This window comes from Amblyomma americanum, chromosome 10 (assembly GCF_052857255.1).
Source record: "Amblyomma americanum isolate KBUSLIRL-KWMA chromosome 10, ASM5285725v1, whole genome shotgun sequence".
In the NCBI taxonomy this organism is placed as follows: Eukaryota; Metazoa; Arthropoda; class Arachnida; order Ixodida; family Ixodidae; genus Amblyomma; species Amblyomma americanum.
The window spans coordinates 28,931,583-29,053,478 of record NC_135506.1 but is presented as its reverse complement, the minus strand read 5'-3'; the positions used below and the strand labels follow the sequence as shown (position 1 = coordinate 29,053,478).

General features: G+C 46.3%; 2 protein-coding genes across 3 annotated transcripts; both read left to right on the top strand.

The window, feature by feature from the left end:
- Nucleotides 1-1,052: 1,052 nt before the first annotated feature.
- On the top strand, nucleotides 1,053-10,279 carry LOC144108111 (uncharacterized). Its single transcript, XM_077641392.1, has 6 exons — nucleotides 1,053-1,123; nucleotides 3,212-3,402; nucleotides 6,162-6,454; nucleotides 7,635-8,087; nucleotides 8,198-8,307; nucleotides 10,185-10,279. The coding sequence occupies exons 1-6, from the start codon at nucleotides 1,108-1,110 to the stop codon at nucleotides 10,277-10,279; spliced, it is 1,158 nt and encodes a 385-aa protein (XP_077497518.1). The 5' UTR covers nucleotides 1,053-1,107.
- An 18,059-nt stretch (nucleotides 10,280-28,338) lies between these two features.
- Nrg (Neuroglian) lies at nucleotides 28,339-49,043 on the top strand. 2 transcript variants are annotated; one of them, XM_077640292.1, is made up of 8 exons: nucleotides 28,339-28,449; nucleotides 31,774-33,036; nucleotides 34,250-34,560; nucleotides 37,184-37,427; nucleotides 39,259-40,547; nucleotides 43,537-43,762; nucleotides 44,776-44,983; nucleotides 46,559-49,043. In XM_077640292.1, exons 2-8 carry the CDS (start codon nucleotides 31,779-31,781, stop codon nucleotides 46,782-46,784), a joined length of 3,762 nt encoding a protein of 1,253 aa, XP_077496418.1. In that variant the 5' UTR covers nucleotides 28,339-28,449; nucleotides 31,774-31,778; the 3' UTR covers nucleotides 46,785-49,043. The 2 variants fall into 2 exon arrangements, with proteins under 2 accessions (XP_077496418.1, XP_077496417.1); XM_077640291.1 differs by lacking the exon at nucleotides 28,339-28,449 and adding an exon at nucleotides 28,480-28,628.
- Nucleotides 49,044-121,896: the final 72,853 nt, after the last annotated feature.

The window sequence follows — 121,896 nt, the reverse complement described above, 5'->3', positions numbered from 1 at the left end:
TTACACCTATCAATTTTCTTTCTGTAGCTCGCTGCGTCGTCCTTAACTTAAGCTGAACCATTTTCCTTAGCCACCATGTTTCTCCCCCTTAGGTGCGTACCGGTAAGGTTTCTCTTTGACGAATATTGGGAAAACTGCCATACATGATCTGAGAGAACCTGCCATATTCGTTGCACCCCATTCCTGTTCTTCCTGTCATGATCCGGATCAGTGGTCACTTCGTTGACGCTTTGGGAGGGGTTTGCTTTTCATTCTTCCTTCTTGCTTCAGATTGCGGGGCCCCGCCTCAGGTGGGTCCCGTCGTTGGCCGCTAAACGTGACAGATCTGGAACTTAATCTAGATTTTGACCCGCCGCGGTGGCTCAGTGGTTAGGGCGCTCGGCTACTGATCCGGAGTTCCCGGGTACGAACCCGACCGCGGCGGCTGCGTTTTTATGGAGGAAAAACGCCAAGGCGCCCGTGTGCTGTGCGATGGTGCACGTTAAAGATCCCCAGGTGGTCGAAATTATTCCGGAGCTTTCCACTACGGCACCTCTTTCTTCCTTTCTTCTCTCACTCCCTCCTTTATCCCTTCCCTTACGGCGCGGTTCAGGTGTCCAACAATATATGAGACAGATACCGCGCCTTTTTGCTTTCCCGAAAAAACGAATTATTATTATTATTATTATTATTATTATTATTATTATTATTATTATTATTATTATTATTATTATTATTATTATTATTATTATCTAGACTTTGACTTCGTTGTTCTTCTGCCTGGCAAGCTGTCGCGCCTGCTTGTGCTTTGGGTTGTTGTTGTTGTTGCCTAAAAAACGATAGGGCATACCCACAGTGGGGGATTGGCCAGGGTTTGGTGCAGACCCAAACAGGAAAAAGCTCATCCAGGTTTATCTGGATGGTTTATCTGGTTTATCCAGGTTCTTTGGGTGTTCGCACCATGCCATAGGCTATTTTAATTTCTTCTTTTTTTCGCAATCCTTGATACTGGCTTGGTCTACAGAGGACGACGGAGAAGAAAAGCGTCGCCATATTGTTTTCACTTGGTGCGACTGTTGGCTCCACGACGACTACCGCGACTTGCGTCCTTGACGGCAGACTCAAGAAATGGATGAGAAGCGAGGTAAGCAAAAGGCTGACCACCGAGTTAAAACTAGAGCAGACGCAGCGGGCAGGCTTAGCGCAAGATTACTCTTGCCGCGTGCAATTCGGGCCAATTTTTGAGCGCGTATTACAAATCCCTGGAGCATGACCATAAGCTTCGGCTTCCACCCCGCCTATCACGACTGGAAGCAACTTTGGTGTGTCGTCCTTGGCTTGATGTAGCTTTCGTCAATCATTGCCCATTTGTAATCGATATGCTCTTCACGTGCAACTGCAGGTGCGCGCAGAGACTATAGGCTACAACCTTGTGAATGCCCTGCACACAGTGCCGATAGGCAGTCTCTCTGCCCTGCGCTGGAGCGTCTAGATCCACGCCCGCTGACGGAAATGAAGATTCTCGGCCACTGGCCACGGTGATCGTCGGACGTGAATGCCTCTCAGGCAGTGCTCCGCTTCTTGAGGACTTCAGGCCTGCGCGATAGGCTGTGATTTTACCGAATGCTTGCTGATTTCGCACACTGACTTCATGTTTCCTGCTACTCTCTGTTCTCCCTCATCGTTATATCCCCTCATCCCTTTTCCCTTGTATGGTAGCCAACCGGCTTCTTTTTCCGGTTAACCTCCCTCCCTATGGGCACTGAAACTCTCTTAGACGTCCTATCGACGTCCAGAACGTCCATGGGACATCCAAGGGAGCTGCAGTGGCCAACCTCCCTGCTTTCCTGCTCCTCCTTCTTGCCACAGCCCATGATCATGGATAACATCCCGGCCATAGCATGCGCAGCTTCCTTTCGGTGAATGTGAAACACATACACGCCCACGCGCTGTGAGATGCAGCGTACTTTAAGGACTCCTTGGTGGCCAATATTTATTCCACAGCACTTCACTTCAGCGTCCCTCGTAGCGTCTGCGCTGCTTTGAGAACAAATCCCAGGAATGAACGATGAGGGGCTTTTTGGTACGACATGATTGTAAAAAAAAAAAAAAACTACGCAGGGGTCAGGACACAGAAGAGAAGTGGAGACGACGAGCGCAGAACTAACAACTGATTTATTGTAGCGATGCCCTTTTCCAATTCAACTGCAAAACGCATGCGCGACAAACACTACTTCCAACTAAATCATCTTATCAGGTCAAGATAGTGAAGCTCTTTCCTGTAGAGGTGCATCGATGTCTCACTAACGCACTTTTCAGACCCACAACTTACGATGTGCAAGGCTTCAATGATTTCACGTGCCTTTTTGTCCCTTGCTCGGCCTATGATATTTTGCATGCTTGAAAAGTGGCGTACATTTTCCATTTTACTTCTTTCCACAAGACCGGCAGTGTCCAGGAAAGTGCTGCCCACAGTGCGAACTCAAGTTAATCCAATCCGAGATGCCAACCCACCATTCCTAACACTTTTGTCACAGTTCACTTAAGATATATCTGGAGTTTCAAAGCGGGGTCGAGGAAACACCCTCAATTTTCAACGGTTCCCTTTTGACCCGAAAATCCTCAGCTTTTTCGTTGGCAAAATGTGCAATGCACCTAACTTTTCTTCGTACGCAAGCGCTTGGGAGAAGAACTCATTGAAAAGAAAGGACATTGCCAATGGAACGAAACTGCCGATGATAGAGAGTTAGTAGGTGCAAGTCAATGTAATTGAGGTAGAATACCAGTTGCTTAAACCAAGAAGTGAAAGCAGCTATCTAGCACTAAATTCCCAAGGTAAACTCAGGGTGCTAACGCTGGTAGTGGATTGCGTTATCTGCTTCTCAGACATGCTCAATCGTAGTCGCCTAACTCGGAATGAAGGTAATGGCTCAAACTGATCGGTGCCTGCCCTTAACAAATCGGAATTACTGTCCACCAGCTTGACGGTCAGCAACTATAATAGCTCCCTGCAACTCCTTGTTAAGCATATTCGGGTACGTAATCAGAGTGCCTTACTTAGATGGAGGGAGAGTGACCAACCTCAGAGGTTTTTTTTAGCAGAAATGGAGCTGAGCTTTCAAATATAAGCCCTATCGGGAGTTTTTCCACATAGCATAACGGAAGCTCTGATCTCTTCTGTGTTCATTTATATTTGATCACTTGATGAATTTCCTTTTGTTGGCATTCGCAGACGATCATGATAAGGGCAGCGATGGAGCCAAGAAAGATGCGGAGGAGCCCAAGAAAGATGCGGAGGAAACCAAGAAAGATGTGGAGGAGCCCAAGAAAGATGCGCAGGAGCCCGAGGAAGCCCTACCCACTCGCGGCACTCCGTTGACCAAGAAGAGGGTCAAGGGCCTGCTCGGCATCGTATTTTTCAGGGTAATTTCGAAAGCAGATTCGTCCATTTTGACCCGAGGTATGAGGCACAATTAAGGGTTAATTAAACAGACGACCTCTGTGCTGGCGAACAACTTCCTTTCAAGCAAAGGCAAGGGGTTATAGTGTTCGCCTGAAGCATAGCTGATGCAAAGTAAATACATAAATGGCCCACGCGTGCCATACCAAATGTCCCGTCTTGACTCACTTACGATTGACCAATTTCTTTTCTAATAATTCCACATGCACCGGGATGCCGAAGAGCGGTACTTCATTGCAACGCTTCTGTTGTATAAGAAACCTTCAATTGGATTGAGTCCATGGCCAGGTAGACCAGCCATTCTCTCTCTCTCTCTCTCTCTTTAACGCGACAGTCGCAGAAAAGCCGGTGTCGTCGGCGTTGGCCGTGAGCGAAAAATCCCTCCTCCTCCTCGCAATGTACGTCACTGCCCCAACAGGTAGCGGGCGACGGCAGCGCAAGGAGAGGGACGCCTGTCACATATTTCGGTGGACAACCCGGACCGCGCCGTAAGGGAAGGAAAATGAAATTATTAAGGAAAGGAAGCGTATGGAGGCAAAACGCTAAGGCGCCCGTGTGCTGTGCGACGTCAGCGCACGTTAAAGATCCCTAGGTGGTCGAAATAATTCCGGAGCCCTCCACTACGGCACCTCTTTCTCACTTTCTTCTTTCACTCCCTCCTTTATCCCTTCCCTTACGGCGCGGTTCAGGTATCCAACGATATATGAGATAGATACTGCGCCACTTCTTTTCCCCAAAGTCCAACTATTATTATTATTATTATTATTATTATTATTATTATTATTATTATTATTATTATTATTATTATTATTAAAGGCCTTCTTCGGGCCTACTAGCTCCTATATCACTGTCGCGCTTTGTTGCTAGGTTCCCGCGTTCACCTTATGGTTAAAGATAAACTGATGAAGGTAGGCCCCATCTATAATCGATCACTGTGTGCACGGGTGGGCTCTCGTGGTAATGGGCCATCTGTTCTCATGTGAATCATCTGAGCTCAGTTCCATAAATTATAAGCAGGCAGAGAATCTAACGTACGCTCTCCCGACTGTACAGTCTTGGATAAAAGTCATAAGGCCAAAGGCTTTTCGCTTCAGCCACATAACAGAGCCATTACGGCACTATCAAAGACCGAATGACCTTGAAATGCTAGCAGAAGCTTTCTTGCGGTAGGGAAGCTTCCTGCTTGACTTGTATTTTGAATGATCCGCTACACGGAGCATTCTAGGTGCGTTCATTTCGCTGCAGCTGAACGATGTGGCCTTAAGACTTTTGAGCAAGACTGTACACTTTTTAGCTGTGTGATCTATTTTAGGTTCGGTGTGGATACTGTCTTCGGCACTGTGGCACAAATGTCGTCGTTTTTCGTCCCGGAAGAGTCAGAAGGTCATCGAGTTTTGAAGCGAAAAGCTTCACTACGCTAGGCAAAGCAGTCGCCGCGTAGGCCGGAGAATGACCTTGAACGACCTTTAGCCCAACCACGTTGAGCCGTGTGTGACCATATGTGGTACAGTTATTGGTTGAACCCTTCGCTCATGACCTTTAGTTGACGTTTGACTTCTGACTTTTAACCTCTGATGTTGAGTTGACCGCCGACCTTTGACATTGGGTGACCTTTGGGTTGACCTTGGCCTTAAGAACATCTGATGGGGTGATTTGAAGCCACGTGATGACATCCGATGGGGGTGTCATAAGACCATGTGATACCACGTCACAGCCACGTGGTCGTGTGGGTATATATAGAACGGACGGCTGACGCGAGCGTGTAGCTGAGCTTCTGCAGACGATCCTCAGACGCTCAGGAAGCGTGCTTGCTTTTCGCTGAATTCCAGGGTTAGCCAGGTTAAGTAATAATAATAACAGGTTTTGGGAGAAAGGAAATGGCGCAGTATCTGTCTCATATAACGTTGGACACCTGAACCGCGCCGTAAGGTAAGGGATAAAGGAGGGAGTGAAAGAAGAAAGAAAGAGGTGCCGTAGTGGATTGCTCCGGAATAATTTCGACCACCTGGGGATCTTCAACGAGCGCTTAACGTTTTAATAATAATTGGTTTTTGGAGGGAAAGGAAATGGCGCAGTATCTGTCTCATATATCGTTGGACACCTGAACCGCGCTGTAAGGGAAGGGTAAAGGATGGAATGAAAGAAGAAAGGAAGAAAGAGGTGCCGTAGTGGAGGGCTCCGGAATAATTACGACTACCTGGGGATCTTCAACGAGCGCTTAACGTTTTAATAATAATTGGTTTTTGGAGGGAAAGGAAATGGCGCAGTATCTGTCTCATATATCGTTGGACGCCTGAACCGCGCCCTAAGGGAAGGCTAAAGGAGGGAGTGAAAGAAGAAAGGAAAAGAGAGGTGCCGTAGTGGATGGCTCCGGAATAATTTCGACCACCAGGGGATCTTTAACGTGCACTGACATCGCACAGCACACGGGCGCCTTAGCGATTGTCCTCCATAAAAACGCAGCCGCTGCGGTCGGGTTCGAACACGGGAACTCCGGATCAGTAGTCGAGCGCCCTAACCACTGAGCCACCGCGGCGGGGCGCTTAACGTTTTGCCTCCATAAAAACGCAGCCGCCGCGGTCGGGTTCGAACCCGGGAACTCGGGATCAGTATCCGAGCGCACTGCAATTTTTTTTTGTAGAGGCTTCGGTATTTACCCTATGCCTCCAGCACTTAGAACTTAGGTCGCTGTGCTGCTGACATGCCGCTGTGCTGCTCACAGCGTCCACTCGTGCCTGCTGGAAGTCAGTACAGTCCAAACCGAGCGCGACTGCCGTCGATGCCACGAGGTCCGCCGCAGCCCCCTGGACGGCGTCGCTCGGCGTGCCCCGTGCCTCACCGGGCCACCCGCACAGCCATACTCCCTCAAGCCCGCAGCAGGCACCCGCCGCAGCCGACGGCACCGCAAGGGCTGTCTCGTCGGTCCGCGCCACCGCGCTACTGTCGTGGCTGTCGAGAGGTGATCACTCCGTGGACTCCACGGGCGACTTCGGCCGCTGCAGTTCCAGCAGCCAAGTGAGGCATGCTACGAGTAGTGGAAAGCCGCCATAAGCAACCGAACTATAGTGAACTAGAACTAGTTCACTATAAACCGAACTCAGCGGCGGCTGCGTTTTTATGGAGGAAAAACGCTAAGGCGCCCGTGTGCTGTGCGATGTCAGTGCACGTTAAAGATCCCCAGGTGGTCGAAATTATTTCGGAGCCCTGCACTACGGCACCTCTTTCTTCCTTTCTTCTTTCACTCCCTCCTTTGTCCCTTCCCTTACGGCGTGGTTCAGGTGTCCAACGATATATGAGACAGATACTGCGCCATTTCCTTTCCCCCCCAAAAACCAATTATTATTATTATTATTAGTTAGCCACTTTCATTCGGACAGAGGGCCGAGAGAGTTGGCAACACATTTCAATAAAATGTATCTCATTTCATCCAATTACCGCACTTAAGGTACATAGATGAAATGTGTTACATTGTGTTGAAATGTACCGGAGCGGTGGCTTAGACTTTGATCATCCTCCTCTCATGCGGGAGGCGCGGGGTTCGTTCCCGAGTGTTGCCGGGTGCCCACCGGTGATAAAATGCGCACAAGCTTTTCCCTGCCTGATTCTCGGCTTCTTTAGACTGAAATGCTTAAGAAATGGGTCTTTGGCCCTGTCTTAATTAGAAGAAGTAACCTTGTGCCAGGGTTACTTCCGCAGATGTCGTTGCCCCATAAAAGTTTACGAAAAAAAATTGTATTGAAATGTGTTGCATTTAAGGTACATGGATGAAGTGTGCTTGTTCCCGTTTTTTTTTCTACCCGTTTGTCTTATATCCTCTCCCACACCTCTCAGCAGCGCCAGGGTGTTGGTATCTGCACTTCAAGAGCTTCCCGCCCTGGCATTGCAGCTTCCAGTGCTTTTCGCCTGCAAGGCCCCGTGTCTCCATGTTATTGATTGCTGGAGCAGACATTGATTCCGCCTGATTAAACAGCGCAAAATTCGGAGTCTACCATAAGACTCCCTGGTGTCAGACATTATGAATGATTCACTGACGCAGCTGCGGAAAGGCTTAGCACTTGCTGCAGCTGTAGATGCGAATGCAGCTTGCAGAGACGCGTGGTAAAAAGATCACGCCTTTGACGTTTTCCGCGCTATGTCTTGAAACACAGAAACGTGGCTTCACTTACTGCTACCCGGCGTGTACTAACATTTTTAGGACCGTGGGCACTACCGTCGATCTAGCAGACTTCGCAACGGGCCGCGAGCCTCCGACCCTGAACCGCGGCTTGCCTTGGGTTCAGCCACTGCCTTCACCGGTGCGCCCGGAGGTTGCCGACGTGGCTGTTCAGGTGGAAGCGAACACCATGCCCAGGGTTGCGGATTCCGCCACTCCGCCGACAAGCGAGGGAAGCCAGTGGCGTCGCAAGGGGGCGTACTCCATCGACAGCTTCGGAGGCTTTCCGAAGATCCCGCGCCAGCCCCCTTTCCGTGGCGGTACGGGGCGGTCCCTCGACACCCACCGCGCATCGTTGTCCGAGGCCGCGGGACACGAGTTCGGGCGGCGGGCCCATGGCAGCCGAGGTTCGGGCCAGGAAGGAAGTCGAGGACCAATGGGCACCGGGTCTCAGGGAGACCGCATCCCTGCCAGGGACGCGAACCGGTACAACCTGTGCGTTCTTCGTTTAGCATTTATCTCCTGTTCGTTTATCTTGAATTGCGTGATGGAATTAGGTGTCCCTGTGAATTTTGTTTCACCCCGTGCGCTTCTTTTCATTGCAGAGCGACGAAAGAGCACAGCGCTGTGCGGTTGCCGTCCCTGCCGTATGTGTTCGTTGTTTCTGCGCTGGTTCTCATCGTCCTATGCCTATGTGTGCTGATCTTCAGCTCGGGTGAGCGCAAACTCCCTTCCCCTACGGCGCGGTTCAGGTGTCCAACGATATATGACACAGATACTGCGCCATTTCCTTTCCCCCCAAAACCAATTATTATTATTATTATTATTATTATTATTATTATTATTATTATTATTATTATTATTATTATTATTATTATTATTATTATTATTATTATAGTGAGCGCAAACATACCCTGTGTTACAAGTATTGGCAAAGCTTACATCCCTTAGGGAATTCTGAAACGTGTCTTTGTTTCTGACAAACAGTGTGAATGGGTCGCGCGATGTCGTGCAGAAAGACTATTTTTCCTCTAACGCATAACAATCAGCGGAGTAGTATCAAGGCAGAACATTCCGCTGTTTTCGTTTTCTTAAAAATATGACAGTTATTAGGAGCCGCCGCTTGAAATGACTAAAAACATGCTAGTAGCATCGAGGCTACGACTTTCACGTGCTCATTTCGAACACGGTATTGAAAAGCGGGTGTGTCGCGTTCATCTTCTGCGATGGCATTTAATGAAGACTGCAGAGAGCCTCAACTGTAGCACGGCACAAAGAACTGTTTTTTGTTGGCCATCATCAACAAACCAGAATGCCTGTTAATTTTGAGCCGCCGTGCCTGAAAAAATGTAATGAAATTCGAACTGTGCACTTTTATATGAGGGACCAGCAAAATGAAATGACTTGAAATTTGTTTCCTGTTTATAGTCGGTATGCTCCCTGGAAGGCCCAGTGACGTCAACGGCTATAGGCGGAAAGCAACCGCCATGGTAGCAACAACCACAGGTCAGTCCCTAACGGTCTGCAGCACTGGCAACGTGGGATATTGGACAGAGTTTTACGTTGATGTCGTCGCAAGAAGAGAATGGAAAGCATATTACTGCGATCGCATTATAATCCACATCGGGGAAAAGAATACGTCATCGGAAGCTGAATTCGCTTATTGGCTCGAGGAAGTGACGTCAGTTGACCTAGGCATTCCCATTGGCTGAAGGAAAATGACGTCACCAAGAGGGAGCATTCCCAATGGCTAGAGGGAAGTGACGTCACCCGACAAAACGTGACGTCACTTCTGGTCAAGGGCATAAACAGGTGCTAATGCTACTGAATTGCAAATGTAGCGTAGAATTACGCGATTCTATGATTTTGTTTTTATTATGTGGCCTGTGCCTGTGTAAGGAAAGAGACGTAATATGGACAGCCGGGGGCAACCACTTGTATGTCGAATTGGATGTCGAACCAAGAATTCAAGAAATAAATGACATACGCCTATTTTTGACTACACTGCATTGCATGACGTTGGAGATTTTGATTGACGGTCAGTCTAGGCTTTGCCGCGACAAAGTAGACGGTTTATTAACCTCCCTATACTCTTTTGGTGGCCGAAAATATGGCTGATTCGAGCTTGGAATTTTTCAATATTAGGTAGTATGCATCGTCCATACAGCATCGTTATGTTACCAACTGAAAGAAAATTTTATTGCACTGACGCAATTGCTAAGAACGCGGAGAATATTGCTGCTTGGTATTAAAGTTTTTATGCTTTTATGCTGTGGGCGTGACCCTGGAGTATAAATTGCGCCAGTGCAATAAAATTTTCTTTCAGTTGATAGTAAGCGCTCGTGTTTGTGTCTCTGCCATATTGCCCCGTCTGTCGCGCTGTTATTTATGTGTAGTGAATAATATTCTGCGATGCCGATTCACTACACTTCTTTGAGCTGCGGTAAATGTGAAACGCGTGCCTCATTCAATCCGAAACAGCACTTCCTGTCGCTTCAGCGTTAGGTTCACGCATCTGCACCGGGTGTCCAGCTCATATCAGCCCCTTTAGCAGATGGTTATAGTTTTTATTTTCTCTGCCTTTTTTTTCAGGCGCAGCCGAGAACGAAACGGAGACTTTACACGGTCTCACCGTCGAAGTATCGGAGAAGGTGGCCGCCTCAAGGAAACACCGTCGAGGCATTTGACAGACATTTTGGAAGGCGGCATATTGTCTTCCGAAGCTTTTATAAGAGTAAAACTATATGTTTGGTCACATATTATACGTGTACTCATTCCTAGTGCCGTCCAATCAGGAAGGCTGTGAAATGTTACAGTATCGTCCCATACATCAGTCTTCGATGTTTTACGCCTAGAAACTCGCTGCAAACCACTGCAGCTCAGCGCAGATGTTTCCAATCTGTGTCCGAAATCAATCAATCAATCAATCAATCAATCAATCAATCTCCTTAATATTGAAATGGAAGGTACAAGACAGTTGGGGACGGATGGAGATGTGGGACTTGGGCTCTCATATATGTCGAAAATTACGACGATGTGGTTACATCAGGATGCTCTCCATTTAAGACCATGCTTGAAATATGCCTATAATATTTTACTCTTGGAACTGTACCTGTCTCTGTCTCTACAGTCCCTACTGTATTATAACTGTCTCTACAGTCCCGTTTCTTCCTTACCTCTCATCTTTGTTTTACAAGGCGGCTTTGCCGCATCACTTGCGTTTCTGCAACAAAGCCAACTTGCTGCACTTGGAGGAGAACACGCTGGCTCTGTCTTATGCAGAACTACAATGAAACTGATGCTTTGTATGAGGCAGTCACAAAACACGCTCATTTACCTTTTTCACAGTTACCTTCGGCAAATAAGAAACAGCAAAATTCTTGATCAAGAAGTTGTGGAGAAAAAAATCTTGGTTCGGGTGTTCGCCGAGATGTGAGATATTTGCTGCGCCTCAACACTCACACTGCACTGAACATTCACACCACCTAAACCTGTCAGTCCGACCAGAATCATCACCACGACATGTCTTCTAGTCGTGGGAGGCGTTCCAAACAGCTCGTGGTTGACCGGTCCCGACTGATGCGGAGCTTCGCTGGGGCTCTGGATTGCGTCTTCACCCGCAAAGGCTGTGGCGGTAGAAGGGGGAGCCTTTCTCACCTCTTGTACGACACTGCTCCAGGGCTCCATAATCTCATGAACGCGCAGTGCAGTAGGGTCATGTGGGGACCCAGGGGCCTGCGCTCCAGGAATTCCTTGGTCAAATAAAGTTATTTTTCTCTCTCTGATGTCTTTCCTTTAGACCAATGAAATCATAACAAAAACAAAAAAGTTGGCTGTGGTTTAGCTCTGGTTAACCCTAGTTGAGTTGCGAGACCTTCGTTTCCTCGGCACGTCGTCTACGCAGCGTCTCATTCCGACGCTCTCGTGAACTCAAACCGGTCTCTTCCGCAGTTGAAGAGTCACTCCGGGACGTGGCACGACTTCTAGCCGCATCTTCGTTACGACGCTTCTCGAGTCGTGCGGCGCGTTCTTCTGGCCTCTCTTATCGCGTTTTTTTCTCAGCCCCGCCGCGGTGGCTCAGTGGTTAGGGCGCTCGACTACTGATCCGGAGTTCCCGGGTTCGAACCCGACCGCGGCGGCTGCGTTTTTATGGAGGAAAAACGCTAAGGCGCCCGTGTGCTGTGCGTTGTCAGTGCACGTTAAAGATCCCCAGGTGGTCGAAATTATTCCGGAGCCCTCCACTACGGCACCTCTCTCTTCCTTTCTTCTTTCACTCCCTCTCTTATCCCTTCTCTTACGGCGTGGTTCAGGTGTCCAACGATATATGAGACAGATACTGCGCCATTTCCTTTCCCCCAAAACCAATTATTATTATTATTCTCTTCCTCGCTTCGTTCTGTCGTTGTTTCGTCTCTTTCGTACTCTCCATAACGACTACAATACACTGAGGCGAAGCGCATATATATATATATATATATATATATATATATATATATATATATATATATATATATATATATATATATATATATATATATATATATATATATATATATATATATATATACTTCGCGAAGCGACACCTCGTCTCCCTCTACCCCAGCGGAGCACATCTGGTGGAGCGAGCGGCGAAGGCAGGCAGCGGTGTCGACGGCGGCGCCATCTGTTGAGCGCGGCTGCGGTGTTGCTAGGCAACAGCGGCTCAAGGTCGTTCGTTGGCCACGGCATACGGCTTACGTGCGCGACGAGCCGAAATGGCTCGCTGGCTGGCGTAGTAAAGCTTTCGCTTTAATAACGATTTGTTATTGTAGTTTTTCGTGTCCTCTTCTTACATGATACATACCACGAGAGGGAATTGGTCAGTGCTTGGCGATCAGTGCCAAATTATAGTAGAGACATAGATGCACTGCAGGATTTTACGCATATAAGCTCGAGAATAAAGTAAAACTGGAAAAATAATTAAACACGAGAAAGAGAAGCCAGCCGTTACTTTGTAACGACTATTTCGACGCTTTTTTTCTTCCTTACTTTGCCTTTAGTCAGCCACGTCTTTGATACGGCGTCTGGCCTTGCCTTTTATTTATCATCGTTGGCTGGCACAAGCGCAGACAGCTGATAATGAAGTCAAAAGAATTATCGCCAGAAAAAGCAATACGACACACGTAGGAATGCCTTCAATGGGACCGTCGTAATTTTGGTAGACGCTTAAACAAATCTCCCGCTATCATCATCACCACTATCACCGCCGCACGAGCCGCCGTTCTAACCGCGTGAAATTCTTTTAACGTGCACAGGCGTACGCGTTCTTCCTTCCAGGCTCTTTCTCGACTGTCCGCTGCAATGAGTAGCCTGCGGGGCTTGATTTCAGGCTCTGGATCTAACCTGCATGAGGACCACGACAGCGAAGCTCAGCAGGAAAATGCGGGGCGGCACGAGGTGAGGGGGGGCCGCCTCCATAGCCGTCGTCATGGCGACGCCGGCGTCTCCACTCCAGGTTCGTGAAAATACCCGTGCCACTTGTTCTTCTGAACACTAGGATAGGAAACGCTTTTCTCCGCTCTTTGCAGCATACGAGCTATGTGTATTCGTTGCGGCGACTTTAACATCACGTTCTAGTCAAACGCCTGTCGTGTACAGTCGTGTAACCCGCCGCTGTTGGTCGGTGGTTAGGGCTCTCGGCTGCTGATCCGGAGTTCCCGAGTTCGAACCCGACCGCGGCGGCTGCGTTTCGATGGAGGCGAAACGCTAAAGCGCCAACTCCAAGGGCCCTTCCTGGGCGTACGCGCTCAGTGTCGGTGCTCTTGGCGTACGCCGAAACCAGTCTGCGCATGCGCACTGCAGGAGATGCCAGCGAGCCTCGGCGAGTAGCCGATATCTGACCGTGCTAGATATCGGTGTCAGCGCACGGGCGCTCGCGTACGCGTCGGAAGCGGGTTCCGGAATGGGAGGATTCCGGGGGGGGAGCTCGGTCACTCTTTTCTTCATGGCTTGAAGCTCTTTCAGGTTCCCCGAACTTTTCTTCGCGGTTTAAGTGGTCCTTTCATTGCCCCCAACGCCTTTTCTTCATGGCTTGAAATTCTCTCCGTAGGGTCGAGAGGGGAAGCAAGCCAGCACTAGGAACATGGAACGCGTGAACACGTCTTGACGTTCACGCGAAAGCTTCGACATTTTTTGCTCGATAGGTTACTGCGATTTTCACCATCTCTAGTGGCTTACTATCAGTAAGCAACCTGAACCTGCTCAAGGTGTTTTTTGTCGTGTCATGAACAGGCGCCAATAGACTTGTCCTATCTTGATCGATGAAGTGTTTGCACGTGCGATATTTCGTCTCGTTTTGATAGTTTTATAATTATTTATTTTTTGTTCTTATGCTCTTAGTCAACGCCTCTTTGACTTAAGTGCCGATAGGTTCACGCGCCTGCAGCCTCGTGCATTGTCTTAGCGTGAACACGCGAGCGCGCTCCGGCGCGCCAGTGCAACGGCTGCGGCCACATAACGAAGCAAACAGGCGCAGGTGTAGAGGGGCATATATGGGACACTTGCTGTCGTCTGCGCCCTCTGCTCAAGCGCTGAGGCGAGTGCACTCTCGAGCGCTACAGCAGACGATGCGAAGCACCTCCTCGAAATCCCTCTGCGCACTGCGCCACATTGCTTCAATCTACGGCTTTTCTGGCAGTCTGCGGAGCGCAGACGTTCACTTAGTGTTCACATTAAGAATGTACGGGCCTGAACGTGCACATTTCGGCACAAAACGACAGTTAGTAGTGGTTCAGGTCCTCCTTGTATTGGTCCTTTGTCGTCTGTGCGGCGCATCGCGGATCGTAAAAGTCCTTACAGTAACAACGTCGCTGCGCTCACTGCACTTTTTGTGGTACATTTTAACCTTGCAGGATCCCAGAGGGGACGACCTAGGAAGACACCTCTGAGCCCTAGACGATCGGCGCCTTACTTGCCGTCTTCTAAACACTCCGCGGCCATTCCGCCTCTTAGTGATTTTAAGGCATTCCTCAAACGCCATCGAGATTACTACAAGAAGGTCCGCCGCACAGTAAGTATTCACTAAGAGGGACGCGTGCTTTCGAGAAGAATTTCGGAGTAGCTTTGCATATTTTTGCGCCTACTCACTTTCTTTGCTGTTATTCTCAAGCAAGGAAATAGTCCTGTAATTTGACAGAACCACGGAATCTAAGAGCAGAAAAACGCAAACTCTAGCCACTCTATAGCTCTGCGGTGTCCCCACTAACGTGCTTCAAAGTGAATTTTTCTAGTCATCTATCCGTTTATGCGATTTCGTCAGTGAGGCGCCTCCTGGCGGATGGGTATTGCAATTTCAAGGTTGTAGAAATTGTATTGAGGCGAAAAGCTTTTGCCCCGCCGCGGTGGCTCAGTGGTTAGGGCGCTCGACTACTGATCCGGAGTTCCCGGGGTTCGAACCCGACCGCGGCGGCAGCGTTTTTATGTAGGAAAACGCTAAGGCGCCTGCGTGCTGTGCGATGTCAGTGCACGTTAATGATCCACAGGTGGTCGAAATTATTCCGGAGCCCTCCACTACGGCACCTATTCCTTTCTTCGTTCACGTCCCTCCTTTATCCCTTCCCTTACGGCGCGGTTCAGGTGTCCAACGATATATGAGACAGATACTGCGCCATTTCCTTTCCCACAAAACCAATTATTATTATTATTAAAAGCTTTACTACGCTAGTCAACACTGTGCTTCGCGCGAGCCGGCGTATGTCGGAGGACGAGTGACGTCACGCACGGCGCAGGTGGCCGCCACCGACTCAGTAGCCTGACCTTTCGCCGCTGCCGCGTTTCTCTCTCTCTCGCTCCCTAGTTACTACTGCGCATGCGCCACTAGTAGCACCGAGCCAACAGGTGTTCCGCCGCTACGCAGCGCCATGCCTTTCCTCAAAAACCCTACTTTCAATTATAATAATAATTGGTTTTGAGGGAAAGGAAATGGCGCCAGTATCTGTCTCATATATCGCTGGACACCTGAACCGCGCCGTAAGGGAAGGATAAAGGAGGGAGTGAAAGAAGAACGGGAGAAAGAGGTGCCAGTAGTGGAGGTGGACTCCGGAATAATTTCGACCACCTGGGGATATTTAACGTGCACTGACATCGCACAGCACACGGGCGCCTTAGCGTTTTTATGGAGGAAAAAAATCAGCGACACAATTAGCAATCCTGCTCTGGGGAGCACGTACGGCCAGCTGTTCAGTATTTTCATGCAGTTCGTCACCGAAACACACCAACCACTGTGCGCGCTCAGATATGAGCTAACAAGAAGGGATCTTTTCAGCTGCGCCGCTCGCAGGTGTCTACTCTGACGTCTCCATCGCGGGCGCTTTTCCGGGGACAGGCTAGCCCCAAATAAGAGCCGCGGGGGTGCGACACCGGGTGGCTGGTAAGTGAGCATTGTGCAATTTGTTCACAAACTCTCCATAGAACTTGCATAAATGGAATCGCTGCAAAGCGCTTGTCCCCCTGAGCGCACACGCGCATGAAGGCTGCTGAACCTCGCGGCAGGTTGCAGTTGTGAACCGCAATATGCGAGCAGAGCTCTGACAAACTTGGGAGTGCGAGTAAATCGTGACGTGTAATGACGTCACTTTAGTGTAGCCTTTATCTCTCCAGCCTGCGGCAGCGCTTAGGACTACCTTATGCGAAACAACGCGGGAAAATAAAAATTGGCAGCACGAAAGAAGACGGACACTTGAACTTACGTTTCTTGGGGGTTCTTGGGAACATGTGGGAACAATCGCAACTTGTCAGCGACAGTTAAGCTAATAGTGTATTCGCACCGACTTGCTAGCAAGAAAATGGCTTGCGTATAATACATAAGCTCAAAATAAACGAAAAGCGTGCTGCAGAACACAAAAACAAAACAAATTGTGAGTTTGTGTGCAAGAAAGTGATCACGTCGAAAAAAAAAGTCCAAAGAAATTACGACGTTAAAAGTGAAACAGGAAAAGCTCGTTGTGACGTAAAAATGCGTAGTTATCAGTGAATCCACTTTTTTTAAAGCAGGATTCTCAAAGCCCCAGGCAACTTTTTGCATGGAACACTCGCTTATTTGCGTGAGCGTTTATTAACCTTTAGGAGAAGTGATTTACGAGATGGAGGGGGGGGGGGGGGGCTTTGTGTAAGTCCTTCTGTATACGCTCGTGTGCCAAGTAGCCCAGGTTGTTGTGTGACCCTGTGTGTGTTCGCCCCACATTTTTGATTGAGCGTACATTTCTTTCTTCAGAGGATATAGTGTGTAGCTTATCGCACGCCTGAAAGTTTTGCGCCCGATTTTAGCGCGTACTCCGTTTTTTTTAATGAAATGCCAGTTGCGAATTCAGCTCAAGGCCCTCGCATTTGATGTACAGCCTTCGTTCTCTCAGCGTTCATTATCAGGGCGATAAAATTAGAGCTGGCGTTGGGGGAAAAGCTTCGCGCATTGTCACACTATAATTCAGGATTGTCGGGAGGGTTATAGCGTCAGATGTTGAGGTGTGGGATGAAAAATTAAAACGAGCTAAATTTTCCCTATGACGTGAAATTGACTTAAATGATATAAGTGTGTAAAGTAAATTAATTACACTGAAAAGAAAATTGCGGGAAATAGTTTGGAATCAAACCCGAGACCATTGGGCAGTAAGAGCCTTCGTTCTGTCCGCGTTCATTGTCAGTGTGTCTTGTGGTATATCACGGTGTCTGGTATGCCTACTGATGTATGCTAATGAGTGCGCGTAATTAGAAAGGTACTCATTAAGAAATGATGTAGTAAATGAACGTTAACGCTGTGGGGTCATATACTTAAGGCGAACGTGGAGGCTTACGAAAAGGGTTCGGCTTAGGTTAAGGACAACGCAGCGAGCCATGGAAAGAAAAATGGTAGGTGTAACGTTAAGAGACCGGAAGCGGACAGAGTGGGTGAGGGAACAAACGCGTGTTAATGACATCCTAGTAGAAATCAAGAGGAAGAAATGGGCTTCGGCAGGGCATGTGATGCGAAGGCAAGGTAACCGCTGGTCCTTAAAGGCAACGGAGTGGATTCCAAGAGAAAGTAAGCGTAGCAGGGGGCGGCAGAAGGTTCGGTGGGCGGACGAGATAAAGAAGTTCGCAGGCAAAGGGTGGGCGCAGCTGGCAAAGGACAAGGCTAATTTGAGAGACATATGGGAGAGGCATTCGCCCTGCAGTGGGTGTAGTCACGGTGATGATGATGACAATGATGGTGAAATGTTCCCCTATTTGTTCCACCACGAGCAAGAACCAAGCTGTCTATAACCTTTCATTTAACTCCAAAAAGCAAAGCGCACAAAATACCGCCTATTTGAATTGCTTTGGGTCTCAAGTCAAGCGTTCTTTCAGTTAAAAAATAAAAATAACGAGGCATATAAAGAATCGTGTAAAGAATTCTTTCGCTGTCCTTTACGACGCACCAAAAAGTTGTTAGATATACATTTTTATTAAAACTGCCTAACTAGAGCTTTTAGTACATGGATGCTTTCGCTGTCCTTTACGACGCACCAAAAAGTTGTTAGATATACATTTTTATTAAAACTGCCTAACTAGAGCTTTTAGTACATGGAATGCGGTGAAAGTCTACATTCTAGGCTTTCAGTGTCTATCGTCTCCCAGGCATTAACAGCACCAAGTGTGAAATTATAAATTATCCCTGTATAATTATAGGAAAACACAATTTTACAAGCACCCAGAGTGAAAGTGTGTAGTATACTTTATTAGCGCACATTGTGTATGTTGTTGCCATTGCCGCCAGCGATCTTCGATGTGTTCGGCATCTCAAAGCAATTTACGCGTTTCTGCAGTATAGCATAGACCGGTGTTAGCGAGACCACAGCTGTAAGCTGCTGCTCTTATCGGTCTCTTGCAGTTGCTCCAGGCGCAAGGCGGCCAAGAAGCCCAAGTCCTCCGAGGTATCTTGCGGTATGTCACCCCTTGTTTTGCTGGACACCATAAACATTGTGGTATTAATCGCCGGCTGTAATATTCGGACAATTTTATGCAACGGGTAATGAACTGAGTGTGTCCCAACTCCACTGACTTAGCACTTGGATATTGTGAACCCTGTAGTTAACCAAAGCTGATGAAGCTACAGCCGTGCAAGCAAGGACGCATTTAAAGTTCAGAGGACACTATTGAAACCGCGTGATAACCATTAAAAACAAGCCAGACTTCCAGTAGCTTCCAAATATTTTTAAAATTTATTTCACACTTTTTCTGGCCAGTGATGATGAAAATATTTAATGTGCAAGGGCACTTTGACCAAACAGAGCGCTATGGGACAGAGACGCATTTTTAAGGCAGTTCACCGCGGTGGAGCCAAGCACCAGGCCAGGGGAAAGCTTTTAGCTATCTGAGACCAGTGGGTACCCGGCGGCACTGGGGTTCGAACTCCGTACCTCCTGCAGACTAGGTGGATAGTGATACGACTAGGCCACCGCGCTTCGGCGAGTGAGTGCTCACACCACAGGCGTACGCGAGGGGGGTGGGGGGGGGGCAGTGGCCTGTCTAATAAATATGGAGAAGGGAGGCACAAGTTTGGTGCCATATATTCCAGCGCTACCCAGCAGACATATGAACGGGCAGTACCGTGAACTTTGACCTCCCCCCCCCCCCCCCCCCCCCCGTTATGGAGCGACCTTGCACCCTTATGGGTCACCCTCGACTTACACCGAGTTAATACGAGATAAGCAGGGGAAGTTTTCACCGCTTTTGTCGTTCTACAATCTGAGCAATTGATTGCAGCCTCGAAGTGTGCGGACTTCGCGTACTCAGTTTGTCCCCTCACACGCACACTAAATGGAAAAAGACTTAGCGTTCGGGGCATCTTGATGAGCTATAAGCTGTAGAAAGTTTTCACCGTTAACTTAGGTTTTATGCTGCGAATACGGTTGCAAAATAAACTGTGCCAACCTTGTCCAGCCTGCCTCCATTTGTCAGCACTGGAATGGAATGGATTTTCTGCAAAATAAAATTAAATGTGTGTTCGCGGCTTTGCTGGCTCTGCAGTTGCGGATATCGTATCTGGCTGCATATTTGGTGTAACGAACACTGGTGCTTCAGGTTCGCATTACAGCTGTGAACGCAAACTGCACCGAGTACTCCTATCATGCGTGGCGCAGCACCCCGCATTTATTTCCATATTATTTATTTGTGCATAGTGTATATTACCCCCTACCCCTATCCTTTCTGACTATCGTTCCTACCTTTCTTCCCCACTCCTGTCCTTTTATTCCCGCTAGTTGCAGCTCAGGTGTTTCAGGTTCTGATTGCAGATGCCGCGGCTAGCAACATCTTTTTTTCATTGTTATTTTATTATAAATAGCCCCTAAGAACAAAAACAACATATACGTGCCTAATTCCGATCGTTGCTAGAGACCGAATGGGGTATTTGTGTATCCTTCTTCTTCCACCTTCTCCACGTCAACCACCTGTATCCACCTTCTTCTTCCTTTCCTCTTTCACTCCCTCCCTTATCCCTTCCCTTACGGCGCGGTTCAGGTGTCCAACGATATATGAGACAGATACTGCGCCATTTCCTTTCCCCAAAAAACCAATTATTATTATTAGGGTTGCTTACCAGCGACGTGGCCCGTCAAGTTTTGGAACCCCGAAAGGATATCCTAGCGGCAGTTTGAAGAGTTCAGTTATAAAGATTTATTCGGGGTTCCTCGTTCAAGAACAGTAATTTTTCCTCACCGCTCAAGTGACCGAACAAATTACGTGTACGATATTCATTTTTGCGGTTTCTTATCCGGAACTTGGGATTCTTGCTCCCCCCCCTTCTACTGCAACTGAAGTTATGGGCTGATGGCTCATGACTTAAGTGCCTATATCGAACGAAATAAAGTAATGGCACTTATCTTTGTTCTTTTATGTAGGTAAAGAACAGCCACCGAGCACTGAAGAGCTGACAGAGGCTGATGAGGACGTGTCACTCCAGTCACGTGTCAGCAACGCAATTTCCGCCGGACTGAATGCTATCTTTGATCTCATCAGCCTCCTCATCCGAAGAGCTTTCCAAGCAATCCGCGGTAAATTCTTTCATCGGACGGATGTGTGCGAATTTTTTTAATATCATGCCATGCACTTAGAATTTTCGTACTGATTTTTTTCTGGTTTGGTTCCTAATGCCAGTTCCCTTCCTTGCCTGTAAGGATCTACCGTTTATGATGCCTGCAGATATCAAGCCTGTTGCCGATAGTTTTGGTCGCGGATGTAGTGACAGCAGGCAGGCATAGCAGTATACCGAAGCTGTTCATTTTGGCGAACTTATCTGCCCTCATCGGAAGTGGAGCAACTAACAGACTGCGATCGTCGGTGTCACAATGGTCGAGGCTCCCTGCCACGCTCTCTTCATAACGTAATTGAGAGCTTGCCAGGTATTGGGCGCAGACATTCGGCCGTGATATTCAAGAAAAATGTGCAGGATGACTCGCCTTTGCGTGATGAACAGAAAGTTATGGTTAAAGTTATAGTTAGAGGTGCGCTAGAGGACAACTTTCTCTCTTTTTACTCCTATGTAGGAGTATTTGTGTCTAGAGTGTACTTCTCACGTTCTCGACTGTGGTGTCACAATCTGAGGTTGTACTGAAAATTGAACATTTTGACAGATTTGCCTGTCTGCTTGGGTTTGACTGTACGCATCTCCAACCAAAAACTTTAATTTGAAATCCAACGTTTCGGAGCCGGCTCGGCTTATTCTTCAGGGGTGACTGGGGGCAGTAGCTAGCGTAACTGCGGAAGGAGGTTAAGGCTGTGAGTCACGTTGTCGGACTGTGGGGAGGCGCTGAATGGCGACTTTTCTTTGGGTTGCAGAGCGAAGTCCGTGTGCATATACTGCAGGCAGGTTTCCTTTTGTGCGGTTGAGGATGTTGGGGGTATAGTTAGGATATGCCAGAATTCGAGTACAAGCCTTTTCCTGGTAATTTGTTTCGGTTCAGAAAACACTGGTTTCGCTGAAGTTGATGCTGTGGTCTGAGTCTTCGGAGTGTTTGGCTACAGGACTGCGCTCTCTTGGGAACTTGCGGACGTCGTTTTTATGCTAGCTAAGTGCGGTCGTACGAATGGTGAGATGGCTGGTCTCGATCTGGTCCGTAACAGGATTTCAGATTGCGTAGAATAGATCGCGTTCTCAAAGTTAGAGTGAAAACTTGGAGGTCCTTGCAGAGGTCCGCATACTCCTCGAAGAGTCAAGTACAAACAGCGGGTTGGCGTTGAACCATTCAATGATTTGTGTCGTGCTTGTCTTTTATTCTATGGCTGGAATAAGTGCATGGAGATCAGAAACGTTTGCTGTGATTCTGCGGCATCATTTCTGAACGGCGGCAAATTTGAACCAAAGGGACGTTATATTTATGCCAAATGACAAAACGCAAAGACGTCTCCTTCTTAACGTGAACTTTATTCGGACATTTTAAATAAGTTTCGGAGGAAACTGCTTGCTACAGACGTTTGTGAGACGTTTCGGTATAGCGAAAAACGTATATCCATTTGTGGTCGTTTAGAGACGTTTGTAAGACGTTTAGTATTGCGTGGATGTACAGATTAATGTTTTGCGGTTCTGTGGAGCTCAGGTGTAGCCCTTGTTGCTGATCTTTGCAAAGCGTCGAGTACCTTCACACCTAGCGGGCCTGCATACTCGCTTAGGGTTGCTCTACCATTTCAGAGAATGCTGAATATATGGTCTTGAATTAAATGTTTCTCTTAAAAGTGCGACTGATATTGTTCGGGGTAGTTCGGATGTGCCAGGATTCGAGTAGGAGCCTGTTGAAGTGGACTATGAAATCATTTCATTGGCAACCTCTGCGGCTACCTCAGCGCAACGGGTCTTCATTCCTCCTTTTAACTTTCTATCTCCTGCATTCCTTCTCCTTTTCTCAACTTATGCTTCACGGCACACTTGTAAAAAAAAAATGTTTAATGTTATTATTAGTACTTTATCCATAATAAAACAAAAACGGAAGTAAAATATGTTTCTAGCGGTGGCATGTTATTCAAACGCTTAATTAGAAAACCTACAGGAATGTTATAAAAACACAATTAAAACATGATAACGTTTAACCAAAACAAAAAAGTAAAATTGTAATGTTTCCATGCTGTTAGAGAGAGAAAAAACTTGGGTCGACATAAAGATTGAAGGTAAAAGATTCTTTTATCAAGAAAGGAACACCTCCGGTGCCGCACACATGCTGTTATCCCTCCGTGTGCGGTAATCCTCCCCCGCTGTCTTACCCGTGCAGAGGAGGTTGCGCTTCGGAGGATCCGGGTCGGGGCTGCTCTCACATCTTTCTTTCCTCGGCATGGGTGTCCGATATGCAGAGGTGGGCAACCTCATGAGGTCGACCTCAACCTCCAAATGGCCTCAACCTCACGTTGTGACTTGAGTTTGAGGTGAGGTCGGCGACGGCTCGAAATTTTGTGAGGTCAGCAAATCAGACCTCAACCTCAAGCGTGGGTTTGAGGTTGTGTGAGGTCGTCATTCGGTGAGGTCGAAGATTTGAGGTCGAGGCTTTTTGCAGTTGCCACGTCTTACTCCGACGAGTGCCGCTTCCGAAGCTGAGTTGCAGGGCACCGCCGCAATGCTCATGCAGTGATGACGCTTGCTGTTCGGTTTCCCCTGTTTGGACAACCGGATGCCACAGTTCCCTCTTAGCTTCCGGTGCTGCGCCGTAATGTCTGTTCAGTCCGAGGAAGACGCACCCCTCTGGTCTTCCCGGAAGGAGTGTTACTGTCACAGCACGCCACTCTCCCTCCCCCTTGCCCCGCTGGCGTAGCACCCGGCTGCCTGCCGGTCGGCTCAAACTCCCGGGAGCGCGCAAAGCACGTAACTAACGTTGACCCGCGGTAGCTTTGTTTGATGCCGCAAACAAATAAGTTCAGTCCAACAAGCACGCCATAAATTCGTCGCAGCGCGGATGGCCCCAAGCAAGACTGCTTCGTGTTCATGCTCGTTGCCGGCGCTGACCTCATGGCTCTTGCCTTGCAGTAGAATAAAGGGGATCCTGCTGTAGATTACAAGCTGACTTAACAGTAACTGGAGTAGTCGGCACAGGCGAGATAATGTGATTCAGGTGGTTCCCAACAATGACACCTGCTGATTTGATTTAAAATGCACGATGTCAGAAAAGCCTGTAACACCGTCGAAGCTTTTGATCGGTGACTTCCCCTTTCGAATTTCACACTAATTATGCATGTTCCCGTTCCATAATGCAAGCACAAACAAATATAATTTCGCTTTTTTATCCTTTGAATAACCTCTTTGGTCTCCTGTTCCTTGTTCCTTCTCGGAAATTCGCTTATTATGCCGAAATACCACAACACGAGGCGAACGCACCAGCGTAGCGGTGTTGCAGCGGAGAAAAAATTCAAAACTATAATGAATGCATGATGATGTGGTAGGTGATTCCTTTTCCTTTTTTTTTTAATGAAGATGTGTGAATGGAACTGATTACATGCTCGCGCTGTGCTGCTCAGTCGCTGTTTCAAACCTTTTAATATAACGTTTAATGGGGCACACTGTTGTTCGCTTCTGTTTTTAGTATGCCATTTTTGTTTGCATGTTTCTAATCATTCTCTTCTTTTTTTCTTTTCTCGTATGGGATCAGTTAGGTTGACGGCCTGCATTGCAGACGACCAGGCACTACCCTTTATCTTTCCTTGAACTATTTTGCAGAGACCCATCGTTCATCTTCACGTCTTCGCTGAATGCTCGCGCGGTGCCCGTGGGTAAAAAAACGTCGAGGATGCTTCTGTACCATTGATTAGTTCAGTTTTGAAGGAAAACAAGTGATTGAAATAGCAGCTTGTCTCTGACTGGTTGACGAAATGGCACCCAGAATTCTGTTGAGGCGTATGAGTACTTAGGCGTTTTCTTTCCCCGGGGTAGGGAGAGGGGTGGTGGGTGTTTGTGGGGGGCTCGGGAAAAGATTTTGCTGTGGGGAAACTTGAGCGGAGAGCCATGGTGCTCTTGACAGAGAGAACGGTTCACGCTGCCCATTCTAGGTCAGTTGTTTTGACCCGTGTGATTTTAATAGTTGGCACAGTGTTCGAAGACGTAGTCTAGCCCTTTCTTTCAAAATGCCGCGGGTTCACAGAGTCATCGGAGATTCCCCAGTATTTCGATACCATTACCGTCGCCACCTGGAGGGAAGTGGCGCAGACGGGGGAGGGTCTTGACCTCCCAGGAACATCCTCATCCTTAATTATTAGCTTGAGGTATTCCTATTTTCCCGCACAATAATTGTCTTCGGTTGCTGGGTAATGTACAATATTTAATCAATATTCTGGCAACTTTTAATTTGGTGGCGGTATATCAGACTTCCCTGGGCTCATAAGGATACACTGTTAGAATCATCATCATCGCCATCATGATATTTGCAGTATGATATACATGAGAACTGGCGCGTTTACCTGCTGGACAATCCGAATGTTCTTAATGTGGGCCGGGTTGTGGGCACTCTGTAATGCGTCATGCGCATGTGTATTAATGTGGGATCCATATGGATCTTGGAATGGGGTGGAAGGGGGTGGGATGAGGGCCTGGTATGACGAGAAATTACATCTTTGTCAAGTGAGTAGGTGTGATCTCATATTATAGCGCCGTCACGTTACCAGGTTCGATGGCACATTACATCGCCGTCACGTGACCTGGTATGACGTCACACTCATATGATGTCATCACTAATAGTACCAATTAGTCTTAGTGTTACCCAATTATATTAATTAGCATTGATTAATTATTTGACGTCATCATCATCGTCGCGTGACTCGTCGGCTCGTGATGTCGCATGGCGCCGTTTCTTGCGGATACTTTTTTGCGGATGTGACCTGGAAAGTGTGCTATCTAATGCTTTCGCATTAATAAAAGAAGCCGCTCGCTTCTACACCGACATAAATACAACGTGCCTCTGTTGGTGTACTGCATGCAGTCGCAGCTTGTTAAGTGTTTTCGAAAGCAACATACAGAGGACTGAAAAGAGCATTCTCGCTATGCCGGACAGAGCTAGAAAATCGAAATATACTGATATGCGTCTGCACAACCGTCGCATTGGAAAGTACATCGACGAGTATCGTGTGATATCTCCCCCCTCCTCCCAATTTCTGGTAGATGGTGTAGAAGGGCTGTGTTTGTCAATTGCCGGTTCGTGTGTGAATGAGCGAGATGCTTCCAATACGAACAAGTATGCAGGAAGCAGGTTGCCAAGTATTGACACATATAAAGTACTCGCCGACGTACTGGTGGTAACCGCGCATGGGACACCTCTGTCCGCAGGCCATATACTCTCTGAGGGTTCATCCCAGATTATAAGCTTCTCCTATCGCGTGCACATCAATAGTGTCTGTAGACACCTTATTAAATAACACCATCATTTTAGCTTTCCTGTCTCACAGGATTCTCAGAATTGTTTTTAACTGAAAAACTTCTTAATCGCTTTTGCTTTGTTTTTCGTTAGTTTTCTGAGGTCGAGCAGCCGACCTCAACCTCACAATTTGAAGTTGAGGTGAGATTGAGTGAGGTCAGCAGTAGCCCCAGGAAAAGTGAGGTGAGGGCGCCTAAGGAGACCTCAACCTCAACTGATGATGTTGAGGTTGAGTGAGGTCGGCAAATTCTTTTTCAGGCTGAGGTGAGGTCTAGATTTTTGAGGTGAGATGCCCACCCCTGCCGATATGTAAACGCGAGGACATCGAAGCCGTCATTCACCACTTACTCGGGACTGCCCAGCTCTCAAGCCTACAAGGATCCGACACCTGAAGGTAGCGGGTCTTATTACTCCGAGCAACCCTGCTTCAAATATTGCCCGGACGCAGGTACCATACAATCGCTCACTACTGGACTTCATAAAATCAGCTAACCTTTTTGTAGCGATAGCTACACTACGGTAGCATTTCGAGCCTTCAGCGTGGCGGCACCGTGGCGGGGGCGGTGCCGCCACGCTGTCACGTGGTTGGTCACGTGGCACGGAGCAGCTGCCGACGCCGCAGCGCCGTGGCTGATCACTAGGTTGGTCACGTGACCAAGATCCACTCGGCCAGCTGTAGTTATCACGTCACTCCAGGTTTTGCCAAAGCTAAACCACCGCTAATTTTTTCATTAATCATTACTGCACCCTTCATCACACCTTCGCCCATTAATGCCCTGAGGCAGTAAATCTAAATTAAAATGTTTGTTTTGTTCATTCACTTGCACCGAGATGCGCGAAAGCATACAGGCTTCGGGTGACGAATGCCGGTGGCACAAAAAGATCCACTTCAGAAGTGACTCCATACTACCCTCGAGTAAACTTATCCACGAGAGGCAGTACATGCCGCTGTATGGTTGCTGCTCTTTTCCTTTCAATTAAAAATTTCGCTGCAATTTTCCCCGTTTGACCGCTGTGACAACACTGGAGTGAGCCGACAACTCAATGTCACAACAGATTGTCAATAACGAAGGAGTGATTATACCATCAAGAATTTATACAATGTCACCTCTCCACACTTCCCAACGACTTTCGAAACCCGCCGAGTGAGTCAAGCGCTATGAGGAGCATGTCTAGACTCCAAGCACGTTCTCTTGCGCCACTCTGCTGCTTTTAATAAAAAGGCCTGGCCGACAGCCAATCGTCGTGTCCCAGCCGCCGCCTCGACCTTCGCGAGAGGCGACCTAATTCACTAATAATTAACCACGGACTTTGTCACGAGCGTGGCACGCTACCACTCAAATGCCTCGAATCAAAAGCACGGCAAAAAGCAAAAGCAGACAGCGTGTGGAGCTTCATTTTCGTTGACCGCTTTAGTGTGGAGACTACGTCGGCTAAACGCTCCAGCACCGAACTAAAATTAAACTCTCCGCAGAGCGACGCTGCAAGCAGAAGTGTGGTCTGAATCGAAGCAAGCTCTTGTTGCGAACAGCTATATTCTGGACAAACACAGAGCATTTATTCACGAGAAAAACGCGAGAATGATAGCTGACAAAGTCACAGCCCCGTCCTCGCCATATGTTTATGGTTACTTTCAAATAAGTATTCTTCGCGCTGTAGCCGGAGTACTGCCACAAATACAAGCGTGCAAAACTCGCGGTGGCTGAAGCGTAAATTTTCTTGTTCGCCTTTTACGAGTTAATAATAATAATAGTTTTTTGGGGGAAAGGAAATGGCGCACTATTTGTATCATAATCATTGGACAGCTGAACCACGCCGTAAGGGAAGGGATAAATGAGGGAGTGAAAGGAGAAAAGATGTGCCGTAGGGGAGGGCTGCGGAATAATTTCGACCACCTGGGGATCTTTAACGTGCACTGACATCGCACAGCACACGGGTATCGGCCATACCATGCTGAATACGCCGGTTCTCGTCCTTTTACGAGCTACAATAAACTTTTTTTTTTCTCCCTACCCTCGTGAGTTGTAAAGCCAGGTCGTTTCTGTTTGCCGTTGCAAATGGTGTGCAGCACTAGTATCGGCTTCGTGCACCTTATTAGAGAACGGGTGTTGTCTCGCCAACTTGGCATATGCAGCAGTAGAGTGCAATACAAACTGGGAGCTAAAAATGCATAGATACCCGAGTACAAAAACACCGTCGTGCGTCGCCGTTATGCGTGCATCACCGAAAACAAGAGGTGCAGCTCCCGACGGGAGCGCCAAAGTGTCTTCTTGCAAACGTCAATGCGGAAGTTAAAAACGGCGCGAAGGCGTGGAGCGCCTACGCTTTTTGCACACCGCTGCTGAAGCGGCAAAGCGCATGCGCGATGGCACCGCCCATTGTTTTGAGTGATGTCATCGATTCTTGGCTGGCTACGTCACCGATCTCGTTGGTGTTGTTGTGCGTGTGCGTCTGTCGGTGCCCACGGCGGCGCGCGAAAGAAGGTGTGTATGTGCGTGTTGCCCGCGTTTCGCTGGCAACGATTCTGTGTCTGGGGGGGACGACGCCGACCGTTCGCAAGTTGTCGTCGGCGCCGTGTGTGTGTCTGTGCGTGTGCTGTGTGGACAGCAGAGGAGAGCGCCCGCGAGGTCTCCGGGACCGGGCACTCCCAGGTTCAAGCTAGGTCCGATCCCTTTTCTCGTTTGCTCGCCTTCGCCTTGGCACCCGTCGAAGCCGCACAATCGGGACCCGGACTTGTCGCGCGACCGGTGCCAAAACGAGTCTGGTTCGCTTAGGCCTAGTCTTGCAGGCGCCTATCCGGGCGTTCGTTGGTGTCTACGGCTGGCGGGGGCACCGTGGTGCCGGCTCTCGAGCCGTGCCACGGAGCTAGGATCCGCGCGCATGACGAGGCGTCGGCGACCCCGCCGGTGCGTTGTCCGGGCGAGCGGTGAGCGGAGTGCTCGGGGCGTGGCCCTCGGCACGACGGGACTGCCTCCGCTTACAGCGATCTGACCCCGTGTCACACTGGTTGCCGTTGCCGATTCGTCGATCGCGGCCAATATATGCAGTCTCCTGTCGCGTGCATTCGCGACATGCATTTAGTCGCTGACAGCAGCGTGGTTTCGAGAGAAGCGTCCATGTAGTACGCGGTTTATGGGGCTAACCGGCGAAACCTGTAAAGCTCGACCGAGCCTACCACAGTGTCGCTAGCCCCTTCTTTTCCGTCCGGCCGCGGAAGGCGTCTAGGGCAGGGTCACTGTCGCGGACACCGGACTCGATGAGCTGGGGCTGTTTATCTGCAATGCCACATTCCCACGCGCGTTGTTAGCGCGCCTCTTTCAAGCCGTCTCGCGCCTCGATTCTTGTCCGGGTGCTGCGAAATCGTGCAGGAAGTCCGGATCGTTGGCGAGCTCCGATCGGCGTCGTTGGTAGCATCATACCTGAAATAAAGATCGTGTTGTATGTCGCAACGTCGAATCGCGGCGGCGGTTGCTACGGGCGCGTTTTGATATATGTAGTTGCGTCGGCATCTGAACTTAGCTCAGTCGTGATGGTCGCCGTTATTGGTATGCCCCGGTTTCCGCTCTTTGCCGCATTTGTGACCGCGCTTCGAAGAGTGTGTACAACATTCTCTGTGGTACGATGGTGGAATGCCTGGATATTGCGGCGCCCTTTTCGTTGTTTCCACCACAGTACTGTGGTGTGCAAAATACTATCCTTTGAAGTTGGTTCCCATGTGGCGATGTGCTGAGTCTGAACCTTCAGTGTTGTAGCCTCTCGTTGCATGCACACTGACCATGTATTTTCTGTGTACAGTTATCAGAAGTGCGTGCTTAAGGTACTGCACGTTGCATATAAAGCACTGGCAGGGAACAATTACCTCAATACTTGAAGGCTATTCCAGATACTGTTCTCCTAGCCATTACTTCTGCATTGGCTTTAAATTTGAGAATATCTTATAGTTGCCACAAAAGTGAGATGCTCCTTGACGAGGTCGGTTAGTGCAAGCAATGGAGAGAACTGATTCTGCATATTGTGCTCTCTACTTTTTCATGCTACAACAACAGCAACTATGCTGTGGGTACAGCAGCACAGCTATTGTGCTGGAGTCCTGCGAGCCGACACCACCTTTAGATCACTTCGGCAAACCATGCCCGTTTGTTTTTATGGTTACAATTTCATTTCATGAGAACTCTGTGCTAATGCACTGTTAACCCCAAAGCAGTCGTTGCAGCTAACTCTCACATATGTAAATGTAACCAAAAATGTACCAGCGAGCCCATCATGCCACACACATAGAACAGAGAGCTATATACTTCATGAAATTCAATATTGTATTGATGTAAGCACATATTACAGTCCAGAATTATCAGATGTATTGAAATAGAATGCAGCTTGCATGGTGCAAATACAGTAATTTGCAAACAATTAACTTTATTTGAGTGAAGAGGGCAGGACTGGCACATTTAATACACCTGGGCCTGCATAAAGTAATAATTCTTTCTGTATATGATTCATTTTTTGAATTTTCCACCTTCACCACTGCCTTATGCAAAGCCATGCTCAGGGCTTCAGCCAATAACAAAGAGCGAACGTGAGGCGTGGCTTTACTTTAGCTTATGGTGAAGGGCAGGAAATTAAAAAATAGAATGGAATCAGTTTCAGAACTGTTGTTTTACTGACCAAGGCTCGTGTTCTGTACTAACAACTGACAGTATTACCAGTGGTGGTACCACACTTGAAATAGTTTGAAAACTGAACAAACACAAAAGCTTCAGTTCAAGCTATTTAGTGGGGTGGTTATTTCATTGCTACTGGCGCAGGTGCAGAATATCTGCTGGTACATTTTGCTGGTTGCTTATACAGTCGAGGACAAAAGTCTGTGGACCACACGTTCCGCAAACAAAGCCCATAGCCCTGTTATTATCTGCCGGCTGGAGACCACACCTGTGGAGGTGAAAGAACACGATTTTGTCTTTCACCTCCACAAGTGTGGCCTCCAGCCGCCGGATAATAATAGAGCTATGGGCTTAGTGGAGCGTGTGGTCCACAGATTTTTTTCCACGACTGTACATTCTTGTATGTTTTTGTGTTAGCAAAATTGAATTACGTGGCAATGAATTTTGTCAGCCTAAAAAGTGCACATATGCAAGCGTAAATGGGAAGTGAAACGTATTAGTGGGCATTGGTCACTTTTTCATAAAGTAGTTGTGAAATGTTGTCTCAAGGTTGGCACCTAGGAAATGTCATGAGTACTGCGGCATTACTTGTGGAAAATCTTGGCAGGCATATTGCAAGGCATCAGATCAGAATTAATCAGGGAGACATTGTATGCACATGGTCCTGTCTGTCTTCTTAAAACAAATTTTTAGCCGCACAAATGCAGAAAGTAAAAGGCTTCGAGATGAAATGAAAAAGATCCGTGCTTGTATTTGGTCTTAGTGTAAGGGAATTAGTTGCCAGGGCATGCTTAGGAGAAGTTAAGTACCATTTTCTGTATTTTTATTGCCTAGTTCCTAGCATGACCACTTAAAAATATTGCTTTCTTTTACTGTGGCCTGTCTTTTGCTTTTAAGCATGTGAAGGTAACTGTCACACTGTTTCATTTAACTGATTTGTTGATACACACTTTCACATCACACTTGCAGTTCGCACCTTTCTGAAAGAAAGAGTTTGCATGAACAAGGTTGATGTTGCAATGTGCTGGAAAAATAGTTTGCTGTTGTTTTGTTCATGGAATTTAGATTGCAAAAATACGGAGGGGCATTTGTCGTGGATTTGACATCTCCTTTTTGAGTAGACCATCATGCCAGGATTTTGACATGCAGGCGGGATGGCGCTCGGACCAGCACTGCTACTGCTGCTAGGTGCAGTGGTGGTGGGTGCAACGGTACCCTCTCCGCCCACCATGGTGAAACAACCCAAGTATGAGCAGCTGTACCAAGTGTCCCAATCTCAGGATGAGTTGGACAAGCCCTTCCTGCTTGAGTGCGAGGCCCAGGGCAACCCTGAGCCGACCTACGAATGGACCAAGAACAACAAGGAATTCGACTATGTCTCATATGACAAGCGTATCTCCCAGCAGCCCCGCCGTGGCACGCTTGTCTTCACCAAGCCAGATGATGTGGACGAAGGACTGTACCAGTGTCGTGCGACCAACTTGCATGGCACATCCGTGTCCAACTCAGTCTTTCTACGCAAGGCTGAGCTCAACAACTTTGCTGAGGAATCCACCAAGGAAGTGTACGTGGTGGAGGGTGACCCACTGTCGCTCGACTGCAACCCTCCCACGGGATACCCGCGCCCGAACATCTTCTGGCTCATTCAGTACTCGAGCGGAGCACTCCGAAATGTCAACTCGTCGCGGATCACGGCTGACCCCGAGGGTGACCTGCACTTCTCACGCGTCGAGTTGGGCGATGCACTCTCAGACGCTGTGTACACGTGCAGCGCCACATCAGTGTTCCGGCGTGAGTACAAGATCGGCAACAAGATCCAGCTGAGGGTCGAGCCGACGTCTAGCGCGGGGAAGGCGGAGCACGCACCCGAGAAGCAGTACCTGTCGCCCCCAAACCTGGTCGCACTCAGGGGCCATGAACTCAAGCTGTACTGCATCTATGGCGGGACGCCGCTGCCCCAGATTTCGTGGTCAAAGCGGGGTGCGAGCCCCATGTCCCGGCGCTTCACATACACCAACTACGGCAAGACGCTGGAAATCAGGTCGGTGAGCTTTGAGGACGAGGGCACTTACGAGTGCCAGGCCAACAACGGTGTAGGTGTGGCCCAGACACACGCTATGAATGTCAAGGTGGAGGCGGCTCCGTACTGGCTGCGTGTGCCGGACAACACCAATGCAGCCGAGGAAGAGAGTGTCAGCTTCGAATGTGTTGCTACGGGAATCCCGGAGCCCAAGCTGCAGTGGTTTGTGAATGGTGTGCCCATTGAGAAGGCCGAGCCAAACCAGCGTCGTAAGGTCGAGGGGCCCCTTCTCACGATTGAGTCCCTCACCAAGCACGACACGGCTGTCTACCAGTGCAACGCTTCCAACCCTCATGGATATGCTTTCCGTGACTTCTACCTTAACGTGCTTGGTAAGTGGAAGCTTCCTTCTTTCTTAGTCTTTGCTGCTGTGCTGATGGTGTTCCTTTGCATTACAAGGAAGGCAGCTAAGTGAGATCGTTTCTTATAGAACCAGAAGTACAGAAAAATTAAAAATGAAACAAATGCAAAAATGAGTGATTGTGTTGGTGTGTTTGCTTGTTTTTAATTTCGTACATTTAATGAAATACAAGACGCTCTAACCTGGCACTGCTGTTCGTTTTTTCCTTGCACCTTTCATACTGTCTTCTGCGGTGTTTCGCCATCTGTAGCCCTCACTGCTGTCGATCTTCAGTTAAATTTTGGGCTTTTGCGGCCAAATATCGGCAAGGTCCATGCACTTATCCCCGTAACACCCAGCTTATCAGATGTGGTGTAGAGCATAAAAATGTGAATAACTTTCATTGCTGCTCACATCAGTATTTGAATTGCTAGTATATGTGAAGTAAGTCTTCTGCCAACATATTTAACAATGCAAGGCCAGTGTGCAATAAGCTGCCAGAAGTACAGGAGGTCTGCTGAAAGATAAATTTGTGCAAAAGGTAACCCAAATAACAGAGCAGCCGGAAATTTGTGGTCGCAATGCTGCATTAGTAGGGAATAAAGAAGTTTTGGAAAGGAAGCATGAAGAAACAGCAATATAACTGCTGATGCACCATTCGTTGTGATTCCGACTCTTGAAGCAGGCTGGCTTAAGTTTTGTGTTGAATTAATTCTACATATCAGTGATTACATTGCAGTTTTTTTATGCCTCACGTGACCTGAACACTACTTGTACGTCACAACCATCGTTCTGTTGGTGAAACCTAAACTAATGCAGGATCAAGAAAAAACTTCAGTTATAAATTATGCAGTACTAATAGGAGAATATTGTAGGGTGATCCTAGTACCCTATTTTCTAATCCATCATTTGAAAGAAGAAACCACGCAAGCAAAATTTTGGTGTCTATATGCCTTTAAAAGTTACCTGTGTTGGTAGCTGTCAGTGATGTCAGATGTAATGTGCCAATTTAATGTAATGTCAGTTGCGCGCTGTGCGGCTTTACACAAGGTTACTTCATGGAAGAGGTTGCAAGGTAACTTTGCAGGGTGCCGATCTCTAAGCATTGCATGCTTACAGCCTTTTCACTGATGAGGTAGATTGGTGTTTTTTTCCTTCTTTCCTGTTTGGAAATCCTGAGTTTTTTGCTGTGCGTGTTTCTGCAGCGCTTCCACCGACCATCACGGAGGCACCCGAGCAGCTAACGCTGGCCGTAGTGACATCACAGGTGACCTTGCGGTGCCGCGTGTTTGGGGCGCCGCGGCCAGAGGTGAAATGGATGAAGGAGGCCCAAGAGCTGACGGGAGGTCGTTACCATGTCCTTGACTCAGGCGACCTGCAGATAAACGACCTGTTAGTCACTGACCAGGGCGAATACACCTGCTATGCAAGTAACAAGTTTGGTGATGCCTCGGCTTCCGGGTCACTGGAGGTCAAGGGCAAGACGCTCATCACAAACCCACCAGAGAACTACGAGGTGAGTGTGTTTGTTCCCTCACTTTGCTTGCATGTTCACTCGAGTATAGCATGTTTGGGACACAAGCTGTAGCCTTGCAACGTGAACAGGATGTGTTTATTTCGAGAACCGTAATAAAGTTTGCAGTTGAAAATCTGAATGGTTTGTTCAAGCAGCATGCTAGGGTTCTGTTGCTCTTGGTCCTAAAATTAGAATCAGCTTTCTAGGCTCTATAATGTAGAAAAAGAAGCTCCTCAGCCTCAATTCTTGATGCTCAGTGTCGCATGACAGTGGGTTGGTAGGATCGTTAGTTTGGACTGACAGTAAAAAGAAATCGTTCGCTGCCTTTTCAAAACCCTTTGGCTTGTTTCATAATGCATTTATCACCTTTTTGCAAAGCACTTAGGTCACATTGAGAATGTAAGGAGAGTGGCGTGCAGGCAACAACTTATGGTTCAGTGTGCCACAATTGCTGTTTTCTTTCATTCTTTCTTTTTCACATTCGAGTGGAGGGTCACATACATGCATTTTTTGAGTAAGACGGACAGCCTTCCCCACACTCAAATAAGCGCGAGGTCCTTTGCCATGGCCTTCGCATGCCAGGGAAGCACCGGTCCTATGCGCCCATCCTCAAAAACAGTGAGCAAGGAATGCAAGGGGAGAAATGGTGCCTGATTGATCATTATTCTGGCGCCATCTCAAGGTTGTGATGTCACTTTAGACCAGTGACATAAAAAAAAAGGAACATCATGGCAACACGTTTTCTATTTCTGTTATTTGGTGCCGGATAGAGGATTCTGGCACCATCTTGAGGTCGTGATGTCACTTTAGACTAGCGGCATAAAAAAAAGGAACATCATGACAACATGTTTGCTAGTTCTGTAATTTGGTGCTGGATAGAGGGTGGCGGGGTTATTTAACTGCAGTATGGCGAACATCTGGGTTTTTTTCTGGCTCTTGCGACTCCTAGCTGTCACACATTTGGGGGGGGGTGGCGCAGGGGGCCACAGAGTTCCTTGTCTCGAAGTGAGGCAGTTGGCTAGGCCGGCCATGGATAGTTGTATCTGTACATGGCTTTTGTAAATAGGTTTTTAAACAGTGTGCACTACCCTGCTCGAACCATTAATTACAATGCCATGGATTGTCATCTAGCCTGATTGTCTGTCTTTATTGCACTGTGTGCGAAACTAGAGCTATTTAGTCCGGCTAATGCTGTTGTGACTTCAGCTTTTCAAGCCAGGTGCATGCTGTCCATGGTTACCACATTAGCTGGTGGCTCAGTGTGGTTCTACACCCTATTTCATGGTACTGGTTGCGTTGACATGTTGTGTAATTGATTTCTTGTTGTCTAGGTACCGATCTATGCAGTTTATGTGTGCTAGATTTTGGTGCTGTATCATGTCAGGTTCTTAACTAGGCTGACATCCACGTCTGCGTTAAATCGTACCTGAGCAGGGCAGCACCACCACTGGAAAGCTGAACTGACTAGGATGGCCTAGTTTGGGTCCTTGTCGTTATTGCTGCTGCCATGCTTAGTTTTTTGCTCTTTCTGGCCTTTTTTCTTTAATCTTTTACTGCAGCTTCCCTCTGTTTTGTTCTTGTGTCTGTGTTAGAGCGAAGACTCCCTTTCCTTTCCTTCAGATATGCCCACATCAGTGTCTTTCTTTTAATCCATAGCCTAGTGGAAACAAAAAAAAAATTTGCTGGAAGTTTTGTATTGCTAACCTCAAAGTATTGTGTGAAAGCACGTTTTTGCAAGTGGACACCAGCGCCACTTACCTGAAAGCGAGTTTCCTCTCCTTTCGCTTCTTGTGCACAGATGGAAGTTGATGAAGACTACGACATGCAATGCACAACGCGAGAGTGTGTTGCAGTTTAACACAAGGCAGCAACTGCTCTTGTGCAGTGGCCAGCGAAGCTGATCAGTTCGTGCCGCCGTAGGTTCGAAACCCAGTTGTGGCAATTTTACTTTATTTCTCCAGGTTGGCCAGAGTCGCCTGCATTCAAGGTCTCACTTATTTCTCACCATTTCCCGCATCACGTGACTTCAGCGGCATTTTCCAGGTTAGGAGGCCAGGAGTGGTTTCACACTCAAAAGCGGTATCAAAATAGTCATTTAGCACCGAACCTGGCATCTGTAGGCAAACCATAAAGAATGCTTTGAATGAGCCCTACTCACGTAAACCAGATGTACAGGGTCTGTCCTGAAAGTAATGAGACAAGTCATGGTGTGGTGCGCATGCGCTGGGTTGGGAAACCGGTTTTGGGTGAACGTGGGGGAACGTTCAGCTTCACAATGCGACGAGCTCAGTTGGCTTCGAGCAAGCAAAGTGACTGGAGATGTTTTAGCATGTAGCCCTGTTTCATCACTGCGTTGCGGAAACCATGGAGCAAACTTTGGAACAGTGCGACACGGTGAAGCTTTGCGTAATAAGTCACCTACCGAGACATTAGACATGATCAAGACAGCATATGGGAATGATGCAATGTTCAGATTGTGAGTGCTCCAATGGTACAAAGCATTTACAAACGGCTGTGAAGACGTTCACGACGGCCAAGGGTCCGGGCGCCTGTCGACGCCGGTTACAGTCGATGATGTTGATTGTGTCCCATGATTGTGTCCCATGCCCCATGTGTGCTTCAGGTGGCGGCTGACAAGAGTGCGACGTTCCGGTGCAATGCGGAGGCGGACCCGAGTCTGGAGCTGCGCATCGAGTGGCTGTTCAACGGCCAGCCTGTGGACCCTGAGGCAGACGCACGCATGGTGCAAGCCGGCGACAACTCGCTCACCATCACACGCACCATCGAGCTCGACTCTGGCATCTACACTTGCGTGGCCAGGACTGACCTCGACAGCGACCGTGCGCAAGCCACCCTTACCGTCCAGGGTGAGTGAGTCATGCTGCACGAGTGATCAATCTGTGGTTGTACACCTCTGGACGTTGATTTTTGGTGATCCTTTCAGCTTTGCACTGATACTTTGTTACAGCCTCAAGAAGTATATCATGGTTCTTTCCATTGGACTTCTCTGCCACCACAGCGTTTCTCTGCTGTCCTGTCAGATGTAGCAGAAGTTGCTCTGGGAATTTATGGCCCCCACATTGCTAAACCAAGAGGGAATGCAAATTGTGCGCTCACAGTTCATTCAGCTGGCTTTGTTAGTGTCAGCATGCAAGATATAGGCTTTCAGAAGAAATGTGCACATACAGTTAAACCCCGATCTAACGTACTTCACTGCGTATAAATCCTCTGTGTGATCAAGTACTATTTCAACTTTCATAACTTCATGTTTATAGAACACCATGTATTTTTACATTCAGTATAACGAAGTAGAGTTTACCGGACTTTCAGTGCTACAAATTTTTATAGCTCGATTGAAGTGAACCAGAGGAAAGATTGTGTCATGGGCTCAAGTGCTGGAGTGGAGCATGTGTCAGGACACTTAGTCGAAGTGGGCATTATTCAGTTGGCAGAAGTTGACCGCAGAGGCGGACGGAAATCACAGTGGCGAGTGGTCCGCCTATTGCACCGTCTGGGACAATGTGAGCGAGGCAAGTATGAGTGTTGACACAGTCTGCCAGGCCAACCCGCAGATCTTGCTATTTTGCCCAAAATCAATGCCGAAGGGGGCATGCTGCCTTTGCTCAATCAAAGGCAACATGCATTTGTCGTGTTTACAGATTCCTGAAGCTTGGTAAAAGTATTGGAAGGGCTAGGGCTGTTTGCACACTTCTCATCTGGAAAGCACATTTGTGCTTCACACCCGACAACCTCACTCCCACACAAGCAATATGCACAAAGGCACATGTAGTCACTTTTTTGGTGGAAAAACAAGACGCGTGTTGCATGTCTTTCTTTGTGGTTGATTGGAGGACACTTCTCGCACTTGCTGACGTGGGCAAAAAGAGAGAGGAGGGGCAGCTGGCATGGCCTGCCACTTGGAGGGCTACCGCCATTGACAACCTTTCTTACTCTTCCTCTCCCAGTGTTCCTTCCTTTGTTTCCCTACCTTCTTATAAAGCCGCAGTGGCGGCGGCTACGACAAAACATGTCGCTGTGTCAGTGGTGGGCTCGGACCCACACAAGAGGATGATGTCAGCAAGACTAGAACGCAAGATGGGTGCGTCATTCCTGCCGCCCGCGATATGCTCGGCTTAATAGGTGTGTGGAGGTGGCTAGCAAGATTGCAGCAAAGAAAGAGCAGAATTGAAGTACCCGCTTTTACCACAGATAAAGGTTTTTCCCATTACTGTTCCGCAATGCGTTTTGGAACATTCATAGCTTGCTAGGAGACAATTTTTAATGCAGTGATAGATCAGTGTTATGAAGTTAACAGTGGATTTTGCAGGTTATGCTAAATAGAGGTAGCACCAATATGAGAGGGGAGAAATGCCTTCATTCTAAGTAATTTTCCTCAAGACAGATAGTGCACTTCAGGAATTTTCAACCTCAGTGTTGGAATACTATATATTTCATCCTTGTGTCAAAGACAACTGTTTTGTTCTATACTAGAGCTCCATGTAAGGCACAAACCATACATAATGCTGAACGGAAAGGCAGCTGTGTAATGTGAATGATGAGATTCATGTCTTGTAAGCCGTCCACAAAGTACTTCATAAAAACACAACCAATGACCATTCATGCTGTATTGCCGTTTGTGTGCATAGCATTCCTTGTGATCACATGACTGAGATGCTCAATCCCCCATTGCGCTTGCAGATGTGCCCAATCCACCACAGATGGTGCGCGTCGAGTGTGACAGCCTCATGGCCCTCGTGGAGTGGAAGCCCACCGGCGACCGGAGAGCCCCCATCCTCTCCTACTCGATCCAGTTCAACACCTCTTTCAGCCCTGACACTTGGGAGGATGCCTTTGTGAACATACCAGCGCCGGACACCAAGTTCAAGGTGTCCATGAGTCCCTGGGCCAACTACACGTTCCGGGTTGTGGCTCGCAACAAGATCGGGCCCTCGCTGCCCTCAGGGGCATCGTCGAGGTGCACGACTCCTGAAGACGTGCCACACAAGAACCCTGACCGCGTCATGGGCCGTGGGGACCGCTTCGACAACCTGCTCATCACTTGGACACCGATGCCTCCCATAGAGCACAACGCACCGGGCTTCTTCTACAAGGTGCTCTGGAAGCGCGATGACATCCCCGACGCCACGTGGAGCTCACGCATAATCGAAGACTGGAAGCAGAACAAGCATGTTGAGTATGGTCAGCCGACATTCAAGCCATACCGCATTAAGGTGGAGGCACACAACCGGCGGGGCCAGGCGCACACAGCTGCCACTGAGGTCATTGGCTACTCAGGTGAAAATGTGCCACTGGCAGCACCGCAGGACTTCAAGCTGGCGCAGGTGGTCGACGCCCGGTCAGCCAACTTCACGTGGAGTCCCGTGAGCCCCGAGTCGGTGCGGGGCCACTTCCGTGGCTACAAGATCCAGACGTGGACACCCGACGAGGGCGAAGAGAAGTTGAGGGAGGTGGTGGTGCCAGCCAATGTGACGACGGCCCTGGTCAGTCTGTTCCGGCCATTTTCACGCAATCTGGTCCACGTGCTTGTGTTCAACGACATGTACAACGGGCCACCTTCGGACAGTATCGAGTTCATGACACCAGAGGGCACGCCAGGGCCTGTTGCGTCGTTCGAGGGTATTCCAATGGGGTCGACGGGTGTCTATCTCCTGTGGAAGAGGCCGCTCGAGACCAATGGCGTGCTCACCGGATACCACATCTACTACGAGGAGGTGCGCGGCACCCAGCTGGGGCCCAAGATGGAGCGCCAGCCTCCCGTGCGCGACCCACTGGAATCGCGTGCCAAGCTGGCGGGCCTCAAGCCGCGCACCAAGTACCGCATCACCATCCAGGCAGCTACGGCGCAGGGCCAGGGTGACCCCTACTTCATCGAGCTGGAGACGGCGGACCAATCGGAACGTGTCCCGGACATGCCAGACTTCACATGGGCTTACCTGCCGGACCAAGACGGGCATGCTGCTGTGCAGGTAGGGACGACGCTTGTTCTGTGTACGACACATTTCTTTCGGTGATGAAATCGTTAAGCTAAGGAAGGAAAAGAAAGATTCAAATGAGCATGGTGTTGTGCGGGTCAGGCTGCCACAAACAGTGTGTGAGAATAACAGGCAAAAAAGTAAATAAAATAATAAAATGCTAGAAAAGGGCGTGCTGCTGGGCATGTAGAGCCAATGCTCAATGTGTGAATTTCTTTCTGGTTGTTTGTTAAAAAGTTTACTTCAGATTTTAAAAGAAAACAAAATTTTCACTTGCAAGCTGCATAATTATTGAACTCGGCAAGCTGGAGTTGTACAGTTGCTTCTTACCATTACTGATGCACCAGTCTCATGGGTTCAAGCACAAATTCATAATGTCTTTATGTTTTACACATGTGAGTGTGTTTGTACTCCGTTTGATACATAATGTGCTATGCTGCCAAATCTCCGTTTGAATTCAACTCAACGAAACGGCTGATGCTCTCAAAGGAGCCCCTTGGGCTAGTGGCAGTGGCCAATTTCCCCCTCTCTCCTCTGACTGGCCCCCTTTTACCTGATAGCCTGAAATCGAAGAGGGCCCCAAATGAACAGGGAATAACCGTGGTGTAATAGGATTAACAGTGGTGCCACAAAAGTCGGTGATGGCCATTGGCTGCAGGTCCTCCTTTGAGGTACATCTGCTGCTTTGTTTTGGAGTTGTGTCCAACTACACATAGTGGGCCTCAATGACACAATGTACAGTTACTGTATATGCTCATGTAAAAGCTGCACCCCCAACTTGGCAGCCGCTAATTCGGAAAAAAAAAGTCAGCCAGAAGAACTGCTTCATGTGAGCTTAATTTTGCCCATGTGGTACGTTATGCTGCGAGCTGATAGATAACCGTATGCATGACCACGCACGCAACATCCCGCACGCCGGACTTCACCTGGAACCACGAGCATGCGGTGCTGTAGCGCTACTAATGTATCTTGGGCGCTTGGCGTTCACACCGGAAGGGACAAGAACGTCGTACTGCCCAAGAGACTTGAATGGGGTGCACTCATGCTAGCGATGCATTTCTTTGCGGCAATGCGGCACCAGTCAGGCTTGGGCGCCATAGTAGCACCCCGTTAGCCCAGTGGCTAGTCCTAGCATGCTTCACATCGAAGCCACAGCGTAAGCGTTTTGAGTCTAGCCGCAGTTTACCATGAAAGGCCTAATCTTGTTATCAATTTACTGTCACAGAATAACCTCACATTAGAATGCACATATAGCTGATTTCCGCAAGGCTTTCGACAGTGAAGCGTTTAGGAAAACCAGGCCACGCGAACGCCGCCTCACATTGAAGGTCGCGGGTCACAAGCATGGTGCGCCACTTTGAACTGTCGGTCATTTGAGTGCCAGATCTTCAGAGGATCTTAATCTTGAATTAGAATCACGTGACGTTTTCCAGTAAACTCGTATAGCAACCTGTTTTACTTTTTGCGGTTAACTAGTGCCTATCGTCGGGTGCACATCCTATCATCTAAAATTTCATTGCATTATGTATTTGAAGGATTCACCAGGACTGCGCTAATTTGAGGAGACACATAATTGGGGTTCTGCTGTAGTTGGAAAAATTTTACGAAAAATGCCGGTCCTGTGTAAGGGCCGAACCCCGTCAAAACTGCGGCAAAAAACAGTCGGCAGAGGCACTTGAGACTGTTCGTGTGTAAAAAGACAAGCCTGCCCGCTCACTTTGTGATTGCAGTTGTCGCACGCTGCGGTGACAAGGTGATGCGATGCCACTCACCTGGCAATTCTAACACGCATGCACGCACGCAAAAGAGAGCGAGAGACGGGTTTTTGCTCAATGGGGCAAGTAAGATTTACGCCTTAAAACTGCAGCCCTTATACGAGTATATATGGTATACACGGCTTGCGCGCTTAATCGCTCCCTCTAAATCAGCATTCAAAATGCAGTTTGCCAATGTTGAAAATTTAAAACAGAGGGTTCAATAACTGAATGCCTGATTGCCTTATCCACAATTTGCAGTGTCAGGTTTATTTTGTTTTATGCTGCTCCACGTTTTTGTCAAAACCCTTGCTGTGGGTTTGAGAAGTTGGGATGATACATGGCAGCATGATATGCTTTTGAGGGCGCACTACTTGTGTAGCTTCCTCAACATTATGTGCCAAGTATGAAACTGAGCATGGTTTCTTATTGCCACTTTCTGCTTTGAAGTTATAACATCATTCTGACCAATGCAACGTTGATAAGCTGAGTTATTGAATGCTGAAGGAAGCAATACTGTGGGATAAATAGTTTAATTTTTTCAGATGCCCGTGCTTGCTGTTTTGCTTCATTTGCAAACTGGCTTTGTATACAGTTGAACCCCGTTTGAGGGCATGGATGTAACAGACAGTTGGGAATAAGAAACATTTTTTCTTATATTTAAATCCCTTCATTTTCGTGCTTTATTTTTTCCGGTATTTGGTGAGGGCTAAAAATTGGGTGGTAATTTTTTTAGATCAACGTCAGGTATAAATCTGCTTATTCAGCAAAAGGTTTCATAAATAGGTTTTTATCGAGTCATATTTCTAAACAGAATGCAATTGACTATAATCGCATTTACTATAAAGGCACCACTGGTTACGGCATCACAGGTTACGGCATCACTGGTTACGGCACCACTGGTTATGGCACCATTGATAGTTGAGCCTGCTGATAGCTGCATCTGTTGATAGCTGCACTGTTGATAACTGCTGATAGCTGCAGTGCTGATAGTTGCATCACCAATATTTGCTCTCTTCTGTTGTTGCGGGCACCAGAGATTTGGCTAACATGGTTGGGATACATGGGATGTAGCTTTCTGCATGTAGTGACATGCGTGAATCTAGCCACTATGCGTGCGTTCAATGCTTTTACTTACCCTGAGGGATAAGGTATTTCTTTGCATGTTAATGTGATAGATGTAACCTCGAAATGGCTGAAGCAGCACACGTCGTGGACATTTTGCGCAGGTCACATGGCTGCCAGCGATGGCCGGCCACCCGGGCAGCCACTTCTACGTCCAGTATCGCCGCAAGGGCGACGAGACATGGGAGACCACCATGGTGGAGAAGAATGAGGACAACATTCTGGTCAAGGGCCTGGAGACGGGCGCCCTGTATGAAATGCGTGTCATCGCCGTCGACGGCAAACACCAGCGGCCCTCACGGATAGAGGAGGTTGAGACTGGAGGCCTTGGTTAGTACTAGTCACACGCTCACTGCAGTTGTGGGAAAGCTACTGGCCACCATGTGGCGTTTTACTGTGTGGAAGCGAAAGCAAGGAAGATAGCTGGTTCACATTTAGAATTTGGAAATCTTGCTGTGTGAGTTGCTGGCTGGTTTTTAGTGAATCTAGTGTCGGCCTTTTCCTTATTGCTTTCTGTAAGTTCTCTTGTTTGGTGGCTTTAGTTGAGATGGGAGGCCTTGCATGCCCTCAAAAAAAAAAAAAAAGCCTAGGCGCATTCTGCAATGGTTTCACTCATAAACATTATCCAAAATCAAAGAGACATTACGTGCCCCTGCAGTATGTGGTTTCTAACAACTTTACTATGATTCAACTTTGACTCGATCAGGCTAATAAAGATGTAACCTAAATTCTGAGTTGTACAGTGGGAAATTTCTGCTTTCAGCTTTGTACAGTGGCTTATGACAGCCGCTGGCAACCACACTGCACCAGAAGGCTGTCTTTGTTATTGGAAGAACCAAGCTAAGATCGTGTGACTTTAACAATGACCCGATACGTGTCTGACAGGCTGCGGGAGGAATTTGTGATCACGTGGTCTTCAGTATTAAAAGTGTCACATTAAGAAATGGAGCACCTTATGCCTCATGGTACGTCTGTCTAATGTTTTTGAGTACGCTGTAATTTAAGATTTATTGTCAAGTAGTAGTACCCAAGAACATTTAAGAATTGGATTAAAACTGGCAAATTCCGAACAGTAGCCACTGTCGTGCCTTATGTCGGCTTGGACTTGCTTTAAGATATTCAGATGCATTCACAGTTTGGCACTGGTTGGTTTTAATGTGTGCATTAAGTTACAGTACACTTTCTGTGAGCTTGTTTCTTCCTGGTGATTAGTTTTGTAATTACTATGCACTGGCCTGCTCAGTTCTCTACTCTATGAGCAGAGGGCCCTCCCAAGCTGTAAGGGCGGTGCGAGAGCTCGCTGAGGTCAGTGCTGAATTTGCTGCTTGTGTGCATGGTTGCAGCCATCCGGGCGCCGGGCAGTCCGGATGCGGTGGCCGGCGCAGCCTGGTTCATTGGCATGATGTGCGCCCTGGCATTGCTCCTGCTGCTGCTCATCCTCGTGTGCCTGGTGAAGCGCAACCGCGGTGGCAAGTACTCGGTCCACGACAAGGAGGTGGCCCAGGGCCGGGACCTGGACTACGATGGTGGTTTCCACGAGTACTCCAAGCCGTGAGTAACTGTAGCTCGTCTCCATTTTTTTTTCCAGTTTTGCTTTAGCCACTGTGCAGCTTGGGATGCAACAATTAAGCAGTTCTGCATCACAAACTAGCGAGTTTGAACGAGTAAGCAGATCTGCATCACTAACTAACGAGATTCAATTCTTTGCAGTCTTAAAACGTTTTCCCAAATTTATCGTGAGATGGCTTTTTTTGTTCACTGCAAGCTGTTCCTGATGGGCATATCTTTCATGCACAGCTTGCTGCAACCAAACAAGGTCTAAGCAAAGCACGCGACGCCAGCAGCAGCAGATGTCTTTCCGCACAAACAGCGCTCAAAATACAAGGACTTTAGAAGAGAGACAAATGTCACAGATTATGAGCGCAGTTCTTAAAAAACTGCATAGCGAATACAATACTTCTTCAGTGACGTACATGCAAGTGATCTTATATTTTGTATGTAGTCTTTGAATGGGCAGTAGAGCCCTGATTATGCATGAGCTGTTCATGCGACAACCTGCAGTTTACGATGAATTAGCGCGAGCTCAACACAACCCTCGATCGAGGTAATGCATTAAAAAAGCCTCAATGTCAAAGTGCAAAATTTTGCACGCCCTGCTTCATATGACAACCAGCAGGAACCATCCGGAATGAGAGACTGGTGGAGCACTTTATTGCCAGATGCCACATCACCCCAAGGCGTTCCACATCAGAACACAAGCATGGACGCATAACACGTGCTTAACGTTGCGATCCAGCATACAGCTGCCTACACGGGCGGTTTTGCCCATGGCTCGGTCTTGGTGTGTGTAATCTGTGGCTCTCAGTGAGAGGTGGCTCTTAACTGACCTGCTTTTTTGGTCACTTTAATGATGAAGGTGTTACAGAAATCAATTATACGCCCTTGTCAAGGTGAGGTTATTGAGTTGGAGGTAAACTGGTAACAAGATTAGACGCTTCATGGTAGGGTGCGGCTAGTTACAAAGCGCTTTCTGCTCTGTCTGCGGTGTGAAGAGCATTAAACCTCCCAACACCGAGTGAACGGCGAGTTCTGGCTGTTGTGGTGGCTGGCGGCACTTTGCTGCGGGAAGTGTGCCACTGGCGTGGACGCACTGTAGTCTCGCTTTTGAACCGCAGGGGAGCATTATATTTTTTCCTTTCTGGCACAAATGCCTAGTACAGGCACTGTGGCGTAAATGGTGGAGTGACAGCAGTTCTAAGCGGAGGCTCACCAAAACGGCACATAGTCTGCATACTCTGACTGTGCATCACAAAAGTTGTTCGAAGATTCTGAGTGGCCACATTTCTGGCTCGTCGTCCAGAGCATGAAACGCAAAAGACAACCGTGTGCTGTGCCAGGTGGTCAAAATTAATGTGGAACCCTCCACTATTAACTTCTCTCATAACCTGGATAGAAGATTTTGAGCGGCCTCCTGAAAGTTGTATGATCGGGGTTCTAGTGCGACTAGCCTCGCAGGAAGTAGTTTGCAGTCTATTTTTGTTCCACTATAATATTTCTAGCCCCGTGGGTGAAATTGTACCATCCAAATTGTTTTATTGACTCACAAAGATGGTACCTCCTTTGCAGTGCTCAGCAGGGCGCGCCAGTTCGCGGCAGCCGGACCTCGCTGCACTCTAGCACAAAGGAGAGCGACAGCGACAGCATGGCTGAATATGGAGAGGGCGACCCAGGCCAGTTTGGCGAGGATGGATCGTTCATCGGCGAGTACGGCCCCAAGCGTCGGCAGCAGCAGCTGCAGCAGCAGCGGCCACCCGAGACCACCTCCCCTTCGGCGCTGGCCACGTTTGTCTGAAGCTTTCTTTGGCTTGCTCTCTCTCTCTCCACTGGCTGCACCAGGGGAGCCCATGCAGCTTGCTGTGTAGGACGCAGCGTAGTGAGCCGAGGAGAGAGATGCCGGGAGCTACAGCCTGTCCGCTGAATACCGGTTATCGCAGCACATTGCAGGGGGTGATGGTAGCAGCAGCAACGCAGGTGTGACGCCTCGCATGCCTATGGTTGTCACATTTTGTGACACGCCGTCACATTGTGTAACAGTCATGTTCTGCAGCCATTACACTTCATGACTGTCACAATATGTGGCTGTCTCTTAGGCTGCTGCTAGTTGTCTTAACATGTAGCTACGAATGAGTGTGACAGTAGCCTGAACGGTGTTGTGTCTTGTGACTGTTTGTTGACAGTATCCTAGTACTACCACCTCATGTGCTGCTGCCATTGTGACTCGCAGCCATGTTTCATGGCAACAAGCAGGAGGCCACCGAGTTGCACAGCGCAAGGCATCCACACAGCAGCTGCTGCTGGCTTTCTTGTAGGCTCAGGTGACAAAGTCACTTGGCTCACTGTGCTGTGTTTTAAATTAAAAAAAAAAGCCGTAAGCTTCATGCTAAGGGATTGTGAGATATCGAGGCATGTAACGCATAGTAGGGGTTAGGTGCAGCCAGTGGTAGAAGAGGCTGTGCTGCTGGTTGGCTTCTTCTTTGCTGTTGCGGCCGCACCAAGCGTGGGCCCCCAGTGGCCAGACCGTCCTCTGTGGTCACAAGGCCCCAGGGAGGAGGTGAAGGAGCGGGGCCCAAGCACAGACCCGGGCTTCAGCCTCTGCAGTGCACATTCCAGTAGACCTCTTTCTCTAGAACAGGCCTAGTGTGTTCCTTTTTATCATTTCATCTCCTGTTTTTACCCGAGTCTCTCACCGTGTGTCTCTCCAAGAGGCTTCTTCTACCTGCCGCTGTTTTTGTTTGTACATAGTACTGCGTGTTTCATATTTTTTAGATGGCACCACACACACATGTGAAACGAAAGTGCAAGGCAGCTGCTCTTATGCTAGCTGATCTCTGTTCCTTTATGCCCAGAGCTTTGGAGAAGGCACTGCCTGCCCATTTGCTGTTGTCGTCCTTGTTCACTGCTCTGAAAGGAACTGTCGTTTTGGGGGGACCGGGAAGGCGGCTTGGGTTCTTGCTTCAGCTGTACATTGCAACTCAGTGCAAATGAGGCTACAGTGTGGAGCTGCTTCTGTCAGGCCAGAGTATTGTGTGCAGCTCTCAGGTAAGATGGATAGTAGCCTCATTTTAGAGCAAGACAAAAGGTGCAAGATTTCATTCCTGCAGTTTTACCTGTATTATTTTTTTTTAAACGGCATAAGGACATGCCAGAATTGAACCTCGGGTAGTTTTACACTGGACCTGTGACCAGCAGGAGTTTGAATGAGTGTCAGAAGAATAAGCATAATAAATTAGTGGTATAAGAGCACGCCATTACAAAAGCTCGTGCAGTTTTATCTGTGAATTGTGAAGTTCAGGTTAATCTCAACATGTGGCGTTCGTCTACCTCTGCAATGGTAAAGGTGATTCAAGCAAACTCTTCTGTTACACCAGCTCTGTGATCAAAATCTTGAGGCCCAGTGAACTTGGGCACTCTGTAGTTTGTTTGCAGTTTACCTCTGAATGATTTAATATAATGTAACTTGCACTCAGCGTATTAGGGACGTTCAAAGCAGTTACCCAAGCCGACCAGTGCAGCAGACAAGGTGTGCAGCTAGGGAGTTTTTTGTCACTGCCTAAGCGAACTTAAGAGCAAGTTGCCATGCAGGCATCTGTTCATGCGAGGCGATGTTTAGCCCACAGCGTTTGCTGGCATCTTTATACATTTTTTTTTTCTCTCATGACTGCTTGCCTGGCCTTAGGCCAGGTCTTATGCAGGAGACAGCAGTGATTCTAAGCTGTCCAGCTTGGTGCAGTGTTTGCACTCTCAGAGGCTGACGAATCTCATTTTTGTGTTCCGCGTGCAAGCAATGTCTGTAAGCCAGCTGTTTCATATTGGAGGACCTTTTTTCTCGCCTAGTGGTTAGTGTACACAGCATTGCGGATTTTTTTTCTTCTCTGTCCCATGTCTGTGGCTAATAATGTCAGCTGTGTGTGGTAGGTATATCCATATTATTATGTGATGTGGTGTACATGGGTCGCAGATCTGTATTTTGAGCTTTGTGAAAGACGACGCGATTGAAACAAGTTGTGTTATTTTGCTGGAAGAAAATAAAGAACTGGCGTTCTGCTGCGCACTGTGCTGAACTGCTTCTTGCTGTCATCGAGGACCATGGTGACATTTACAGCTTTCATTTGTAGCTTTGCAGCTGTGCTTTAGCAGGTACCAATGGATAATTGCTTCCTAATTTCAGAGGCCCGTGATCAGCTAATCGGAGGCTTTCTTCAGGATAACCCATAGCGATCTAAGTTTCCTGCACTGCAGTCATTAGTACAGTTGTCTCAGATGCAGTCAATGGGCTGAACAAAACTGACATGCAGCTGCAAACATGTTGCTACTGAGACCCGAGATAACACGAGCAGCGTCAGCGTAAATTTCAAGAGAAGTGAAATGGAAGAATACTGGTTGTGAAACGAAAATCTGGAACTGTGGCTACGGCAGGATTGGCACTAATAAGTGGGACGCGGCTACTGTCATCCCTTTTTATGTTGTGAGCGTCTGCACCCTCGGCGTCTGCAAACAGCTCGGGCTGTAGAAAATTGCACAGTACGGGTTGTAGACCACGCGTTGACGAGCTGGAGCACTGTGATTAGTGTTTGGGCATCGCTGCCATCACGGCACTGTAGTGCCCAGCGAATCGTGAATGTCTTACAAAAGCATCAGCATTCAGTTGGCTTTGGTGGTGTGTGAATGAGGGAGGTCATTTGTGTTAGAATGTGGCTGCTTGGCATATCCATGGTTGACCCAAGTTTGCAGTACGATATTACTTAGCACATTCTTTTGAAACCTCTGTTCAAAACTCTTAGGGCATGTACCACTGTGAAACAAGAATTCAAGCGACAGCTGTTTGTGGTGGTGAATGTATATATTATTGTTTATTTGTGTTCTCTGGTACACATCATCTGCTGAAGGCATGCACATGCATTGGAAAGGCACAACTGTTGTTGTGTGTCCTCATTTATGATGTCCCATGAAATGCAAACTCATCTTGGAGACGTCTAGTTGTTGGCTTGTCAAGCCTATCAACCTATCTGCAAGCCAGCTTGATTCAGCCTATAGCTGACTTTAGACTGCTTGGAGTGGCTTGAAGCTTGACTAACATTCCCTCCAATCTTTGTTGATGACATCTTGCAATCCATACCAGAATCATGCTGTAGGTAATCTTTACTTTCCTCTCTCCACTGCCTTTCCAGGGACCCTTAGGCAATTGTTCGGCCCATAAAAATTCCCAAGGGAATTTACCGTCATCAGACCAATATAACCAACATGTCCGAGGGACCGTCTATGGACTTTCCTTGGATATTGAAAATGCGGCCAGAAGGATATGTGAGAGACGTCCGCAGTCCCTGAGGACATGTCCTTTCAAGATTTTGCAGGGATGTCCCGTGGATGTAGTGTTGTCACTGGGATATACATGCTTCGTATGCAACGCTGTGGTTTTCCGCTCCAGAGTGTGTAACCTGGTTGTTTAGTCTGTTGCGCACCCGCTTCCTAGACCAATGGCCATGTGCTCAAAACTGGGCAACTGGGCAAGTACGTATTCTTTCTTTTCTTATAATTTGCTTGAGCCACTTTATCCGAAACTATGCGAGAGAGCAGGTAGATGGTTTCTTGATACAAAGTGAACGTGTGAGGGTAAAGCCTCAAGGTTTTTGCCAACGTTTCGACAAGAGGACTTGTCTTCGTCTGAGCAAAGCGTTTATCATTGGCGGGGTTTTAACAGGGCCTTCACTCTGAAGAGGAAGGCCTGATGAGGCGCAGGATTGCATGAAGTGGGAAGGGTGTTAGAATGGGGAGCGTGAATCTTGTCTAGGCATGATGGCTGCTAAAGAGGATTAACCGGTTGACCCGCGAAAAATAGGCCAGCTCAGCAGAAAGGAATCCGCGGATGTTAAGCATCGAAAGACCATAGCGACCATGGGCTTGAGGTGCTGTGTGTCCGGCTGCGACAGGCAGCTAGGTATGACTGGAACTTTTTGCCCAGAGGAAGAAAAGTCCTTTTGTCGAAATGTTGCCAAGCAACCAGAGGCTTTCCCGTCCCTTGTCCATTCTGTGTGTATCATAAACTATGTTGTAAGGGCCGGAAATTGCAGTCTAAGGGCTTTTTTAAGGCGATGACCTTTAATGGCTCATACTCGCAGTGACCGTCTGTCCGCTACATCGCCACCTAGGTCATGTTTCGTGACCTTCAGGTCACGGGACCTAGGTGGCGGTGACCTTCAGGTCTCGTGATCTATAATTTGGGTAAAAATTGCTCAAAAACTAGGAAACGGCTTTCGCCTTTTCTGGTTTCTTCAATGAATTTTTTTTGTTTGAAGGCTGTAACATTTTGAAGCTTGGATATATATTTAGGCAGCATTTTGGGTTACATTGCTAATGTTGGCCAGTCGATCTTGGCCTTAGGTTGTGGTGGTGACATTGGGCTGCGTAATGCACCTTTCTGGTTTTCATGGGAATTAGTGAATATTCAATACTGTGAATAGTTTGCAAATAGCACTTGCTCTTCAATTGTATTCGGTCTGCACTGTACATTAATTATACTAAGTATTCGACCTATATGAATATTCTGGAATTACGGTTTCTTTTCCCTTGCAGATGATATTCACTAGCTGCAGCATCCCACAGTTGCCACGAGAATTGCCTGCCCTACAAGCTTCGTGGAATCGTCAGACAGCACGCGTGGTAATTCAGTAATGCTTTAGGCCTTGCTTTCATGAAGCAATGAGCTGGCGGTCGTCGATAGAGCCTATGCGTCTGGCGCGGCCCTACCTGCCCTTCAAGCCTCGTGGAATCGTCATACAGCACGCGTGGTAGTGCTAGGCCTTGCTTTCATGAAGCAATGAGCTGGCGGTCGTCGACAGAGCCTATGCGCCTGGCGCGGCCCTGGGCGCTCGTGGGTTACAAAACGAGCTGAAGCACAATGCGCCGCGTCATAGAGCATCGGGCAACAATGCAGTCGACGATTGCGCTGAACGCTTCAGCGAAGAAGGCAAAGGAATGCCAGTGCTGCGATCGTTTTCGACCTCTGTACCATCAGACGCAAAGATGGCGGAACGAGCAGAGGTGCGCGGCACCAGTGCGGTCCGCTCGCGGCCGCAGGAGAGCACTCGTGGCGCACCTCTGCCTGTTCGGTTCCATCTCGTGATGTTTCGTTTTGCACGCCTTCCGTTTGCGGCGGCATTTTCATCCATCGCCGGCTATCAGTGCGGCGAGACCGATACGCGCTGGCTAAGCGGTTTGCGTCACGTCGAGAAAGGTACGTCCCACATCTGGTGCTATTCCTTCAAGGACCACAGAAAGGGGTGTTTGAGCTTGGCTTTAAAATGCTTGCACTATGTAGAGTACAGGCCACCGAGCGTCCATGCCGCGTACGAGACCTCAAATGAGAGCGGGAAATTTACAATAAATTTTTAAAATTCCCGCTTTCGCACCTCGCGGCGACGCGCGGTGCCGGGCTTTCGCACGAAAACCTGGCAGACGACGTCACGTCTTGCAAAGGACGTCGGCAGCCGGGGGTTATCGGTTCACATCGCCAAACTCAGACGTCACGCGCTACCGCGGCCGCAGCCGGCGAAGGTAGGGGAGGGGCCGAGTGAGTGGGGCCGGCGGAGGAGCGCCGCCGTTTTGGCGTGCGAGAGGAGAGGGAAGGACGCGGAAGTTCAGATTTTGTCTGCATATAACTCAGCTTCCATAAAACGCATTAAAATACTTGTTGCTGGGAGATAATTATGAACTGTCGTCTTTTAACATCCCAGACATATCGCACCTTTATTGAGATTCCCTTTCTGGGCCCCTCTCAGGCATCGCGAGTGATCGTGAAAGCAATATATGGTCCCGCAAACTGGGTGACCCTAAGTTGCCGCTATTTATTTTTCCGAGGCGTCCTTTTGCGTTTTGCCTTGATGCTCCAATAGCCCAGCCTCTGACGTCACTCCACCAGTGAGTAAATTTCTCGCAATTTATTTTGACTTTTTCGCCGAAAAGATGGGGTAGCTGTACGTACTACAGGGGCTAGACTGCAGACGGGCGAAGGCAGAACGAGCCGCTCATCTATCGACACAGTAGATCATTCGGAGACAGGACGACTCGCCCAGAAATCGACCATTTGGTTGAGTATCCCTCTACCTACAAGAAAAAGAAAAAGTCGGCAATGAGTTGCCAGTGACAGCGCACACAAAACTAAGTGCCTCCTGCACAGGAACGTTTTTGCGCATGCTGTGAGGGAGCCTTGACGGCTCTATCCGGCCAGCCGGTCGCCGTATCACAGCAAAGAAATGCTTTATATGATCGGATGTTTGCTTGCACTCCCCGAACCACATTTGTGAACGACTGCATTTATTGTAAAATTTCAACTTCTTCCGTCTTGCCATATTAATCTAATATGGTCTTGCGTACCTGTAGTCTCAGAGTGATACATGCAGATGTAATCGTGGCCAATCCTTACTCTTTTTGAGAGGCATCTTTGGAGCATCAGAAGTCGATAGTGCCGACGGATCTTGCCAGAAATGTCATTGACTGCATCAAAAAGCGAGTCGTATTTCACTCCCTCCTTTATCCCTTCCCTTACGGCGCGGTTAAGGTGTACGTCGATATATGAGGCAGATACTGCGCCATTTCCTTTCCCCCCAAAAAACCAATTATTATGTGGATGGAAGCGGGAAGTAACTGGAGACCAGACTTCGAATCCATCGGACATGCACTCCAGGGAATGACGTAGCAAGAAACAGTTCCCGAGGAGAGCGCTCAAAATAGAGTAGAAACCCTTCTTTCGTTTTCCCTCGGGCTCTACTCCCGAGGAGGCAGAGGAGACCGCCATCGCCCTAGCCCTTGCACATTCGGACTCCCAATACATCTTCAGCGACTTTAGAACGGCTCTGTAGGATTCATACTCCTGCCTGGCAGTTGTTGGATACCCATACCCAAAATTTACCGTGCAGGGTAGAGCTCCAGTGGGTGCCGGCTCACTCTGGGGAGCCTGGAAGCGAGGCTGCCGATAAATTGGCCCGAGGTTTGATTTGCCGGCCTCAGGACAGTCTAGATCCAGAATTCTCGAGGGAGCGGGCGCACACCTTTGCGGAGCTCACGCAAACACCCCGTTTGGACCCGTCGGACTTACCTCCCCTCCTCATCCCTCTTTTACGCACTCCCAACAGATCCTCTTCGGACGCCTCCAGACCCGCTGTCATCCCCTCAGCTGTTATCCCAATATTGCGGCACATCCCCTGCATGCTCCCTATGCGGTGACCCTCACGCCACACTCTCCCACACCCTTTTCGGCTGCCCTGCTGACCCTCCCCCGCAGGGCAGCACGCCATCTCGAGCTGGGAGGACTGGGAGGTCCTGCTCACGTCTGCAGACCCAACATCGCAGCTTGCTGCGGTGACTCGGGCTGCCGACGTCATGTCTCGACATGACCTACTTGATGCAGTGCGGGACCGCGCAGTGTCCCAGGAGGGTCTAAAGCTCACTTGCCAAATAAAGTTTTTCTGTCTGTTTAGTGGCCCTCTTGGAGGTCATGTAAGTAAAATAAAGTGGTAATTTAGTCCTCGCAACACTGAAGCAGAGCACTTTCCAGAAATAGTGTAATGATCGCAATTCCGCCCAAACGTTGCGTTTTCGCGTAGCAGCCTCGGAAGCTCTGTTTTAGTTCAGTATCTAGTTGAGGTCGACTCCATGAACGGTGCTGTTAAGAGCAAGGTCCCGCATATCCTTTGCTAGAAGCTGCAAACCTAATGTTTACCGGAACGGAACGCTAAGTTGTCGGCACCGCGCGTCGGAAATATTCCTTCCATTACGGCGCGGTATTGGTGTCCACCGAGAAATGTGAGTCGTGTCATTTCCTTTCCTTAAAACCAATTTTCATTTCATTTTCCTCGCCTTATTGCGGCGCGTTTCGGGGTAAGGCGTCGCGCCGAACAGATGATGGCGTTCCGTGGACCCCTTGGCAACGCTGCAACACGCTGTCGCGTCCCGCTCTTGAAGACGGAGCGGAAGTTTTGTTTTATTTTATTTCATATGTTTTCTTAGTTTTTTTTATTATGACTGCTTTAGGATCAGTGCGATGTGTGATTGCTATACTGTATTTTGAATAATTCATTTTTATTTCTTGTTATTTTTATTCATTTTATTTTTTACTTTTCTGTGATATTTTTAAATTATATTTCGACTCCTTTATGATCAGCATGATATACGATTTCTATGCTGTTGGGTACTTTCCCACTCGTGGGGTTTCTTGCTGACGACGACAACGCGAAAATTTCCTTGGAGGTTTAGAGGCATACAGCTTCGCTGTAAAAACGCCAGGCTGAAAATTGAATACAAACAGCATATCTCCTTTGAAATCAGGCATACAGCATACAGCTCAAGTACGATTCACTTGTCTGTGGTATCATTATCGTGGGCGTGGTAAAACGGGATAGCATACTGATTGACAGAATGACAGGAGGCGGCCGCGGGAGACAAAGCTCGAAATGCCCTGCCCACAGAATCCAGCATGAACCGCGCGCCAAAAGACACGCGCTACCACGCAGGTGTCTGTAGGCGTGGCGATTAGATTCCGTGAGCGGGCAATTCGGACGGGTACTGGAGCGTAACACACCCCACCGCTGTGTGGAGAGGTACAAACCATGAGAATACCGGGGCTATATTTACATACAAATGGAAAGAATAATGACACACTCACTAAGCTAAAATGCGCGGTAGAAGCGACGGCGCGATTAATCTGCCGCATCGCTAATCGAAGACGAGGGGTGAGGGAAAGAGATTTATGCCGACTAGTGCAGGCCTTTGCGCTAAGCAGGATACTCTATGCCACCCCTTATCTCAAATTTACGAAAGCAGAAAAGGACAAATCGGATAGCATGATACGGCAGACCTACAAAGCTGCCTTAGGGCACCCACTAAATGCCTCAACCGGAAGGCTTATGAGGTTAGGAATGCACAACACCTACAGTGAACTGAAAGAAGCCCATTTAATGGCTCAAACAGCGAGATTAGCCAATTCCATAACTGGCAGGAGTGTTCTTACCAGGCTTGGAATTAACTTTCAACGTACGAACAAAGACGCTGAAGTATACTTGCCCGCCGACTATAGGACGACCGTACTAATCAAACCACTACCCAAAAACATGCACCCCATATACCATGAGGGTAGAAGACAAGCACGAGCCAAAGCCTTACATAATAAATACGGACAGTGAGCTGGAATAATTTATGTAGATTGGTGGAATACAAACCTACGAATGCCTTCGCAATTGTGGCTGTGAACGAGAATGGTGACCACATCGTCTCAGCGACAATCAAAACGAAATCCTCTGAAACGGCAGAAGAGGCTGCTATAGCTCTCGCCCTAGCGCATACCCAAGAGAGCATCATTATCAGCGACTCCAAAATGGCTATCAATGATTTCGCAAAAGGGCGAATCACAAACACCTCCCTTAAAATCCTTAACGCCACCAAATTCTCACCAAATTATTCCGAACTGGTATGGGTCCCAGCCCATTCGGGTAATCTGAGGAACGAGGCAGCCCACAATAAAGCCCGAGGTTTCGTCGACCGGGCAGTGGATGAGTCTGGCTCCCTGAATTTCACGAATGACTCCGTGCTCACATATCATGATCTCACCAATCATTTAAAACTAGAGAGGATAACTTTTACCCATCCGGACAAAAGCCTGATTAAAGAACAAGAGGTTACGTGGTGGCGTCGTCTACAGACGAGATCGATACGCACCCAATCACTCTTCGCGCACATTTATCCGGATCTATACAACCCTAACTGTAAACACTGGCCATCGAGCGAACTACGATCACATCCTGTGGGATTGTAAAATAGAGCCACCTACGGGTGATCTAGTTACCGCTCCTTCTCTCGAGCGGTGGGAGACCGTGCTGGCTAGCTCTGACCCCAGAACTGCGGTGGAGTAGGCTGATAAAGTCGTCGAGGGTTAGGTACTCCCGACCACTCGCGACCTCTTACCAAGCTCTTTCCGGCGAATAAAATGTTTTACAATCAGCCCCACCGCTCTAGCCGATCACAAGTAGGCAGCACTGCCCAACCAAGTTCCCAAAGTCGCGTAGATGGTCTGGGAGAGGTGTCGACGCCCACTGAACGCGGCGCATCGGTGAGCGGCGAGCCGCCGGCACAGCAGGCAACAACAGCGAGCCGATAATGTCCACCACACTGCAACGATGTTGACATCAGGTGCTACTGCTCTTAGGTGCCTGAAAAAGGCCACTCACGTAGCATAGAAAGCGGTAGGCTGCTCTGACTGAGGTCCATGATTAACAGCGGCCGCGGGATCCAAAAAGCGCTAAGGGCCCAAAAAGTGCCACGTCAGGATTCGCGCTGGAGACGTGTCCCCCAGCAGGATACACAAAATGCACTTCAAAGCTAACAGCGAGGACGTGATGGACAAAGTTGGAAAAGCAAAACCGCTTCTCTTCCGTGGTTGTTTAAGAACAGCACGAGCCACAAGCTCGGTTCTGTCTGACCAAAAAAAAAAGAAAAAAAACGTAGTCTGCACCCGCCTTATGAAGCGCAAGGGTGGTTTATCAATGTGGCAAAGGTACCAGAAGGCACCCAGCATGACGGACTGGAGGACCAGGTAGCGCCTCTCAAGCAGAGGCACCTCAAATGTCTGCGCCCTCCGCACACGCGCTGTAATGTTCTCTACGACCGAAGATGTACCATCCCATATTCCAGCACATTCGTAGGTCACGTCTAAAATGCGCATCTGCGCACACCACTGCAAATGTATCGCATATGTAATACGTCTCTGTGGAGACCCCACAAAAAAGTAGAGACTCTTCGAGTAATTAACAGCAGCCCCAGACAAAGAGGAGTACTCACGAAAAACGTTTAAAGCTTCAAGCAGCCTGCGTTCATCAGCTAAGTAGAGAGTGATATCATATGCATAAGCAGTGACACGTACTACCTCACTGCCTGGCAACGCCAGACCTCTAATAAGAGAGTGGTGATTGACTGCCAGGAGGAAATGCTGTAATGCCGAGACAAACTAAAGGGGGGAGAGCGGACAACCTTGACGGACGCCGCGGCCAACATCAAATGTGGTACTTTCCCGGCCATCGAGGAACACAGTGCTTGAAATGTCTCTGTACATCTCTTTAATGAGAAGCACGAAAGAAGGTGGGAAACCGAAAGCATCCAGTGTACCGTAAATATACTCATGCTCTAAAAAGTCGAACGCCTTCTCTTGATCGAGGAAAAGAATACCCTGTGCGCGCCGCCGTATAGTATATACTCTAGGGTATCTCGAGTTACGGAAGACAAGCTATGTATTTCACCACCCGGTAGGGAGCAAACCTGGTGGCAGGAAATGAGGGACGAGAGGAGAACCCGTATACGGTGAACGAGTAATTTTGCTGCTCAGAATTCCACTTGCTGCATTTGTCTTGCGCAGCCAGTTATCAACGATCCTCAGCTAAGCACCGCTGAAAGTATGACACTTCTATTAAAAAATTCTGATCATATTGTCACGAAGTGGTGACTGCAGTCTAAACAAAACTCTTTATTTGGGCTGACTTGCGGCAACAATGGACTGAATCACAAGCGTGCTCGGCGGTCGTCGAACAGAATGCCCGCCGCTGTCGGCCGTGCTCAATTTAACGCTGATAGCGAACTTTCGAGGTACAGCTTGCAAAGTTACTAGAGCATTCCGGAACAATGTAGAATCAGCTCTGCCTGGATCCGATCAATCGAGATAAACCTAGTCGCGTCTTACGTCGCAAACAAAGCGATAAAGTGGCGCGGCGGCAGATTTGAAGAAGGAACAAAACACTGCAAAGATTCGCGGCAATGTGCGGCTATAGTGTTCCATTCTGAGTTGCTTTTATACAAGATATTACGCCAGACGCCCATTTTAAGAGACACCAGACCAGTATCTGATTCATGCTACTAGCTACAGTTGGTAAAGTTCTTAACAGATCTACAGCAGAGCATTGATGATTTCGGGGCCTCTGTGAGGCTTGCAAAGCACGCTGCCACACCAGTAAGACAGTTTACAGTGCATAAGTATGTGAAATCACAAAAAGAAAGTGTTGGTGAACTCCAAGGAGTCGACAACGCTTCGCAGGCAGCCGGAATAAATCGCGAACAATGGAAAATCAAGTTCCATTTGCTACGAAGATGTTTATTTGCGAAGCCTGGTTAAAGTTATGAAATGTATGGGTTTGCGAATAGTTTTCACAATCAAGGGGAAAAACATGTACGTCAAGAAAATAAAATCCGTGCCGGCATTGTCGGCGCGATTAAAATGTGGAAGCCAGTAAAAATGAGACGTGGTAACGTTGCTATAGTCGCTGCATGCACTGACCACTGGGTCAGTCCGCTGAAAAAAAAAATCGATGCTTGCATCTCGCTTGAGAAGCCTAGACAACCAACTGTACAAATGTCGCTGCATGCACTGATGTTACATTACAACACTATGCGCACATGGCGAGAACAAGAAGCTACAGTGAATCTTGCAGACTATTCCTTGAGTGTTCGGCATAAGACGCCTTGACCGGGGTCAAGCTCTCGAGGAGAGAGCTGCTGTGTTGGGGCGTCAAGGTTGACGCTGCAGAATGAAAACTCTCCTGGAAACTGGAGTGACAAGAATAGAGGGCCATGCTGTACGAGGGGATGTGGCTGAAGACTTGCTGCTCCAGGTTGACGTGGGTTTGCTCAGTGTCAGAACAAGGCGAGAACTCTGGTTCGTTGTCACTAAATGGAGCACCGTCGCTTGCGTGCTCTGGCTGGGCATTCGCTGTATCATCTGCGGAGAAAAAAAATGGCAGTGGCTTAACTGGGCTAACCCTAGAATCCAGCGAAAAGCAAGGACACGTGCTAAGCGCCTGAGGATCGTCCGCTACACGCCCGCAACAGGCGTTCTACATATACCCACACGACCACGTGGCTATGACATGGTATCACATGGTTTTACGACATCCCCATCGGATGTCATGATGTGGCTTGACATCACCCCATCGGATGTTCTTAAGGTCAACCCAAAGGTCACTCAATGTCAAAGCAAAAGGTCAACCCACAGGTCATCCAATGTGTATGGTCAGAGATAGGTGAACAAAAGGGCACGGGTCAAGGGTTCGACAACATAACTACCTCATATGGCCATACACGGCTAACGTGGTTGGGCTGAAGGTCGTTCAAGGTCATTCTCCGGCCTACGCGACGACTGGTTAACCTAGCTTAGTGAAGCTTTTAGCTTCAAAACATTTTTCTTCACAATGTCAGGTATTTCTGAGAAACTCGAGGATACATGGTTGGGAAGCAATAACTCACCGGTAGGCATTTGTGCGCCGTTTGCGCGGCAGTCCGGTGACAGCTGCATGATCTGCGCGCCTGTTTCCGGCCTGTCTTGCCTTGCAACTCTGGACGGGTGTGGTGTGGACGTGGCCACTGGACGGAATAACGAACTGACTGCAGGCAATTTCAGGCTGATCTTTTCGGGCGTTGAGTTAGAGGGAACGCTGGGACATTTCGTGCGATAACGTCGAACGAAGTGCAGGGCAGACGCCTTCAACTTGTCTTCGTTGATTGTGATGCTGTCGTCTTCGTCGATGTAATAGCTGTAATGCGTCTCATCCAGCCGTGAGTCCATTGCGTTTCTTAAAGAAGGTCCAAAAACTTGCTGACGCTGCCGAAGCGGCAGATATAATATCTGTCAAAGAGAGGAGTAGGAGTAGTAAGTGGCTTAGAAAATAGTAAACGAAGGATAAGATTTTTTGCTAGCCCCGGCACCTGCCATCGATACTGAAGCATCTGAGCTGGGGCAGCGGAAAAAGAAAGGATGGCAGGCAGAATGTAGAAATGAAATGAAAGAGGTGAGGGGACAGGAAGAGAGGATAGGGTGGAGCGGCAATATACACAAAAACTTTGTACACAATAATAAATATGTACAGGTTGCGCGCGTGATTAGTTCATGATGACGCGGAGAGTAAAGTACAGAAAGTATAATACGGTATTTAATCTTCATCGGAACAGTACCAACATAGATGCTAGAAATGAGTAAAAAAAAGTTGCTCAAATCAGCTTCTTGTGTCCTAGCTGCAACTAGATGCGGTGGCAGCTACCCATTAGCGGGTTCTCTTCCAGGAGGTCGTGTGCCTTCGATCCATAAAGTGCCGTCTGCGCTACTCAGGATTGGGTTCCGGAACGGAACGGTAACTTAGAAACTATAAATGGGCAGCTCGAGTTGCCATGTAGTGTTTCTTTGCCAAGCGCCTGTCCAAGAATTGCCTGGTGGCCAAAAAAAAAAAAGAAAACCCGGAAGACCTTTTGACGGCTGGTACGCGGTGAGGTCCTGAAGATATTGGGCTCGCCGTGAGGATACGAATAAAAGTGCAGTTTGGATATTTGCCGAGGCTGCGAAATTGGGCAGGAGGTTCAGTTACTTCCGAATATCTTCACTGTACAGAGCTGCGCCCGATGAGATTTTTTTTTTTCAAAAATCTACTTTCCAGTTTTTGCTAACGTTGGTTCCACGAGAGGTAGGCAGCTTGTAGCATAGGTCATGCACCTGCGCTTGACGCGTCACATTGCAGCTAAAAGAATAGGACTAAGCGGGCGTGCGCAGCCTGCTTCAGGAAATGTAGTCCTCGTGAAAGACGTTCTCAGCCTGCGACTTAAGCGAAAAAGTAAGTCGCTTATAGTAGTTGACGCGTACGATACTTCGCGAGAAGCTCAACCTTTCCTGAGAATGTGGAGCCGCATTGTGTGCTTGGGCCCGCGATTTCCCAATGAAACATTTCGCGTTGAAAATAAAAACGTGGGCACACATTTTGTACTCACCGGACGTGGGTGGTAACTGCGAGAAACGTCTTCGTCGCGGCGTCGGTAGTGCCTTCCACCTTTTACTTCGAGAACTGACGCTCCCTTCAGACTCCGAGGATAAGATAGCACAGCATGCATGCATGGACGAACGCGTCTTTTATACCATCGGTCAGCTGCGAGGGTGTTGCCGAGGGCATCGAGTAATTCTCTATTGCGCATGCTCGGCAAATTCACCTGAAGCATGGTCATCGTGTGCGTGATCGCGCTGGAGGCTATGTACTATCAGTCGAGTAGAAAAGAGGCTTCACGCCCTCTTTTTAAAGTTCGTACAGGACTCGGATTTGAACTCGACAAAGCACGTGATAGCAGGAGTTGAATGTTACAGGTGATTGTGTTTAGAGCCATGCAGATCAGTCAGTTGTCAGGTTTGTGCCTGCTTTGTGGCCCGTATTCAGCATTTAAACGTCGCTACGGTGGAGCTATTGCCGGCAGAATATACAAGGCGAACCCCATTTGCAGCTGCAACAACATCAACCTTGCTTAGACGTACTATCGGCAGCAAATGATATGCGAACAGCGGAGCGCGTGGCCAAACGTTCAGCTTACACCGTCTGCCTGTCGTCATCGGAAATAGACGCGCTCATCCGGTTTAGCGATAGTTTTGCATCTGCTTTCTTTGATGTTCATTTTCTCGCTTTTCAACTGGAGTTCGAGATTTGCACCTTCCACCAATCGCAACTCGCGCCGCGCGGCGCCGCTGGCGGCAACGGCTGTAAGCGGCGTGGATGAAGCGAGCGCTATTAGCCAACACCCTCTATACTAGTCTAGAGGGTGTTGTCTCAGCTTTCTAGGTTGCAGCGCTTTGAATTCTCTTCCATCCTCGGTGTGTTATCAGCGTCTGGTTGCGATGCGAACAGTGAACAAGACCGATTGGGTTGCGGTCGGTGCCCGAAGTCGCCGTCGCTGACTCGCTTGTTTCTTGTAGGGAGCAGAACTTTATCGCCGTATAGCGCCACCAAAAAACTGGCGCTCCATTGGCAAGACGAAGCAACGACTGTCGAAGAAAAGAGAATCAAAACAATGGTAAACTTGAAGAGCGGGCCTGTCTCAGTTGGCGACAGGCGAGCGGCGTAGAATGAACCTCTGGCCAAGCGCTCCGCTGTTCACATTTCATTAGACGCCGATAGTATACGTCCACACAGCGATTTCTGCAGACAGGGCTAGCCGCCTGGAAGTTCCTGGGACCGCAAGCCACCGGCAGTGAGGGAGCGGTTTCTGGCGTGAGTGGCTGCAACGCCCGAATCCTCATCACTTGTGTCACGTTCAGCTGCGTTGACTGCTTCGGCGTATTAACGTTGAGCTGTGTTTTGTTGCTAGACTGGCCACAGGCCTCTTGAGTTGTGGTGCGTTTGCATTGTAGTTTCTCCGACGCATGATGCCAGTTTTTTGTTGCGCCAGCTTAAGCTGTTGTGCACTAACGTTTTCCACTGGTCGTAGTGTTAATACCTGCTTCTGTCGCTTCCTTGCAAGACGCCTTTGGTCACTCTCACCACTTTGCGCGATACATAGTGTAAGCTAAGCGGTGTCTTGCTTGCTCAGTCGCTGTAATATTCACAGCGCTTCGATTATCACTTTTGTCATTGGAGGAAAAACGCTAAGGCGCCCGTGTGCTGTGCGATGTCAGTGCACGTTAAAGATCCCCAGGTCGTCGAAATTATTCCGGAGCCCTCCACTACGGCACCTATTATCCTTTCTTCTTTCACTCCCTCCTTTATCCCTTCCCTTAAGGGCGCGGTTCAGGTGTCCAACGATATATGAGACAGATACTGCGCCATTTCCTTTCCCCAAAAACCAATTATTATTATTCATTGGATCTGGCCGCCGCGGTAACTCAGTGGTTTCAATAAAGAAAAAAAAGAGCCGCGGTGACTGAGTGGTTATTGCGCTCGGCTGCTGACCCGGAAAACGCGGGTTCGATCCCGGCCGCCGCGGCCGCATTTAGATGGAGGCGAAATTCTAGAGGCCCGTGTGCTGTGCAATGTCAGTGCACGTTAAAGATCCCCAGGTCGTCGAAATTATTCCGGAGCCCTCCACTACGGCACCTATTATCCTTTCTTCTTTCACTCCCTCCTTTATCCCTTCCCTTACGGCGCGGTTCAGGTGTCCAACGATATATGAGACAGATACTGCGCCATTTCCTTTCCCCAAAAACCAATTATTATTATTCATTGGATCTGGCCGCCGCGGTAACTCAGTGGTTTCAATAAAGAAAAAAAAGAGCCGCGGTGACTGAGTGGTTATTGCGCTCGGCTGCTGACCCGGAAAACGCGGGTTCGATCCCGGCCGCCGCGGCCGCGTTTAGATGGAGGCGAAATTCTAGAGGCCCGTGTGCTGTGCGATGTCAGTGCACGTTAAAGATCCCCAGGTCGTCGAAATTATTCCGGAGCCCTCCACTACGGCACCTATTATCCTTTCTTCTTTCACTCCCTCCTTTATCCCTTCCCTTACGGCGCGGTTCAGGTGTCCAACGATATATGAGACAGATACTGCGCCATTTCCTTTCCCCAAAAACCAATTATTATTATTCATTGGATCTGGCCGCCGCGGTAACTCAGTGGTTTCAATAAAGAAAAAAAAGAGCCGCGGTGACTGAGTGGTTATTGCGCTCGGCTGCTGACCCGGAAAACGCGGGTTCGATCCCGGCCGCCGCGGCCGCGTTTAGATGGAGGCGAAATTCTAGAGGCCCGTGTGCTGTGCGATGTCAGTGCACGTTAAAGATCCCCAGGTCGTCGAAATTATTCCGGAGCCCTCCACTACGGCACCTATTATCCTTTCTTCTTTCACTCCCTCCTTTATCCCTTCCCTTACGGCGCGGTTCAGGTGTCCAACGATATATGAGACAGATACTGCGCCATTTCCTTTCCCCAAAAACCAATTATTATTATTCATTGGATCTGGCCGCCGCGGTAACTCAGTGGTTTCAATAAAGAAAAAAAAGAGCCGCGGTGACTGAGTGGTTATTGCGCTCGGCTGCTGACCCGGAAAACGCGGGTTCGATCCCGGCCGCCGCGGCCGCATTTAGATGGAGGCGAAATTCTAGAGGCCCGTGTGCTGTGCAATGTCAGTGCACGTTAAAGAACCCCGGGTGGTTTAAATTTCCGGAGCCCTCCACTACGACGTCCCGCATAGCCTGGGTCGCATTGGGGCGTTAAACCTTCGTAAATCATAGATATTGTCGTCGGATTGGACGAAAAATAAACCGGTGTTATGGCTGCTACCGCTCGCGCCATGCGCTTGTCAGGTGAGACCAATTCTTAGGGCACCCGCAGCACAGGACTACACGGGAGGAAAACATCCGAACATTTAGAATATATCTGTGGCTGTTCAAGTGTTTATGGCATTGTCAGCGCGGACTAGGTGTAGAGGGTAACTTCTGACTACGGCCAGTTTTTAAGTGGAACTTCGGAAGAATACGGCGCAGCAGCGCATGGAAGCTGCGCAGGTGCATTAGGGCCTGCAGGCCGTGGTTCACCAAGTCTGGCACAGCACGGGAGCGCGCCTTGTTTGTTCTGCTATGACGGTGCACTCCTGCGCTGTAGCAGACAACGAAGCATGGCCTCCAGACACTTGTCTGCAGCCTGCGCGGCCGCACTGGACGCGCTCGCCCTCCATACAGCATTGTCACGCTGCGCCGTGTTCGCACTAGGAGTGGACGACCGTGTACAGTCTTAAACGTCTTCGTCCCTCACGGATTCCTTTAGAGGTTCATAGTGAAGCACTCGCGGTACCATTTAAGACCAAATTAGCTTGAAAGGTTAAGGCGAGGATTCTTCTCGCCTCGCATAAATTTACAGCGTGACGGATGTTCGAATGCTTCGAACAGGGCTAAAAGCGAACCCTGTTGGCTGAAGAGTTTTATCTGGTGGCGTATACATGACCACACTGTGGGAAATATGGAATCTGACGTGTTTATCCTGCGTCAAAATCGAAGCTCGCAGATGTATAGGTTCACACGAAACCTGATGATAAACACGCGCGCATCAGGCACGCATGGAGGCGAGGGCGCGTCGCTAAGCTCAAGGTGAATTTCCCAAGTGAAGCACTAGCGTAAACACATCTCAGGGCATCCTTGATGCGCTGTTCATCCAGAAAATGGCGATGCTTTCCCGCCTTCATGATTGTCTAATAATTTGCTATTTTCACAATAACGACAGAATGTAGCATGAATGACTACAAGTTATCGCAAGTTCTTCCAGATAATTAATGGTCAAGAAGCTATCAGGTTGTGACTCAGCAAAAAGTTCTAGAGTATTAGTAGAATTATATGTAATTTTAGTTGGATGTTGATTACTTGATATAGCCCGAAGATCGGGCAGGTATGAAGAATCTCACTTGCTGTGTTAGTATTTGAGAATGTGGAGGCAAGATTAGAACAAATGATAGGCAGAATGTTGAAACCGCCAAGAAATAAGTTTCAAGTAATGAACTAGAAGGTTATTTTTGTACTCGGGGACAGCTTTCTGTGGCTTTGCAGCGAAAACTACGAGCGCGAGACGCCGGCTTCCACAAGCGGGCTCTTCGTTCGCTCTCACGAGCAAAAGACACTGGAGTGCAAGCTGGCGGCGCGATCTTGTAGCCTCTACTGCATAGCGACAGAAAGTTTCCTCTAAGTATAGTCTGTTCGGGGCGTTATAAAGCAAATAAATAAATGAAAAGTCGTGTTTCGGAGAGCGACTGTAAACACTTGGATAGCATACAGCACATCACAGCCAGAACTTTTTCAAAGGACTTGGTATGTTTACCCGACAACAGCGTAATGAGCGAAGAGTGGCAGTGAGGGACTTCCATACCTCATGTCGCTAAGCTAGCACTGAATATCATACATGCTTAACTATCTGTTCCTTCATACGTGGCGGTGTTTACTTGATGAGGAGTAGTAGATCTTAATGTTCAAACAATGAACGATAATTTCGCAGCTACAATTACGGAGTGCGCAATAGAAGTAGGCGGTAGGATTGTTCGACAGGATACCAGCAAGCTATCTCAGGAGACGAAAGATCTGATTAAGAAACGCCAGAGCATGAAAGCATCTAACCCAAAAGAAGGGATAGAACTGGAAGAGCTATATCAAACTTAATAAATAAGTGTAAGGTGGATAGAATGGAGAGAATCGAGCATGCTCTGAAGAACGGAGGTAGCCTAAAAGCAGGGAAGAGGAAACTAGACAGATGTATGCGCTAACACACAATGAGGGCAATGTCCCTAGCAATATGGGTAAGATAGTTAAAGTCGCCGAAATGTTCTGCCCAAATATATACAGTAGGCAGTGTAATCAGGGCGTTAATGAGAGAGGCAGTAGGACACAGCAATGGGGAATCCGACGAGTAACGAAAGAGGAAGTAAAGGAAGTTTTAGCAGCAATACAAAGGGGAAAAGTAGCTGGTGAGGATCAGGTAACGGCAGATCTGTTGAAGGACGGAGGGGAGATTGTACTAGAAAAGCTAGCCACCCTGTATATACAACGCCATATGAATTCGAGCGTACCAGAAGCTTGGAAGAACGCTGATGTTATCTTAATTCATAAGAAAGGAGACTTGAAAAAACTTGAAAAATTGTAGACCAATCAGCTTACTGTCCGTTGCATATAAGGTATTTACTATGGTAATCGTATATAGAATCAGGAAAACCGTAGACTTCAGTAAACCAAATGACCAGGCAGGCTTTCGTAAAATATACTCGACAATAGGCTATATTTACACTATCAATCAGGTGATAGAGGAAAGCGCAGAATATAACTAACCCCTATATATAGCGTTCATTGATTACGAAGAGGCATTTGATTCAGCAGAAACCTCAGCAGTCATGCAGGCATTGCGGAACCAAGGTGTAGAAGAGGCTTACGTGAAAATACTGGAAGATAACGACTGCACGGCTTCCATTCTCCTTCATAAAGTCAGCAATAGAATTCCAATGAGGAAGGGTGTAAGACAAGGAGACACGATCTCGTCACCGCCTGTTTACGTGAGGTGTTGCGCGAACTTGATTGGGAACAGTAGAGGATAAGAGTTAATGAAGAATACCTACGTAATTTGTCATTTATTGATGACATTGCCTTGCTAAGTCACTAAGAGGGATGAGCTGCAAATCATGATTAATGAGTTAGACAGGCAGAGCAGAACGATGGGTCTAAATATCAACATGCGCAAAACCTAAGTAATGTTCAACCGTCTGGCAAGGGAACAGCTGCTCACATGATTGGCAGCGAGATGCTAGAAGTCGTAAACGAATTCGTCTACTTAGGGCAGGTAGCGACAGCTGATCCGGATCATGAGAGAGAAATAACTAGAAAAATAAGAATGGGGTGGAGGGCATATGACAGGTTCTCTCATATCATTAATGGCTGTTTACCAATATCTCTCAACAAAAAAGTATACAACATCTGTATCTTACCGGTACTCACCTATGGGGCCGGCTGAAACGTGGAGGCTAACGAAAAGGATTCAGCTTAAGTTAAGGACAACGCAGCGAGCTATGGAAAGGAAAATGATAGGTGTAGCATTAGGAGATCGGAAGCAGGCAGAGTGGGTGAGGGGACAAACGGGGGTTAATGACGTCCTAGTAGAAATAAATAAGAAATGGGCTTGGGCAGTGCATTTAATGCGAAGCCAAGGTAACCGCTGGTCCTTAAGGTAAACGCAGGAGATTCCAAGAGAAGGCAAGCGTAGCAGGCGGCGGCAGAAGATTAGGTTGGCGGAAGAGATTAAGAAGTCTGCGGGGATATGGTGGTCGCAGCTGGCGAAGGACAGGGTTGCTTGGAGAGACATGGGAGAGACCTTTGTTTGCCCTGCAGCTGGCGTAGTAAGGCAGATGATGATGATTATGATGATGAATAGATTTTAATAGTCGCACGAATACGAAGACATTCGGTTCCTTTCCGAACATTGAACCATTATGGAGGGTTTTTTTCTGGCACCTTTTTTCCAAATATCTCCCAATTTATATTTTGTATAAGACTGGAACTACCGCTGATTACAGTGGTAAAGATATCCTCATTCCCCCAAAACTCCTTGCACATGCCTAACCACACTCACATGCAGTGATCGGCAGTGTCTTCTCAACAACTAATTCGTAGCTTGCACTTAAACGTGTAAAAAGTTTTTCGCTGAAGCTCCTGAATTTTGGTGACTGTAGTACCCCTGTCGCTATCATTTTAAACCAGTTTCACTGGAGTACAGAGCCATTTGAGCGGCGTCACATGCTTAACTTCATTTTAATTGGCTGCAAAAATGACAGCCTCGCAGGAAGTTCGGCGAGCCCACTCCGCTCGACTGAAACACTCTTCACACGGTACACGTGAATAGTCAGGTTTCTTGCGCGGTGAGAATTCTTGAACAATGCCGACATGATTTACTTTAGAGGAACAGTTCGGAGAAGTGCCGGTGTCGTCTAGCCAGACCCAGGTATGTGCGCTCACCATCTGTGGACACACCTGCCGGTTGGCACGCTTCCAGCGCTGCATTTAATCCGCTGAATCCTCGACTCAAGAAACATAGTGATGCAGACCGTGCCCGTCTTGAGGCAGGTCAGAATGGAAAGTACGTGCGCCTCTGCCTAGGCTTGGGAATTGCTAGCACATCAACTAATGCATCGTCCTGGAGTCCGTCGTGTCGCTGCCCAGTGAAGCGCCTGTCGTGGAAGACAGATACAGCGACTTCGCTTTGGAAAATAGCTCAGGGAAAGCGCATGCATAGTACGCTTCTGGAAAAAAGTACTTTCCGAATGGGACTTGTCTTCTGTGGCAGAGGCACTGGCACACATATCGGTGAAAACTCAAATAAAACAAAAACAAAACTGCCGTTAGGGAAGTGTAATGCAATAAATATATCAGGCCGTGAGTAGTAGTAGTAAGTGTTTATTGATAAAAAATAATAAAATGGAAGTTAAAAGATTTTTGCTAACCCCGGCATCTGCCATCGATACTGAAGCACCTGAGCTGGGGCAGCGGAAATAAAGGATAGCAGGCAGTTTGGAGAAGTGAAATGAAAGAGGTGAGGGGACAGCAAGAAAGGACATAGAGAGTGGTCATAAAAACACACGCGAAAGCGTGAGAAAATTTCAAAACAATAGTTATGTGACTGCGTGCCAGTCCCATGTTTTCCTACAATCCGCTCTTGTTTTACGAGGCGTTTGCCGATTCTACGCTTTTCTGTGCAAAATCGAAACATTGTAAGCAGCGTATCACTGCTCTATTGCAGAAGGCATGTTTTTTCAGCAGGAAACCCTCAGTAAACTTAGAAGCGTACTGACGAGCGTACGTTTAAGCTGGTACCGCGGGCTGCAGATCCGTACCATAGTGGAGCGACGGTGCCGCCACCTGTAGGTCGATATTGCGGCGAATAGGATGCGCATGCACCCCGTCATCATTCAGCTCCATCGCCTGCCCGCCCAATGTCGCATACGCCCCTTTGGAACTGTACTGCAGCATCTCGCAAGATTTTGTTCATGACTGTACATTTGCTTATGTTGTGCACCTTCACAGTCCGGTACAATCGTCTGTTCCAGGTTCAGTGTCAGCTCTTTGTATCGCAACTTGCGGTTAAGTGGCGTAAAGCAGTACGAGAGAAATTATCACAGTCAATAAACTATCCATAAAAATATGTACTCTCCTACCATGCCAGGTGACCTCGCAGCAACATTAAAATGTCATTTCTCTTCACTTTTGCAAAATAATCGCCAATTTGGTTTTGGTCGTTTGGATATAGAGGATTAAAATAATCGTTTTGTGAAGAGGAACAAGAACCAAGTCTAAATGCAATAATCTCATACCTTATTACGTGCGTGAATTTCAATTCCCCGTAGAGTATGGCTTTAAGGGTTTGAAGTCCTGCCCTGCCTGCCTTGTCGGCTCATGGTCAGGTGCCGACTCTAAAGAGGGTGCTTCAGGTGGAGTCGGCATACTTCCTTTCCGTTTGCTTACCGTAAATCACGCCTTACTCGGTGTGACTGCGTGTTAGCGGCACAGAACGACAAATAACTGCTGTCGATAGTCGGCTTATTTTACGCGATGTTCGTCTAGTCTGTAACCTCAGAGGCAGGGAGCAGCATTACCCAGCTGCTATTTTATTTGGATTAAAAGCCCCTCCCCGTAGGTACCTTTGTGTGTCTGTGTGTTTCATCCTGTTTTTTTGCCTGTGTGCATATAATTACAGTGCTCGTGCAGTTAATGAGACATATATGGCAAGAGAAATATTCTGGTAGGTCGGTGGCAGCCCCGTTTGTATGCAAGTAGGATACTTAGAGGATTTTGTAGCGAGATTTTTGTACATGAAAGATGATTCTGCGACATAGTCACCATCACAGGTCTTAACGATGCCTATCGCAAGACAAAGGCCTCTTCAAATAGCCTTCAATTAACGTTCTCCTGCGCAATCTGCGGCCACGTTATTCCCGTAAACTTCCTAATGTCATCAGTCCTCCTCACTCTCTTTTACCCCCAGTGCTTTCGCTTCTTATTAGAATGGACTCCGTAGTCATAAGTGAGCGCTGCCTATCCTCTTTTCGCATTAAATGTCCATTTCTTTTTGATTTCGGTTAGGATATCAATATATAGCTTTTTTTTTCTGACGAACTCAGCTTCCTTCATATCACTTTACATTGCACCTGCCATTTTTCTTTCCATACCTCGTGATATTTCCACAACCGAAGTCTAATCCTTTTTTAGCCGATAAATTTATCTCTATGTGAGCTCTGCCAAACTGCACCGTGTATACTATAGTTTCTAACGCGATAGCGTTAAGGCTACCATTGTGCAGGAAATTCGGCGTCGTCGTCGGCGTTGTGAGCGAAAAGGTAGGTGGCCCACCTGCCACCGTGAGTTACGGGATTTTGTGACATCATCACAACCTGCCCAGTTAAATTAATGATTGCTCGCGAGAGGCTGCTTTGGAAGAGAAACCTGGGTCTCGCAATCCCCTCCGGTGGCTGTGTTTGAAAGAGCCACTTGGCGGGACAGTGCCGCTTCGCTCAACCACTTCACCACTGCGCCAGTTGCGGTACGAGAATTCTCCGCGATCTGTGAATGTAAACTAGCTAGAGAAGGACCAATTCCGCATGTATGGGAATGTAGGCCGAACGTAGGCGACAGACAAGTACTTGCGCTGGAGTCATCTCTAATGCTATCGCATTTTACTCTTAAGGGTAGGTTCAGCGTTATGTGATGATAAAAAAAAAACAGCATCCGTGTCAGCGACGTGGTACGGAAAGAGAACCTCAGTCCACTGAATAGGGCCATTAACGTTACTGCGTCATACTCTTGAGGTGGAGCTGATGTATTGCTTTTATCGATGTCGGCAAGCTTCTTTTCTTGACCTGGTATCCATCAACTACACTGTGTCCAATTCTTATTCTCAAAGCTTTCAGTGCGAAAGCGGTACTTCACGGGGTCAAACCCAGCCAGGAATCTTGTGGCGTCCCTAACCTTGAAGATGCAGAAAAAAAAAATATTGCCATCACAGGGTTTCGAATCCGCGGCGGCGAGAACAGATCAGCTTCGCTGGCCACTGCACGAGAGCACTATGCTGTCGGCCTCGTCTTTAGCTGCAATACGCTCCTTTTTTTTTTAATTTGTAGGCTTGCCACGTGGCATATAAAGAGGCGGTCGATAAGCTACAGTAGGTTGTGGAGGCCGTTCTCTCCCAGAGACCTGAGCAGGCCCCTGCTCTTAGAATTGTCGGCTAGCCACGAGAAAAGGTGTTCCTCCCTTGTAGCCGTAAGTTCAACTTCCGGTAATCTTCCTCTTCTTGTATCAAGAAACTGCGGCGAAACGACGACAACACAAGAAAGAAAAAGACAACACATGCGCACACTACCCTTTGCATCTGAATGGAATATCCGCCTTTGGGTCTTAACAGTGAAAAACACGTTATGGCGTTAAGACGTGTTAAGATATGTGTTGTCCTTTTCTTTCTTGTGTTGTCGTTGTTGCACCGCAGTTTTTTCAGTCGTGCACCAACTCGCCGCCAAGGCCATCATTCCTCTTCTTGAACCCTGCGTTTCTGGGCACGTGTACAAAAGGTGGGAAAATCCTCCTCAGCAGCCGGCGTGGAGCATATGGGACGTGTGTTGCGCACTGCATATTCCTGAGAGCCCCATCGGCACGTCACCGACCGGGTAAGGGCCGCCCCAGTCGTCTTCATCATCGTCTTCATCAACTTCCATCTGCGGCGCGAACAGATTAGATCAAATTAACCTCGATCAGAGCTTAACCTGACTCTAATATCGTCGCCAGACGTGCCGATGATCCAGCAAGGCAAAACCATGTGCCAACCAGGCTAAACACATCCTTTCGCGCGTGTACTAAATTTAACTGCGTTTAAACTCTACCGCTTTTTTTTTTTACAGTACTCACTACCGATTCCACGCATTCATAGAATCTTGTGACTGCAAGATTGGTTGGATGTGAAGTCTTACGCTGAACACAGAGGCAGTGCTGGTTCATCACTCTTTTAGAAAAATTCTTAAGTCGCTCCTCCCGTCAATAAACGTGCCTATAGTGTCAGTGTTGTCGTTCGTCGCCCCACACGTGTTTCCGTTTATTTCCGAGCTGAAACCATGCATCCTTTTGATTATATAGTCTTGATTTGGTGTATGCAGGAAAGATGCGGAAGGAGTGGTCCCGCATCATTGGTCAATGGCGGTGGTCGACCAACCCGAAGTGTTGATTGTTAGATTCAGTTAAAGCCGTTTTGATATTACAAACTCCAGCGTGACCTTTAAACTAATTATATTATTGCTGTCTATCTGAGTGATAATCAGGTTGCTAAATGAGACTACTACAGTGGCTAAGGAGGGTCGAGAGTTCTGGGATCAACCTGAAGCATTGTCATTTCCCATGTACCAGCACTCAACAGTAGCGCCAGTTCGTCGGCAAGTACCGTGACTGCAGCGGCCGACGGGGCAGTGATACTCAAGCTGGTTCTGCATGTTCCGGGCGTCTTCATGAGTAAAATCCTGAAAGAAATAGAGGCATTCGTGTCTATCATTACAATGTCTGACTGAAGGCGTATTTGAGTACAAATTTCAGTTGCATCTGGGCTGCATCCAGTAGGTAACGGTAGCAGATTCAGTGAGTCAAGCCACGTCTTGCGTAAGTCGCCCATACCATACTACATAGGTTCCTTAAATTGAAAAGGGCTGCCTGTCACCCCTTGACACTTTTCGTCCGCATAGTTTCTTTTCTTTTATTAGCGGGTGCAGCATAACCGGGTATGGTTGCGAGTGTATGTTGTCGGCGGATATAGGAACACCACTACGCCACTGTAGTGAATTGAAAAACGATTCGTTTGAATATGAGGGGTATTTTCTTCATTGTGTGGTAAAAAAATTCAGCTCGTTCCAAACAGTTACAGCCTGGTAGGGATGACGTAATAAGTATAAGCCATTTTAATAGCCAGACTGGTTTCACGAGATTCAACTAGACTATTTCTAAGCTATTTTAGAGTATTTTCTAAACGCATTGCCTTCGGCAGTTAAAAATGAACATTACTCCTTGTACAGTCGTCCTAGAAGTGTTAGCTGGTGTATTAAGACAAAGATGGGGGATAATTGCGGAGAAAACCAAATAAACGTTGGTTCCTGCTTTGCCATATATTGTTTCAAAATCACATTACTAACATCATCTTAATCAAAAAGAAAGGGGACGTCAAGGACCTGAAAAGCTACAGATCGATCAGCTTATTCTCCGCTGCCTAAAAGTCATTCGCTAAATTAATCAATCGCTAATAGAATCAGGAAAACCTTAGACTTCAGTCAACCAAATTACCAGGCAGGCTTTCGTAAAGGCTGCTCGGCAACAGGCCATATTCACACTATAAATCAGGCGACAAAGAAATGCACAGAATATAACCAACCAAATTACACGGCCGACGGAAGGGCGGCAGTCACAGAAACCAAGGAGCATAGGGGATGTTTTTTTTCTTCTGTTCATGAATGAGATATGATTAGGGTGTGTCTTATTTTGAAAGATAACTGATTAGAAAGCAGAACCAACCGGTGGCATGTGGTCCTTTTTTCCTTTTGCTTTATAATCAGTTATCGTTAAAATATAATAATTACCCTATTGATATCCCATTGACGAAAAGAAAAAAATCCCCTATGCTCCTCATTTTCTCTGACTCCTGGCTTCCTTCATGCATGTCATAATGACCCCCTTTTTTCCCTTCCCTTGTCTGCCCAATTACATGATGATTTTTGAAAGTTTACAGACTTTTATTTTGAAAACTCTGAGATACGTTAGTGCAGCCTCATGAGCCGGACTCTGCAGCAAGGCGGACATCATGTACCTCTTATGGACCGAAGATGAGACGAGGAATTAGCTTAAATTAGCTTACAAACTAAATTTTTTTAGTTTTAGGGCCATATTGCGAAATAGATAGCTGTGAACATCGATCGCGAAATATCTTTGTAAAATTTCTTAATCGGCAATTTGGTTCGAAATATTGCATGCCAAAAAAAAAAAACGCATTTGAAAACTTGTTCAGTTGACTTTCCCTCATTTCTTAATCATGAAATGGAGCCGCTGCGCGTGGTATCGCCACCAAAATCAAGTGAACTTCTACATCATCAAATACACCAGCTGTGCCTGTATTTGGTGCATAAGAAGTTCGAGAGTGAACATTTTATAAATATGCAATGCTGGAAAGATAACTCAACGAGCTTTCAAATGCATATTTTTGACATTCGATATATTTAGAACCACATTGATGATTACAAAAATTTAGAAATACAGCTCACTTTCGGTGCTGAGGGCCTTATATTCCGTATTCTAACCTTGTCCCTAAATGAAGATTAAAGAGATTATTCATTAATTTTAGTTAATGAATTCTTTGACTATTAATCCACAGGATCCATATGAGGACCATAATAGTAAAATTCGCACATTTTAAAGTAAAATAGCAAGTCACAACTAACGCAATCAGTCAGTAAAACGAGCTCTTGGGCGAGTTGGTTACTTACTTGCCTTAGGCATAGTAGCAGCGACACGCACGCACGCACGCGCACACGCACGCGCACACGCACGCACGCACAAGAACTAGACACTAAGAGGCACGCACAGACGCTGTACTCACAACTGATTTTATTCCAAGCTATCAAACTGGAATATATAGGCTGCGCCGCGCATGCGCGTTAAGAGAAAGAAAGAACGCGTGCCCACACAACATCCTGATCATACATCTTATCTTGTAGCAGAAAAAGTGTGCGTTCGAACTATACAGCAGAATTGACGTATCGCTAATGCAATCACTGCCCCTTTTCTTTATATGGAAGGCTCCCAATAGCTCACGCGTGGTCTGGTCTTTACCTTTTCCTGGGACCATAGTACTTTCAAAATGAGGCGAACACTTGCAAGAACTGCAGTGCTGAACTGAGGGAGCACCAATTAAATTTACAGAACAGTGAGGACGTGCGCTTAATGTTATGTAAAGTAATGTAATGAAGTGAAGTAATGTTCACCACTCTCCGAAGTTAACAACAGTTTTGAATAGAATGCGAGGTGCTGGAGGTCGTAAGGGAAAACATATACTTAGGGCGGGTAGTGAGCGCAGATCCGGGCCACAAGAATGAAATAAATAGAAGAATAAGAGTGGGGTGGAACCCATTGGACAGATACTCTCAGATAATTATTGTCAGTTTATTATTATCCCAAAACATAAAAGTATATAACAGCGTAACTTACTGGTACTTACCTATGGGGAAAAACATGGAAGCTAACGAATAGGGTTGGACTTAAATTGAGGAAAACGTAGTGAGCTATGGAAAGGAAATTGATAGGTATAATGTTAAGATTCAAGAAGAGAGCACAGTGGGTCCGGGAACAAACGCGGGAGAGTGAAATCCTAGGCCAAATACATAAGAAATGGGCTTGGGCAGGACATGTATTACGAAGGCGAGATAACCCATTGTAGTTAAGGGTAGCGGACTGGATTCCAAGAGAAGGCAAGCGTAGCAGGTGGCGGCGGAAAGTTAGGCGGACGGGTGAGATTAAGTTTGTGGGGATAAGGTGGGCGCGGTAGGCACAGGACAAGGTTAATTGGAGATACATGGGAGAGGCCTTTGCCCTGCAGTGTGTTTAGTCAGGCTGATGATGATGTATAAGTGAAATCCTGCAGTTGCGGCTATTTACTTTCGGACAGGTTGTGCAGATTTTGTGCACAATGACGCAGTCCTCTTCCGACAGGGTTCTCTCTCTGTTTTTGAGGCTACGGACTGATGCAATAAGCGTTCATTTTGCATAGATGCTTATGCCGAGAAGGTTATTGGGAGGTTTATAATAAACCCTGCACATCTCCAACCAAAATACTTGAAACCCGACGTTTCGAAGCCGGCTCAGCTCCTTTTTCAGGGGTGACCGGGGGCAGTGGCTAGCGTCTTTTAGAATGCATGGAGGGGAGCAGGAGGTCAAAAGAACGAAAACCGTGATGCAAAAGGCGCTAGCTACTGCCCCCAGTCATCCGTGATGAGGGAGCCGAGCTGGCTTCGAAGTGTTATTTTCAAATAAAAGTTTTTGTTTGGAGATGTGCAGAGTTTATTATAAGTCTTGAAACCCAACCCGACAGGCAAATCTGTCAAAATGTTTAGTTTTCAGTCTATTTGCGGATTCCACTGCAATTTCGCACAGTCGACGTACATGTATGTTAATGTAGCATCACAAGCGAACGCATCAAATATAAGTGTTTTTGTATCTATAAACCCGAATGACGTAACCAGGTATCCTGATATTTCAACCAGTAACGTATTATTTAGCTAAGTAACAAACTAAGTAAAGGAGAGTGGTAAGTATATATGTGGGGTTTAAAGTTCCAAACTAGAGGCGGGCATGATACTCCTTAGTGCAAGACTCTGGATTAATATCAAGCACATGGTAACCTTTAACGCGACTGACATCGCACGAGATAGGTTCCTCATTGCCTTCCTGTCCGCTAAAGCGCAGCTGTCGGGGCCGTGACCCGATTCCACGACGTTGGCTCTACAGCCGAATGCCAGGCCTTTAAGCCATCGTGGCCGGTCAAGTAACCAGCAACCGACAAATTAGCCAACAAGCGGGTACCATATCCAGTTTCATATATGATTCATATCAAGCTTCATGCATCATATATGTTTTTTTTCCCTATGTGAGTACCAGTAATATACAGCTGCTATATAACTGGGGCATGGCCGAGACTGTGGAACGTGTGCTAGTGGTTTGTCCTGTTAATACATGCGCATCAAAGGCTAACGTTGGCTGCTTCCTTGAAGCGTTTGGACAGCAGGCCACTCGCGGATGACTGCTAGGCTCTTGGCCGCAGAGTTGGCAAGCAGTCCCGGGAATGCGGGTGTTTTCACGTTGTTTGAGTGACACGGGCCTCGACTCGCGGTTGTGATGCCATCAAATGATGTGCGTGCACGTATACTCTCACCTCTCTTCTCACCACATCGTCACCCATCACGACTCTCTTTTTTCTCCTCCTTCCCTTCCCCAGTGCAGAGCAGCAGGCCAGATATAAATATTTCTGGACGACCTCTTTGCCTTCTTTTCATTAAATATATCTATCTAGCATTGACCATGCTTGAGGACTGCAACATCAAAATGTGGGCTTGTTGGAAAATGCGATATTTATTATTCTTACCGAGGTGGGCCGGAGGCATTCGTACTTGAAGGTGGGATCCTTTTGTGGTCACGTGACATGTATTCCTTGGCCAAGGGCTAACAAGTTTCTGCTCAGAGTGCACAAACCTGTGCAACTTTTTCGGCCACTTCTTGGCCTTTTGCCACGTGAAATTGACTTTGCAGGCATAAGTACTCGCCTGTGCACAGAAAGGCGCAACCTAGAAAGCTCGCCTGAAATTCTGCTGCATCCACAATGGTGCCGACGTGCTACTGTTCCTCGATGCTTTCTGTAAAGGTCAATGTTGAGCTAATCTGTTTGTTTACGTCCTTCGATATCATACGAGCCCTGAATAGCAGCGAATTTTCTAAATTTTGGCATTTGCAGTTGAGGTCACGGGAAGAGACACCATAGTCACTTGGTGGAAAGACCGTGTATCGGACCTAAAGAGTATTCCAAAAATCATGTCGAAGGCACCAATCTGCGACACAGAGCCTTCACCGCAAATGGTACAGCTTATCTCATTTTCCTTAGTCCTGTGATGTTTCGGGGGCCTTAAGAGCTTTTGTTTCGCTGATAGACGGTCTTTTACTTTGTGCCTATGAGAATCGATACCGGGGAAAAGGCAAGAAAAGCTACAATATCCATATTGCATAGAGAAACGTAAGCTACCTTTCTATTACTAAGAGCAGGTTCTCTGTTTCGTTGCATGCATGCATTTTTTGTTGCCTGCATACGTATACCACTTTATATAACCATCATAGAGACGGTCGCACAGATGTGAAGAAAAATTATAGACCGGTTCTGCTAAGGAAAGTCCTTAGCAAAGAAGCAAGAGTGTAGTTATCCCGTTCCACACATTTCTATGATGTTACACTCACAATGCACTCTTCGCCATCTCCTGACAGCGGTACCCTTTTTTCTCCGCCCGAACAGGTATACACGCATCCAACTTGAATCTGAAATATGTTTTAGAGAAGAAAACAACAATGTGACGTAGCAAAAAAGTTCGCCACGGTAAGTAAAACGACGTCATCTGTTTAGATTTGAATTGCTTAAAAAAATACAGCTTTCAGCCATTGCACAATACACTTACAAACCTCCGTGCACAACTAGCGCCCCTTAACCTCTTGAATATTTTGTGTTGTGTGGCAGAAGTTTTTTTTTTCGTGTTGCATGTTGTGATTATGTGGCAGCATTTTGTGGCAGCAGGTGCAACAGGTATGTTTTCTGAAGCTGTTAGAAAGTACAAGAAAAATGAAAGCTGTCGCTAATTCCGAACTTGTAAAAGTTGGTACGTAATTTAGAATAAATCACTTAAAAGAATCAAGCAACAGACCAACGAAAAAAAGAAGATTTAATGTAAAAGAGACCGACAAAAGCAAAGAGGAAGAGAATAAAAAGTGCGGAGGAAAACAAAAGAATGTTGCTATAAGAATTCATTACGCCAGGAGGAACGTTCGGAGTGAAGATTTTTCAATGCGTACATGTCGGACGTGAGATGTTGAGAGAACTGCCGTATACATGGGATCAGCTACATTTCCAATACACTACAACCAGTGCATGCAACGCCAAAAACAAGTGGCTAAATAATACTAACCTCCCCGTTGTTCGTTTTCAGGAGGACACGGTTACAATTTGACGTGTGTGAAAGGAAGAAAAGAGGTATAAACAGAGTACAGATATCGCAACTTAAGGTCAGGTGCCGTTTTGTAACAGGATTTTTTTTTCTAAAAAAAAAATGTTTCCTTTAAAAGCAGCAGCTGCACAGAACGGGCCAACTAACGGTGAACTTTCGCACTTGGAGCTTCTACTTTGTAATACTAGCGCCTTCGTAAGCGTCTCGCAGTTTGTGAGCTCTACGTCTAACTGGTTACCGACACCAACGCAAGTATAAAGTTAGCTTGAGTGCAAGTTTTTTTTTGGGGGGGATTATATATGCGACGTTTTTCTAACGTTTCCCCGAAGCGTACATGGGACGTGGCCTTCGATCTACCATCCGGGCCATTATACGCTTCTTCAACTGCCCCTCCAGAACACAAAATCACAAAGTCACTCAGAAAGTCACAGGAAAAGTACGGCGCACACGGACGTTTCACGATGGCATCGCTGCACGGTTTGCATGATATGCGCCTAGAGAGAGAGAATTTGTTGCGCCGCAGCTGTGAACAAAACGGTCGCTTCAACTTCAACAACTAATACAGCTTATGATAACTGTCAGGTACAAATCTCTAAGGCTACCTAGTAATAAACTGTAATGTTCATGCAGTTAATGGTAGAATTTAGATTATCCATCTTACTAGTAAGAATGATTAACGTACTCTCTGTCGTTCGCTTTGAGAAAGGATAACATCTTTTTTTCAAAGCGGAAAACATGTCTAAATATTCGTGGCGGTTCTCGATAGGACATTTCACCAGCACAAATCAAGTTCACTACGTTGCCATACATACAACAGTATGACCTGTAAAATTTTTTAATGCTTTCATGACAGTTTTGTGATCGATGCTGGCCGTTAGCCTCCTCGAATTAGTGTCAGAATTATCATACTCGAAAACAAGAAGCAAGGTTTTGGTATCTTGATATGCGTTATCTTGCGTCAGTTTTAATTTCCTCGCCGAGAACACCCCGGCATGTGAATGTTCAAAACTCTGTTCAGATAAATACAATGTCTTGGGCGGTAAGCCACCATGTTTTGCACATTAGGCTTTAAGGAAGGGAATGCGCTAAAGAAGACACAGGCGAGAAGAGCACTAGGACGGGTGCATACTTGCAACTGACTTGATTCATGAAATAATTGGCCGTGGTTTAGCTTTGGTTAAACCATGCAGTGGCGCGAGAGCGACATCAGGCCGAGTGGAACTCGCTCAGTCTAATTGCAAGGTCGGTCTTTCGCGGCTCCGTTTCGCGCAACGTGTCACAAAGATAGTTACACGGTATGCTTCATTCATCTACCGGCGTAGTGGTGTTTTGGTTTAACCACACGCTACTGCGCTGGTAGGCGGCTGTTTGAAACGCAGCCGCCGTTGAGGTTTGAGACTCCAAGGTTGTTCTTCCAGAGCTGGGTGGAGAAAAAATATCTCTGGCAAGCCGCATTTTTGCACCGTTCAATCTTTTGGAGGCTGCGGATATTGCTCCGCACCACGTGACCAACCACGTGATCAACCACGTAACCACGTGACCACGGCGCCGCCACGGAGCTCAAGGGGTGCCACGCTGAAGGCTCGAAGTGCTGGCGTAGTGTAGCCATCGCTACAAAACACATATTTATGCTTTTATGAATGCCAAATTATCGCCTCAAGCGCACATGCCAGCATCCTTTGTTCTTTTTTATACAATTTTTTATACAATACAAAGGGTCCAATTCAACCTTACATTGCGGCGCATGCTCTTTGGCTACGCCTAGCAAGCCATGCCGGCCTTTGCGGGCTGAAACCAAAATCTTGAGGCGCAGTCGTGACCAGGCAGCACGTTAGCTGGCAGAGGCTTTCTTCATTGACGGTTCAGGGGCTAACTGCGTAAGCGATGTGTCAATCAAATTGTAAAAAAAAGAAAAAAAGGGTGCTGGCTTGTGCGCTTCAGGCAATGATTTGGCATTCATAAAGGTATAAATATATGTTTCTTTCTGAATAAAGTCAACCCGCCGCAGTGGCTCAGTGGTTAGGGCGCTCGACTACTGATCCGGAGTTCCCGGGTTCGAACCCGACCGCGGCGGCTGCGTTTTTATGGAGGAAAAACGCTAAGGCGCCCGTGTGCTGTGCGATGTCAGTGCACGTTAAAGATCCCCAGGTTGTCGAAATTATTCGGGAGCCCTCCACTACGGCACCTCTTTCTTCCTTTCTTCTTTCACTCCCTCCTTTCCCCTTCCCTTATGGCGCGGTTCAGGTGTCCAACGATATATGAGACAGTTACTGCGCCATTTCCTTTCCCCCAAAACAATTATTATTATTATTCTGAATAAAGTCAGTCGCGAGTATGCGCCCGTCCTTGTGCTCTTCTTGTCCCTGTCTTTTTTAGCGCATTTCCCTAGCTTAGGTATGTAAGGCCGACTCGCCCAACAACGTGCACTCTTAAACCTTGGGCCTTCCCTGCACATGCATAAAAGAAAGCTCTTCAGAGGGCGTACGCTGTGAATCGCACTGCTATGCTGCAGTCCATTACATTTCCGTTGAACTGAACATTGTTTCTCTAAAATGATTCGAACCCGGTTTAGGCTAAGAGGATTGCTTGACCCGTTAACCGAGGGCACGCTTACACTGTGTTTATTTATATATAGGATGTTTCACCTAAGACAACACCATAATAAAAAATCTTGTTGAGTTTTGAGTTTTGTTTTAAATTGCACCTTGTATACCGTTACTGCTCGATAGGGAGAAGCCCCTGTTAGACTCCGTCTTTAGCTCCTGCTTTATTATGCGTTTGTTGCCTCTATAATAAAACAATGAATACACTTCAAACTTCAAGATCGCATTTTTCGGCATAGCTTTGTCAGTGGTGCAGCACATCAGAATATAGTGAAGACGTGCTAACTACCAGGCTGGTTAACTAATATTAAATAGTTTAGTTTTCAACTATTGCTGTTCGGCTCGTTAATTACGGATAGGCGTGTAGCCAACCGTAAGTAATATCTATATCAGTTTTCAGAATCCCGAAAATGCGGTTACCGTCGGTGCTGCGGCCCAGCAAATTTCTGGCTGCATCGCGCTAAAATACATGCGCTTTCCAGAAGCTCACAGGCAAAGTAACCTCTCCAGTGCAAGTAAGTCGTTGAAATGGCCAATGTTTGTTGAGCCACAGCGTCAAGGGAAACCGCGCTTTTGAAATTCTAAACACTGATATGGATATTACTTACGGTGGGCTACATACCTTGCAATAACCGAGGAGCCTAACAGTAATAGTTAAAAAAGTTAACGACTGAACATCAGTTAACCAGCCTGCTTTTTGCGCTTGTTAGCTGTATTCTGAGAACAACACCGCTAACAATGATATGCCGAAAAAAAAACACTCTTCTAAATCAAAACGCCTGTTTTTAAAATTTGTGTACAGTCTTAGGTGGAAAACATGTATAAGGGAAAGTAGCTTTCGGTAGGGGCAGAGTTCTTTGGTTAGAGTTATTGTACTGCTGCAGGCAGTTAAATATCATCACAACTACTCGAACCTTACAAGACACGTGCCTCATTTCGCACATAATTTTCACCACAAACTACGTAGAAAAGTTTCCGGTAAACAACGCGTTTCTACTGCCTATTAACCGAGTTTATTTTTTCCTGAACACTCTGGTGTAAAAAAAAAAGTGTATCTTCGAGTCAGTCCAGCAACGCGCTATATTGTGTTTCTCAGGTTTTACAGCAGCACTTAAAGCTTGCGGTATTAGTTGGAATAATTAAATGTTCAGTAGTTGCATAGTAAAAAAATAAAAGGAATGAAGAAGTCTACATGTGAATAATGACAAAAGAAAGTGACGCATTTTCACCTGTTGCTTCGCAAGTCGTTGCTTGTAAACCTAGAAAAAAATAGAGAAAGATAAAATGCGAACTTTGAAACTTTGACAAACGTTTTGCTACAGTAACAATCACACGAATGAAACAGCAGCTTAGGCTTACTTTTTTTTTCCATCCTGAAGTTAACAGCGCAGAACGCAGACGAGCTCGATACAAGACGATGACACGATGAGCTCTGACTTTCAACAACTTTTATTTAGAAAATGCGCTTCTTATACATTCTGTACGAAGGCAACACACGTGCCTGACACGTCACAGCAAAAATATGTAGAGTACACAGGAAGTCCGATACACTAATTGAAGTCACACCAGCACCCCGCATGGAATTGAACCTGGAGCGCTACCAAATGTACCCAGATGTTATGCAGAGATTTTGACGCCGCCGGACGTCCGTCGACAATGTCGCTGACCTCCATATGTACGTTCTACACCAAAACATTTGACGCAGTTTAGCACGGCGTTATCCCTGGATATCGATGGCGCATTCGACAACGTAAGCCATCTGCAATTTCGAACGTCTTTAAATCTGCCAAAATCGGTAGGCGCGTGGTCCGCAGAATGCGCTGTTACTGTTATTTGCGCGACAAGTGACTGTCGACACTGAAGGCGGACGAATGTCTTTACATTACACTCCGCTGTAGGGTTGCACAGGATGGAGGGCTCATCCCAACACTTTTGAGCCTGCTTCCTCCGCATGCATCGAAAGCGTGGTGATATCAGTGGGTAAGTGCACTGTTATAGCCTCTGCACTCAAGCTAATGTCATGCTAGATAAATATCTAGAAGTTTTTAAAAGAGGTTAACTACCCCAGGTGTCTGAAACCCGTGCAGTACAGTTTAGAGCCATGCGGCATTGTCTGCAGTGTTTTGGACTTCTGCAAAGCTAGTTATGATTAGTTAAGAATTACTAGCGTCTAATTATTGCCTTCGATAAAGTGTAAATTTCAAAGTTGAAGCTGGCTGCTCTTCGATTGGATTTTTTATTTGCGTATGGACACTTAGTGCCCAAAACCAACATTTGAAAAGTTATTAGTCCTAACTACAAACTTTGCAAAACCAAATAAGTCCCCCAGAAAAGGTCACACGACACTCAACAGCACTGAGTTGGATTCACGTACCTAAGACACTCCGCCTGTTCATAAAACTGTAGCTATATTAAGCTGAGACACCAGGTATAAATGGAAAAAAAGTACCTGCCTTCCAAGGAAGCTCTCGCGCTGTGTGAGTTGTCATTGTTGGAAAGATGTTCTGGAATTCCTGTATCTCGCAGGTCAAAAAGAGGCTGACCACGACTGTTCACGTTGTTATTTATCGGGGAAAAGTCGTAGAACGCATGTATGCAGTCAGCGCTACGGGTGTGCAATGCACCAGTTTTGGCCTTTAGGCTTTACAGCGTGCCTGTACTTCTAAAGATGAATACCAGGAACGTACAAGTTCTTTAATGTGTACAAGCAGAAGCTCTCTAGACGTGGTTATGGTTGAGGAAATGTATCTTCAACAGCGAAGGTCATTTTCGTCGCCCCGGAGGGATATCTCATCTCTACTAACACTGCGGTTTGCACCCCTGAGGCATATATTCGACCATTTTTTAGAACTCCTTGTCATCTTCTTGCTAGCGTTCCTCTTTCTAGGCCACTTTCATTGCGTTCTAAAGTCACTGACGCTTATCCTTTATTTCTTTTTACCATCAAAGTTCGCAGCCGTCCTAAGGCGATCGTGTTTCATACGGAGCCTACATCGACGTCTGGAGCTTTTTCCTTAACTTGGTATCAGGTAGAAATCAGATTTGACTTCGTCAGCATCGAAACAAATCTCTCAGATGTCTGATTGAAAAGCATCGATACCGATTTCCCATTCACGGAGATGGTCGAGTGAACTTTGCCTGTTCCTCGAGCTCGGTGGTCATGCCCGTATTGCCATGCGTAATTGAGGTTAAAGCATTTTAAGTCTTCTTTTGTCGAGTGCAGAACTACCTGTTGGTGCCGTCGTCTTGTATACCAGTCATCAAAGCCTTCAGCCATAGTCTATTTTTTCATGCGAAAATTCAGTCCTGCAAACTTACTACCTGCTTATCACCGCAGAAACCATGAACAAGTGGTCGCAAAATCTGAGCGGTTGTTTACTATGTCATCGATGAAGGCCATGATATGGTCTACTAGGGGCAACCAGCCAATCGCGGAATCACAAGAAATTACCAGACGAGACGGCCCTATCCGTCATTAAGGACGGCGTTTTAGAATCGAAGCCAGTTTTGAAAGCAGACGCTGCGAGTAGGCTTCGAACACTTGAGCGGAGCACGCTTGCCTCATAAAATATGGACTAGTTTACAAATCACGTCTATATTCCCTGCATCCTGACCGGAAGCTCTGGCTTCCATCCTGGTTACCGCGACAAGAAGCCACTTCATTGTGACATTGAGGAGTGGACGTGAAGTTCGCAACCGAATTCTTCTTTCTTCTCAGTACTGCTCATAGTCCTGCATGTGCCAGTTGCAGGTGTGACGATTCAATAAAACACATTCAGCGTTCACGAGGTGAAATTATTGCTAAAAGGTAATCACTCTGCAGTGAACTAATATGTCCTGATCCTCGCCTGCAGACATTGACGCCCTGTTAGGCATAGTTTCGCTTCTTGAGTTTGTCGTGCCTGCGATTAGGCAGAATATACCATACGCAGATCTTTACATCCTTTCTATACTCACCTCTATTTTCTGATTCCCGTTTAAATCTCCTGTTGCCTCTCCCCCAGTGAAAAGTAGTAAGCCGTTGCCGTCTCCTCTTTAACCAGCCCCAATTACCTTTTCCAAGCTCTGTCTTTGCTTTAAAATTCTTTGCTGCTGTTTTAAAACTGCGCCACAACGAAAGGAAACTACAACACATTGCGATAATCAGGCCAATATATCTAATAAATGCCTGTTTTTACTTTGAGGAAATAATCAGAAAAGGCTCACCGGCCACTAGAACAACAAATTTCAAGAAGCAAGTCGAAGACATAGTGGTTGATTCGCTGATAGTTGCCCTTTTGCTGAAGGTAGTAGACGCATAGAGATGTTGTTATATATATATACTCAATGCCTTGATGGCTGAACAATGTGACGCAGCTCGGATTGCTTGAATTCAATCCGTCACCATGAAGCGCCTGAGGTTATTTCTGCTAGATCCATGAGCTCAACGCACATAGATAACGCACATTTAAATAATAAGTTTTGCAATGTAAGCCTGAGTATAATGTAGAATATTTTATTCGTCTCCCCTTCTTAAGGTTTTCAAAGCGATGATTACTGCAACAGTAGCTTTGCGAAGATTCGGCTCATCAAAAAAGGGTTCATTAAGAATGGCGACCAACTGTATTTAGAGCGGTAGCTCAACAAATCCCAAGTGAAATATATTCGAACCCTACTGTGGCGATAGTATGATTAAATATTTAGTAATTATCTATTTCAAAGATGGCTTGCGATTGTGTGAGAGCCTGATATAAATTATATCAGCGCCTTATGCACAGCAGAAAGCAAACTGTTTAGCCTGCAGTATTTCAATGCGATCAAGGCAGCGGGCAGATTGGCGAAGCATTAGAAGGAACTGTGAAGGCATGGATAAACACTTAGCACTACTGAAGGCCAATCCTGGCAATGCTTTGTATAGAGCAACATCTCTTGACCTACTATGGGATTCGGACGACGCAAGCAAGATCACAGGTCACGACTACCGGTGAATCATTGAGAAGGACGCTTGACTCGACGAAACTCTTTGCCACATCAGCAGCTGTTTCATTTATTTATTATAGTTACTATAGGTAACAAAACACCAAAGCTGTAAACTCAAACACGAACGGTCCAAACATGGTCAGTCAGGCGCTAAATATAAACACTTCTACAAATTGTTCGATGTGTTCGCTACACAGCAGAGATGTGTTCATGTTTTTCGTAATGTTCGGCAAGACCGCTGTGTTTGGACAAGATGGTGTATTAAGACTGCAGACAACACTAACCGATCACTTGGAGTGTTACAAAATAACGGCTCAAAACGTTGGTCGTATTGCTTAGATCTAGAATGGGGCTATTTTCTCGCCCCCCCCTGCAATTTACAGCCAAGAAAACACTACTGTTCGCAGTTCCGAAACACATTGCAGAGTATAAGCCAAGTTTAAACTTTAAAACTGATAAAAAACAGGTGCTAGCGTTCTAGCAGAAGGCTGCCGTGCATTCGTCCTAGCAGGAAGGTGATCTGGTCTTGGAGCAGGAACCTGATTTACACTCCTAATGTAATTGTTGGTTGGTGTATGGGATTTAACGTCCCAATGTGACTAAGACTATGAGGTATGCCGTAGCAGAGTGCTGCGGATAATTTCGACCACCTGGGTTTTTTTTAGCATGCACTGACAACGTAAAGAACAGGGGGGTGTCTAGCGTTTCGCCTTCATCGAAATGCAACCACCGAGGGCCAGGATCAAACCCGCGTCTTTTGGGTAAGCAGCCGAGCACCATAACCACTGAGCCAACGCAGCGGCTACTCCTAATATAATAGTTTGCCAAATAATGCCTGATTCCTTATTGTTTTATTATTTAAAAACCAGGTCAGTCGTATTAAGTAAAGGCTGCGTACAAACATTACGGGAGTCAAGTGCTAACGCAACGAAAGGTAACTTGTAACAGATTGAGCAAAGTACGCGGTGGCAGCGATGTGACGATTGGCATTTCGGACTGCAGCAATGCTTCTTATTCTTGCAATCTTTTCTCTAATTGACATACCTGTTATTGTGCTTTTTCTCTGGGGATCACAAGCAAATCATTAGCACCGAGTTAACCACAGTAGAAGTCGATTTCCTGGCTTCTCATTGTAATTTGTGAGTGTAACGACCTTTAAAGCACAAAATGGAAGCTAGATGTATTTTCATGTAGGAATAACTATTTCAGGTCGGAAGACACCATTTGGTGTCAGACTAGTTTTCCATAGAGCATATTGACCGAGCTATTTGGAACAATGAAAGAACATCGTTTCAAGCGCACAGTTCTACCTGAGGCGAGCACTGCCAATAAAAAATTGAGGGGACATTTAAGCTCCGCTTTAAGGGCGCGATATCTTAATGGGTTAATTCACATATTTGCAGAAGATCATTCTTTACATTCAGAGAACCATGGGAGTCCTCATACCCCTCCTGGCGCAGTGGTGCAGAAGTTAAGCGTGCGCCACTGCCCTGCGTTGGAAGGTGCTCCAAGCAGTGGGCGTTATGCGCCACAGGTCCTAAGCGACTAATCATTATTTAACTGCCACCTGCCGCAGTGGGCAGTTTCTTCACAATCCGATGAGCAGGTCACGCCAAAAGGTCACGTCATTTAGATGTCCCAACTGCCTCCTAGGTTGCTATCTGGGGACCGCCTGCAGACAGGCTCGTCATTTCTCGCTCACAACGGTGAAGCCGACAACTCCGACAACTCCGACCCACACCGCATTTTCTTGTGTACGGGGCCTTTAACGCTGTTGCGTTAATAGCGAAGCCATTGCCGTCCGGAACGCTGCAAACAAGCGATGTAAGGACAATAAAATGCAAGAGTTGTGGGAGCGTCCAAAAAGCAGTGGCGTAAGGACTTGAAACTGTAGGTTACATGGCGGCCCAAGACTTTGAAGTAGACTCCCTGGAACGCAGTTCCACAGAGCATTCTTCTAAATAAAACATGAATGGCGTTCAACAACCATTGTCCTTAAAGTTTCGAGACTGATTAATTTTCATCTCCAGAAATGATTCCCCAGAACAAATGTTGGTGCGGATGTGTAAGGCCATCTTTTCGGGCTAACCTGAGCTATTTATGTTAATCGCTTTGGCAGCCCTACATTGCACTACATGCAGAAAAATACGTTGTCACTAGTCGTCTGCGTATTCTACTGTGAGTGAATGGGGAGAGAAGGACGTCCACTTCGAACAGCGTGTAAACATAAATTCTGTGTGAAGCTTGGCAAGACAGCCCCACAGACGTATGAGCTCCTTCGTGACGCTTATGGCAACGAGACATTATGGCGGGCGCGAGTTTTCGGGGGGCACAAGAGGTTCGTTTCGTGGAGAACGTCGGTGGAAGACGACACAAGGCAGGGGCGCCCTTAAACCTCACGGAATGAAAACAACATGACTCGGATCAGGGACATCGTGCAGCAAGACCACACCATTACAGTCCGCATGCTATCATATGCTCTCGAAATTAGTAAGAAATCATGCCACGAAACTTTGCGTGATAATTTGGGGAAACGAAAGCTGAATGCCATACTTGTGCCGCACTCCCTCACACAGGAAAAGAAGGACAGTCGGACATCAGTGAGCGCTGATTTGCTCTCCGAGGCAGAGAAGGATGCTGAATTCGTCGACAGCATCATTGCTGAAGATGAAACATGGTGTTTTCAATACGATCCTCAAACAAAGAGGCAGAGCGCCGAATGGCGGTCCACAAGCTCTCCGGCGTTGAGAAAGGTGCGGCGACAGAAGACCGATGCAAAGACGATGCTGATAGCTTTTTTCGATGCCAGAGGTGTCATACACCACGAGTTCGTCCCACAAGGGCAGACGGTGAATCAGGAGTTTTATATCCGCATGCTTCAACACATGCGTGATGCACTGCGACACCGTCGCCCTGACTTATGGGCATCTGGACAATGGAGCCTTCTCCACGATAACGCAAGGCTGCACATTGCTTTCAGCGTGACAAACTTTCTCGCCAAGCAAAACATTACTGTACTTCTCCATCCGCCATACTCGCCTGACCTTTCCCCATGCGATTTTTTTCCTGTTTTCTCGTGTCAAGAGAGCCCTAAAACGTCTCTGGATGGGAGCATGGAGGCCATTCAAGACACCACGACAAAGCAGCTGACAGCCCTGCGAAAAGAAGCGTTTTCCAACTGTTTCCAAGACCTCAAGAAGCGTTGGAATTAGCTGTGTAGAGACTGCTAGGGAGGCTATTTCGAAGGGGTGCTGCACAAATGATTTGAATATTAAGCGCATCTTTTTAAAAGTACTCAGTCTCAGAACTTTACGGACAAAGGTTGCATAAACATCTGTATGTGGAACACTGTTTCAAACATAATTTATAACAATTTGCGGTGGCTCAGTGGTTAAGCCGCTCGTCTACTGATCCGGAGTACCCGGGTTCGAACCGGACCGCGGTGGCCGCGTTTCGATGGAGGCGAAACGCAAAGGCGCCCGTGTTCTGTGCAATGTCAGTGCACGTTAAAGATCCCCAGTTGGTCGAAATTCCTTCCGAAGTCCCTTCTTTGATCCTTCCCTTACGCCGCGGTGCAGGTGTCCGCCGATATGCGAGACAGATACTGCGCCATTTCCTTTCCCCAAAAACCAATTTTCAATATTCATTTCAATTTGTGCATCCGGAACACGGCTACATTTATTTCGGCTGAAATGTTAAAAAAATTATATTTACTTTTCACGTAGTAGCTGTAACTTATGTGGAACCTGACTAATTGTGTAACAAGGGGGGAGACAGAGCGAGGTGGACGGACGAGACAGGCAACTAAATTGGCTGTTTGGGCGTGTTGGTCAGTGATCATGGTTAAAGAATGCAGCGCGAAAAGACAAGGAGAAACGAAGAAGTGCACAGGACTGGAGCCAGTTCGTTTGTCCTTGTCTTTTCGCGCTGCATTCTTTAACCGAGATGGGGCAGTCTGCGATGATGGAATGGGCGCATCTGGTACTTTGTCCACAGCACAGTTAATTTGAAATCTGTATCAGAATCTTCTGTCCGGCAGTGGACGTACAAGGGCTCATGGATGAAAAAATTATGGGAGCACTTTGCCAATTTAACGTGCGGCAAGTCGAAAGCCTTTGGCCTTGCCGACTGCCATTCTAGCTTCGCAGGTTCCGGTACCAGTGGCACTCTCAAAGGTTTCTACCTTGCCAAACTTACGATTTAGACGACGTTGTGGTGTAGTTGTTGCTGTTGCCTCAAAAACGATGGCACATACCGACGGTGGGGGATTGGCCAGGGTTTGGTGCGGATTCAAACAGGAAACACTCATCCAGGTTTACCTCAAGCGGCTCATAAATATAGAGGAATCTGAGAGAAAGAGAAAATCACGAATTTTTAGAGAACTTGAGGAAATCGGAATGAAAATCGAGGAAACAAACCGGTGTGAGTTGAATAGCTTAATTTTAAATAATTAATCGGAAAGAAAATAAGTTTGAGAAGAAAGCAAAGGCATCGGGAAGTTAACACAAAAATCTCCCGGTTTCAATGATATACATGTGAAGATGCTGACACACGTGCCTAATGCCATTCCCTTTGATGGCTGGAGCGAAGGAGAGGAGGATGGGAAGAGTAAACGACAGCCCTTACTGAGCGAGAGAATTTTGCAAAAACTGAATTCTCTGCCGTGCAAACCGCCGGCAGTAGAGGATGAAATGCATGATCTATCGTTTCAACGTCCCCGCATGACGCACATAGATTCGACGGCGTGAACCCAGAACGGCATAAATATAGATTAAGGCGAGGAATCCTGCAGTGCAACAGTGTCATGGAAACCTCACATTGGTTAGGGCGCTCGGCTACTGTACCGGAGTTCCCTGGTTCGAACCCTACCGCGGCGGCCATGTTTCGATTAAGGCGAAACGCTAAGGCGCCCGTGTGCTGTGCGATGTCAGTGCACGTTAAAGATCCCCAGGTGGTCGAAATTATTCCGGAGCCCTCCACTACGGCACCTCTTTCTTCCTTCCTTGTTCACTTTCTCCTTTATCCCTTCTCTTACAAGACTGCCGACCCGTGGCGGTACAAATGAACCCTATAATAATTTCCTTACAGTTCAAGAAATTAATAAAGTAGTCCGCCGGTAAGCAAACTGCACCTGGCCCAGACGAAATACGCTATCAAATGTTAGCTCATCTCTCTGAACCGGCTGTGGAGGCACTTTTAAATTTTTTAAACAAAGGTCAGGGAAACTTCCGGAAGCCTGGAAGTTGGTCATTATTGTTCTATTTTTAAAACCCGGAAAACTCTCTACCTTCCCTAACAGCTATAGGCTCATAGCTGACTAGCTGTCTAGCGAAATCATTTGAAAGTGTATCGAATATCAGACTAGCATTCGTGTTAGAAAACCTGGAGCTCCTAGATTTCCATCAATGTGGTTTTAAAAAGGCTTGCTCCACCACCGATCACCTGGTTCGTCTTGAATGTACTGTCCGTGAAGCTTTCATACACAGAAAACAATGCCTAGCCGTCTTCGATTTAGAGAAGGCATATGACACAACGTGGAGGTTTGGGATTATTCAGGACCTGGCTGAACTGGGCATCCGCGGCAGGATGTTGTAATGCCTTAGGCTTTTAGTCTAACCGTACATTTCATGTCCTCCTAGGCTCAACCCTTTCACGGAATTTTATTTAAGAAAATGGAGTACCTCAACGATGTATTTTAAGCGCAACACTCTTTATTGTAAAAATGAATTTTATCAGGAAAATAATTCACTGGTCCGTTATGTATTCTGTCTATGTAGATGACGTCCAGGTAGCTTGTACATCCTCGAACACATCAACATGCGAACGACAAATACAGCTAACAATAAATAAACTGACAACATGAACAGACAGAAATGGCATCTGTTTTTCTCCACAGAAATCGGTGGCCATTCTTTTCTCACTCAGACGAGGCATTAAGATAGATCTCACCCAACACCTGAACGAAATAGACTTACCCGTGAAAAACGAAAATAAATTTCTAGGTGTAACCTTCGACAGAAAGCTCACCTTCCTGCCTCACATAAATGCGCTGAAAAAGAAAGCTTCTCGATCCCTGAACATACTCAAAGTGCTGTACTGAAAGCACTGGGGAGACGATAGGATATGTCTCTTACACATTTACCGCTTTGTAGTAGGCTCTACACTGGATTACGGATGTATAGTGTATGGGTCAGCGAGTCCATCGTACCTTAAACGGCTAGATCCACTACATAATTTAGGTTTGCGTCTATGCACTGGTGCATACAGGGCATCACCTATAAACAACCTCTATGCAGAAAAAAATGAACCATCGCTTTCAGATAGAAGAGCCATGCTCACATGCACGTACATGCACGTAAAATAGGGTAACATATGCAAAAGCATATGTTACCCTATCGCTACAAAGTGCCTTTCTAGAACACTCTTCAACAACAAGCCGCAAGCTACTCTGCCACTCCTCATGCGATTTGAAGAGATGTGCCGGAACCTTGGCATACTAGACATATTGCCAAACATTGGCCGAAGGCGAGGTCTACTGCCGCCATTGCGCAATTTCCCTCAAATCTGTAATTTCACTCCGACACAGTTCCGCAAGAAACAAATTCTGCAACAATATTTAATACAAGAATTCCTCACACTTGATGAAAATTACCGTAATTTTGCCGCTCTTTATACAGACGGTTAAAAAAACAGATGCTTACGTTGGAAGCGCAGTTGTACAGGGGAATTTGATTAAAATAGTAAGACTTCCACAGTGCGCTTCCATGTTCACTGTGGAATGTTACGCCATCAGTGTAGCCATAGAAAAAATAGTAAATGAGAACCTCGCCAACAGTATTATTTACACAGACTCGCTAAGTGTGCTCAAAGCCCTTCATTCTCGAAATGCAATAACACCGCTGCTTGGCGACCTCATACACAACATTACAAAAGCCATAGCTCAAGGACAAAACATAAGACTCTGCTGTGCTGGGTACCAAGTCATGTGGGAATAAAAGGCAACGAAAGAGCAGATTTTTGCGCGGCTCAAATTTGTGGCTAGCAAATTAAAAATGTAAATATGCCCTATAGAGATTGCATGAGCTTACTACATTGTAATGCAAGGAAGAAATGGCAGTCTGCTTGGAACAACGAAGTAAATAACAAACTACACTTAATAAAACCAGTTCTAGGTTAATGGAAGTCATGTATGCACAAGAAAAGTTTCAAATAAATCCTTATCCGCCGTCTCCGTATAGGCTACACACTCATTACACACAACATTCTGCTTACGAAAATACAAACCAGTTTGTACATGCGGAGATAAAATTACAGTCAATCACATTTTAATTTCATGTTCTAAACTGGAAAAGCTACGGAAAAAGTGCTTTTCTCCGTTTTGTAACCAATGCATCCCTTTTCACCCAGCACTGCTCTTGGGCGATAATGCAATTGTGGACATGTCTAGCGTTTTTAGATTTTCAACAGAAGCTCGTTTTCTTAAAAATATGTAAACCACGACCCAGTACTTTGCCTGATACACCTCAGCCATGTATTATTCCTGAGAAAAAGGCTTCCTATCCTTGCCCCGGCAAGGATAGTCGCAGAGGTTACCCGACCTGTTTTAAAAGTTTTTAATAGTACCCATTTCTAAAATCTTTTTCCTTCGTCATCACGAGGTAGTTCTAACTATTTATGCACTCAGCACCACCGACGATTTTTAACAGTTCTGTAAACTTATCCAGAAATTTCTCCTATACCTCGAGCTTGGCGCATGATGGCCTTAGTTGCCTATGCGCCATTAAACCCCTCTGTTTCTGTGCGTGGAAAATATACATCACTGCCAAAGGAGTAGGTTAAAGATCCGTAAGCTCCGCAGAGCGATAATTGATGAGAGAGATTCATGTTAATGTTCATTCCGGTATGTCCGAAGTCGTGTGTTAAGGAATTTTTTGGCATAATCAGCGGAAATATGCCTGCATGTTAATGGTAATCGGTAGAAAGAACATGTACGTCACTGCATCGATTTTTTTTTGTCATTTATTGAGCAGCCGTAGTGCACTTGCCACATTGAACTATGAAATTTTTCTGGCTAACGTAACATTCGCTGTTGGGCTCTATGGATGTTCTGCAAACGACAAAGACGTCAGCGTCATATTTTCAAAACCACGCGGCAGTCGATGCATGTAAAGCACCAACACCAGTTTTTTTTCTCTTTCGTTTTATGCACAATCTATCTTCCTAAACAATGGCTGAAGTGCATCCTTTATCCTTTTACAGCGCAGTTGTTAAAACCAAGGTTCCTGACCTCCGCGCAGTCGTCTTGGTCATGAGCGTCTAGCGTCCGTCGGATGGTAACGATGACGACCAGGACGTGGCCATGTCGGTACTAATAATACGACCTGGTCATGTAATCACACGAAGCCCCCCAAAGTGGTCACACGCCATTACTTCAACACACGATCACATGACGACCCTGTGCATTGCACCTTGCGCTTACTTTGCCGTCTTGTCAGACCGGGTTCGAACCCGACCGCGGCGGCTGCGTTTTTATGGAGGAAAAACGCTAAGGCGCCCGTGTGCTGTGCGATGTCAGTGCACGTTAAAGATCCCCAAGGGGTCGAAATTATTCCGGAGCCCTCCACTACGGCACCTCTTTCTTCCTTTCGTCTTTCACTCCCTCCTTTATCCCTTCCCTTACGGCGCGGTTCAGGTGTCCAACGATATATGAGACAGATACTGCGCCATTTCCTTTCCCCCAAAACCAATTATTTATTTATTTATTATTGTCAGATGACGAAGTTACCGCGAAGTGAGGCTTGACTGCATGGCGCGAGAGTTCTAAGCAGCACTAGACCCTTTGCCCCACCTAAGTGTTCAAAGCAGAAACAATTCACCGAAGCGGCCGGCTTCATTTCTTCAGTATGGATACATTTCCTCAGTATGAAACACCAACAATCCCCGCTCTTGCCTTGTTAATAGTATCCAGTTTCATCGACGAAGTTTCACTCGCTTCTCATGCCAAAACAATTTCCTACGACCGAACCCTAGAACTAACAACGGTAAATTCACTGGCGCCTTAGCGTTTTTCCTCCATAAAAAATACCGTGGCTGCTGCATTTTTATGGAGGAAAAACGCTAAGGCGCCCGTGTGCTGTGCGATGCCAGTGCACGTTAAAGATTCCCAGGTGGTCGTAATTATTCCGGAGCCCTCCACTACGGCACCTCTTCCTTTCTTGTTTCACTCCCCCCTTAATTCCTTCCCTTACGGCGCGTTTCAGGTGTCCAACGATATATGAGATACTGCGCCATTTCCTTTCCCCCAAAATCAATTATTATTATAATTACTATTATTATTAAATTCACAGTAAATCTCTCTGCAAGCAGCGGCGAGCATAGTAGACCATTAGGTTACGTACTGCGACCTCCAGTGCTCCCGTCCATGTCTGAATTTGTGCATATCCGGTGGCTCCGGACTGATCTGGAGTTCCCGTGTTCGAACCCGACCGCGGCGGCTGCATTTTTATGCAGGCAAAACGCTAAGCGCTCGTGTGCTGTGCGATGTCAGTGCGCGTTAAAGATCCCCAGGTGGTCGAAATTATTCCGGAGCCCTCCACTACAGCACCTCCCTCTTCCCTTCTTTCACTCCCTCCTTTATCCCTTTCCTTACGGCGCGGTTCAGGTGTCCGCCGATATTTGAGACAGATACTGCGCCATTTCCTTTCCCCAAAAAACCAATTTACCCGCTGCGGTGACTCAGTGGTTAGGGCGCTCGGCTACTGATCCGGTGTACCCGGGCTCGATCCCGACCGCGGCATCTATGTTTTGATGGAGGCGAAACGCAAAGGCGCCTGTGTGCCGTGCGATGTGAATGCATGTTAAAGATCCTCAGGTGGTCGAAATTATTCCACAGCGCACCACTACGGCACCTCTTTCTTCCTTTCATCTCTCAGTCCCTCCTTCATCCCTTCCATTACGGCGCTGTTCAAGTGTCGGCCGATATGTGAGACAGATACTGCGACATTTCTTTTCCCCCAAATCCAATTTTCATTTTCATTTTGTACCTGGCGGTGGCCCGGGTTCGAACCCGACCGCGGCGACTGCGTTTTTATGGAGGAAAAACGCTAAGGCGCCCGTGTGCTGTGCGGTGTCAGTGCACGTTAAAGATCCCCAGGTGGTCGAAATTATTCCGGAGCCCTCCACTACGGCACATTCTTCCTTTCCTCTTTCACTCCCTCCCTTATCCCTTCCTTTACGGCGCGGTTCAGGTGTCCAACGATATATGAGACAGATACTGCGCCATTTCTTTTCCCCAAAAAAACAATTATTAATAATTATTACCTGGCGGTGGTGAGAGAGTTGCGGGCTGCATGCATTAGCGCTAACAACTGTGCGGCAGACGTGGCACTGCAGCAGCAGGCCACAGCGTTCATTGCGTGACCAACCTCTCGCGATCAACCGTTTACTGCCACCTGCCAGGGTCGCAGGGTGGGCGCATTGCGTTTCCAGTGTGCGGAACGCACTCAACGGTACAGACGCCGAACCGCGTCTAGTTGCCCGATACACCACAGCTTTCGCTCTCTAACCAGGTTCAGCAGTAGTTGAACCGCAGCTAATTTTTGAAGCGAAAGCTTTAATGGCCGCGAACTTGCGATTTCGCCGTGGCGGTACTCCGAGGAGGCACATGACGTCACAACGCGCGCCTCGCCGCGGATAATTCTTCCTCTCTCGCTCCCTAGTCACTACTGCGCATGCCCCACTAGTAGCACCGAGACACTGGTGTTCCGCCGCTGCGCAGCGCCACGCCTTTCCTCAAAATTCAACTTTCTGAATTTTTAATTTTCTCTTTGTTCTTTCACTCGCAACTTTCTCTATTCTCTTACGGCGCGGTTCGGGTGTCCACAGAGATATGTGAGACGATTGCTGTGCCATTTCCTTTCTTCAGAAACCAAACAAGTGAGCTGACGGCGTTCATAGAGTTCATTAGCGTTGACAACGTTGCAAAGGCCGTTCATTTTCACGAAAGGAAAGGTGCACAACCGGCTCCGTGGGTCAGTGGAAACCTCAATCTCGGTTTCATGTACGTGGCGTTGGTGTCTAACTGCAAAAGCCTGCTTTGATTGCGTTCCGCACACTAGATAGGCAGCGCGCCCTTCCTGTTACCTTGGGAGGTGGCACGTAGTTTATCGCGAGAGATTGATCACCAAATGAACGCTGCGGCCTAGCTATTGCTGCAGTGCCGCATGCCAACCACAACGCTGTCAGCACTAATGCATTCAGGCCACATCTCTCTCTCTCACCACCGCCACATGTATCAAAGCACGAATGAGGCGTCCGCATATCCAGGGAGCCCGTTATGCGCCCTTCCTTTCCTCAAAGCCATCGCCGTCTAGAAAATTGGTAACGCCAACGCCAGTGAACGCAGCGAACGCGGACATCATACACTTGCATATCCTGGATTTGCTTAGCTAATCTACATTAATTTTTATCAAATATGTGTACGCAGTGATTGATTGTTTCAAATAAACTGATTCTGATTCGGATTCTGATGGTATCATCGCCGATAAAACTTTCTTTTACGTCAGCAAACTTCCGCACAAACTCAGAATGTTCAGAGTTTTTTCATCGGCTGTTAGAAAACATCTTTCTTATTTTTGAAGAATATATCATATTGTATTTTTTCCTAATCATTTGTATGAGTGCACACGCAGAGTTTTGACTTTTTTTCTGAAAGTTCAGGAAAGGAATTACAACAGAATTGCATGCCTGTGAACTTCAAATTGTTTTTTTCTTTTTTGAACACCCAACCGCCTGCGTGCTTATCTGCACATTAAATGCAAACAACACAAAAAGTAAAATGATCGGCCATGTTGAGCAAACATGCCTCGGCATTGTGTTGCCGCTACTTCATGACATTGAGGCATGTACGCCTGCCTATGTAGCATTAACTGCGCGCCGTATTGTTTTGCGCCTTTTTTTTTGGCTCGAAGCTTGCGAATGTGTTTGGTATTACGGATTGCATCGCGGCGCCGAAAAATCTGACTTTAAACAGGATAGATTTAATAACCTTTGACGTCAAAAAGATCTACGCGTAGCCAGACGCTGATTAGAACTCGCGTTTTACTATGTTTCCACTAGTAGGGGTTCTCTCTGCGTTCTGTCAACTAGTTACAGAAAGCCGCACAATCATTTGCTTGGAAAAGCACTCATCATCAGCCTGACTACACCCCCTGAAGGCCAAAAGCTTTCCTAATATCTTTCTAGTTAACGATGTCCTGTGCTAACCGCGACAATCCTTCAATTATTTCGGCGCCACTAGTATTGCGGCCGTTGCCATAAAATGAAAGCGAATGAGTTAAGAGATAAAAAGGCTTGCGACGCGTTAGGACTCCTGGGCCGGACTCTTACTTTCATTAGCGGCTACATAAAGCCACCGTTGACTACGTAGGCAAGCCTTTTTATCTTTTAACTCATTTGCTTTAATTTAATGCAATGGGAGGCAGTGCTGTCTAGAAGTCGCTTGGAGAATCAAATGTGACTGATCGACCGTTCTTTTTTCGCCGCAGCAACCGCAGGGAACCTTGAAAATGACTTCTACTCATCAAGCCCGCTAAGACCTATTGGGAAGTAATTGTTTTAGTGCACTAGCACTTATAGTGGCCATTCCCCGCATTTAGTTGTTATGTGTTATTGTTTGTCTGCCTTGTCTCTGCTTATCTGAAGCCAGTTTTGTGGTAGGCTGCTCACCTGCCCGCCGCATGAGGCGGCAGCTCAATTAATCGTGAGAGGCTGCTCGGGAAGAGAAACCCGGATTGCAAACCAACCCAAGCAACCCAAGTCCCAACAGGTGGCAACATCTGCCATCAAAGGGCAGTGGCTTGACCGCTGCACCACTGCTCCAGGAGTGGTATGAGGACTCCCAGGGGTCCCTGAATGTAGAGAATGACCAATTCCGCATATATGGGCATTAACCCATTATCGCCGTCCGAACAACTGTTATCCGTGAACACTGGATCTGAACACCGGAAGTCCAGAATTTGGTTTAACACCGGCATTTTTTCCAACTAAGCAAATCAACCATCGTTTTGTTTTCATTTATTAATACATCAGGCGCCGGTCTGTGAGCACTAGTTCCTTCATTTGCGCAGTAATTAGTCGCTCACCATCGAGGAATGGTTCTCCACTTCGTTCTTTGTTCTCCAGGCTTGTTGGACCGCAATGAAATTGCCTGCGGCAATTCACAGCTGTGTCGTGAACTGTCGCATTGTCACCGTACACCACCACGAGCTCGCAATGAATCTGCTTGGCATTGTGTCCCTTCAAATGCAGAAAGGGGGTCACTGCTCGTGCTACAACTTGCCCGGTGGATGCTGCCTTTTTTGTTCTGATGTCCTTGCGATGTTCCGCGGCACTATACAGAACACAATTTTTTGTAGACAGCTAAAACTAGAGGGTAGAGCGTTCATTTGTATGCCTATCATGCCCACCTGCTCGAAAGTTTTGTTGCCAATAAACCAACCATATGAGTGGCCATCGTACGCCTAAATATTGCCACAGAGAGCACAACCAGCATCTCCCCTTTTATTCTTTTTTAAGCATAACTCCTGTGAACTACATGACTGAACCAATTGTAGCGCTGTAGGTTATGCGTCGTTGTGAATATAAAAAATACACATCGACCCCTCGGATAATAATACCACCCACCTGCTGTACCTATGCCATACGGTGTCAGGATGTCTCGTTTCCTACTGGGAGTGATTCTAGTGGGAGTGATTCCACTGGGAGTGATTCTAAGCCAACCTCGATCAATGTTGTGAAGGGAGACGACGATCACGAATCGTGAGGCCCGCTGGAAAACCGAACGCTTCGTCTGGACCGTTTCGGATGTTGTAAGTTGCGTGCGAACAAGTCAGCCAAAAATTTAGAAATTTTTGAAAATATAAGCAAGGTTAACAGATTAGTTTTATTTGAACTAACGATTTAAACAAGCACAAAGTAAAACTTGGGCTTACTTAACCTACATACCCCCTCCCCCCCCCCCCCCCCAAAAAAAAAATAAATGTTGCTTGCCCACTTTTTCGTCACAGCACAGGTTTATAAACCTTTGCTTACGTTACTGTACTGCCTACAAATTTGTAAGACAAATGTGTATATTGTTAATATGTTACTGTAACTGGAGCATATTCAGTCACATTATTCCTTGACCACTTTGAGAAGTGGCGCACTAGGTAATCGACGAAAGGAAGACTCCACGATAAAAAAAGGAACATTGTGAGGTCTATAACTTCACCTCTAATCTTCTGTATACTACAGCGTAATATAGGGCAGTAAAATACCATCTGAGTGAACATTACTGGATCGTACTTCTCACACGACGTGTTGCAGTTTCATAACACCCTCTATTTCATCCAAAGTAAATGTATTTCAGTGTTGTAATAATAATTTCAGCACATTCACTTTTCGTTCAACGAAAAGTCTGTAAGCATTAACATATTGCTTCTAGGTCACAGCGCGCTATTTGGCAAACATGCAGCAATTTTGGTCGTTGAAATTTCTCATACTTCAATGTCGCAGAAACTTTTCAATGCCATGGCTTTTATTTCCAAACTTTGGTGCATCATATCCGCTTAGCTTGGCGTGCCTACATCAGTGGCTAGTAGCCGCAGCTTTCAGAGGCTCGATGCAGCTAAGAAAAGACCTGTTTTTCATGAAAGACGCAAAAATATTAAGAGGAGGAATGCTACTGTGCACATACAGAGGTCAATAGCATTTTGCAGGCAGCAGACATTTGTACAGATGCATAAAAGAACCGGCGACCTGCCACAGTTCACTGCGGTGGTAACATCGAATACAAAAGGTCAGAAAATATTTTAGGAGAGATTTGTACATGCACATAATAAACCCGCGAACTGCCACAGTTTCAGACGGTGTTAACGCTAAACACAAAAGGTGATAAAGAAATCACCGCTTTTCATCAAAATCACAAGTACACCGAGTCTAAAATTCATCGCGAAATAAACGCTTTTCAGAATGTCATGAACGCTTGACATTTTCATGTTGTCTTGGCCAGCCTCGGTGTTAGATGACAGACAGGATGACGATGAACTCAATTATTGATTGGGCAACCTTTTTCTCAGAAGCTATAGGAACAACAAGCTGCGGAGAAAGCGGTCAGTGAGCTCGGCGAAGGTCGGGCTGAGAATGGCGGTCGCTGTCGCCCGTGCTCAATTTAAAGCCAACAACAGCTTTGGAGACAAAAATTCCGAAACAGCGACTACAATCTAGCCCATGTTCGAAACTGTTGTTTGTTTTATGATTGTTCCAGAGAAGCGTGACTGTACTGCGTGCAGCTGACACGAAGTGATAAGGTAGCGTGCGGGTGGAGATAAACAAAGGACATAAAAAAAACAAAAGTCTTGCGGCAAAATTTACTTTCGTTCATTACAATGAGCTCCTTCGACCTCATTACTATTCAGCGAACTTTCACTCGACGAACACTTCCTAAAGGTCTCCAGAGTTCTGTGAATTGTGATTTCAAAACTTCGCTCCAGCAACCTGAATTAAAATATTTCAAGAACATTTCTTGTTCCCATTTCAAGAACATCGAACATATGAATTTCAAGAAGCGAACGCCGCGAACACACTAGGATTTTTTGGCAAATGTAGAAAATAGTAAAAACATAATAACAAAAGAGGCTGCTGACATTTGATTTCTTTTTAAGCGTAATGAGGAGACCGCAGCGGTGGTCTAGTGGTTGAACATCCGCATCGCATGCGGGAGGTGCGGGGTTCGATCCCCAGTGCCGCCCTGGTACCCACCGGTGATTCAATAGGTACAAGCTTCCCCTGGCCTGGTGCTCGGCTTAATCAGGGTGAAATGCTTGGAAAATAGGTATTCGGCCCCACCTTGAGCGAACGAAAAATAACTTGTGCTATGGCTCTCTTTGGCCGCAGATGCTCTTGCGCCATAAAAATTCTCTATCATCGTCATAAGCGTAAAGAGCTCCTATCTCTCATTGGCGGCTAAATCAAGCGAATGTTCTACAGAAGCCTCCGTGGTGGCTCAATTGTTATAGTCCTCGGCTGCTGACCCGAAAGATGCGGGTTCGATCTCGGCCGTGGCAGTGTCATTTCGATGGAGGGGAAATTGTTGAGGCCCGTGTAATGTGTGTTATGAGTGCACGCTAAAGAACCTCAGGTGGTAGAAATGATATGGAATCCTCCGCTACGGCATTCCTCGTAGTCTAAGTCGCTTTGGGACGTTAAACCCCATGAACCAGCGAAATATAAAAGCGAACTTAATCGCAAACCACAGAAATTGATGGAATGATAGCGAACAGAAAAAAATTGGAAGGGAGACTCAAGCTCCACCTTGAGGGTATGACGTGATAGCGTTAACGGGCTAATGGCCATATATGCGGGAATCTTTCGTACGTATGTGACATCGTTCATGGACTTAAAATATTACAGGAAGGTGATTCTGCATTAAATATTCCCCTAGTATTAGTCAACCGTGCAATAGAAAGTTTTTTTTTCGGTGTGCCTTGGCTATCCGATGATAACATGGTTTTATTTTCTTGTCCCATTATGCATATTAAAAACGCGCAGTCTGCACAAGTTTTTCTTCACGGAACGATTTCTTTTATTTATTTGTTTTACTTATAGATACTGCGATCTAGTACAGGTCATAGCAGGGTGGGAAAAAACGAACAAAACACAAGCATATAAACACTCATATTCGTAATATTTGCAGGCACTTTTCAAAAATCAGTGAAGAATTATGATTAACAGTCTCGGTATGAAGTTTGTTCCAGTCAGTAATTGTCCTCGAAAAAAAAAAGAATATTTAAAGCAGTTATTTCGCGTGTTCAAAGGGGTTATTGTTAGTGCATGCCTTTGTCTCGTGTTATAACCTGAGGAGTAAGCAATATAATTAGTAGTATTAACTTTATAATGACTTTTTATAAGCTGGGAGAAAAACTTTAATCGGCAAACACGATTGCGCGCAACGACTGGGGGTAACCCATATCGCCTCAGGAGCTCACTTACAGATGCACGGCCATAGGAGTTAAGAACAAATCTAACTACTTTATGCTGTATTGGCTCTAATTTCTGAATGTTTGTTAACATGAAAGGGTCCCAGATGATTACAGCATATTCTAGTAACGGACGAATGAGGGAGTTGTTTGCCAATAGAGGAACAGTAGGTGGGGGTGACTTTAGTGAGCGCTTCAAGAAAAACAGTTTCCGCATTGAATTTGCTACGACAGCATCTATGTATTTTGACCACGAAATGTTGTTAGTAATTAATAGGCTTAAGTATTCATACTCTGTCACCTCTAATTATGATATGTTGTTAGTTCCGTACACGAAATGAAGAGGTATTTTCTTATGTGTAACTTTCATAGATGCGGTTTTTAAAAATTAATTGAGATCGGCGATTTGTGGCACCATGCGGGATAGTGTTGAAAATAGGCTAGTTACTTCCACCTGTGCCTTGAAAAGTTTCGCGGAACTAGCGTTGATGAACTGTGGAATGATTTTGATAAAATATTTGTACACTGCATTGACAATTGCATTTAAAACAAAGCAAACAAAGCTTGCGAGCGAGCTATTAGGATTACGCGAGAAATTTTCACCTTAGAGAAGAAAAATAAACTACTGAAGTGAGGAAACTGGGTAAATTATATTATGTTAACATATCAAGAGAATTGCTCCACACTAAACGTTGTATACACCCTAAAACAGTCTCCTTGACTCACTGCAAAAGTTTTGAAAACTATTGTCCGAAAAGAACTATAAATACGCATATCACATGACGGTGCGCTTCTCGTCGAGAAGTTCATAATGTTTGAGTTTTTAATTGGCATTTTCAGGGATTGATTTTTAAACCTATTTCTTTGCACTATCCAGCAATATATCTACTCACTTGATGCGTGATATTGTTCTCTAACCTGATCGAATTTTTATTACTATTCGATTTAAAACTAAAGCGACCGGAGGATGTTTGACAAAACAAATATATTTTCCCATTTTCGTTTTGTTCACATTTAAAAAATATTTCGATGGATTTTAAATCCAGGAAATAATGACCACGTAGGAGGTGCGTTGCAACAAAAAGTTCTGAAAATCTCTACAACTTAATGGAACGCACACGGCCCTAAAGAGAATATTTAAATTTTTTATAACTATTCGTAGGTGTTGAAAAAAAACTTGGCGGAATTAAAAAAAAATACTCTGAGGAGCGCCGCACAACTGGAAACTATCTCATTGATTTCACCTAGCTCCTATGCATCGCTTTTATTTGTTCTTTGGTTTAAATTTCGTCAAACATCCTGTGTAAGCAATTAGCCTCATAAATATCTTCTGTGCAGCGGAGCGTATGCAGGTGGGCCTACAATTTCAAGCGTTGGGCATTCCCCTTTAAGCGTATTCAGATAACATTAGTGTTCTACGTTGAAAGCGTTGCCCAAGATCATCAACGATAGCGTCTAGCCAGTTACACACATTTTGTTGCTCAATATCGACGCCACCCTTGAGTGTACTGACACCTACATAATCATTCAGGGAAACTGCTTTGCCCCTCTGGTTTTCCTCATATGCTGCTTAGCACCAGCTCAAATTTCAATTTCCTTGCCGGCATACGTCTATCTTTGAGTTCCATAGATAAGGGATAACAAATCCAAATTTCTCGGCAAAAAATTTTCTCCGATCCAAATTCCTAGTGTCACGCTGGTCATGGACAGCGTATATGTAGTTGTTATTCTTGCCGAAGTTGGTATTTGTTTTTTAAGGCCTGCTGGCATCTCCGCATAATGGCGTTCCTTTTCGCTGAATTTGCGATGCGAAAACATGCTGCTCGACCATAATATTTTTGTCTGTGGCGTTCGTTCACCCCCAGGAAAGCCGAATGTCTGCTTTAATACACGCAGAAAAAGCTGCTGCCAAGCGGTGAACCTTGTGATTTGAGCGAAATTCATAGCTGCATCGCGCGTTCGCGCTGCAGTATATGGCGCAAAAAAATATGCGATAAAGACAAACCACGAGAACCTTCCAATAAGATCCAGCAAAAGCAACGCGCCAATGTACGGCCGTGGCCTTTTTCATGAAAGGTCACTGATTTCTTTTTATTTTCAAGAAGAACACCACTTTACTTCGAGATATGCATACATGTTCAGAATAGCCCCGATGCCAAAAGTGCCACTTGCATAAATTACTAAGTGTATAAAACCCTATATAATATACAAGCGCGCCCTATATTCGCATCTTGATTCGAGATCGGCATTCTCATTTCCGTTCGAATCTCACAACAAATATGAGGCATGCTTTACTGCTTTCGTTGGTTGCATTTGTATCTGCCAGTTATGACTACGGCGGTCGGCCTTCTCTTGATGACGTAGTCAAGGTAAGTGAAAGGTTTCGGCAGCGCATACGTGTGACTGCTCGTTGAAAGAATTTTTTGCTTTTAATAGTGTTTATTCTAAGCTTCTAAATTCTAAAAGCGGAATTACGCCGACGTGCTTAAAATCGACTCCGAGGAAAACATGAGCGGACACGTACCTTTGATGCACAAGTGAAACAAATTCGCCAAGTAGGGTAACGGGAACACATGGCCATGAAGAAACACTAATGTGAAAGGGGCTGAAGCGAAAAAAAAGAAGCGACAAGCCGTTATAGTTCCTTGCTTACTCCACCGGTCGAACAATGTCTGGAAGGTGGCTAACGGGTTAAAAAACAATGTTTTTACCTCCGCTTGAAAGTAACCTTATATTTGTGCTGTAATGTTTTTGTGCTGTAATTTGTGCTGTAATTTGTATGTTTTGCCCTCTCCTGTAAAAATCCCAGGAAGGGATTGGCAGTATTCCGAAATAAATAAATAAATAAACAAAGCAAACAACACGCCCTGGAGAATGAACATTCAGCACGAAAGTTTCTTTACAGACTTCACCGCAGATGTTGTTTACGTGGTGCCTCTCACATGTGGCTTTGGATAAATGGCGAATGAGGTCAGTGCTACAATAATAGGGTGAGCAAGCAAAAAATAAAAATTAAACGCAAGTGAGAAACGGATATGTAACCGTGTCGCCATACGTTGCAGAAGTATAAATGGGCTCCTTGTGTATAGAAAAATCAAGACTGGTGGACCATTAAAAAGCTAGACTAGAAAGAAGTAATAGAGTAGTATTTAATCGACAAAAACGGCCCCATTTGAGTGAGCAACCAGTCGCTGCCATGAAGTTGTGAAGACATTCAATGACTACAGCGCAGCGAACGGGACATAGAAGACGGACACAGGCAGGGACATCGCTGGCTCATAACTGAAGTCTTTATTAGCTGCCATCCGGAATAAGTACCCAAATGGCGGCCAGAAATGGAAAGTAATGCACCGAAGTCATGCAGCGGAAACGCGAATATATAAAAAAAACTCGAAATAAAGCACACGCGTGTCAACATTCGCAGTCGAGGTAGCGCCTTTCTTTTTCTGACAGCGATACAGAGGGTGCTCTTATACATTCTTCCGGGAGCCTTGCTATCATTTGTGCTTCTATAATTTCCCTCGTCAGCGAGTCGCGGTTCCTACCTATATATCACAAGGCACTCGTTGTACAATGCCTCGCAGGCATCGATGTCATCTTCGTCATCATTACTTTTGTAGTTTCTGCAGTGTTTCGCTACGTGGCCTATGATGGGGGCACGTGTGACATTATAATCATGCTCTTTTAATCTTTCGTTGATACATCGGCCAGTTCGTATTGCTTCCCACATGACATCGGCAAAGAGTAGATGACCCCCTCCTTGCAGGGGACAAATTGTTTTGAATGCTTTTTCAAGCAGCCGCGTGGTTCACTGTTGGCCGAATTCTTTCTTCACCAGGCTGGACGATTGAATAGATGCCGAAAACGCAACGTCAACCCCCACATGCTTTCAAATTCACTTCAGGTTGTGCGAGACCTGATAGAGATATGGCACAACGGCAACTTTTTTCTTTTTCTACTTTTTAAATTTGCTGTTGACATCAGACCTCAACTTTTTCTGCAGTTATAATGCTCGGCTGCCTAACCGGAAGACGCTGGTTCGATCTCGGCCGCAGCGGTCGCATTTCGATGGAGGCGAAATCCTAGAGGCCCGTGTACTGTGCGATGTCAGTGCACGATAAATAACCCCGGGTGGTCGAAATCCTCTGGAGCCATCCACTACGGCGCCGCACAGCCTGAGTAGATTTGGGACGTTAAACCCATTAAACCAACGGAACCTTAAACAAACAACGAGAAGTGGTACCAGCGCGAATAGATAAGAGATGATGGACCCGAAACGCTGGTTTTCGACAAAATTTTACATCACAATCAACACCCTTCTACATACAAGGCGGCCTCAAACACACCTAGCGTCAGAGCAGAAGAAAGCGAACAGTAAAAAAACGACAAAAACAGAAAAATTTAGACTGGTGCAGCATATCACGTTTTCCTTTTCCTTTTTCCTCTTTCTCTGTTGTATTATTTCACAAGCTTGTGGTTCATGAGTTCCTTTAGTCTAGTTCTTCCGAACTGAAATGAAAGGACAACTGATGCAGTTATCCTAAAAAATGCCTTCAAAAGTTTTTTTGGAGGAAAAACGCTAAGGCGCCCGTGTGCTGTGCGATGTCAGTGCGCGTTAAAGATCCCCAAATGGTCAAAATTATTCCGGAGCCCTCCATTACGGCACCTCTCTCTTCCTTTCTTCTTTCACTCCCTCCCTTATCCCTTCCCTTATGGCACGGTTCAGGTGTCCGCCGATATATGAGACAGATACTGCGCCATTTCCTTTCCCCCAAAACCAATTATTATTATTATTATTATTATTATTATTATTATTATTATTATTATTATTACAATAATAATAAAGTTTTCTGATCCGTCTCAGCGCCAAACTTGCTCAACACTTATGTACGGTTGAAAAGCAGTTTGCAAACTGGCTTGTACGAGAAACGGCGACAGGGATAATGCTAGAGAAATTTTATCGGCAAAAAAGCAGTTTGGGCGAAGTGCGCCATGACTCAAGACCTCTTTTTTAACACAAGGTCGGTTCAAAGACCAATTTTAAAAGCGTTTCACCCAAACTGGCCAAGGGAAAGCTTGTTTATTGTCTCACCGCTCGGTACCTGATAGCACTGGGGATAGAACCCCGCAGCTTCAGCATTGAATGATCTCTTCCAGTCAGGGAATTAACTATGTTACTACATCCATGGGAGAGTGGACCGCATTTTCCATGTGCACGGAGAAGGGGGATGTTGTATACTGGAGCGACCTCACAAGCAACCTATTTCGTGACATTCTTAATAGTGCAGGCAGGTCTCTTGTTGATGCACGGTGTTCATTAGGTGGCGCATTCGCGCCCAACTATTCTAGGTGGACAAAACCAACGCAATAGCCTTTTTTCGAACAGCCTTGCTGAGGTGATGTGAAAGCTGATGTATCTTGCCTGTGCTCCCCTATAGGACAGAAACATAAAGGCTAACGAAAATGGTTCAGTCTGAATTGAGGACAACACAGCGAGCTATGAAAAGGAAAATGGTAGGTGTAACGTTAATAGGGAGAAAGAGAGCAGAGTGGACCAGGGAACAAATTGGAGTAATACCATCCGAGTCTAAATCAAGGAAAAGAAATGGGCAGTGCTTTAAAAGGGGTTAGTTGGTCGTTCATTATTATAGTGGAGCACTTAGCTTCAGAACGGAGCGTATCGTCCGTTTTGTGCCTTCTGAAGTTAAGTGCTCTCCTATAATAAGGAAATGAGCTTGGGCAGGGCATGTAATGGGAAGGCAAGATAACCGATAGCCATAAAGGGTAATGACTGGATTCCAAGAGAAAGCAAGCGTAGCAGAGGGCGTAGATGGGCGGATTAGATTAAGTTTGCGGGGATAAGGTGGCCGCCGATGGCACAGGATAGGGCTGATTAGAGAGATGTGGGAGAGGGCTTTGTTCGGCAGTGGAAGTAGTCAGGCTGATGATGATTATAATGATGCTGATGATGGCGGTTGATGATAACAAGGCACTGCAACCGTTCGCTTTTGCAAGCGTAGGTTTTATTTCAGCGTCTAGTTGAGTTTACATAACGAATCAAGCTTTCGGCCATTGAGGTCACAATTTCCCTTGGAAAGCTTTCATTATGGAATCGCTTTATTTTTGCACGGACGCGGTGATGAACTTCATCCTTACACGAATTAGCGATAGCATGCACTTATCCGGTATGCTTCTTTTTCTGAATATTGAATGAGCCTATTTGTAGATTCGAATTGTAAATCAAATTGAAATTCGAATTGAATTTATTCGCTGGAGGATTGTTCTTCAAGCAAACGCGTGTACCTTCAAGACTGAAGCAGGTGTCTAGGAGCTGAAAACAGCCAATCTCCGGATGTACGCGTGTGAAATTGATGCCTAAGAACGCTGTTCACGATAAAATATGTATTCTGAACTTGTATCACATTCTGTGCCACGAGGCAACAAACTTTCTGCCCGCTCGATTTGTAAAGGGGCACTTGAATGTGGTTGTCACAAGCAGATAAAAAAAAATTCACTCCACTTTTGCACTGTAAAACTTTGGGTATACTGTTTCAGTCGCGCCTTTTAAGTTTCCGGCATCAACCTTTAGACAGTGAATATCCCACCTGTTGTATTCGAGTTATTCGAAAAACCTCCGCAAGTCCTTGAGAGCACATAAGAATAGAAACATAAGACGCTTCAGGAGAGCAAGCTGCCGGGCTAGTTGGTGATGCATGTTGTAAACTGGTCTGGTGCTCGGCTTATTTAGAGTGAAATGCTTGGAAAATGGGTCTTTGACCCTACCTTGAGAAAAAAAGGGCCACAAATGGGCTTCTACCGCACGAGGCGGATTTAACGTTGTTGACGGCGGAACTTGTCGCTGATCCATCAGAGCAGTTGGAAGTTGGAAGCAGCGCTCGTGAACCCGTTTTTTGAGTCCCTTACTCTGTCCGTCGTCCGGTATTTTGCGCTTCTTAGGTTACAACAATAAGACGCTTGTCTGGACACGTAAGAAACAAGCGAAGAACCCTTAAGAACAACGATATAAAGTGAAGTGTTCTTATTTTCTATATAGATATCGATTCTATGCATAAGCACCACTAAATAATTTTTTTACATATGAGGCAAATTAACAAATTTCTGCTCTAAGGACAACCACATCCCGATGGTGAAAACCTAGCCTCTCGCATCCGCTTGCATCGTGGGTTGCTTAGCCATCTGATTCAAGCCTTCGGCTGTCCAGCCTTCTACTTGTCAATTGCACTTGTGCTGCTTGTAACCTTGCCTTTATAATGTTAACTATGGTGGCCGCCGCCCATAAAGGTGGATGTAGAAGTCTTGTTATAAAGCAAGTGCCATGCGGAAAGTGGTAAATGTGAAGAACAGTAGGTCTTTGAAAACGGTATTTGTTAGCTAAGGCCTTTGGAGTGCCAGAATCTGGAACTCCGCTATACTGTGGGCAGACAAATATAGGTGACATAAGGGGTTCGTTAAGAGATATATACGAAACTCGACAACATTCTGTGAGGGTGGAAATCAGCAGTAATGCTCCTGAAATAAAGTTGGTTGTCGTCGTCTGAATTGGGAAGATGCGTCAAGCTAATAAACTCGACACGATAAACTGAATTAAACTGAAAACTGAAAAGAAGGCGATAAACTGAATTAAAATGAAACCCGAAAAACTGAAAGACCACTAGCGAGAATTTGTCCAGCAAAGCCTTCCCACTCAGTGGAAGAGTAATTGATTGAAAGCAAAAACATGCGACGCCCAGCAAAGAGTCCACGGGAAGGGGAAAAGTCAACAAATGGGCCAGAGCAATAGCGTAGAATGGCCCTGATTTTCGCCGCGTGCGTGCCGTTTTTTCACGTAGATAACAAGAAGCGGAGGTGTAGCTACTCAATCGGTAAAAAGGCGTATTGAGAACGACGACAGTGATGATGGGTCAACGTAACAGTGTAGTTCATGCTGATTCCAGCAGTAAGGTAGAGAGGCTGCGGTGTATTTGTATGGAGAGCTGTGTGTGCATCTGCAATAATAAAATCAGAGGAGCGGTAATTGCGTTGGAGTACATATCATCCGGAACGACTCGGACATGCAACGCAAGTTCTTTTCACCACGCACACTTGCCTAATTCGAAAGGCTGCGACTTCTTATAACCGGTGGACTTAAGTTTAAGGTACTGTTGGTTACATTGTTCACTGAATGTTCAACCGGAGACTTTGGTCAGCCTTTGTCCTCTAGCTGTAGTCGAAGAATTGTGATGAATCAGGCTTGTATCTTCAGGATCCTTGGAAAAGAATGCGCAGTGATATCTGCTGTAGATTTTGGGTTTACTTTCAAAAACAGTCAGAGAATGCTATGTGCAGTTTAATGACACGAAATGACAGAAGCGTTCTGGAACACATACCACCATTTTAGTCTTCAAAAACGACCCCTCGGTGAGTGCTTAATGAACACAAAAACGCAGAATAAACACGCTTTGATGATAAGAAAGGTGGATGCGGGGGGGAGGGTGTATATGCCTCAAAGATGCGTATCGGCTGTAAGCGATTCCGTATTACAGGGTTGTAGATTAATTCTAACTGTCTAGAGTAGTTTAACCTGCACCGAGGACACACAGCATAAGAGTGTTTTCGTCTCTCGCCTACATCAACATTCGGCCGGAAATCGATGACGCGTCTTTGGGCTCAGGATGTAAACACAAGAGCTGCAAATTCTTCGCGATGGCAGTACACATTTGGGGAAACAATGCTAAACTTTTAGCAATAATTATATCGATAGGCTAATATAGAAAAATGTGTAGGTATGTAAGTTAATATAGGAGTATAAAAGATGCAAAGCCCTATGAGGCGTTCGGGAGCGGAACCTATTAATTCCGCGTTTGTCGTGCTTCGTAATTAATCAGAGCTTTCATCATGGTGACGAGTGGAGGACTTCAGCACTTCCTGAGCACAGTGGTGAAACTTGCTGCATGCCGTTTTCACTCCGTAAAGACTTTTTATAACAACTATGCATAGGTTTATGCGAGAATGGTTCCATTAAATATTTTTTACCATGATTGCTTGCACAGTAAATCTGCGCTAGTGAATGGTGGTCGAGAGATGCAGTCGGAATCTTTTTCAAGCAACTCATATTTTCCGCTTTAATGAGTTCAATGACTGAAATGTAGACAAAGAAATATTTTCGTGTCTTTGTAGCGCAGAAACAAGTACCTTTAAGTAAGAAGGTCAAACGAGAAGAAGAAGAAAACTGAATTTCTGTGCTTCGGAGCGTTGAATATTTGTACATTGACGAGATCTGCGCAGCCGGCGTTTTCGGTCGTATATTCCTTGCTGGTGCATCCCAAAAGGCTGAGCGTCGCGAAAAGTTTGAAATAAATGGCCACATTTAGAACCCGAAATGTGTTGTTGCAACCTTGATGACAGCATATGTCCGTAATGGTTGAAAAAAGATTGAGAGAAAATACCTTGCTTTTGGGCTTTTGTTGCTTTGTTATCAAAGTGACAGAAAGGTATACACACGATTTAAATCACAGTGGTTTAAAGACCCATTTATTACCTGCATCAATTCACTCTAGGCTAATGTTAGCGTCTTTATATTCCAGTTTTTCTCCACTGATAGAAAAATATGGCTCCGCACTAGAAGTTATTCTCGCCGTATTAAGAACGATGAACCTCGGTGTATCTTCCATCAAAAAAGACAAGTTACAACAGAGACTCTAAACCTTCGCATAAGCTACTCTTACGGCAAAACAACGTACGTACCCTACTCAAACTTCTCTCAAGAGGTGCAATATTTGATGGGATATTTGAACACGAATGACCGCACCCTGGGATGCTGACATCTGCTTCAAAAATGAGAATCTTGCTTTGAATTGCTCAGTATGTGACCTGTTTATATAAACTTGCCTTCGGGTTGAAAAAAAAGTTTTTTGAATCACGTTAGGTAGGCCACAACAATACTTGAACTGAAATAGACAAAAATTTGGTGACATTCGGGTAAACAAAGCTCTGATATCAGGGATGAATATCATAACATAGAGCGTGGTTTTTAACTCCGAAATGTTATTTTTACTTAGTGTATTCTTTCATCCCCTCCTTTATCCCTTCCCTTACGGCGCGGTTCGGGTTTCCACCGAGGTACGTGAGAGTTACTGCTTTATTTCCTTTCCTAAAAAAAAGAACCATACCAAAATTAGTGCATTCTCCTCTCAGAAGAGGGGCCTGTATTCTCTGCAAGCATGTCAGTGATAATAGAAAGAAAATTAATGTTACGGTAGAATTTTTTGAAAATTGGCTTAGAGTCTTAGGTGAAAGACCCTGCATATACCAGGTACCACCTGCTTGTTTTCAAAGCCTTCTTGAATAAATTCTTTACTTAAGAGGGCCAGTTGAGAGGATCTGCCATTACGAAAACCATATTGTGCCCATCTAATAATTTCAATATTGGATCATGATAGGGTTGGTGTTGAGAACACTGCTAAAATAATGAGCTACCTCATGTTTTAATAATGTATTGACTTGGATGACTGAAAACCAGTAGCCAGGATCTCTCTGCTATAGGTGTATTTACCTAGATGATTCAAAACCAGTAGCCAGGATCTCCCTGCTATAGGTGGTACTGGGAGGCCGTAGAGAAAAAAAACTGGCTCTATAACAGAAAGTGGTATAGCGCCTATGTAAAATTAAATAATGTGAATGAAACACTAATTGGAACCGCGGAGATGCATGAACTCAATAAACAATCGTGAGCTAGGTCGAGATACCTTAAAAAAATTGCAAGTGGCACAGGCCACAAAACTCACGAAAACTTACACGACCTCAGTTCCAACCGCTGAGCAGTAACATAATCACCGCTACCCTTCGAATCTCTCCATGCTCCGCCGTAAAAATCAAGCATACACCTTGTATAGTAGTTAGCGCGTACTTCTCACCTCTTATGTAACGGTTCCCAAAGGGGATAAAACACAGCGTTTTATCCTTCTTAAGATGGCTCAGGAGTAAGGAAGAGCCAGTGCTTAGTATTGACTCTCCTTTTCGGAATGGCAGCGCTAAGCACCGACGCTCGAACATGGTCCGCCAGGCAGTCAGATAAAGCTACTTGCAATGACAGGTTTTTTAATGTAAAGAGTTAGCCTCCGAAACCAAAGGATGTCCTGTAACTCTGACGCGATGTATTGATGAAAACAGGATGTCTTCAACTAGATTTGTTAGTTTTAGATGCAAGTAAAAGATAATCACTACAAATGTTTCAGGTCCACTGCCGATCTGACTGCGAGATTGTCAAAGAAAGGAGGACTTGATGACGCACCGGTAATTGAGGACACGACAAGAGGAGGATGTGAGACATGTCACGTGATTCTTCCATAAAGAGCTACATTGGCCAATGAAATTTGATTTGCTTTTAAACAGCCCTCTTCTATTCAGTAACCAACTTTTATCATTCATTTAGGATGAGCTTTGTGCTACGCACACAACACACAAACACATCTTGCTTGCACATAAACATACGAAAACACTTTGCGCGTAGGGTTGAAAAGGCTGTTGCTTGTTAATAATCCTTGTTAGTAATAATTAAGTCTAAGATATTCCCTAAGCTTATGAAGTGGTTCGCATACAACGCTTTCTTTTGCTCTTGAAACACTGAAATTCTTGGTATAATTAAAAAAAAAAGAAAACGAATCACTATTTTCGAATTCTTTCTAAACTGTTTAAGCTACATGCGAGCCATGGATCCCACACAGCAGAGGCGTACTCCAAAACTGGTCGCACATTTGATTTTTACCATGATACCTTTGCCTGATGTGTAATTTTCTTGCATTTCTAGGCAAGAAAATTAGAAACTCGGCATGCCTTAGTCGTGATATGATCAACGTGTGGCCGCCAAGACAGAACAGGGGCGAAATACACACCAAGATGTTTGTGCTCTTGAACTGATAGTAGCTCAGTTGAGTTAGCAGTGTAACAAAAGTCACGAGGCATTTTTTTTGTGGAGACAAAAACAAGGTTAACTCTGACACTGCCTTCGCTCATATCAATCATTTAGATTAGAACAATTTAATTTCAATGACCTCAATTCAAGCCCCACTTGCTTGAACATTAAATAGCGAGAGAAAAAGCAGCTTTCGACACGTAACATTTACACCCGAATTTAAAACACGCCTTGAGTTGAATATTTATTGTCATTTGTTGATAGCAAGTTTGTAAATCTTTTATTATTTGTGCCAATTGTTGTTTGAACAAGCTTACTTGAATAAAAAAATTAATTAAGTACAAAAGACAACAAAAGCCTGGAGTGCTCAGGTGTGATTACCTTGCATGTCAAGGTAAATAAAATAATTTTAAAGGAAAAACAGAGAATGCAAGTGACATTCTGTTAAGCAAAACGAAAGATGAGTTTATTTACAGCAACTGCAATTTAGTACGTTTAAAGCATGCAAAACGCATAAGAGTTTACCCTCAGCTCTCCTCACCGCCAAATACTGCAAGGTATTTATGTCTCTTTTGCACTACCAACAGAGTTTGGCCAGGCAAAAAAAATGAAGTGCCCTGCTCGCACCGCCAGAATGCACAACGGGCTTTCACTACCAACAGAGTATATATGAGTCTAATTAGAATAGACTCCCTGCACCACTAAAGTATTGTGGATGACAGTCATTTCTGAGAATATCTGTAGCAAAAAAGAAAACACTCAAAGCATTTTACCAAGACGGCATAATGACATACCATATTTCGTGTCCTTCGATTTCGTTCAGTACGAGTGTGAAGTCAGCGAAGCGCAGTTATTTTCCTAGGCACGAGCTGATGCGTCAAGTCTTTGCATGTTAGGGCACCACCCTTCCGTCCAGCGCGTACATCAATCAGCACAGTCTTCAGAGCCGCTGGTATTGCGTTCAAGAGGAAACGTGGCAAAAATACGCGATAAACACTTCGAAATAGAATTGCTCGGAAAATCTATCTACTTGTATATCCTATTAAAAGTTAGGTGCTTCAGTATCGATGGCAGATGCCGGGGCTAGCAAAAATCTTTTCCTTCCTTTTTAGTATTATTTTTAATAAAACCACTACCACCACCACCACATAAAAAAAAATTTGCGTGAAAGGTGGTGGTAGTGGTTTTATTAAAAATAATAGTAAAAAGGAAGGAAACGATTTTTGCTAGCTGCGTGAAAGCAAGATGGGACGATGCGTCGTACCAACCACCAGTTCATTCTAGTCGCACCAATTCATTTTAATCGTATATCTGTGTTATGCTAACGAAAGTTTGAACAAATATAATGCAATACTAAGAGATTACTTCTTTGATAATGTTTAGTTACTTTTCTGGGGCTACAGTTGACACAAAAAACAGTTATACTTCAAATGAAGTAATTGTAATCGTTTACTTCCTTTTTGCAACGTACTCAAGACTGTTAGCAACCAATTACAAGTACTACCTGGCCCAAAGTTTCTCCCGAAAAAAGTTTCTTTTAGGACCCTTAAACTGTCTTCTCTCTTTCCGACTGGCGTCCCTACAACATGATTGTATTCTGCGCGTAAGACAAGAGTGCACTGAAAATTTGCGGTTCTGCCTAATAAGTTTTCTTTGGCACTAGTTAACGCAGATGTGCCATGGCCCTCAAGCTTTTCTTAGCATAAGGCTAGGAAGCCCGAGGTGTTGTAATTTTCCACATAAGTGTTTCAGGAACCTGCATTTTTAGAAAAAATGCAGGACATATGGACCTCTTAATTCAATCCTTAATTTTTCAGATCCAAGAAGAAAATATTTATTTCAATATTGGAATGAAGGTGAGAAGTGCGCTATTATAACGTTCTCCGACCAACCATGTAAGTATTCATTACTTCATTCTTCATCGTTTTAGAACAGAAAAGTTTGCTAGTTCAAAAGGCACACCAAAAGCATGAACGAAAATGTAGCAGTGAAAGAAAGAGAGAAGAATAAAACCTCCACCACACTTTATATTTTAAAGATATGCATTAGGCAAATAAGACTCAAGTGTGAAGCTATATCCCTATATTCCTCTAAATGGTCTAACATTTACAAAATTATGTCCTGAAATAGTAAAATAATCATATCAGTTTGAAAACCTTGCACCCAGAAAGAGACGTGAAAATTAGGTTACTGTAGTGCTCACGACCGTTTTCAAAGAACATCATATTTTATGTGGATTAGCGGTGCATTTTCCGAGTCGAGGGAAATGACTGCACGCCGTTGACACTCCTCTGAAATGAACGCCACCCGACTTGCCATCTTACCAGTGCACCTAATTCGTTTGTTTTAGCGGAAGGAGTGTATCAAAATACACACGAAATTAGCACAATAAGTGAACTGTAACACAAAGTAAGCATTCTATTTCCAACAAAAATTAATTTCATGGACAATGCAAATCGCGGAATAGCATAAAATCGCAAAGAAAGGGTACTTTCAAAATTAACACTGTACGTAATGTGGAGATTCGGGTAGGCGGCAGAAAATAAATCAAAGCCGTCTAATTTGTAAGCGTTCGAAAGAGAGGTTAATGTCCACTACTAAGACGAGGAGTAGAAACTAACCACTTTTCTGCATGTCTTGATGGGTGGCGGGATAAATTTTCTTCTAAATTTCGAAGAACTTGCTCACTACTGAAGTTTTTGTTTTATTTCCGACAAATTTCACGCTCAGTCAGTATTTGTATGAGCTATGCATACTAATTACTCTGGTGTTGTGGAAACATAGACAGTATGCGAACGATTGGGTGCACTATGAGCATGACGAATGAATTCTTCTGCAAGAGACGAATGCGTTGCAAGCCAGAGCACATTGAGCTCCCCCGCATCATTTGGCAGTTGTTGAATGAGAATAAAAAAAAGTCAGTTATATATAATCAACTTAGCTCGAATTGATAGTCGACGTTTTATTAGGCCTACCAAACCTGTTATTGAAACTAAATTTGACAAATAGTTATGATCTTTCCAAGACATGTAAGAGCAGAAAGTTACGCCAAGATATTTAAAACTGTCTACAATATCTCTATTACGGGAATTCAGTACTATGGCTTCGTGTGGCGGGACGATTTTGTTTATTGGCCGGAAAATGACTGCCTTAATTTTATGTTTATTTCTACGCATGGAGTTTGGTTTTACCCATTTTTGTATTGCTCTCATGGTATCGTTACACAAAGATATTATTTCTAACATACTTTTTCTAAGAAGAAAGATGCTAGCATCATCCGCATAAATAACAAACCTTACCTTGTGGTTTATGCTCGCAAAAAGTATCTCCAACTGACTCTGACCTATTCCAGCTGTGGACACCTTATCTCTTCAAGGTTCCTAATCTCCTCCGTCCACCTGACATTCTGCGCCAGCTGCTACGCTGGTCTCCTTTTCGAATCCGGCTTCCTATCGTTTTATATTTTGTATTGTTAAATTATAGCCCGAAACTACCTTGTCCAAGCGTTTATTTATTTACTCCTATATAACATGGTTTTTGGGGAAAGGAAATGGCGCAGTATCTGTCTCACATAGCGGACACCTGAACCGCACCGTAAGGGAAGGGTAAAAAAGAGGTGCCGTAGTGGAGGGCTCCGGAATAATTTCGACCACCTGGGGATCTTTAACGTGCACCTGACATCGCACAGCACACGGGCGCTTTAGCGTTTTTCCTCCATAAAAACGCAGTCGCCGCGGTCGGGTTCGAACCCGGGAGCTCCGGATCAGTAGCCGAGAGCCTAACCACTGAGCCACCTCGGCGGGTGCATTGTAACTGCAAAATCAGATTTCCTGATGCGGCCGGGATGCGCAAACCACTGACGGAATGAGGCTTCCGTACTCAAATAGCATCCTAAATATGTCGCAATTGCATATAAAATAAAACCCTCATATGATATTGCTAAATAACGCAGACAGGTATGTACTACTGGCAACAAAAGTTTCCAGGAAGCGAGTTCTAGAGGAAACTCTTGTTGTAGCTGTACCTCGCTACCCCGGTCTCCTGATACAGTGAAGAGAGGAAGGAGCATTTAGGCCTTAAATGCCTTCATACAATATCGGGTGACAGGGTAGCGAGGTGGAGCTACCATAAACGTTTTTCCAAGCGCTCACGTCCCGGAAACTTTTCTCCACAATAGTACATATCATATGGTTCAGCAATGAAAAATTAACGCACAACGTCAAAAAACAGAACGAGGCAGTATTTTCTTTGTTCATGATATTTCGTTCATGCTTAAAGGACATCGTTGGGAAAAGTGGAGAATGCCGCGACTGCCTACATTTCGCAGCTGCGACTTATTGGCGTTTTTTTTTTTTTTTTTGGTGGAACTTTCGGCACTTTGTGCCGACGGTTTTTATGCTGAGATTTGAGACTTGCTGCAACTTGTTTTCTTTTTTTTACGCAGGCAATATAAAATGTGAGCTCCACGTTTGGGATGAAAAGGTTCGCCAAGGTTTACCAAATTGCGAGAGGGAATTCAATGACCTTTGTTTCGGCCGACAAAAGTTTGAAATATTTCAGAATTGCGTCGGATAGCAAGATAATAAATCTGAATGGCTCGTCGTTGCTCCATATGTTGAAATTTTTTTAATTACAATTTAGGGCTAAGAGCTCCACCCCACGGGTGCTTCGCTGCCAACTCAGCCTACAATAAAAGTAGTTTCTCTCTCTTCCTGCCTATTACTATTTGCCGATATTCGTGGTTTGCAATGAAAGCATACTTGTCGCAGAAGCTTTTCTGAAAATGGTAGCATTTTCTAGTGGCCCAACTCTTCTGTCCAAGACGCAGTGACGGTTCCCAGCCGGTTTAAATATGTGGGTACAACCAAAAGCCGAAGACAAGCGGTGGGTTCCTAGCAGCAGGATTCTTTGTACGAACAATTTTCAGCTGTATAGTTTATCTCACGCACAAAGAATGGATATATCAGCATCTGTCGACAGTTTACTTCGCGCTGAGGTACTGGAAGAGGAACGAGAAGCGCAGGTTCCGACCACGCCTAACGACCGTAAGCACCCGGCAGTGCAAGTTTCGGCCAGTCTTTCCCTGCTGTCCAGAATTGCTGACTGGCTAAATGCACAGCATCAAGTCGCCGGAGGTAGCAATACTGTGTGCCAGCCGCAACTCTTCTATTTTTAGTTTCCAAAAGAATGCATTGTGCTTTCGCACCTTCATACATTTGCTTAATGAGCTCTTCAGACATCCCCAATATGTGCAGAATATCAGAGGAATGGGTGAATGGGCATTAGGAAATAAAGGATCGGTCTGCTAGCATCAGATAAGAAGGTAGGTCAAGGGACACTGTCATTATTCTCTAAAATGTTTCCAGAAGA

Excerpts from the sequence above, each read along its gene's own strand:
- LOC144108111 (XM_077641392.1), top strand. Across the intron at positions 3,403-6,161 it reads TCGGCATCGTATTTTTCAGG|CGTCCACTCGTGCCTGCTGG; the intron begins GTAATTTCGAAA and ends TGCTGCTCACAG. Across the intron at positions 6,455-7,634 it reads GCTGCAGTTCCAGCAGCCAA|GACCGTGGGCACTACCGTCG; the intron begins GTGAGGCATGCT and ends TAACATTTTTAG.
- Nrg (XM_077640292.1), top strand. The coding sequence starts at position 31,779 with ATGGCGCTCGGACCAGCACTGCTACTGCTGCTAGGTGCAGTGGTGGTG. Across the intron at positions 40,548-43,536 it reads ACGGGCATGCTGCTGTGCAG|GTCACATGGCTGCCAGCGAT; the intron begins GTAGGGACGACG and ends CATTTTGCGCAG. Across the intron at positions 43,763-44,775 it reads GGTTGAGACTGGAGGCCTTG|CCATCCGGGCGCCGGGCAGT; the intron begins GTTAGTACTAGT and ends GCATGGTTGCAG.